This window comes from Oryctolagus cuniculus, chromosome 17, assembly GCF_051225735.1.
Source record: "Oryctolagus cuniculus isolate XC-2025 breed Fujian yellow rabbit chromosome 17, ASM5122573v1, whole genome shotgun sequence".
NCBI lineage: Eukaryota > Metazoa > Chordata > Mammalia > Lagomorpha > Leporidae > Oryctolagus > Oryctolagus cuniculus.
The window spans coordinates 69288771-69431264 of NC_142883.1; the positions used below are offsets into that span (position 1 = coordinate 69288771).

At 40.6% G+C, this 142494-nt stretch overlaps 2 protein-coding genes and 1 pseudogene across 3 annotated transcripts; 1 reads left to right on the plus strand and 2 right to left on the minus strand.

Annotated features, from left to right (window-relative positions):
* Positions 1 to 24172: 24172 nt before the first annotated feature.
* Positions 24173 to 25712, minus strand: LOC127488647 (L-lactate dehydrogenase A chain pseudogene; annotated as a pseudogene). The gene has a single exon (XR_016223951.1). The product of XR_016223951.1 is annotated as an L-lactate dehydrogenase A chain pseudogene (transcript).
* A 7185-nt stretch (positions 25713 to 32897) lies between these two features.
* LOC149121352 (uncharacterized) lies at positions 32898 to 34779 on the minus strand. The gene is made up of 2 exons (XM_089317666.1): positions 33945 to 34779; positions 32898 to 33028 (listed from the first exon to the last, which is right to left on the minus strand). Exon 1 carries the CDS (start codon positions 34519 to 34521, stop codon positions 34033 to 34035), a length of 489 nt encoding a protein of 162 aa, XP_089173792.1. The 5' UTR covers positions 34522 to 34779; the 3' UTR covers positions 32898 to 33028; positions 33945 to 34032.
* Positions 34780 to 35758: 979 nt separating this feature from the next.
* Positions 35759 to 80142, plus strand: LOC127486378 (uncharacterized). Its single transcript, XM_089317033.1, has 5 exons — positions 35759 to 35800; positions 58166 to 58492; positions 72660 to 72786; positions 73021 to 73113; positions 75169 to 80142. The coding sequence occupies exons 1-5, from the start codon at positions 35759 to 35761 to the stop codon at positions 76968 to 76970; spliced, it is 2391 nt and encodes a 796-aa protein (XP_089173159.1). The 3' UTR covers positions 76971 to 80142.
* Positions 80143 to 142494: the final 62352 nt, after the last annotated feature.

Sequence of the window (142494 nt, forward strand, 5' to 3'; positions counted from 1 at the left end):
GGAATAGGGAGAAAGCTTATTGACCTAGTCCAGGAGAAGGTAGTAAAAAAAGTGGAGATAGTGTAGTCTCAAGAAAGAGTTAGAGAAAAACATGGCAGAGGAAACTCTTCCAAAATTAGAAGGACACAGTGGACCTACTTGAAGGGTGTGGTCACCAACCACCAGCATCTGAGAGGCTAAGCTCCAGCATTGGAAAGTAAGGTGAGATAAGACTGCAGTAGCTGGAGACACTGGCAAAAAAGCAGCAGGAAGAGCCTAGAGGGAACAAGGCTTGAAGCCCCATGAGGGAAAGTACACCAACCTAACTAGATGAGAGAAAAAAGGGGCCATAGAGACACATTTCTCTCTGATCGCCTTACAAAGGCGTGCAAGCTGATAGAGCCAGTTCCGTTTTGGACATACATAACAGCAGCGGCAGCTTGTGTTTGCAACCAGCAATCAGCCGAGCAGAGAAACCTGACTCTGGTGGGGAGTAATAACAGGAGACTAAGACCTAGTGACTGTATGGAACTTCTGAACTGGGATTGTGAAAAAAAAAAAAAAAAACTGAGTGTGTGGGAGAAGTCACGGTGTGGCTGAGACTTTGAGTAGTCTTGGTAGGAGATGCCACAAGCTCAGGCAGACCTGGCTAGTTGGTGGGAGACATTGCAGGGGAATCTGAACTTACACTGATGACTGCACAGATCCATTGTGTGGTCCTTGTGACAGGGCAGACAAATAAACCCACTGGGGCTAGTGCTCAGGCACTGATCACCATCAAAGTGAAGAGCTTAGCTGAGCGGAAATATTTCCCTTCTGATTAAAAAAAAGAGAGAGAGAGATTTACCACACCAAACCTGGGTGTGTCACCTTAGGCACGTCCTTAAGCCTGAAGAATTGAACAGTGCTGTCTGGCCACACCCACCACAAGCCTCTAGAGATTCGCTGAAAGCAGATAGTCCACTTATCTACAGAGTCATAGTACAATGAAAAAGGCCACCACAGCAGAAATAAAAGCAAAAGAAGAAGAAACCAATGAGTATTTCCACAAGTGCTGAACAAGAAATGGAACAATCCAAGAAACAAGAATAAGGAAGACAACATGATGCTCCCAAAAGAATGTGACACTTCAATACAAGATTATGAAGACAATGAAATAGAAGAAATGCAAGAAATGGAACTCAATACATTGATGATAAGAATACTTAGAAGTAATCAAAACCAAGCACACAGAGTACTGAAATCCATGCAGGATATGAAAAAAAGTCTTTCTCATGAAAACTAAATCTTAAGGAGAAATCAAAATGAAATGAAGAATTCAATAGAACATGAAATTGAGATATTGAAGAAAAACCAAAATGAAATGAAGAATTCAATAGAAAAAAATAAAAAATGCAGTTGAAGGCCTTAAAAACAGAATCAGTGAGGCAGAAGAGAGAATATCAGACTTGAAAGAGAACAGGAAGTATAGAGTCAAACTGAAGACAAGAAGAAGAAATTAGAAATCTAAAAAATATTGTTGGGGATTTACAGGATACTATTAAAAAACAATATCTGGGTTCTGGGAATTCCTGAAGGCATGGAGAGAGAAAAAGAATTAGAAGGCCTTTTTAGTGAGATACTTGCAGAAAACTTCCAGGGTTTGGAGAAAGACATCCACATACAGGAAGCACACAGAACTCCCAATAGGCATGACGAGAAAAGATACTAGCCACCACACATTGTAATCAAACTCCCCACAATGAAGCTTCAGGAAAAGATTCTAAAATGTGCAAGAGAGAAATGCCAGATTATTCTCAGAGGATCTCCAATTAGACTCACAGCAGACTTCTCATCATAAACCCTACAGGCTAGGAGGGAATGGCAAAACATAGTCCAACTACTAATTGAAAAAAACTGCCATCCCAGAATATTATATCCTGAAAAGCTCTCATCTGTGAATGAAGGTGAAATAAAGACCTTTCATAGCAAATAGAAATTGAAAGAATTTGTCACCATTCATCCAGCCCCGCAAAAGATGCTTAAAGATGTGTTATACACAGAAACATGGTCATCAATATGAAAGAAGGTAAAGGAAAAAAATCTCTCAGTAAAAGAACACAGGAAGTTCAAACTATATATTAGAAATATTTTTGGAAAAATGGCAGGGCACTATATAATGATTATGGGATCAATTCAACAGGAAGATCTACCTATTATAAACATATATGCACCTAATTACAGGGCACCAGACTATTTAAAAGATATGTTAAGGGACTCAAAGGAGACTTATGCTCCAATAGAGTAGTATTGGGTACTTCAATACTCACTTTCAGCAATACAGAAAATTAACAAGTTAACAGCAAGTTTAATAGACACTATAGACCAAATGGATCTAACATATCTATAGAACTTTTCATCCTATACTTGAAGAATACACATTCTTCTCAGCAGTGCATGGAACTTTCTCTAGGATTGACCACATACTAGGCAAGTCGCAGCAAATTCAAAAGAATCAAAATCATACCATGCATCTTCTCAGACCCCAGTGGAATGAAGCTGGAAATTAGGAACTCAGGAAACCCTAGAACATATGTAAACACATGGATACTGAACAAGATGCACCTGAATGAACAATGGGTCATACATGAAAGAGAAATAAAAAACATTCTGGAAGCAACTGAAGATAACAACACATCAAAACTTATGGGACACAATAACAGCAGCGTTAAGAGGAAAGTTTATAGCAATAGATGCCTACATCAAGAAATTGAAAAGGCACCAAACAAATGAGCTATCAATGCATCCCAAATATCTAGGAAAAATACAGAAAACCAATCCCAAAACTAGTAGGAGAAGAGAAATAATTAAAATTGGAAAAGAAATCAACAAAATTGAATCCAAAAGAACATTACAAAAGATCAGCAAAATGAATAGTTGATTTTAAAAAGAAAAAACAAAAACAAAAATGACACACCAATTGGCCCAAATAACCAAAAAGTGAGAGAAGACCCAAATCGATAAAATTAAAGATGAAAAAAGTAATGTAACAACAGACACCACAGAAATAAAGAGTCATCAGAAATTACTACTAGGGGCTGGCATGGTGGTGTAGCAGGTAAAGCCACCACCTGCAGTGCCAGCATCCCATATGGATGACCGGGCTGCTCCACTTCCAATCCAGCTCTCTGCTATGACCTGGGAAAGCAGTAGAAGATGGCCCAAGTCCTTGGACCCCTGCACCTGCATGGGAGACCTGGAGGAAGCTCCTGTCTCTTGGCTTCAGATCAGCACAGCTCTGGCCATTGCAGCCAATTGGGGAGTGAACCAGTGGATGGAAGACCTCTCTCTCTCTCTCTGCCTCTCCTTCACTCTGTGTAACTCTTTCAAATAAATAAATAAATAAATCTTTAAAACAAATTACTAGTAAGAGTTGTATGCTAACAAACTGGGAAATCTAGCAGAAATGCATAGATTCCTGGACACATACAACCTACCTAAATTGAACCATAAAAACATAAAAACCCTAAACAGACCCATAACCAAGTCAGTAATTTAATCAGTAATAAAGGCCCTCCCAAGAAAAAAAGCCCAGAACTGGATGGATTCACTTCTAAATTCTACCAGACATTTAAAGAACTAACTCCAATTCTTCTCAAACTATTCAAAACAATTGAAATAGAGGGAATTGTCCCAAATTCTTTCTACAAAGCCAGTGTCACCTTAATTCCTAAACCTGAAATTGATGCAGCAGAAAAAGAAACTTACAGACCAGTTTCTCTGATGAACATTGACACAAAAATGATCAATAAAATTCTGGACAATAGAATTCAACATCACATCAGAAAGATCATCCACCCAGACTAAGTGGGATTTATTCTTGTTATGCAGGGATGGTTCAGCTTTCCCAAATCAATGTGATACACCATATAAACAAACTGCAGAAGAAAAACCATATGATTATCTCAATAGATGCAGAGAAAGCTCTTGGTAAAATACAACACCCTTTCATGATGAAAACTCTAAGCAAATTGGGGATAGAAGGAACATTCCTCAACACAATCAAGGCAATTTATGAAAAACCCACAGTCAGCATCATATTGAATGGGGAAAAGTTGGAAGCATCCTCACTGAGAGCTGCTACCAGACAGGGAAGCCCACTCACCATTGAATATTCAACATAGTACTAGAAGTTTTAGCCAGAGCCATTAGGCAAGAAAAAGAATTTAAAGGGATACAAATTGGGAAGGAAGAAGTCGAACTATCCCTCCTTGCAGACAATAAGATTCTTTATTTAGGGGATCCAAAGAAATCCACTAAGAGACTTTGGAATTCATAGAAGAGTTTAGCAAAGTAGCAGGATATAAAATCAATGCACAAAAATCAACAGCCTTTGTATACACAGTCAATTCCACAGCTGAGACAGAACTTCTAAAAAATATCAATCTCATTCACAATAGCCATAAAAAATACCTTGGAATAAACTTAACCAAGAATGTCAAAGATCTCTATGATGAGGATTACAAAACTTTAAAGAAAGAAAAGGATACCAAAATATGAGAAAAAAAATCTTCCATGCTCATGGATTGGTAGAATCAATATCATCAAAATGTCTATTCTTCCAAATCAATATACAGATTCAATGTGTTACCAATCAAAATACCAAACACATTCTTTCTCAGATCTTGAAAAAATGATGCTAAAATTCATATGGAACACAGGAGACCTCAAATAGCTAAAGCAATCTTGGACAACAAAAACAGAGCCGAAGGCATCACAATATCAGATTTCAAGACATACTACAGGGCAGTTATAATCAAACCAGCATGGTACTGGTACAGAAACAGATGGATAGACCAATGGAACAGAATAGAAATACCAGAAATCAACCCAAACATCTATAGCCAACTTATATTTCATCAAGGATATAACACCAGTCAAAGACAAAACTAACAAATGGGATTACAACAAATTGAGAAGTTTCTGTACTGCAAAAGAATGAGTCAGGAAAGTGAAGAGACAACTGACAGAATGGGAGAAAATACTCACAAATTATACAACTGATAAAGGATTAATAACCAGAATCAACAAAGAGATCAAGAAATTTCACAACAACAAAACAAACAACATATTTAAGAGATGGGCCAAGAACCTAAAAAGACATTTTTCAAAAGAGGAAATCCAAATGGCCAACAGACACATGAAAAATGTTCAGGATCACTAGCCATCAGGGAAATGCAAATCAAAACCACAATGAGGTTTCACCTCACCCTGGTTAGAATGGCTTACATACAGAAATCAACTAATAGATGCTGGTGAGAATGTGGCAGAAAAGGCACACTAATCTACTCTTAGTGAGACTGCAAACTGGTAAAGACACTATGGAGACAGTTTGGGGATTCCTCAGAAACCAGAATATAGCCCTACCACATGACCCAGCCATCCCAATTTGCAAATAATAGTGCTGTCTGTGCCTCAATGTTTATTGCAGCTCAATCAGAATAGCTAAGACATGGAATCAACCTAAATGCCCATCAACAGAAGACTGGATAAAGATACTATGGGATATGTACTCTATAGATTACTACACAGTGGTAAAAAAATAAAATTCAGTCATTTGCATTAAAATGGGAAGTCTGGAAAACATCATGCTGAGTGAAATAAGCCAATCCCAAAGGGACAAATATCATATGTTCTCCCTGATCTGTAACAACTAACTGAGCACCTAAAAGGAAACCTGTAGAAGTGAAACTGATACAATGAGAAACAATGACGTGATCAGCCCTTGTCCTGACTGTCGAGAAAGAGCTTACTATTTTATTCTTTTTAGTATTTTTTCTACTTAATACCATTGGTTGAACTCTTTTAATTAACACACAATTATTCTTAGATGTTTAAATTTAAGTGAAAATTGATCCCTGTTAAAAATAAGAGTGGGAATAAGAAATGGAGGAGAGGTACAGTTTGGCGCATGCTCACTCAGACTTACCCCTTAATGGTAGAGCTAGAAACGTGTCATGGAACTCCAAATCCCATTAAGTTGGCAGGTACCAATGCCATCTTACTAGTTAAAATGATCAGTTTAAGTTCAAAATTGATCATAAAGATAGCATAGTGTCAAAGGGATCACATAAATAAGACCAGTATCTGCTAATAGTAATTGATAGAATTAAAAAGTAGAGAATGACCCAACATGGGAAGTGGGATACACAGCAGACTCATAGAATGGCAAGTGCCCTAAATAGCACTCTGGCCTCAGAATCAGCCCCTAAGGCATTCAGATCTGGCTGAAAAGCCCATGAGTTTCTCAGGCATGGAAAGCAAAGACACTGTGGCAAAAAATGACCTAAATGAAAAATCTCTGTGAGTGAGATCCCAGTGGAAAGAATGGGCCATCAAAGAATGAGGTACCTTTCTCTGAAGGGAAGAGAGAACTTCCACTTTGATTGTGGCTTTGTCTAAATAAGGTCGGAGTTTGTGAACTCAAGAGGCTTCCATAGCTTTGTGTGATTACTGATGTCATAAATAAGAGGTGTCAATTGTTAAATCAACAACAGGAGTCACTGTGCATTTACTCCCCATGTATGCTCTGTCCTTAATGTGTTGTACTATGAGAATTAACAGCAAAACTAGTCTTCAGACAGTACTTTATACTTTGTGTTTCTGTGTGGGTGCAAACTGTTGAAATCTTTACTTAGTATATACTAAGTTGATTTTCTGTATATAAAGATAATTAAAAATGAATCTTAATGAAGAATGGGATGGGAGAGGGAGTAGGAGGTGGGATGGTTTGCAGGTGGGAGGGTGGTTATAGGGGGAAACTGTTAAAATCCAAAAGTTGTACTTTTGAAATTTAATATTTATTAAATAAAAATTTTCCAAAAAAAAGTGAATTTGCAAACCATTAGGCTTTCATTTTTAAGTCAATATTTTAATCTTATTTGTTGATTTAAAAGGTTGTGATCATTTTAAGGCTGATAAATAACCCACACTCACATCATTCTTGTTAAATTACTCATGTGAGCATTTGGAGAACTCACCAAAAGATAAATCTTTCTCTCCAAAAAAAAAAAAAAGTTAGATGCTGCAAGTAGCAGGCAAGTTAGTTAATAATCTCCAAATATATTCCAGTATTACAAATCATTTAAAGTTAGATAAAGAATGATAAACTAAATATTTACTATAATGAAAATGTATTTGTGGGCAGGCACCATGGCTCACTAGGCTAATCCACTGCCTGCAACGCCAGTACCTCGGGTCCTAGTCCCTGTTGGGGTGCCGGATTCTGTCCCGGTTGCTCCTCTAACAGTCCAGCTCTCTGCTGTGGCCCAGAAAGGCAGTGGAGGGTGGTCCAAGTCCTTGGGCCCTGCACCTGCATGGGAGACCAGGAGGAAGCACCTGGCTCCTGACTTTGGATTGGCACAGCACGGTGGCTATGGTGGCCATTTGGGGGGTGAACCAATGGAAGGAAGACCTTTCTCTTGGTCTCTCTCTCTCACTGTCTAACTCTGCCTGTCAAAAAAAGCCTATTGGTATTCAAAAAAATGGAAATGGAAAAGAATTAGCACAATGGAGCATGATATATAGTAGGACTTTAATATATCCATATAATGTGTTGGAAGCTTAATCCTCAAGGTAACAGTCCCTATCCTAAGGAACATCTTCCTACCAATTTTAAAAGACCAAAGGCTCTCAGTTCTACCTCTTATTTTTTCTCATAATTTCATTTCACTCTTGCCACATCATGATTCAGGGAGATGGACCTTTCCAGATAGGGCCTTTTGACTTTAGGCTGCCCACCCTCAGACTCTAAGAAGTAAATTTGATTTCTTGAGGCTAGTCTTGTGGCACAGAAGGTTGTTCCACCACTGGTGAATCTTTGATCTCACAGCAGAGTCTGATTTGAGTCCTGTTGCTCAACTTCCAATTCAGCTTCCTGCTAATGTACCAAGAAGGCAGTCTATGATTGCTCAAGCATTTAGGTCCCTGCCACCCATGTGGGTGACTCAGATGAAACTCCTGGCTCCTGGCTTTGGCGTTGTCCCACCCTGATTGTTGTAGCCATCTGGTTATTCTGTGTATAAACTCAATTTCAATCCCTCCCTCTCTCCCTCTTTCTGTTGCTCTTTCAAGCAAGTAATTTTGAAAACTGTTTTTCTTTCTAAATAACCCATTGTGTACCATTTTTATCAGACACAAAAACAGACTAAAATGGAAAATAAGCCAAAAGATTTTAATTCATAAAAGAGCTTCAGAAGCCCAGGAATGATTTAGAAAGCAATCTAACATTAAAAGATTTGCAGAAAGGAGAACTAAAAAACAAGTTCACTTTGGCTAAAGAAAAATTAAATGCACAATTGTGCTGTTTTCACATTTATGCGTAGTGTTTATAGTATTGATTTTGAATAAACTTCTTCCAGACCACTGGTATGCATGGATTACTAACATTTTTGCATCAAAATAACCTTGTCTGTTATTTCAAAGTCCTTCATAACTGCAACTGAAATTTCAGTAAAAATAAAATGAGTGAAATATAGAATGTGTCCTAATCAGCACAGATATAAAACTATTCTAGGCAAATAACAAACTGAAGGAATCCAAATACAAAGAAAAGATCTTGAATGTAATGAAAGAACAGCCTATGGCATACTGAGTTATAGCCATCCATGATTGATGGCTAACTTCCCCACAGAAACAATGGAAAGAAATCATCAGCGTACTCAGAGAAAATGTTCTCCCAACCTGGATTCTATATGTAATGTAAATACTGTAAAATATAAGAGGAACATTTTGGCTCATTGGGATAAGCTGCTTCTTGGTATGCTCATATATCAGTATAGCTACCCCTGCTTCTGATTTAACTTCATGCTAATGCTCACCCAGGAAGGCAGCAGATAACAGCTCAAGTAGTTGGGTCCCAGATACCCACATAGGATAGAGTTCCAGGTTCCTGGCTTTGGCCTGGCCCCTGCTCAAGCGTTTGCAGGCATTTGGGGAGTGGACTATCAGATAGAAGACCTTTGTGTCTCTTAAGTAAACAAAAAATGAACATTAACCTGTGTAGTGGAAAAATACATTTTTTAAACAACAAAATATGAAGATAACCACCAGCAGATTCTATAAAATGCTAAAGAAGTTCTCCATGCTCAAGTATAATGAAATAAGATGAATACTTGCATGAGCAGAAGTTGGGAACCTGTGTCCTACCAAAATCCATTTGGATATTTTAACATTATTTGTAGGCCATGCAAAATTATCAATTTAAAAAATAGCCTGCTATAGATTTATTGAATTAAGAGTATCACCTGGGGCCAACGCTGTGGCGCAGTGGGTTAAAGCCCTGACCTGAAGCTCTGGCATCCCATATGGGTACTGGTTCTAGTCCCGGCTGCTCCTCTTCTGATCCAGCTCTCTGCTGTGGCCTGAGATAGCAGTAGAAGATGGCCCAAGTCCTTGGGCCCCTGCACCCACGAGGGAGACCCTGAAGAAACTCCTGGCTCCTGGCTTCAGATCAGCTCAACTCTGGCTGTTGCAGCCCCTTGGGGAGTGAACCAGCAGATTGAAGACCTCTCTCTCTCTCTCTCTCTCTCTACTCTCTCTGTAACTCTTTCAAAAAATAAAATCTTTAAAAAAACTAAAATCTTTATAGGTGTAATAAAAATATAATACTTCCCTTTTCCTCATCTTTTTAAACACTGCATTCAAATATTTGCTTAAAAATTTAAGAGCAAAAAAAAAAAACAAGTAGCAGGATTTGACACCAAGGTGAAGCTAGACATGGCAAACATAGAAAAGATTGGAAAAAAGCCCCATCTTGATGATTTGGCCAAAACCAGCTCATAGTAATGCTGGATAGAAGTAAGTATGGGAAACAGGACTATCAGACCACAGAGGGCCAGACAGATTAATAATTTCAGGATGGGGTAAATGGGAAAGCACCTATAATGTTTGGATGTATGATGGTGAGAAAACAGTCAAAGAATTCAAGAAGAAAAAGAATCAGTGAGGTCATGACATAAACAGAAAAGAATTCTCAGTAGATCAAATATAATTGTTGAGAAAAAATTTAAAAGAGGAGAGACATTTAACCTAGTGTTTATGATGCCAGTCAGATAACTCCACAACACAACCAATAGCCCAGTTAAGAAATGGTTAAGTGGGCACAGTGTGTAAACCACTACCTGAAGGCCAGTATCCCTTTATGGGCACCAGTTCAAGTCATACCTGCTCCATTTCTGATCCAGCTCCTTGCTAATGTGCCTGGGAGATTCCTTGGGCCCCTGCAACTACACAGCAGAACTGGAAGAAGCTCCTGGCTTCAGCCTGGCCCAGCCCTGCAATGCAGCCATCTGGGGAGAGGACCACTAAAGGGAAGATCTCTCTGTCTCCTTTTCACTGTGTTACTTTGCCTTTCAAATAAATAAATATGTAAAAAAATGGGCTAAGGATATGAGCAGGCATTTTTCAAAAGATGAAATATAAATGGCCAACAGGCACAGGAAAAGATGCTCAAGATGACTAGCCATCAGGGAAATGGAAACAAAACAATGAGGTTTCATCTCACCCCAGTTAGAATGACGATCATCCAAAAATCAAAAATGACAAATGCTAGAGAGAATGTGGGGAAAAGGTACCCTAATACACTATGGATGGGAATGTAAAGTAGAACCACCATTATGCTAGACAGTATGGAGATTCTTCAGAAATCTGAAAATGGATCTACAATATGATCCAGCCATCACACTACAGGGAATTTAATTGACAGTGATTAAATCTAGTTATCCTTAGGTTAATGAAAACATCAATATATATGATACCAACACACTTTGAAAAGTATTTGCCTACTGGAGTTTATTAAATTGTTATATTATGAAGAAATCTGGGCCTTGCCTGTTGGAGATGCAAGGCCTAGGCAAAAATCATGACAAACCACCAGACTGGAGAAGGTCGAATACAGGCTAGACTACTGCTTGGGACAACCATATCCCATATGCACATTCTTATATTGTTATTGCTTGCTATTACATACTTAAAATACATCATCTGAGATGATGGATACGTACTTGGATTCCTGCTACCCTCATATGAGACCCAGATGGATTCCTGCCTCCTGGTTTCAGCCTGGAATAGCCCTGGCTGTTAGTGACATTTGGAAAGTGAATTAACCAGCAGAGGGAACATCTTTCTCTCCCCTTCTCTCATGCTCTGCCTTTCAAATAAATACTTTAAAAATTACAAATAAAATTACAACAAAAAGCCTGATACATTTTGATGAGTATGGAAAATTTAATAGTATGCCAAATACAATCAAGAGAACTTCACATAGATATTTCCAAGGGCATGATTCATGCCGACTATGTCAGCAAGGATGTCAGCAAGACCACTGCCACTTAAACTGCTTGAACATCATGAGCATTGCCTTACAATTTCTGTAAAGTAAATGCTTCCACTTAAAATGCCATGGTATCTGACATCTATTAATCATTTGACATTTGTCAACAGACAATGTCCTAGAGCACATTTTGTTTCATCTTTCTTATATGGTACAGAGATCCTGACAATTCCTGAGCCACCAGAAAAAACTATCAGGATACAGGGAGATTCAGCATTATCTCCAAATACAAAATGCAGAGAGGATAGGTTTCAAACAGTTCAAATTCTGGGAATAACAAAGGCAGAATTAAGCAATGGGAGTGTGTAAGGGAGTGATGTTTCAGATATGGCAAATTAGCCCTTCACTGAAAGTCACATCTCCAAGATAGCTCCAGTAAGTATCATTTCCTAGGCCCATGCCTATCTTTCTCAACTACTCACATCTTCCTTCTCAAAGTTTATATAAAACTTGCACTATCACTCAGGCTTTGGTAGCTTACAGATGAGGTGAGTTAGCATCACTCAATCTTGGTCACCCTGGACCACAGGATCAATAATTGCTTGGGCCATGAAAAGTTAGGGCCTTTACCATTCTAGGACACCTTTGCCTGTACTGTAAAACACCAGGGAGAGGGTTTGGTCAGAAGGGTAGATCCTGAATCATGGGGTCCAAGTCTGCATTCAGCATGAACATTTTATTAGAAAGAAAACAGACATCACCCAGTACCCTAATCTCCCACATAGAATCAACTGTCTTTGGACAATATATTTGGATAAACTGTTTTAAACTCAAGACCCCACAAATTCAACTTCTTTGTAGTAACAGACTCATACACAATGTATAGTGATTTTGCTGGAAATTTGGGCATGTTTCACTTGTATTTGTAATGTCCACTTGTTTCAAATCTATAAGCCAAAAATGGCAAATGACTAAATCAGTTATAAACCTTGTATGACAGTTTGAAAATCCCTTATCAAAAGTGGTTGGTACCAGGAGCTGGAATTGTGGTGTGGTGAATACAACTGCCACCTGCAACACCAGTATCTCATATGGACAAGGGTTTGCGTCCCAGAGGCTCCACTTCAATCCAACTCCCTGATAATGGCCTAAGAAAAGCAATAGAAGATGGTCCAGTGGTTTGGTTTGGCCCATCTCTGACTTTTGCAGCCATCAGAGGAGTAAACCAGAAGATGGAAGATCTTCTTGCCTTCCCCCAACACCACCTGTAACTTTTTCAAATAAATAAAACTAAGAAATACTTGGGCTGGCACTGTGGCTCACTAGGCTAATCCTCCACCTGCGGCACCGGCACCCGGAGTTCTAGTCCTGGTTAGGGCACCGGATTCTGTCCCGGTTGCTCATCTTCCAGTACAGCTCTCTGCTGTGGCCCAGGAAGGCAGTGGAGGATGGCTCAAGTGTTTGGGCCCTGCACCTGCATGGGAGACCAGGAGGAAGCACCTGGCTCCTGGCTTTGGATCGGCGCAGTGTGCCAGCCGCAGCGCACTGGCCGTAGCAGCCATTTGGGAGGTGAACCAATGGAAGGAAGACCTTTCTCTCTGTCTCCTGCTCTCACTGTCTAACTCTGCCTGTCAAAAATAAAAATACTTTTAAGATCTGGCACTGTGGCATAGTGGGTAAAGGTTGCCGCCTGCAGTGCCGGCATCCCATATGGGTGCCGGTTCGAGACCCGGCTTGTCCACTTCCAATCCAGCTCTCTTCTATGGCCTGGGAAAGCAGCAGGAGATGGCCCAAGTCCTTGGGCCCCTGCACCCATGTGGGAGACCCGGAAAAAGCTCCTGGATCCTGGATCCTGGCTCCTGGCTTTGGAGTGGCTCAGCTCTGGCCGTTGCAGCCATCTGGGGATTGAACCAAGGGATTGAAAGCCAACTCTCTCTCTCTCTCTTTCTCTCTCTCTCTCTCTTTCTCTCTCTGCCTCTCCTTCTCTCTGTGTAACTCTTGCAAATAAAATAAATAAATTTTAAAAAAATAAGTAAGCAATTGTAGGTTTTCCTGCTGTCCTCTAAGCAGGACTGGGCTTAGAGGGTTACAGCAACACAGGGTGAAGGGGAAAGCAATAATGGATCCTAGGATGCTTAGTCACTAACTGAAAAGTGGTGAGCAGGTTCATCCACAGAAGACTCTGCACTGCATGGAGAACCATGAGGTTTAATGGAGATCCAGAACTAAGCTACTTGTAGATTTTACATGTTGTTGCTGTTATAACTCTTTTGTAAAATAGTTATGCCTCAGCCACTGATCTAATGAAAGTCTGAAATAAGCAGCATAACTCTAATCATTGTTATGAAATTAGTCTAGTTTCCTTCCATTCTATCCTGAAACTTTATCAACAAAAATGGAAAAAAAGCTTGTGAATCTAAAATAGGAAACCCTTGGGAGGAGAGGTATTATATCAATATTTGTCTTTGAATATTAGAATGTTTCTTTAAAAACCCTTAAAAATATTCACTCATTAAAAGACATATTCTTACACTTTCATTATATCCAGAAGACAGATTGTATTTTTAACCTGTCATGTTATTTTAATGCTAAGTTTGGTAAACAAAATACTCATAACTAGGTTAATTAACAGTTGGAGAAATTTAGATAAATGTAATTATTCCTATTGCCCTTTTTTAGGGTGAAAAAACAAATTTTTGTGATAACTAATGGTGTGTCAGATAAAGCTGCTGCCAGTGATCCTAATATCCCATATGGGTGCCAGTTTGTGTCCCAGTGGCTCCACTTCTGACCCAACTTCCAGCTAATGACCTGGGTAACACAGAAGAAAATGGCCAAAGTGCTTGGGCCCCTGCTACCCATGGGGGAACCTGGCTCCTGGCTTTGGCCCAGTCAGTTTGTGGCCATCTGGGGAATGAGCTGGTGGATGGAGTACCTCTCTGTCTCTGTGTCTTCCTCTGTGTAACTCTTTCAAATAAATAAACTCAATTTTTTCAAAAAAAGAAAGACTTAGCTATTTTTACTCCATGAATAACTATTTAATATTATTTAAACACTTTTAGGATATATATATTATATATATCTTCCAAAAAATTTAAAATATATATGGATGTATATATAAATAAAATAAATTTATAATGGTATGTACCTATATATAAATATATATGAAAATGCTAGATATATTATATTCCCAAAAGCTTTTGCAGCCACTTCTCTCACCTCGGATGCCTAAGGCCGTCCTGTGATGAACACGGGTTTCCCTCGAGGTCCCAACAGAGAATCTCAGGGCGCCTCCAGCCGCCCAGCTCACAATAACTGTAACCTAGCAACGCCCTTAAACACAAGTGCGCAAGCGCGCCTCCAGAGGGTAGTAGATGTTGGTGGACTTGACCGAGTGTTGGGGTCATTGTGGGAATAAAACACTCATGCTGCACTGACCAGGGCTCAGGTGGCGTGGGGTTTCAGGATGCTGAAGATCTTGTCCGGAGTAGACGCCCTTAAAATCCCTCTCCACAGCTCCTGCTCCTCAGTTTATGCTCCCGCCACGTCCCTCTGAGTCCTGGGCGGCTGCAGTGGGAATGTAACAGATGCGAAGCCAAAGTTGTGCTCTTGTGATTTCAGAAACTGGCACATGTGCCATCTAGGTCAATCTTAAGAAATCAAAGCAGGCCTTCCAGAAAAAATGTCTTCAGGCCTCTTGCATTTGCCCAGCCTTTACATTTTCTTTACTTCTAGTTTTTACTGTTATTTCCCTTAATTGGATTTTTAGTTGATCCATGCATTATTTTGAAACATGGTGTAATATTTATAAACTTTCTAAAATGAATGTTCACTTGATCCACAAACAGTTCATGATTTGACGGTATGTTAAGATGCCCCATTGTTTTACTTGAAATTCCTGTTTTTCCCATTTCTGGCTTTTTCATTGTGTTCCATCAAATGTTCTGCTTTTTATTCTTGTTTTTCCTGATCCATGCATTCTTTATTCCATTACCAGCCCCTGTGCCCCATTAAAACAACAGTAGGCAATCCAGCAATCACTACAGTCCAGTTGCACCACGATCCGAGGCTTATGGTGCTTTAAAGCTTTTAATTTTGAGGAAAAAAAGGAGAAATCAAGACAAAGAAACCCCCAACCCATACCCACAACCATTACAAACAAGAGTGTCAATTGTTCAATCAACAACGGGAGTCACTCTGCACTTACTCCCCATGTAGGATCTCTGTCCTTAATGTGTTGTACTTTGAGAATTAATGGTAAAACTTGTCTTCAAACAGTACTTTACACTTTGTGTGTCTATGTGGGTATAAACTGTTGGAATCTTTACTTAGTATATATACTAAGTTATCTGTGTATAAAGATAATTAAAAATGAATCTTAACGAAGAATGGGATGGGAGAGGAAGTAGGAGATGGGATGGTTTGTGGGCAGGAGGGTGGTTATGGAGGAAAAAAACCGCTATAATCCAAAAGTTGTACTTCCGAAATTTATATCTATTAAATAAATGTTTTCAAAAAATACAAGTATTAGAGCAATTCTAAGCATTTTACAATCTGATGCCCAGAAGGGCTCCACTCTTGGGGTCAGCGCTCAGAGAGAGGCCGATGACCTCAGCTTCGCCCCCAAACGACCAGCAGGTGAGAGACTTAAGAAATCCTCTCGGTGCTGGGACAGCCAGGAAGCAGTCAGTCTTCCTGGAGTCCAGACAGGCCACATGCAGAGCGGATGCCAGAGGGCAGCACAGGATGAGCGCACACAGCGCCGTGCTGAAAAACATGACGGAAGCAGGTGTTCAGGTTGAAAAATATTTGTGTTACCCGGAGAAAACCCCATGAGAGCCAAAAGATGGTGAATTTTCTATCTCCATGGTTTGGCCAAAGCGCAAACCACTGGTCAGAGGCAGACAAGCCCTCTTAGTCTGGGTAGATGAGAGTAAAGAAAGCAGATGCCACGGGCAGAGACAGCACTGGGAATCAGGACACTAGTTGAGGAGACTTATGTATGCCTCCATCCCCAGAGATATGAACCTTTGCCGATTCAAGCCTCACAGATTCTCCCTGTTATACATAAATAAACATAACGACAATAGAAGACCGTTGTCTATTAGCTTGCTCCAAAAAGCATCAGGAGTTGCCCAGGCATAGAAGAGAGTGTTTGCAAAAGGGGAAAGTAGTTTGCTGCCTCTTTAAGACCGAGACCGAGAGAAAGAAGAGAACGAAAAGCCTTTCCAGTAATAATGATAATAATAATAACAACAACAACAACAACAGTTGGTGGTGGTGGCGGTGGCACCGGCTGGAGACAGAGGGAAGCGCTGCTTTTTGATCCCGATTCCAGTCTCTCAGTCTCTCTCTCTCTCTCCCCCTCTCTCTCTCCCCCAAATCTCTCCTCATCTGGTCTCCTCGGGAAGCCCCGAGGAGGTGCTCACAGCACCTCTGCCCCTTCCCCTCCTCCTCTCGCCCCGTCCGCAGGCCCCGAGTCCCAGCCAACAAGGGTGGGGCCAGGCCCGCGCACAGCGCCCACAGGTGCAACAGGACCGAGACGGAGCCGGAGCCGCCGGGCCCGCGCATACACAGCGCCCGCAGGTACAGCAGGATGGAGACGGAGCGGAGCCGCCGGGCCCGCGGCAGACTTCAGGGCGGGGGGGGGGGGGGGGGACGGGCGACAACCACAACCGTCCGGATCGCGTCAGGCGGCCCATGAACGCCTTCCTGGTGCGGTCCCGCGGGCAGCGGTGCAAGATGGCCCAGGAGAACCCCGCGATGCACAACTCGGAGATCAGCAAGCGCCTGGGCGCCGAGTGGAAACCCTTGTGGGAGACGGAGAAGCGGGCGTTCACCAACGAGGCCGAGCGGCTGTGAACGCTGCACGTGGAGGAGGAGCACAGGGTTATAAATTCCGGCCCCGGTGGATCAGTGCACGCTGCCTGGCGGGCTGCTGGACCCAGCGGCCACAGCAGGTGAGCGGGGTTGGGGGCGGGTGCCGGCCTGGGGGCGGGTGCCGGCCTGGGCGCGGGCGCGAACCAGCGCGTGGACAGCTACAGCGCAATGCAGGACCCGCTGGGCTGCCTGCAGCTCCCGGCACCCCCTAGATGCAGCCCAGGCAGCCTGCGATGTGAGCGCGCTGCAGTACAACTCCAGGAGCAGTTCCAGGACATGCATGGAGGGCTCTCCCACCTACAGCACGTCCTACTCGCAGCAGGGCACTCCGGCATGGTGCTAGGCTCCAAGGGCTCGGGGGTCAAGTCCAAGGCCAGCTCCAGCCCCCAGCCCCCAGCCCTGTGGTTGCCTCTTTCTCCCACTCCAGGAAGCCCTGGAATACGGCATGTTGATGACTAGGCCCAATGCCTGTCCCGGAGTCGATGTTCCTAATCAATATACTCCATGGATCATATAGAGCCTGATCACCTGGAAGGCCCCCTTCGTGTCTAGCTGAAGTCTTCCATGAGGCAATTCTAACAACTTCGCTCTTCCCCAGTTATTAATGGGGCAAAAATGTCTGCAACTGAAAACCCACGAGCACCCACTCCTTCCAAATTGCTCTCTGCCTCCCAAACAGTTTTTAAGAAACAGGACAAAGATGGAGACATTTGTCTGGATAGAGGGAGTCAGTTGATTTTCAGCTAAAATACTGCTCTTGACTCAATCACAATCAAAATCTCAGAGTCTGGGGATGGTGTTATGGCATAGCAGATAAAGCCACCAGCTACAACACCAGCGTCCCATGTGGGAGTTGGTTCGAGTCTTAGCTGTTCCACATCTGATCCAGCTCCCTGCTCAGTGGCCTGGGAAAGCAGTGGATGATGGTCCAAGTGTTTGGGCCCCTGCTACCCATGTGTGAGACCTCGATGAAGCTTCTGGCTCCTGGCTTCCACCTGGCCCATTGCTGGCCATTGTCCAATCTGGGTGGTGCACCAGCAGTTGGAAGCTTGCTCTCTCTGTCTCTTTCTCTCTCTATGAATTTGAAAAATAAATCTTTAAAATAAATAAAATCTCAAAACATATTTTCATTAAATTTGTATAGAATAAATGATTTGCATAGACTTAAAATTCATCTCAAATAATAATCAATATTGCCAAGAGAATCCTGAAAGAGAAAAATACAGGTAAAAGCTTTCTAACTGTAGCAGACTTTTAAATGTTAACATGTTCTATCCTTTCAATTTATTTTAGCAGCAGAGAGTGACAGACACAGAAAGAGATCATCTTGTCACTGGCCCACTCCCCAAGTGCCGGCCACAAATGGGATGTGGTCCAGGAAGAAAACAGGAGCCTGGACTCGATCCAGGACCCCAGGGAGTCCTGTATGGGCTGAGGGCATCCACGTCGTCTAAACCAGTGTTCCAAACACTCATTCCAGTGCACTGCATGTTTTGTAGATAAGCAAACATTTTAATACTCATTTGAAACACTGAGTTACAATGAGGGAGGGAGGGAAGGAAGGAGAAGTAGAGCGAAAGGGTGGTGGGAGGCAGGGAGGGAGGGAGAGAATGAGGGAGGGCGGGAGGGGGCGAGAGAGAGGGAGAGAGAGAGAGAGAATCTTCCATCCACTGGTTCACTCCCCAGATGCCCGCAATGTCCAGGGCCCAGCCTGGAGGCAGCCAGGAGCCGGGAGCTTCATTCGGGTCTCCTTCGTGGTGGCAGGGGCCACGCACGTGGACCATGTCCGCTGCTTTTCCCAAGACATCAGCTGGGAGCTGAATCGGAAGTGGAGCAGCTAGGACACAGACGGGTGCCCCGATGGGATGCCGCGTGATAGGCCACGGCTTTCCCGGAAAGGCCACAATGACCGCCCCTAGAGCACCGAGTTAGAGCACTGACCATCCGGGAGGGCGCCTCCGTCTGACGCAGTCTGGGAGGGCTGCACTCCCCTTCACGCATGCTCGGGCCGCCCCCTGCCCCTCGCCCTGTGCCCTGCTTGTCCTGCAGCGGCAGGCGCCAGGCCGCCCTGATGCCAGGCCCCAGGATGAATGGGCATCTCGCTAGGAGAACTGTGGCGGCTCTTCTACTGCCCTCCCTGCCCGAGCATCAGCTCCGCCAAGCCGGCCTTCCTGCCGCCAAACCCACCTACGCCGAGCTTGTGCACGAGCGGCGAGGCCCAGGGTCACCGGCCTGAGCGGCCGCCGCGGCTCCAGCCCCTGCCTCTACAGACTAAGGAGCGCCCGGGCGCAGATCCCAGAGTTTGCAGCCTGCACCGAGCGAGCGCGCGACTGGCGGCACCGGCAGCGCGAGGTGGAGGCGGCCGAGGTGTTCTTCGCGCCCTTGGCCAGGCACGACCCCCGGGGCTGCAGGTTGGTGGCCCGCCCGCCCTGCAGCCGCTGCGCGCTGCTCTTCTCCCACACGGGGACGCGGGGGACCCGGGACAGATGTCAGCTTCCATGTGGGCCTCGGCTCGCGCATCAGATGCAGCGTATGGGATTCCTCGGTCTACGGCTTGAGCCCGGCCAGCCCCCCAGAACCGCCCTGCAGACCCGCAGGCGCTGCGCCCTGGGCAGGGCCCCAGTCCCGAGAACTTCGTCCTCTGCAGGCAGAGCCCGGGACTGCGGCCGCGGGGGACTCGGCCTCGCGGGGCCGCGCGCGCTCGTCCTCTGCTGCCCCCTGGCGTCCGCTCTGCGCGTGGCCTGTCCGGACCCCAGGAAGACCGCTTCCTGGCTGTCCCAGCACCGAGGGGATTTCTGGTCTCCTCTCACCTGCGGGTCGTTCTGGGGCGAGGAGTCCTCGGCCTCTCTCACGGCCTGGCCGTGTGTGAGCGCTGACCCCGGGGGTGGAGCCCTTCTGGGCATCAGTTGTGCAAGATGCTTAAATTGCTGTATGACTTGTATCGGATGCTGGTATGGGTTGTATCGGATACGGGTATTTCTCTTGTTTCTCCTTTTTTCCCTCAAAGTTAAAAGCGTTAAAGCACTGTAAGCCTCGGATCGTGGTGCAACTGGACTGTAGTGATTGCTGGGTTGTCTACTGTTGTTTTAATGGGCACAGGGGCTGGTAATGGAATAAAGAATGCATGGATCAGGAAAAAAGAATACAAAACAGAACATTTAATTGGGCACAATGAAAAAGCCAGAAACGGGAAAAAAGGGAATTTCAAGTAAAACAATGGGGCATCTTAACATACCGTCAAATCATGAACTGTTTGTGGATCAAGTGAACATTCATTTTAGAAAGTTTATAAATATTACACCATGTTTCAAAATAATGCATGGATCAACTAAAAATCCAATTAAGGGAAATAACAGTAAAAACTAGAAGTAAAGAAAATGTAAAGGCTGGGCAAATGCAAGAGGCCTGAAGACATTTTTTCTGGAAGGCCTGCTTTGATTTCTTAAGATTGACCTAGATGGCACATGTGCCAGTTTCTGAAATCACAAGAGCACAACTTTGGCTTCGCATCTGTTGCATTCCCACTGCAGCCGCCCAGGACTCAGAGGGACGTGGCGGGAGCATAAACTGAGGAGCAGGAGCTGTGGAGAGGGATTTTAAGGGCGTCTACTCCGGACGAGGCCTTCAGCATCCTGAAATCCCACGCCCCTGAGTCCTGGGCGGTGCAGACGGCTTCCACAGGCTCCAGTGTTTGGTCCCCACAATGACCCCAACACTCGGTCAAGTCCACCAACATCTGTAAACCATCTAATCCCTCAGTTTTACCAGGTGGGAATCATGCACATGCACACTAAGCACAGTTGGCTGCCGGACTTCTGTGCGCAGGCGCAGTGACTGCCCTCTGGAGATGCGCTTGCGCACTTGTGTTTAAGGGCGTTGCTAGGTTACAGTCATTGTGAGCTGGGCAGCTGGAGGCGCCCTGAGATTCTCTGCTGGGACCTCGAGGGAAACCCGTGTTCATCACAGGACGGCTTTGGGCTTCAGAGGTGAGAGAAGTGGCTGCAAAAGCTTTTGGGAGTATAATATATCTAGCGTTTTCATATATTTATATGTAGGTATATACCGTTATAAATTATTTTATATATACATCCATATATATTTTAAATGTTTTTGGAGGATATACATATATAATCTCCTAAAAGTGTTTAAATAATATTAAATAGTTGTTTATGGAGTAAAGATAGCTAAATTATTCTTTTTTAAAAAAAGTTGAGTTTAGGGCCACGCTGTGGCTCACTAGGCTTATCCTACGTCTGCGGCGCCAGCAGTCTGGATTCTAGTGCTGGTTGGGGCGCTGGTTCTGTCCCGGTTGCTCTTTTCCAGTCAGCTCTCTGCTGTGGCCCGGGAGTGCAGTGGAGGATGGCCCAAGTGCTTGGGCCCTGCACCTGGCTCCTAACTTCAGATCGGCGCAGCTCGCGGGCTGTAGCGGCCATTTGGGGGGTGAACCAACAGAAGGAAGACCTTTCTGTCTCTCTCTCTCACTGTCTAACTCTTTCTGTCAAAAAAATTGAGTTTATTTATTTGAAAGAGTTACACAGACAGAGGAAGACAGACACGGAGACAGAGAGATACTCCATGCACTGGCTCATTCCCCTGATGGCCACAATAGTCAGGAACTGACTGGGCCAAAGCCAGGAGCCAGGTTCCCCCATGGGTAGCAGGGGTCCAAGCACTGGAACCGTCTTCCTCTGTTTTACCCAGTGCATTAGCTGGAAGTTGGATCAGAAGTGGAGCCACTGGGACACAAACCAGCACCCATGTGGGTTGTAGGGATCACTGGCAACAGCTTTATCTCTCACACCACAATCATGGGCCTCAACATTATTTCTTGTTTTGTAGTTGTCTTCTGTGTCTGAAGAAACAAGTTGGTTCCTTTGGTTAACTATAGGAATTAATACAAATATTTAGTTGCACTAGGTATAATAATTAGAAATATAACTATGTATATTAGATAATAGATATTATTTTAACTCCTTATTAAGTTATTATAAGATGAATATCACATGTATTGCTTGTTTATTATACTGATAAATTTTTTACCTATAAGTTTCTTTAAACTTATAGGTAAAAGATTGAGATTATAGCCTATTTATATGTTTATGTATATCTTTGTATGCATTCATATAAAGGTATATTTATAAATCCTTTTGTACAAAGTTGTACACTGATAATGTGCCAGAAGACTAAAATTCTTATTTGAATATTTTTATGTGTATGTAGATTGATGGAAGTTATTTTTTCATGAAGTTATTGTGTTAACTGTTGGTGTTTATCAATATCTTCGGAAATCATCTTTTAAAAAAATACTTTTAAACAAAAAGCTGATTTCCTTTTTCAAGTCTTTATTGGTGAGTGATTTCACAGTGTTAAGTATATATATTTCTTTCTTTAGATGTTTATGACTTACACCTTGTCCCTTGTAACAACTATTCATAGTTTTATCCTCCCTACATGTAGCATAATACAACTACTAAGAAGTCTTTATGCCCAAATTGCATTTTTGTTTCATAAAATGGTAATCAGGTACACAAAAATTTGCTTTTTCACCCTAAAAAAGAAGGGTCAATGGGAATAACTACATTTATCTAAATTTCTCCAACTTTTAATTAACCTAGTTATGAGAATTTTGTTTACTAAAAAGCATTAAAAAATGTGCAAGTTAAAAATAAAATTTATCTTCTGGATGTAATGAAAATATAACAATATGTATTTTAATGAGTGAACATTTTCAAAAGTTTTTTTAAGAAACCCACTCACATTCAAAGACAAGTATTGGCTGGTGCCATGGCTCACTAGGCTAATCCTCCACACTCCAGGTTCTAGTGCTTGTTGGGGCCCCGGTTCTGTCCCAGTTGCTCCTCTTCCAGTCCAGCTCTCTGCTGTGGTCCGGGAGTGCAGTGGAGGATGGCCCAAGTGCTTGGACCCTGCACCCGCATAGGAGACCAGGAGGAAGCACCTGGCTCCTGGCTTCAGATCAGTGCAGCGTGCCAGCCGTGGCAGCCATTTGGGGAGTAAACCAATGGAAGGAAAACCTTTCTCTCTGTCTCTATCTCTCACTGTCTAACTCTGCCTGTCAAAAAAAAAAAAAGACAAATACCTGCCTACCAAGGATTTCCTATTTTAGATTCACAAGCTTTTTTTCCATTTTTGTTCATAAAGTTTCAGGGTAGAATGGAAGGAAGCTAGACTAATTTCATAACAATGATTAGAGTTATGCTGCTTATTTCAGACTTTCATTAGATCAGTGGCTGAGGCATAACTATTTTACAAAAGAGTTATAACAGCAACAACATGTAAAATCTACAAGTAGCTTAGTTCTGGATCTCCATTAAACCTCATGGTTCTCCATGCAGTGCAGAGTCTTCTGTGGATGAACCTGCTCACCACTTTTCAGTTAGTGACTAAGCATCCTAGGATCCATTATTGCTTTCCCCTTCACCCTGTGTTGCTGTAACCCTCTAAGCCCAGTCCTGCTTTTTCATTTAGTCACAGCAGGAAAACCTACAAATACTTCTTTTTTAAGATTTATTTATTTTATTTGCAAGAGTTATATAGAGAGAAGGAGAGGCAGAGAGAGATAGAGAGAGAGAGAGAGAGAGGAAGGTCTTCCATTGGCTGGTTCAATCCCCAGATGGCTGCAATGGCCAGAGCTGAGCCGATCAGAAGCCAGGAGCCAGGAGCTTCTTCCAGCTGAGCCAGAAGCTTCTTCTGGGTCTCCCATGTGGGTGCAGGGGCACAAGGACTTGGACTATCTTCTACTCCTTTCCCAGGCCATAGCAGAGAGCTGGATCAGAAGTGTAGTGGCCGGGTCTTGAACCGGCATCCATAATGGGATGCTGGCACTGCAGGCGGCAGCTTTATCTGCTAAGCCATAGTGCCAACTCCTCAAGTATTTTTTTTTCACTGTTCAAGGTTTATTTAGTGATTTAGTTGGTATGACACATGGATAGCTGGTTGAATTGCTATATGTAGATATTTCTTTTTACATTATGTGCAGTGTACACTACTCATACATACAATACACAAAATAAGATCCTTTAGAACAGTTATGCACAAGACATGCAATATTGAGTTTATACAATATTGGATCCCAGGTTATGACTGACTAGGAAAAAAAGTTGGACTAAGCACGTTTGGTGAAGGGACCAGAAGTTACGTAGCACACAGTAAACGCACGTCTAGTCGGAAGGGCAACTGGAGCTCGTGCAACACAGGCAGTGGCACCTCAGAGGTGGGGAACTATATCTTAGGCTGACCAGCTCAGGATGACACAAAGTCAGTGTCACCCAGTACCTGGATGTAGCTGTCGTATTTTGTAAACCATTCTATTTCTAACTTTAGGAAACATGGTTTTTTCCCTCCCTAGGCCATCATGATCTCACTGCTTTAATCATGGATCAGATTAAAAAGGACCACATGCACAACCTCCAACTAAAACCCTGTAGTAGCCTAGACAGTGAAGTGGTAGGACATTATCCAAAGACTTTAAAACTGCAGCTCTTTTTGGATTCCCCAAAGCGTGTCCGTGCTCTTCTTCAAGTGGGCCTCTTCTTCAGAGGTCAGAGTCACCTTCACAATGTCTGAGATCCCGTTTTGTCCCAAGACACAAGGAACACTAAGGAAGACATCCTCCTGTATTCCATAGAGCCCCTTAATCATGGTGGAAATCAGATGCACCCTCCTGAGATTCTTCATTATGCTTTTTGCCAGATCTGCCACAGACAATCCAATGGCCCAGGATGTGTATCCCTTCAGCTTGATCACCTCACAAGCACTGTCTACCACTTGTTTGTGAACCTGTTTTCACTGTTCCTTATCTACATCGGTCCCTAACTCTGGGTGCAGTCTTCAGGGAGACACCAGAAACATTCATGCCGCTCCACACAGGCACACTTGAATCTCCATGCTCGCCAGGGATCCAGCCGTGACAGCTCAGTGGGTGAACTCCCAGCCTTTCCCCCATCAGGTAATGGAAGCGGGCTGAATCCAGATTGCAACCACTTCCAATCACACAGTTTTTGGGAAAGCCACTTATCTTCCAGGCCACATAGGTCAGATAGCCACTGGATTGGAAACAACAAGCAACTTGCAGCTGGGGCTGTACTTGACAACATTGGGAATGATGAATTTGAAGATGTTCACGTTACACTGGACCAAGTTCAGACGGCTTTTTCCCTCTTGCTGTCGTGCCCCACCCGTGGTGATCACCAGCTTGGAGTTGGCCGTCACACTGTGGTCCTTGCCAGAGACAATTTTAGGGGTTCTAAGGAAAAGGCTGCCATGCTGGAGATCCATCATCTCTCCCTTCAGTTTATCTTCCATGACGTCAACAAGAACAAGTTCATCCGCCAAGTCCTTCATTAAGATACTGATGGCACAGGCCATGCCCACAGCACCAACCCCCACAACCGTGATCTTATTTTGGGGGACATGTTCTTCCTTCAGAAGGTTGTGAATCAGCTGATCCTTGAGAGCTGCCATTTTGGACCTGGAACCAAAAGGAATTGGGAGTGCATGTCGGACAGGCATGAGGGGCGCTTGGTAATGGGACCTGGGCTTGGCGGCAGCGGCTCCAGCACTCAAGTGTTTCTTAAATACTTTTTTTGTTTGAAAAAGTTACAGGTGGTATTGGGGAAAGGCAGGTAGATCCTCCAAGGTTTACTTGCCTGAAGGCTGAAAAAGTCAGAGATGGGCCAGACCAAAGTCGAGAGCATCAGCTAAGTCTCCCACATGATTAGCAATAGCCCAAACACCTGGACCATCTTCTATTGCTTTTCTTAGGTCATTATCAGGGAGTTAGATTGAAGTGGAGCCTCTGGGATGCAAACCCTTGTCCATATGAGATACTGGTGTTGCAGGTGGCAGTTGTATTCACCACACCACAATTCCAGCTCCTGGTACCAACCACTTTTGATAAGGGATTTTCAAACTGTCATACAAGGCTTATAACTGATTTAGTCATTTGCCATTTTGGCTTATCCATTGGAGCATGAGGACACTACAAATACGAGTGAAACATTCCCCCAAATTTCCAGCAAAATCACCATACAGTGTGTATGAGATCTGTTACTATGAGGCAGTTGAATTTGTGGGGTTTTGTCATGTCTCATCAGTCAATGAAGCTTCTGGTTCATTCCTATGTGTGGCCTTCCCAGTACCCTTGTTTGAGTTTAATAAGTTTATCCAAATATATTGTCCAAAGACAGTTGATTCTATGAGGAAAATTAGGGTACTGGATGATGAGTCTGTTTTCTTTCTAACAAAATGTTCATGCTGAATGGAGACTTGGACCCCAAGATTCAGGATCCACTCTTCTGGCCAAACCCTCTCCCTGGAGCTTCATAGTAGAGGCAAAGGAGTCCTAGAGTGGTAAAGGCCCTAGCTTTTCATGGCCCAAGCAATTATTGATCCTGTGGTCCAGGGTGACCAAGATTGAGTGATGCTAACTCACCTCATCTGTAAGCTACCAAAGCCTGAGTGATAGTGCAAGGAAGATGTGAGTAGATGAGAAAGATAGACAAGGGTCTAGGAAATGAAACTTACTGGAAGGATCTTGGAGATGTGACTTTCAGTGAAGGGCTAATTTTTCATATCTGAAATATCACCCCATTACACACTCCCATTGCTTTGTTCTGCCTTTGTTATTCCCAGAATTTGAACTGCTTGAAACCTATCCTCTCACTGCATTTTGTATTTGGAGATAATGCTGAATCTCCCTGTATCCTGATAGTTCTTTCTGGTGGCTCAGGAATTGTCAGGTTCTTTGTACCATATGAGAAAGATCTAACAAAGTGTGCTCTAGGACATTGTTTGTTGACAAATGTCAAATGATTAATAGATGTCAGATACCATGGATTTTAAGTAGAAGCATTTACTTTATAGAAATTGTAAGGCAATGCTCATGGTGTTCAAGCAGTTTAAGTGGCAGCAGTCTTGCTGACATCCTTGCTGACATAGTTGGCATGAATCATGCCCATGATAATATCTATGTGAAGTTCTCTTGATTCTATTTGGCATATAATTAAATTTTTCCATACTCAGCAAAAATATATCAGCATTGGATGTATTACACATCAACAGAGGCTTTTTGTTGTAATTTTATTTGTAATTTTTAAAGTATTTATTTGAAAGGCAGAGCATGAGAAAGGGGAAGAGAGAGGTGTTCCATCTGCTGGTTAAATCACTCGCCAAATGTCTCTAACAGCCAGGGCTATTCCAGGCTGAAGCCAGGAGGTAGGAATCCATCTGGGTCTCATATGAGGGTAGCAGGAATCCAAGTACCTATCCATCATCTCAGATGATGTATTTTAGGTATGTAGTAGCAAGGACACAATCCAAGAATTTGCATATGGGATGTGGTTGTCCCAAGCAGTAGTCTAACCTGTATTCAACCTTCTCAAGTCTGGTGGTTTGTCCTGATTCTTACCTAGACCTTGTATCTCCAACAGGCAAGTCCCAGGTTTCTTCATAATATCACTATTTAATAAAGTAAACTCCAGTAGGCAAATACTTCTCAAAGTGTGTTGGTATCATATATGTTGATATTCCCATTAACCTAAGGGTAACTAGATTTAATCACTGCCAATTACTCTAATTTTGTGTGCTCTTTCAAAAAGTCTTCTGCCTGTTTTCAATTGTACAGTGCTAATTCTCCACAGGGAGGTTGATTTTTATTTTGTTTCTCCAGCTAAGATGTCGGTTATTCTGTATTTGCATGATTTTCCTTAGCACAGTAGACTCTAGGAGCAAGTCAGGCCAATTCTCTCATGATTCCCTGCATTTACCTTCTCTTCCAGGTATAGTTGTAGAAACCTCTATATGTTTTCAAGAACAAAGGAAATGAATACATCTCCAGTAAGTTGATTGATTATTTCTTATTTTGTTTTATATCATATTATAGGAGATTTATGAGGGCTTTAAGTTAAAATGAAACAAATAAATGTGATAAGGTAAAATTTTCATGGTTATAAGAAATTAGAGCCATCAAAGCTGATTGTATATTGGTCTCCAGGTCTTCTGATGCCACAATAAAGACATATTTGTTACATAGGATTAAAATCAGAATTTAGAATTTGCTAAATTCCTATGGGATATGAAGTCTGAAATGGTCTTTATTGGTTGTATAGATGATATAGTAGAAGTGGTTAATATCAGCCTACAAATAAACATGCAACATTCTGCAGTGGTGAGAGTTACCCTCTGCTAATACACAAGTCAACCAATGAAGTTTTTAGGGAATTGCTGAAACAGAGTTTGGGAGATTGTACTGCATTTATGGATCAGACCAGGAATTTTTGGAGAACAAAATCTGCTGCAAGTTCTCAGACGGCTCTGTATACTTTTCTTCTAGTCAGTCTCTATATGTTGTTTGTGTTGCAGACTTTTCCTAAGTTATATTTTCAGGCAGATATTCTGTTCTTCATTCATACTTTAAACAACTCACAGTAGTTTCAATTGAATTACTCAAACATGGGTCAAAATCGTGTTATATTCTTTAGTCGTTGCTTTGCTTGATTATAGTCATATTAAAAATTACATATGTGTGGCTGGCGCCACGGCTCAATAGGCTAATCCTCCGCCTGCGGCGCCGGCACACCAGGTTCTAGTCCTGGTCGGGGCACCAGATTCTGTCCCAGGCACCCCTCTTTCTGTCCAGCTCTCTGCTCTGGCCTGGGAGTGCAGTGGAGGGTGGCCCAAGTCCTTGGGCCCTGCATCCGCATGGGAGACCAGGAGGAAGCACCTGGCTCCTGGCTTCAGATCAGCGTGGTGCGCTTGCCACAGTGTGCTGGCCACAGCGGCCACTGGAGGGTGAACCAATGGAAAAGGAAGACTTTTCAATCTGTCTCTCTCACTGTCCACTCTGCCTGTCAAAAAAAATTACATATGTTTGTGTGTGTCTGTATGTGTGTGTGTGAGTTAAAGAGACATAAAGAGAGGCAGGTAGGCCAGGAGAGACAAACGAGAAAACCTCTTATCCACTGACTGACTCCTCCAAATACCCACAGTAACCAGGGCTGTGTCAAGGCTGAATCCAAGAGCTGGGAATGTACTCCTGTCTTCCCACATATGAATGGCAGAAGCCCAATATCATGAGTTATCACCACTGCCTCCCAACATCTGCGTTACCAAAAATCTGGCATCGGAAACAGCTGCGAATCAAACCAAGCACTCTGAAGTGGGATTAGAGTCTTTATAAATTTTATCCATTTATATAAAGGACTAGATTTCCTTTATTTCATATATCAGGTTTTGTAAATAATTATTTTATTTATTTATAAGGCTAAGTAGAGGGAGAGAGACAGAGACAGAGAGATGTCTTCTCTCTGCTGGTTCACTCCCTAAATGGCCACAATGGCTGGGATTCGGCCAGGCTGAAGCTAGGAGGCAGGTGCTTCTTCCAGGTCTCCTGCCTGGGTTCAAGGCCCAAGCACTTGGGTCTTCTTCTGCAGCTTTCCTATGCAAATTAAAAACAAAAATGAGATTTTGATATGTGATGATCTTTAACAGCCCTTATCTTGACTGTTGAGGAACTTTTTTTTATACTAATTTTTGAACTTTTAATTGTTGGATTAATCCTGTGACTATAATGTTAACTGTAAATAGATCTTAGTAAAAATAATTGGAATAGGAATGGAAGGAGGAAGAAGAGTGGGACCATGGGCAGGAGGAATGGTAGGATGGAAAGTATCACTATGTTCCCAAACCTATATATATGAAATACATTAAATTTGCATACTCTAAATTAAAATTTAAAAATAAGTGTGAGATACAATATTATCATAATAAAGAATAAAAATCATAAAATTGTCACTATATGAGCAGATGCAGAAAAACAACTTGTGAAAATTCAAATTTGTTCATGGGAACTCTCTAAAAGTTGTCACAGAAAGAACATACCTCAACACAATAAAAACCATAAACAATAAAAGCAGAGCTAACATTAAATTCACTGATGAAAAGTTTAAAAAGTCTTTTGTCTAAGATCAGAAATAATACAAATATGTCCATGCTTATCATTTCTTTTCCATGTAATGCTGAAAATCCTAGAGAGAATTATTAGGCAAGAACAAAAATATCTGTATAAGAGGAAGAAGTAAAATTGTTTCTATTTGCCAGTGATAATAATGAATCCAATAAAAAGCTGTTAGAAAATAAATAAATTCAGGAAATCTCAAGTTCTAAAATCAATATAAATATCATTAGTGTTTCTACAGACTAATAATATGTTATCTGGGAAAGAAATTAAGAAAATCATCCCATATATAGGAGCATGAAGAAATAATGTTTTAGGAAATAATGTATCCACATAGGTGAATATTTTATACACTAAAATTATAATACATTGATGAAATAAAGAAGATACAAATAAATTTAAAAAGTCTCTCATAATAAATTGGAGTAATATTATTAAAATAGGCATATGACCCAAAGCAATCTATGCATTCAGTTCAATTCCTATAAAAATAAAAACAATCTTTTATTCAGAAATAAAAAAAAATTCTAAAATTTCCTTGGGACCAGAAAATATACTACATAGTCATAGTAATCTTGAGCCCAAAGAACAAAACTGAAGGTATCACACTTCTCCCTTGAAAATATATTATAAAGCTATTTTAATTAAACAGTATGACACCAGCATGAAACAGATACATAGGCCAATGGAATAGGATGGAAAGTCCAGAGAAAATATCCAAGGATTTAAGTCAACTTATTTTTGACAGACGTATCAAGGAAGCACAATGTGGATAAGATAGTCTCATGATAAATGGTTTTGGGGAAACTGTAAATGCAAATATAGAAGAATGAAATTAGTCTCTTTTCCATGTCATATACAAAAATCAACTAAAAGTTGATGACACACTTAAATGCAATACCCAAAACTATAAATCTACTGTAAGAAAACACATGGTGGAAGCTTTACTCTTCTGAGCAGTACTTTCTTGGATAGGACTCTAAATCTGCAGACACCAAAAGCAGGGATGGACAAATGGGATTGTGCAGTTGGTGAGAATGTAAAGTAGGACATCAGTCATCATGGAAAACAAAGCAATGAGAACAGAAAACTGTCAAATAATCCACCAACTGTGTTCCTGGATATATATACAAAAGAACTAAAATCATTATATTAAAGGGATAGCCCCACTCCCCTGCTCATTTCAGCACTGTTAACAACAACCAACATAAAGAAGTTACTTAAGTATCAATAAAAGGATGAATAATTAAAATAATTAAAATATCTATGTGTGTATATATATGTAATGAAATACTAGTTAGCTTTAATAAAGAAAAGAATTCCACAATTTTCAGAAACATAGGTGAAATTACAGGACATTATATTGTGAAATAAGCTGAATAGACAAAGACAAATACTGTATTATCTCATGAATATGTGGAATTAAAAAATCTCACAGAAACAGAGAGTAGAAAGGTGGTTACCAGAGGCTAGGGTATGGGGCAGGATGGGGAAAGGAAAAATGTTGACCAAAAGGTACAAATTTTCAGTTAGTCAGGAGGATATGTTATAGTAATCTATGAAACCACTTGTTTGCCACAATTAATAATGCATTGTGTATCTAAAATTGCTAAAAGAGTAGTTTTTTACCATAACCAAAGATAATTTGGTAATTAGCATGATTAAATCTTTCTACAAACATACATACATTTTAAAGGTAACATCGGGGGCTAGTGCTGTGGCATAGCAGACTAAGCATCCACTTGCAGAACCAGTATCCCGCATGGGTGCAAGTGCATGGGCTGGCTGCTCCTCTTCCGATACAGCTCTCTGTTTATGGCCTGGGCAAGCAGCAGATGGTGGCTCAAGTGCTTGGGCCCCTGCATCTATGTGGGAGAACCAGAAGAAGCTCCTGGCTCCTCGATTCTGATTGGCTCAGCTCCGGCCATTGCTGCCACTTGAGGGGTGAACCAGGATGCTGAGCTGTGTAGACGCTGGCTCCTGATTTCAGACAACAGTCATCAGGGATCCAAGAACTGCTTCTGGAGGCCCAGGATGGGTGGAATTGTTTGGCCAAAGAGAGGGCACAGGTTACAGCAACCAAGACCTGGCCCTGGGCTGCTGCAGAAAATCAGCTGGAGCAGCAAGGGCCAAGGGAAAAGGCCAGTGCACACTGTGGGGACAGCAAGATGCAGCATGCGACACAGGGATCTGGTGCCGGGAGCTTTTCAGGTATCTTAGGATCAAGGCCGGGGTGGGGGCTGCAGAGGCTGAAGGACCTGGAGCTGCAGCAGGAGCAGAGCCAAGCTAAGGCAGCAGGTTGGGGATCACAACTTTCTCAGGCTCAGGCAGCTCCAGTATCAGCCTGGAAAACCAATATGGAACTACGCTCAGAGCTGTCTGACTCACTGTGCACACTGCAGCCTGAGGGCACACCCCTGGAGATCATTGCCAGTGCTTCCAGAGGAGAGACAAGTGGAAATCAAAGTACAAAGTGAAACTCCTGGAGAACTGGGCATCCTAGAGACCCAGCTAGAGCAGTATTGCTGTGGGAGCCACCGCCCTTCAATAACAACAATAAAATTTAAAATGAACCACAACTGATGTACACTTAAAAATGAGGATGTGGGCCGGCGCCGCAACTCAATAGGCTAATCCTCCACCTGCGGCGCCAGCACCCTGGGTTCTAGTCCATGTCGTGGTGCCGGATTCTGTCCCAGTTGCCTCTCTTCCAGTCCAGCTCTCTGCTGTGGCCAGGGAGTGCAGTGGAGGATGGCCCAAGTGCTTGGGCCCTGCACCCGCATGGGAAACCAGGAGAAGCACCTGGCTCCTGGCTTTGGATCAGCGTGGTGCACTGGTGGCAGCGTGCTGGCCACAGTCTCTCTCTCTCTCACTGTCCACTCTGCCTGTCAATAAATAAATAAATAAATAAATAAATAAGGATGTGATAAACATTAGAAACCATGGGTTCGGATATCTCAGAGTATTTTATCATGGCTCATTAGACAAAAAAAAATTATTATTCTCAAACAGAAGGGAAAAAAGGCATCTTGGGCCAAATATTAGACAGAATGTAACTGAAGTTTAAAGCCTTTAACAAAGAACTATGATATTTTGGCAAAAAGTAAGGAAATATTGTACAAAAACACAGCAAACAAGAAATCAATGAGGCAAAATGTATTGCAATTGGAAACTCACACATAAGTTATAAAAGATTTCAATTACCCAGGTATGTTGGCTATATTAAATAAACAACAAAATAATAAAGATTTGGAGAACATAAACCCAATTTTAAAAATCCATATTTGTAGGTTTAGATGAATTAGATTAAAATGAGAACATCATATTTTTATAACTCACTACATTTAATCTACACTACAACTGAAAGTTTTCTTGCCAGATAAAAATACAGAAAGCAGTTAAATGTGTTTTAGATATAAAGGGAACACATGGGATGCCACTGCTGAAGGCCAAGGCATTAAGGGGCTGGGCCACAGCTTTGGCCCCTGGCTTGAAATTTACATACAAGTAGTTTCTCTGCATTTCTATTTGCAAAATTAGTGGCCAGGCTTTAAAGAAATCACACTTGCTACATAAAATAGAATTTTGCATTTAAAGCAAGATTCACAAAAATTAAGTAATAAATGACAACAGAAACCTTAACTCCCCCCAAATCATACAAACGAAACCTATATTAAATGGAAATTGAGAAATACTCTCTGGAAATTCAGTTAACCAAAGAGTGAATAAAAGGAGAGAACACAATTAGGAGCTTGTTTTTAAATTACAATTTAAAAACGACACACTGTGCCCTAGACTCACAGCTACACAAAGAATGGCTCCATGAAATCGCAGATCCAGCATCACACTGGCGCTTGTTAGACCTGCAGAAATTTATGTTCATTTAAGACTAGTAAGTCATTTTCCTGCCGCGCTCAGGCAGAGGGCCGGGGCCGCGGGGAGAGGCGGAGCCCGGGAGCAGGGCCTGGGCGCCCCGCGGGGAGGTCGCGGCCCTGACCTTGACGGGGCTCGGGCCTGCTCGCCTCCCGCCGGAGATGAGGGAAGATGGCCGTGTCTGGGCTGAAGGCCGAGTGGAAGTTCCTGGCGTCCGTCTTCCCGAGAACCACGGGCGATTCCGCATGGTCAGCGGGAAGCTGGAGGAGCTGCACTGCCCGTTCCTGGTGCCGCCGCCGGCGCCGCGCTGCTCTCGCCCCACCGCAGCATCGCGGATCTGAGCCCTCTTCTTCAGAACGCGCTCCTCGGACCTCTCTCGGCGGCGGAACTGCACTATTATGACATCAAAATCCTGCAAGATTACGTTTTTTACACCACCGGGTCTGATCGGACAGCTCGCATAGCCGTCAGCATGGACGACACAGAAGACGCAACAAATCAGCATCTTTACAGCAGGGACGGGAACTCCAGGCCGCTCCAGATGGTAGAGAGGCGAGGCCTGGGTTCAGGGGCCAAGGGCCTCCTTCAGGGCTGCACCCTTTCACCAGCGGGATCCTGCCACCTGCTGGGCCCCTCCTGCCTCCCCACGGGTCTTCCTGGGAGAATCCCACCTGAGGCTGCAGTAACCTGCTTAGGGTGAGGCAGAGAGTATTGGCTGTTTATTGGCTTCTGGGCCTTTTCCTTTTCTTCATATTTGTAACTCATTTCTCTGTGTGTCATTTGTGGTGGTTTTAATATTTATCTTGTGAATGTTTACAATTTTTACATAATTTAATCTTTTTAACTCTTGTAGATATTTGTTTTCTACTCTGCTTCTTGCCCTTTAATATTTTTTTTTATCTCTTGCTGGTACTTAGTAAGTAGTGGAAATCTTTCTAGTAATCTCATTAAATTTGTATATTATTTGTATTTTTTAGATTTTTATGAATTATCTCTATGTAAGTGTCATACTATATGACAGTTTTATTCCTTAGAAATTATCTTTACACCTTTGATTTACTTTTTGCCATTTTATTTCCCTGACGACCCTCCAGTAGGAAGTTGAAGATAAATAGTGGCAGCCTCCTGATCCAGGCTTACTTCCAGGGAAGAAAGCTGTCAGTGGTCCTGTATTAGCTGTGTTGTTCGTTGTAGGTTCCCTTTGTTCTTGACCAGATTGAGGAAGTCACTTTTTGTTTGTTTATTTTTACTGATAGCACGTATTTTTTCACTAGATGCAGAATTCTATTAAATGCTTTTCAACATGTAATCTAACTGATCACGTGATTTCCTTTTTGTATTTTTCACCTGTTTAGATGACTTGGTAACATTAACAAATCTTATATTTTTAATTATCTCTTGCTTGTAGTTTATCTATTATATTTTCATACATGATTTCATTTATATTTCATAATACTTTGCTTAGCCTATTTGTATCTCTGTTTATGAAAGGGCTGCTTTTAAATCCTGGTCCACTTGCCTCATCATTGATGTTAATGTTAGTTTCACAAAAGAAATTTAAAAATATCTTCTGCTTATTTACACTTTGCATAGGTCTGGGAATTTTTGTTTGTTTCCTTAGAAGTTTGGAGTATGCCATGTTTAATTTGAACTTAGATTTCACTTTAAAATTGTGTTTCTGAAGGATTTTCAGAGTATAGAATAAAATGTTCAAGGACAACTTAAGAGAATCCAAAACAAACATGACAATGAGGGGGGATTTTGGACAACTGGCCTTTGTTCTGGTAAGTCAATGAAATTTTAAAGCAAATGTGCAAGATTAAATGACAGAAATGGGCTAAAATACAGATCAGTCATTAGTCCTGCTTTGTTCCTTGGACATGTCTGACATGTTGAAAAAGGGAAGTAATCATTCTTCATTAAACTGGGTAGAGGCCGGCGCCGTGGCTCAATAGGTTAATCCTCCACTGTGGCGCTGGCACCCCGGGTTCTAGTCTCAGTCGGGGCACCAGATTCTGTCCCAGTCACTCCTCTTCCTGTCCAGCTCTCTGCTGTAGCTCGGGAGTGCAGTGGAGGATGGCCCAAGTGCTTGGGCCCTGCACCCGCATGGGAGGCCAGGAGGGACACTTGGCTCCTGGCTTTGGATCAGCGTGCTGGCTGCAGCGGCCATTTGAGGGATGAACCAATGGAAAAAGAAGAGCTTTCTCTCTGTTTCTCTCTCTCTCACTGTACACTCTGCCTGTCAAAAATAAATAAATAAATAAACTGGATAGAAATGCACTGTTGAACAAAAATAAATATTCGTGAAATCATATAACCGTGATGCTCATAGAATGTTCTCATATAGGAAAAAGTAATGCTGTATTTTCATTATGAGATCTGTGATGATATGAGTCTTAAAAGTTAATAGAAAATGTGTACTATGAAAAAAACTATGCAGGTATATACATATTTTTGCACAAAATACATATCTTTTAATTCCATTTTTCTACAATCTCAATATTCCCTTGTGTATATATGCTAAGCAATCTCCTATGAATCCCATGTTGTTTTTGTACTACCCAGTATTCAGTGTGAGTCTTAACCTACTTGTTCTAAGGTTGTACATTATGACGAAAAAGAAATAAAACATCACATCTGCAGTTGTTAAATTTTGGACTTTTTTATTTTCAAAGCTTTACTTATTTATTTGAAAGGCAGAGTTGCAAACACAGAGAGAGATTTTTTCATCCACTAGTTCACTCCCTATATGGCCACAGTGCAGAGATGGGCTGATCTGAAGCCAGGAGCTAGAAGTTTCTTCCAGGTCTCCCATATGGGTGCAGGGGCCCAATTAGTTGGGCCGTCCTCCACTGCTTTCCAAGGCACATTTGCAGGGAGCTGGATGGGAAGAAGAGCACCCAAGACTCAAACCAGCACGCATGAGATTCCAACACTGTGGTGGTAGGTTTACCTGCTATGCCTCAGCACCAGCCCCCACATTTTGGACTTTTAAATCAGAAACTTCATGGATTGGAACTTAAAGATGCTGATCTTGCTTTCTCTCATAAATATTTGGCACTGATTACCAATAAACTCAGGGTGCCAAACTTCACTATTTGGATTCCTGTCTATGCTGATAAGCATCCACTGCCAGCTGTCTCTTTTATTTGAAATTTGGTTGTATTTAAACACAAAGTGACAGAAATACCAGCACTGCTGACACACATGCAATTTATGGTAAAATAAACAGTACTTAAACCTTCAGTTGCAACAGTCTGTAGTTTCTGTTTCATCCTGTAAATTTTCAAAGCAGCCAAAGCCAACAAGAATAAAATGAGGAACAGTAAGACTCAAAGACAATACTTAGCAATACTAGTAATGTCAATGATGTTAAAATTTTAGTTACGTGCCCTGCACAAATTAAGTTCTTTCACATTCTGACCCAAGAACATAGATCCCCAAAACTACCTTAATGTATGCTTAGAAACCTGAAAACAGATGTAGAAAAGTACTAATCTAAACCAACCCTCATTTGACCAGGGAAGACAGGAATCTACATATGCACACTGATTTAACACAATAACAGGGAAAGAAAGCCAAAGCATAACAGTCCAAATGAGCAAAACTCTGATTATTGAGATTTCACATAATAAACTTTTTAGCTGTTCTCATGGATAATCTGCACATACATAATTATCCTTCATTTTCATAGATTTCATTTTCCAAATGAGGGCAAAATAGTGTCAGTAAGCTCTTCGAAGGGCATTATAAAAGCTATTAGCCAACCTTTTATGTGAGTGTAATCTACACATTCATTTCTCCAAGCTGGGACAATGAAGATACTTAACTAGTGACTGATATGAATCAGGATTTTTTTTAATGGGCAGAGTGGACAGTGAGAGAGAGACAGAGATAAAGGTCTTCTTTCCATTGGTTCACCCCCCAAATGGCCGCCACGGCTGGTGCACTGCACTGACCCAAAGCCAGGAGCCAGGTGCTTCCTCCTGGTCTCCCATGCAGGTTCAGAGCCCAAGGCCCTGGACCATCCTCCACTACACTCCTGGGCCACAGCAGAGAGCTGGACTGGGAGAGGAGCAACCGGGAAAGAATTCAGTGTCCCAGCTGGGACCCAGGGTGCCGGCACCACAGGCAGAGGATTAGCATAGTGAGCCACGGCACCAGCCATGAATCAGGATTTCTAATACCCATTAAAAACACTTGAAGAGAATTACTTACCTAAACTATTTTTGAAAATCAAATTAGGTAAAACTCAAATGAAAAAGACTACTTTAAGCATGTCTCCACTCTCACACTATTCTAAACCTTCTACTCTGGTTTCAAAAATTATCTAAAAAATTTGTTGTCAAACACCATAAATACTAAGAATATAAATCAATGATATCAGAAATTTGGCTAGCTATATTGAGAATTTGAAAAATATTGAGAATAAAGAAAATACTGAGGGGGCAGCATATGGTGTGGTTACAGTAGTCTCATATGAGTCCTGTATATGATTCACATTCACAAATAGGTGTATATGCAAGCAAAGACCTAAAATCAACCTTAAATCTACATTTATGGCCATTGCCATGGCTCACTAGTCTAATCCTCCACCTGTAGCGCCAGTACCCTGGGTTCTAGTCTGGGTTGGGGCACCGGTTCTGTCCCAGTTACTCCTCTTCCAGTCCAGCTCTTTGCTGTGGCCTGAGAAGGCAGTGGATGATGGCCCAAGTGCTTTGGCCCTGCACCTGCATGGGAGACCAGGAGGAAGCACCTGGCTCCTGGCTTTGGATTGGCACAGCACGGCGGCTGTGGTGGCCACTTGGGGGGTGAACCAATGGAAAGAAGACTTTTATCTCTCTCTGTCTCTCTCTGTCTAAATCTGCCTGTCAAAAAAAATCTACATTTATTTCTTCTCCGACATGTAGTTTGCTTATGTTTTTAATCTTATTTAAAATATTTTTAGACATATTCATTTTATTACTTGTCTGATGCTACATTCTTAATTTATTACCTATGATTCTCACTGCACTCAAATTTTCAGATCAACTTTTTAGCAGTTGTTATTGCCTTTTCATTCAAGTTAGCTGAAAACATCACTATAAACTCCACACGTAACTTTTTCCCATCATTTATGGTTTCTGGTCTTGAGGGTTTTGCTGGTTTTTTTTTTTAAATACCTTAGATTTTATTATACCATCCAGAATTTTTATTTTGTTTGAATTTCCATTGTTTTTCAAATAAAGTGTTTTTAATTTTATTTGCTTTTCTTTTTTTTTTATTTGACAGGTAGAGTTATAGACAGTGAGAGAGAGAGAGAGACAGAGAGAAAGGTCTTCCTTCCGTTGGTTCACTCCCCAAATGGCTGCAATGGCTGGCGCTGCACCTATCTGAAGCCAGGAGCCAGGTGCTTCTTCCTGGTCTCCCATGCGGGTGCAGGGGCCCAAACACTTGTGCCATCCTCCACTGCCTTCCTGGGCCACAGCAGAGAGCTGGACTGGAAGAGGGGCAGCCGGGACTAAACCCCGGTGCCCATATGGGATACCGGTGCCACAGGTGGAGGATTAACCAAGTGAACCACAGCGCTGGCCCCTAACTTTATTTGTTTTTCAAAGAAAGAGTTTTACATTTTTTTCAAAGTGTTTTTCACTTTATTTGAAAGCCACAGACAGTAGAGACAGAGAGATCTCCTATCAGCTGGTTCACTACTTCAAAAATTCATAACCAGCAGGGATGAACCAGACTGAAGTCAGACACTTGAAAGCCTGTCTTGGTCTTTCATGTGGGTGGCAAAGATACAGGTATGTGAGTCATCACCTGATCCCTCCCAGAGTTCACATTAGATGGAGTGTGATAGAAAGCAAAGGAGCAGGGACTCAAACTATGCATCTAATATGACACACAGGCATCGAAAGTGATATCTGGGGGCTGGTGCTGTGGCATAGTGGGATAAAGCCCCAGCCTGCAGCCCTAGCATCCCATATGGGCACTGGTTCAAGTCCCAGCTGCTCCTCTTCTGATCCCACTCTCTGCTATGGCCTGGGAAATCATTAGAAGGTGGCCCAACTCCTTGGGCCCCTGCACCCACTTGGGAGACCTGAAAGACGCTCCTGGCTCTTAGCTTTGGATATCTCAGCTCTGGCCATTGCGGTCATTTGGGGAGGGAACCAGTGGAATGGAAGACCTCTCTCTCTCTCTCTTTCTAACTCTTTCAAATAAATAAAAAAATTTAAAAGTGACATCTGAACTGTTGTGCCCATCACCTTCCCAGTTAAAAAGTTGTATCAAACTAAATTTTGAGCCTATTCAGGGAAAATTACTTATTGTCCTGACAGCTTTGTTGGACTACAGTAGAGCCCAGCCTCTGAGCACTGCCCTTTTGCTGGAACTAGTATGGGGCAGCTCATGGAATCCAAGCAGTCTTATGCAAGAGAGAAAATTGCATACCCATTTGCTTACATATTCATTTTTCTTTTGCTTCTGAAATAACCCTGTAAAATATTCACATCACTTTTATGGAAACTAGCCAAATTAGATTGGTTATACAAAGTGTTTTCATTTTGATACCAGCAGTATAATGATATATACTTAACTTAAAATCAGCAAAAAAGTTGAATAGAGAGAACACCTCACTTTTCATAAAGATAATAGTTTATAAATTGTTCTGCCTTTCTTAAGTGGTGGGAAACCTTTAGAGTGCTTTGATAACTTCTATGAAGACAAATAAAGCCGTTTCTGAACAGTAATGCTTTCTTCACCACTTCTTTAATGTTCAGATGACAGAGAATAAAGCAAAAATAAAAGCCTGTGCTGCTGTTATCTTTGAAACTAACTTTATTTAGTGAGATACACACACACAGAATAAAACTCATTTCAAATAGATAATACATGCAAAGGACTGTATATTTCAAATATATTTATAGTAAAAATAACTTTTGTGAAGTTACATAACTCCCAACATTCCTTTCTTGTCAAGGTAACATAAAATATCAATATTTCACAACACTTGATAAAACATAACTATCATTTTAATAACTGCAGATAAACAAGTACAGCTGGCGCTGCAGCTCAATAGGCTAATCCTCTGCCTGTGGTGCTGGCACACTGGGTTCTATTCCTGGTCTGGGCGCCGGATTCTGTCCCGGTTGCTCCTCTTCCAGTCCAGCTCTCTTCTGTGGCACGGGAGTGCAGTGGAGGATGGCCCAAGTGCTTGGGCCCCTGCACCCACATGGGAGACCAGGAGGAAGCACCTGGCTCCTGGCTTTGGATGGCATAGCTCCAGCTGTAGTGGCCATTTGGGAGTGAACCAATGGAAGGAAGACCTTTCTCTCCATCTCTCTGTCTAACTCTATCTGTCAAATAAATAAAAAAGTTATTTTTCTTTTGTTCCTTTTAAGATTATGTATTCACATTTGGTCAATAATTAAGTAGGATGCTTCTCAGTGTGTATTTTTATAGTTCATTCTCCTTGAGTTCACTGACAATCTTACATGTGTAGATAAATGTATTTTGTCCTATTTGGATATTTTTAGCCATAATTTTTCAAATATCATGTCTCTCCTCCACTACGATGTATATATTGGTACAATTGTTGTTATACTACAAAAAGCTGGAAATATCTTTATTTTTTATTTATTATGTCCTCTACTCAGACTAGACAACTTCCTTTGCCTTCTCTTAAAGTTTACTGATTCCCGTGCATCTTGAAAATTGAAATTGAAACATTTCATAAATAGTTCTACTATTGCATTTGTCAATTCCATAATATTGTTTCAGGATAGGTTACAAAAAGGCAAACAGAAGAAACACCAAGATGATGGAATAGGAAAGGGAGCTTACTACTCTAATCTAGGGGGAGATAGTTTAAGCAAAATAGAGAGAGTGCAATCTCAGGAAGAGTTAGAAAATGGCAGAGGAAACTCCATACAAGTCAGAGGGACACTGCTTCAGCACCGACTTTGAAGAGTGAGGTGACACCAAACTGCAGCATCCAAAGCAACTGCCAATAAAGCTGTGGAGAGACACGCATGAGTGCAGCTTGGAGCCCTATGGGGAAAAGTATATCTGTCAACCTACAGGCAAAACAGGGAGGCACATTTCTCTTTCCCCAACCACCCAACGTTGCCATCCTGTAACTAGGGCAGGCACCATTATCGACATATACATAACAGCTGCACTAGCTTGTGTCTGCATGTCCAGCACCCAGCTGAGAGGAGATGCCCAAGTCTTGCTGAGAGAATTGGCAGGGGGCTGGGTACTCATGACTGTGGGAACCTTGGATCTTGGACTGTGAAAGCACTGTGGCTGCATATGAGGGCACAGGGTGTGGCAGAGTCATTGATAGTCACCGTGGGCAGCTCCACATGCTCAAAACTCCCTGATCCCTTGATGAGGGTCATTGCTACAGGATCTATACTCACACTTAGGATGGCACAGATTCTTTGTGTGGTTCTTGTGGGGGCAGGGATGAATTTGATATCCACTGATCTAGAGACTACACCAACTGAACTAATTACACTTCTCCTCTGATAAAAAAAAAGGAGATTCACCATGCCCAATTCTGGTGTCACCTTGGAAACTCCCCTCACCCTGGAACACTGAATAGAGCTCCCTCGCCACCCTCAGCACATACCTCAGGTTATTCACTGACAGACCAGAAACTCCACCAATCCACAGAGGCAGAGTCCAAAGATAAAAACCATCAGAGGGAAAAAACCAACAAGTGTCTCCACAAATTCCTAAGAATAAATGCAATGATTCAAGAAACAAGAATAAGGAAGACAGCATGACACCTTCATAGGAACACAACAAGACTTCAATACTAGAATGTGGAAATGAAGAGATTAAAAAATGCCAGAAGCAGAATTCAAAAATTTTTTTGTAGGATTACTTAGAAGTAATCAGAAGCAAATCAATGAATTAAATAAATCCATACATGACATTAATAAAAATTTTCTTATAGAGATTTTAAAGAGAAATCAAAATGAAATGCTGGAAATTAAGAATTCAATAGATCAAATTAAAATGCAGTGGAAAGCTGTAATCATGGACTCAGCGAGGCAGAAGAAAGAATATCCAAGTTAGAAGACATATCTCTGAAAGTTTTACAGTTAGAACACAAAAAGAACATAAGAAGAAATTGAAAAACTAAAAACACAGTGTTGGAGATTTATGGGATACTATAAAACAACCCAACATATAGATCTTAGGATTTCCTAAAGATGTGGAAATACAGAAAGAGTTGGAAGGTCTTTTTAGTGAAATAATTACAAAAAACTTCACTAATTTGGAGAAAGAACAGGATGTCAATTACAGGAAGCATGTAGAACTCCTAATAGACATGCACAGAAAAGATCCTCACCCTGACACATGTAGTCAAACTCTCCACAGTAAGACACAAAGAAGAGATTCTAATATGTGCATCAGAGAAATGCCAGATAATTTTCAGAGGATCTCCAATTAGACTCACAGTTGACTTCTCATCAGAAACCCTACAGGCTCAGAGAGAATGGTGAGATATATTTCAAGACTTAAAAGAAAAACAACCTGTCAACCCAGAATACTGTACCCTGCAAAGCTGTTATTTGTGAATTAAAGACTTTCACAACAAACAGAAATTGAAAGAATTTGTCACCACCTGTCCAGTCCTACAAAAGATGCTTAAGAATATGTTAGACATAAACACACAAATATGGTCATCACTATGAAGGAAGGTGAAGGCAGAAAATATTCCAGTGAAAGTACAAAGGAAATCCAATGTAAACAATAGAATATTTATAGAAAAATGGCAGGCCAAGTCATTAGCTATCAGTAGTCACCTTGAATGTAAATAGCCTCAACGCTCCAGTTAAAGATACAGACTGGCTGAATCGATTTAAAAAAAAAAACTATCTATTAACTTCCTACAAGAAAGACATCTCACCAATAAAGATACACACAGATTGAAAGTGAAAGGATGGAGAAAGATATTACCTACTAACAGAAACAAAAAAAAAGGTGTACCCATCCTAATATCAGACAACATAGACTTTAACACAAAAACTGTTAAAAGAGACAAATAAGGGAACTATGCAATTATTAAGACATCAATTCAGTAGGTAGGTGTGACTATAATAAATTTATATGAGCCTAATAACAGGGCACTTGTCTATTTAAACTAATGTTAATGTATATGAGGGGAGACATGGAGTCTAATACAACAGTAATGGGGGAATTCAATACCCCACTCTCAGCAATGGACAGATCAACCAGAAAGAAAATCAGCAAGGAAAGAACAGTTAATTCATACTACAGACCAAATGGACCTAATGAATGTCTACAGAACTTTTCATCCTACATTTACAACATACACATTCTTCTCACCAGTCCATGGAAGTTTCTCTAGGATAAACCACAGGCTAGGCCACAAAGCAAGTCTCAGCAATTTCAAAAAAATCAAATTTCATACCATGCACATTCTCTGACCACTATGGAATGAAGCTGGAAGTCCACAACTCAAGGATCTCTAGAACAAATGCAAACACATGAGACTGAATAACATGCTCCTGAAATGAGCAGTGAATTATAGAAGAAATCAGAAAACTGCTGGAGAACACTTTATACTCTTTGGTGAACTCCTTACTTAGTATAGAGTTAATATTCTGTGTATAAAGTTAACTGAAAATAGATTATAATAAAAAGTAAGAATGGGAATAGGAGAGGGAGGAAGAGGGGTGGGAGAGTGGGTGGCAGGGCAGGTACAATGGGAAGAATCACTGTGTTCCCAGACTTCATGAGTCACATGAAGTTTGTATACCTTAAATAAAAGTTTTTTGGGAAAAAGCAAACAAAATATTGTCTTGGTTGCTTCTTCATAATAATATATGTTTAAAATCTTTTCATTTATTTGTATTTAAATATTTTGATTAATAAGTAACACTTGCACAGTTTTCTGGGACACTGTGTAATATTTGAGCACATGCACACAGTATAAACTGAATAATCAGCCTTTCCATTTTCTTAGCTGTTTTTGGTGTTTGGAGCCTACACATACCTCTTTCTAACCAGTGATCTAACTTGTTGTTTACATGCAATGACAAGTCAGCATATAGAAGACATTCTGCAGTCCCACCTTCACTGCAACATTACTTTTTATTTACATTCTCTATTGGTTCATACATCTTTCTCCAGCTTTTCTTAGTGCTTTGTCAATGATTTCATTTAAGCTACTGAGCATTCATAGGACATTTAACTAAATGTTTAGAAAAGTAATTATTGTTTCCCCAGCAGTCCAGGAGAGGGAACCATGTAGGAGTTGAATGAAAAGTGCTGGTGAGGAAAGTAAATGAAATTATTCTGAAAAGATGTTTTGAAAAAAAATCAAGAAAACTATTTACTGGTTGAGCATTTAGTGTTGCTGGCATTTAGAGTAGAAAGGTGAGGACCAGGTTCTTTGGAACTTCAGAAAGTGAAATGAATGAAGCTCACAAAGGTGGTAAGTATAACAGCAAATGCTTATTATTAACAAAAGAAAATACACTCCTTATGATAATATGAGCTGGCCAACAGGCTGGAACCCAAGACATTAAATGTGCATAAGGCCTACATGTTTACAGGGCTGGCTGTTTTTTGAGTAGCAGCCCTCAGTGGGGTCCTGAAGTCATCTGCATTGTAGGCCATCTGGTCTGGTGAAAGTCAAAATTGCATTTTTTCTCAGTTTTCCCAGCCCTTCTGTGTCTCCTGCTTCATAGTCAAGGATAAGAACAGGGAGATAGAGACAGGGAAAAATAAAATTATACTGAGACTGCAACAGGGTTTGGGAATTTGCTTTTCTGTCTCCAAAATTAACTTTGAGCAGTTTCCTGCTTAAAGAGAGAGAGAGAGGAAAAAGAGAAAGAGACAGAGAGAGAGGTGAGAGAGAGAGAGAGAGAGAGAGAGAGAAAGAGAATGAGAGAGAGAGAAATTAAGGGTCAGGACAGATATATTTGGATCTTTCTAAGACGTGAATGTGTCATGTGAAGAAGTGAATATAGGCCAGCACCACGGCTCACTAGGCTAATCCTCTGCCTGCAGCGCCAGAACTCTGGGTTCTAGTCCCAGTTGGGGTGCCAGTTCTGTCCCGGTTGCTCCTCTTCCAGTCCAGCTCTCTGCTGTGGCCTGGGAAGGCAGTGCAGGATGGCCTACGTGCTTGCGCCCTGCACCTGCATGAGAGACCAGGAGGAAGCACCTGGCTCCTGGCTTCTGATCGGTGCAGCGCACAAGCCGTAGTGACCATTTGGGGGGTGAACCAACAGAAAAGGAAAATTTTTCTCTCTGTCTCTCTCTCTCACTGTCTAACTCTGCCCATCAAAAAAAAAAAAAAGAAGTGCATATAAGAGACTATGCTGCATATAGGAGAGAAGATGAAGCTAAAGGTTGGGCTGTAGATAGACATGCAGATGTCATCAGCATTCAAATGCCCTGTATTTTTAGAAAGTTTTTATTGTATCTATTTGAAAGGCAGAGTGAGAGAGAGAGAGAGAGAGAGAGAGAGAGAGAGAGGTCTTTCATCCATTGGTTTACTCCTCATATAACTACAATGGCCAGAGATGAGCTGATCCAAAGCCTGGAGCCAGGAGCTTCTTCCAGGTCTCCCACACAGGTGCAGGGGCCCAAGGACTTAGGCCCTCTTCCACTGCTTTCCCAGGCCATCGCAGAGAGCAAGATCAGAAGTGGAGCAGCTTGGACTCAAACTGGCACCCATACAGGATGTCAGTTTTGCAGGCCAGGGCTTAAACCTGCTGTGCCACTGCACCAGCACCTCAAATGCCCTTTAGTGTTGTGATACTGAGTGAGATTCCCCAGGGAAGAAGTGCAGCTAGAAAAAAGAAAGAAGGCAAACAATAAGGTTTGTTGCATCCCACAATGTACAAATCAAGTAAAGCCACGAAAGTAAAATAAACAGATTAATATGCTCTGGACACTTGACCTGAGAATATCCAGTAATTGATTTTCCTCATGTAATTTGCAAAATTAGTGATCGAGGGGCTGCCCAGGGAAGAAATGAAAATACACAAATGAGACATATCAAAAAGGAATGCGAGGTTTGGAAGTGAGGAGCATGGTAAGACCATGTCATGGTGTGTTTTGGAGGAGGAAGCTGCTGTGAGTCAAATGGCAGAGCCAGTCAATAAGGAGACGATCACAGCACTGAGACACACAGAGAAAACATGCTGAGAAGGGGAGGGAGAGAAAAAAGAAGGGGGAGTTCTCTTTCATGAGAGAAAGAAATCACAGCCAAGTGCCAGGGTTTCCTCAGTCCTGCTGTTGCTTCCAGATCTAATGTGACTGGCTCTCAATCCTGAAACACGATCAACTATTCACAAAAACAGTGAAAAACAGCAACAGCTCAGGGACTGTTTGAACTCATGCTGATGGTAAAGCATTTGAGCCATTTAGGTATGTCTGTGGGACCTCACTGGTTAATTTTACAAATCCACTGCTCACAATAAGATTTGCATGTCCAAAAGGATATTCAAGTGATCTCCATGATCTAGCAGATTTTCCAGGATTTCTCATATGCCAACAGTGATATGTGTGAGTCTGATTGAATATAGTATGGGAGGGAGATGCAGAATAGCAGGTATTCCTGCAAATGCACTACTTTTGATTTTCAGTGAATTCTTTGAAATGCTTTATGTATTAATACATTTATGTCTGTTTCATCTGCATTCATGGAATACTCACTGTCCTGGTGATCCTCAGACTAGGTTCCTCTAACTGAGCCTTACATGACGTCCAAATTTTCAGCATCGTGAGGCTTCAGATCTGTTACTTTCACCTTGCCCTTTCCCTCAACAGCTTAAGATATGCAAAATGTGATGTTTTAGAATTTCTCAGTAGCATTTTTATTTTTTTGTTTATTTAAGAGTCAGTGTTTCACAGAGAAAGAGGAGAGAGAGACAGACAGACAGACACACACACACACATACACACACAAACAGAGGTCCTCCACCTGCTGGTTCACTCCCCAATTGGCCACAGTGGCTGGTGCTGTATTGATCTGAAGCAGGTACATGGGCCCAAGGGCTTGGACCATCTTCTACTGCTTTCCCAGGCCATAGCAGGGAGCTGGTTAGGAAGTGGAGCAGCTGGGTTTTTTTTTTTTTTGACAGGCAGAGTGGACAGTGAGAGAGACAGAGAGAAAGGTCTTCCTTTACCATTGGTTCACCCTCCAATGGCCGCTGCAGGTGGTGTGCTGCGGCCAGCGCACCACGCTGATCCGAAGCCAGGAGCCAGGTGCTTCTCCTGGTCTCCTATGTGGGTGCAGGGCCCAAGGACTTGGGCCATCCTCCACTGCACTTCTGGGCCACAGAAGAGAGCTGGACTGGAAGAGGGGCAACCAGGACAGAATCCAGCACTCTGACTGGGACTAGAACCCGGTGTGCTGGTGCCACAGGTGGAGGATTAGCCTAGTGAGCCATGGCACCAACAGCATCTAGGTCTTGAACTGGCACCCATGTGAGATGCTGGCACTGCTGGCAGCAGCTTTACCCACTACACCACAGCACCAGCCACTTCAGTAACATTTCACCTGTTAGAATGAATCTTCCCTAAATTTGTTCCAGTGGGATTGACAGTTTCTTCCTCTAAATCCCTATAAAACTTCATAAAAGCATGTGCTTGCATTCATTGTTTTCAATCACAGAAAGTTGTTTCCATAATAACTTCCCCCACATCACTGTTAACTTTTCATGCACATTCAAGGATTCCTGGTATGTTCTGGGTCCTGATTTCAGGAGGTGAGGGATGTCTGTTCCTTGCATTTGAGCAAGGAGGACACCCTGGAGAGAGACTGTTAAACACTTTTATGAGAGACAGAGGAGACATCCCTGTTCCACATGCTGTCATATGCTCCTTAGAGGCCTATGTATGTGGTACATTTTAAGGAAAGAGGGACTCTATGTATGTAAATAGCACAGGCTATCATAGCTATGGTAGCTCTCATCTGGAGATACTGAGCTTACTTTACTAGTAGAACTGTGACCAGAACTCAGAGTTTCTGATCATCTGTCAGGTATGTACTTGAACAGGATGTCAGAAATGGAGTTGTGAAATTGTGTTCTTGGTTGATCATTTCTTTCTTCAGTCTAGTACCCTTCTGTGTTTGTCACAGACTTGGGAACAAAAAGTAATCTGAAATGGCCCCTTTCTTTGTAGATATTACAGGTAAACAAGGAGTTGTACAGTGTGGCATTAGAAATCCCAATATCCATGAATGAAAGATCAATGTATATCAGACACTTATCAATCAGTGTCTGTACACAGAACTCTTTTTATACTCACAACAGGAATTGTTGTCCTTATTTTATGGTGAAAGTGAGACACAGGAAGATATAGTCATATGGCCAATGCTACACAGCAAGTGAGTGGTGACATGGGAGTACCAACCCTCTAGTCATAGTTTAGTTTATTTCTAAAATCAGAATATCAAAGCTCACTTGAGAAATTTTGGAATGAAGACTAGGTTCATGGTCAATTATGATTGCTGAATTTCAATGGTTTTTTGGATTCAGGAAAATGGTAGGTCTTACCTCTGCTCCTAGCACTTGTGCAGGGATCCAGTCTCACCTGGAGACTCCCCGCATGAATATGAAGAACATGAGTAAAGATTGGCCTTTTGCAGTCAGGAGAGTCCTCACAGCCCATCTTGACAATTGTGCTCACATTTACATGGACCCAACCACTTTGGCTGCCAGAACACCCCTCCCCAACAAGGATACTCACCTACAATATGATAGAGGAGTAGCCTGGAGACACAGGTGTGCACACCAAGCAGCACATTTTAGAAAAATGGAAAGTAGTGGAATTACGGAAAGATCCTACAGAGACAGATGCCATCCAAGGGCAGCACCACACATTGGTTGGGAATATGGGCACTGAAGTCCCTCAGACCCAGGTCAAATCCTGTAATTCCTATTCCCCTAAACTTATGGTTGGTGTTGTAATCAGTAGCCAATGTCTACACACTACTGCTCTTGGGTTAGAACTTGATCAGCTATTGTTTGAGAATTCCAAGCACTGTAAAAGGAAAGCTAGTAAAGGTGATTGATTCCTTATATCCAAGGTTTTAAGACTTCTTGTGTAATGAGAAACATCACATGGTGACAACTGATGCATGAGCTTCCCTCTGCTGCAAAAGTGACTGCATGGCCAGAATGACTCTAATGTCTTCCAGAGTAAACCCCACAGAGAAGCTCACCCAAGGCTTCTCTGGTACCTCTAGAACAAAGCTAGAACCTTCCATTCATGGTCCTGAGAAGGTTCATTGCACAGTCACCATCCCAGTCTCTGCTGCTAACACATCTAACCACTGTGCTCTTTCCTGTATCCACAGCTGCACTGAAATGGGTGACCATATCCTCCCCTCACCTATAACCATAGACCCTTACCATTTTGCCATACTGCTGACCTTGACAATAATGTCCTATCTGTAGTCAATTTGACCACTCTGCACCTCCTGTCCCAATTTTGTTTATTTGTACTTATTTGTACCTTTTGGAAACTACTGCCCTTTTCTGTCTCTTCTCCAGTAAACTGTGAGCTTCCCACAGGTAGGTCAAGAGGGTATTACCCTTCAGTGTCCTTTTTATTTTTTCAGTGACTGAATGTGTTTTAATAGATGAATAAGGAGCACCATGTGTAAGGCAATATTTTCCTTTTTTTAAGATTTTATTTATTTATTTATTTGAGAGGTAGAGGTACAGACAGTGAGAGGGAGAGACAGAGAGAAAGATATTCCTGTCATTGGTTCACTCCTCAAATCCTACAACAGCCAGAGCTGTGCTGATCTGGATCCAGGAGCCAGGTGCTTCTTCCTGGTCTCCCATTCAGGTGCAGGGACCCAAGCACTTGGGCTATCTTCTACTGCTTTCCCAGGCCACAACAGATAGCTGGATTGGAAGTAGAGCAGCTGAGAATCAAACTGGTGCCCATATGGGATGCCGGCACCACAGGCAGAGGATTAACCTACTGAGCCATGGCGCCGGCCCCAAGGCAATATTTTTCTAAGTTCCCATTTTAGTACCTTTCTTCTTAACAACCTCTCTTTGGAGTATGCCTTTCTGAGTTTACTGCTAAGATTTTCCCACTGGTTGGTGGTTAAATGTGTCACACACATGGAGGAGATGTACAATTTGGGACATGCTCAGTTGGACTTGCCCCAAATGGTGGAGTTAGAAATGTGCCAGGGGATTCCAATACAATCCCATCAAGGTTGTATGTACCAATGCCATCTCACTAGTCCAAGTGATCAATTTCAGTTCACAATTGATCACACTGATAGGTCTAAGAGTCAAAGGGATCACATGAACAAGACTAGTGTCTGCTAATACTAACTGATGGAATAAAAAAGGGAGAGAACAATACAACATGGGAAGCAGGATGCACAGCAGACTCATAGAATGGCAGATGTCCTAAATAGCACTCTGGCCTCAGAATCAGCCCTTAAGGCATGCAGATCTGGCTGAAGAGCCCATAAGAGTATTTTAGGCATGGAAAGCCAAGACACTCTGGCAAAAAAAAAAAAAAAAAAAAAACTAAATGAAAGATCTCTGCGAGTGAGATCCCAGTGGAAAGAATGGGGCCATCAAAGAAGTAGGTACCTTTCTCTGAAGGGAGGAGAGAACTTCCACTTTGACTATGACCCTGTCTGAACAAGATTGAAGTCGGCAAACTCAAGAGGCTCCATAGCCTTGGCAACGCATGACTAGAGCCTAGGGAGATTTCTGACGCCATAAACAAGAGTGTCAAATTGTTAAGTCAACAACAGGAGTCACTGTGTACTTACTCATGTGGGACCTGTCCTTAATGTGTTGTCCAGTGTGAAGTAATGCTATAACTAGTACTGAAACAGTATTTTACACTTTGTGTTTCTGTGTGGGTGCAAACTGATGAAATCTTTACTTAATATATACTGTATATAAAGATAATTGAAAATGAACCTTGATGTGAATGAAATGGGAGAGGGAGCAGGAGATGGGAGGGGTGCGAGTGGGAGGGAATTTATAGGGGGGAAGCCATTGTAATCCATAAACTGTACTTTGGAAACTTATATTTACTAAATAAAAGTTAAAAAAAATGTGTCACACAGAATCTTTATGGCTTCAAGTTCATTTTTCAGAGGTCTTTATGGTTAGCAGGACAGTATATTCACCACAACACTACATGTCCCTCTATTGGGTAAAATGGTCATGTTGTCTACCTCTTCTCATACTGCAGAGATGGCAGAGAATATACCTGGATAATAATCATGAGCATGAATAAAAATATCTTTCTATTCTAAATGGCATGAATAAGAAGAAAAATATAAAACCAAGAAAAAACACTTGATATAAAGGAATTAGAATATACAGGAAAATATAACTGAAATTGGAATCCCCTGGCACATTTCTAACTCCACCATTTGGGGCAAGTCCGATTGAGCATGTCCCAAATTGTGCATCTCCTCCATGTGTGTGACACATTTAACCACCAACCAGTGGGGAAATCTTAGCAGTAAACTCAGAAATGCATACTCCAAAGAGAGGTTGTTAAGAAGAAAGGTACTAAAATGGGAATTTAGAAACTTTTATTTTCAGTCTATATAGTATGGGGAGCTTTATTTTATAAACATAGACAGGTTCAACATGTAGGCACATTAGTTTTGAGACACTCTGCTAAAGTCTTTGGGATAGGATTCTTAGTTTTATTAATTTAACTTAGGGATTGATCATGCCTGCAGGAATATTAGAAAAATGGGGGAAAATCTGAGGTTATGCAAAGAGGACTATGGATGGATCATCTAGAAAATCAGGAAGAAACAGTTATGGTAGAATAGCAAGCCCAGGGGACAAGTAAAGACCCATTTACCAGGAAAGGACTAAAGTCATGATTAAAAGACACCTTTAAATTTCTACACGGATTGTACTGTCATCTGTGGACTCAACCAAGAAAGAATATGCTTCTAAATTCTTTCTTGATCACTTATTTCCTTATGGAACACATGAGCATGAATAAAAATATAAGCATGAATAAAAACATCTAGCTTCTCAGAGTCAGTTGTCACCTAAGCTCAGGTCCTAGGGGCCACCTGCACTTCCCTGCTCATGCCACTCTGCATTGTCCAACAAGGTAATATTCCTGATGTCTGCAAAGTGTCACCTCATATAAGAGACCATAACCATTGGAGTGACAGTCTATCAGCAATCAGCTACAGTTAGGCCCATCCAAGGGGGAGTGAAACTTGGGGCATAATACAGGCTATAGATGTAAAGGACCATCTTAAAATTCTGCCCACCATACCCACTCTTCTATAAAACTTTGTTTATGATGCAAAAATAACTCATACTATTGGAGAACTGGTTTAAGAGGTGAAGGCTCTTACAGAGGGAAAAATGTAGACCAAAAATATAGACCCTGTGCCAAAACTTCCCACCTGGACACCTTACACATTTTGAGCTGGATAACACTTAGTTGGAGCATGGACAGTACTGATTTTTGGAGGAAGATACTGACCAACAGAAGGCAGTGCAGCCCCTTAGGTGAGAGCTAGAAATGGCTCCAGACAGTTCGCAAAACTCTGGGAAGCCATACAGGCCCTGATGAGAACCTTATACATACATCATGGGAGAGCACACAGTAGAGTACATGCCTTCCCAGTAAGGAAGAACTGTGATGATGATTGGCAGGCATTGTCTATTTTGTTGTTGTTGTTGTTACAACTTATAATACTAAGTGTTTTATTTCTGAAGTCATTGGAAAAATCATTCACCTTTGTAAATTTGGATTTGCTGTCAGTTGTTTATTCTTTGCACTTTCTTTTTTTTTTTTATTTTTTTATTTTATTTTTTTGACAGGCAGAGTGGATAGTGAGAGAGAGAGAGACAGAGAGAGAAAGGTCTTCCTTTTTGCCGTTGGTTCACCCTCCAATGGCCGCCGCTGCAGCCGGCGCACCGCGCTGATCCGATGGCAGGAGCCAGGAGCCAGGTGCTTTTCCTGGTCTCCCATGGGGTGCAGGGCCCAAGCACCTGGGCCATCCTCCACTGCACTCCCTGGCCATAGCAGAGAGCTGGCCTGGAAGAGGGGCAACCGGGACAGAATCCGGCGCCCCGACCGGGACTAGAACCCGGTGTGCCGGCGCCGCAAGGTGGAGGATTAGCCTATTGAGCCACGGCGCCGGCCCTATTCTTTGCACTTTCAAGGTTGTGAATTAATACTGGAATCTTCTTTGTTGATGGAATCACTTTGTCTTTTTCTTAATTCTCTAAGAGAATTGAAATGATCTTGCTCTCTGACACTCAGTATCTGTAATCCTTAGAAATGAGGGTCCTACTTTTCTGTATCTTCCTTTCATTCTGTATCTCCTCTATTCTCCAGAAATGTCAAGAATTTTCGCCTGCTTCCTGTTAAGTATTTTGTTCAAAACAGTCAAGTGTTCCAAAAACTATCCCAGACTGAACTTAAAGTTTAAATACTTTGCTCATAGATAAAAATAGGTCATCTATCACCCAAGGGTCATGTAAAACTTCAGTATGAATTAACCAAAAGGTTGACAGTAAAAACACATAATCAAGGAAAAATAAAGTCTAAGGAAAAGCCAGAATCCAGTGTTCACTGTTCATGAGAGATTTCTGACTAGGTCAATAGTTAGACAATAGGTGGATGCTGCTGAGCCTACAGGAGTCTTCTTGCTTCACCTGAAGATACTCAGAGAATGGATTTGTACTTAGTTACATTTCCTCCCTCATTGTAGGCTATCCAGGGATCAAATTGCCAAAACCATCTTGATTTCTTTTGTCTCTCTTTTGAGGTGTAATCTAAAGATTGTACTACCTGGGCTGGCACTGTGACAAAGTAGGCTAAGCCTCCACCTGCCATACTGGCATCCCAAATGAGCACCAGTTCTTCTCTCAGCTGCTCATCCTCCATTCAGTTCTCTGCTCATGGTCTGTGAAAGCAGTAGAAGATGGCCCAAGTGCTTGGGCCCCTGGATCCATGTGAGAAACTCATAAGAGGCTCCTGGATCCTGGCTTCAGATTGGTCCTGCTCCAACCATTGCAGCCATTTGGGGAATGAACCAGCAGATGGAAGACCTTATTCTCTGTCTTTCCCTCACTCTGTCTGTATCTCTACCTCTCAAATAAATAAAATTTTAAAAATGACTATACTGCTGTCTGGACTCAATAGGAGACCACCTAAAATATACATCTCTCAGGAGGAAGCTGTGACCAAAGTTCCTCCACTAGAATTATACAAGCCAGATTCAATTCCCAGCTCCAGTCACTCTTGGTAACTGTCTGACAGTTATCTAGACTTCTTTTTACACTTGATAGAATGTTTATTTTTAGAAACCAAGGGGAAACATCAAGCAATGCTACATGAATGAAATATAGGCAAACATGATGAGTATTTGACTTGTACTTCCAGAAAATTTCACTATGATTCAAGGAAAACTCTACTATCTTGCAGTTGATCACTTTATAAAAATGTTATCTTTTCTGACATCTGGTCATTGTTCTGTTACGTTACAGTTGTCATCTGACAAGCATTTGGTTATTGCTCATTTAAAATGCACAATTCATATTGAAAGCTTAAAATGCAATTCTTTCTACTTTTCACAACTATGATAAAATATGCATTACTCTTTTCATGCCAATTGCCTCTGAAACTCAAAATAGCAATTTCTCATTTTAATGACAATCTTTATGTCAAAATAGCAAACACCCAACACATAAGTTGAAGGCAACACTAGATATTTTAGATTGTTGCGACAGAATTTTTTTTTTAACTTGCATAATAGATAATGGGTATTATAACATGTGCAGACCAGAAAATAACATTTGAAATTCCTTTGGTGAAAAATCAGCATTATTGGTACATGCAGGTGAAAAAATATTTTCAAAGGATAAATCTAAGATTCCACATGATAAGGAAGTAAACATAAATGAATAATTTAGTGGTAAAATTCCAGCTTTAGATATTAAAGATACAAAAAGAGGATAATCTATACAATTTAGTATCATAACTTTGTATCACCTAAAATCCATGACTGGATGATAAAATTATTGTATATAAAGAAAACATTTAAATTACTTGATGTAACTTTCTAATTATGACAACTAATAAGTAACTACTAACTTATCTCTTTTTTTCAATACAAAGGTAATTTTTTTCTTTGGAAACAAGTTTTACTATGAAGTCCCATAATACAACTCTTTGAGGACAGAGGTCCTGCATGGGAAGTTAGTGCACAGTGAGTACTGTTGTTTATTTAACAAGTAACACTATTATGTATGACATCAGTGATTACCTGAGGCTCTTGATAAGAGCTGCCTAGGTTATGGAAGCCTTTTGGCTCCACAAAATCCTGCAGTATCTAGACAAAGAGGAAGCTTCTCCTCCCTTCAGAGGAAAATGCATCTTTCTTTGGTGGCCACTTTTTTCCACTGGGGTCTCGTCCACAGAGGGCCTTCATATAGAACATTTTTTTGCCACAGTACCTTGGCTTTCCTTGCCTTCTGAGCTTTTCAATCAAACCAGAAGGCCTTAAGGGTTGATACTGCGGTCAGAGTGCTACTTGGGGTGATTATCATTCTATGAGTTTGCTATATGGGCTGCTTCCCATGTTGGAGCATTCACTCATATATATATATATATATATATACACACATATATATATATATATGACAGGTAGAGTCATAGACAGTGAGAGAGACAGAGAGAAAGGTCTTCCTTCCATTGGTCCACTCCCCAAATGGCTGCCAGGGCTGGCACTGCACCAGTCCGAAGCCAGGAGCCAGGTGCTTCTTCCTGGTCTTCCATGCAGGTGCAGGGGTCCAAGCACTTGGGCCATCCTCCACTGTCTTCCTGGGCAACAGCAGAGAGCTGGACTGGAAGAGGAGCAACCAGGACTAGAACCTGGAACCCATATGGGATGCTGGCACCGCAGGCGGAAGCTTAACCTACTGGGCCATGGCGCTGGCCCCTCCTTTTTAATTCTATCTATTGTTATTAACAAATACTTAGTCCTATTTACATGATTGCTTTTTTAAAAGATTTATTTATTTATTTGAAAGTCAGGGTTACACAGAGAGAGAAGGAAAGGCAGATAGAGAGAGGTCTTCCATCCACTGGTTCACTCCCGAATTGGCCTCAACAGCCAGAGATGCACCAATCCAAATCCAGGAGCCAGGAGCTTCCTCCAGGTTTCCCACACAGGTGCAGGGGCCCAAGGACTTGGGCCATCCTCCACTGCTTTTCCAGGCCATATCAGGGAGTTGTATTGGAAATAGGGCAGCTGGGACTTGAACTGGTGCCCAATATGGGATGCCAGCACTGCAGGCAGCATCCCCACCCGCTGTGCCACAGCGCCACCCTGTATATGATGCTTTTTTTTTTTTTGGACAGGCAGAGTTAGTTAGTGTGAGAGAGAGACAGAGAGAAAGGTCTTCCTTCCATTGGTTCACCCCCCAAATGGCTGCTACAGCTGGCGTGCTGCACCAATCCGAAGCCAGGAGCAAGGTGCTTCCTCCTGGTCTGCTATGCGGACGCAGGGCCCAAGCACTTGGGGCATCCTCCACTACCTTCCTGGGCCATAGCAGAGAGCTGGACTGGAAGAGGAGCAACCAGGACAGAATCTAAGGTGTAAATGATATGACGTAAGGCATTTAGTCTCTTAATCTGGTTCCTAGAAGATACTCAGCAATGTTGGTTCTGTATCCAGTTCCCCTGTTCGTTTCTGTACTTCATGAATTAAAGGATGATGTCAAATGACTTAAAAAGAATTTTAAACATCAATACAACGCAAATAAAAGTTGTTTCCTTAAATCTGGATGTTAAACCATGCCCTCTACACCTCCGATAAAAGTTATGTTGCATTTGTAGTCGTTTATGATTTGAGAGAATCTTTCCAGGAAGAGAGCAGCAAGTCAGATTTTTCTGGGAAAAGACAAGAGTTTATGAAGGAGCCAGGATTTGGGGATCAATTAGCAGCAGTCGGCATCACTCTTAAGATATTGGTTCAGGAAGAGAAAAACACCGATTTGAGATTTTGGGATTGGAAGGAAGGGAAGGAGGGATGTAAACAGAAACAAATGCCCTTTGGTTTCCAGTCTGTCTCCACTCCATATTGAAGTCTCTAGGAATGCCCTATCCTGGACTCCATTTCCCAGAGTCCCCGGTGTCCTTACGTATTCCGTGCTCCAAATGCCTGTGCGGGTGAATGCGGGAGAAGGCGTGTGCGCCTGCGCGTCACTGCCCACAGTTGCTCTGAGGAAGGTCACTCACTGAGCGGCTTCGCTGCTTTCTCTTGCATTCGCGGGGTCTCTTGCTCTGGCAGTACAATCCCAGGCAGCCTGCAGCCTGTCACCCTCTGCTACTCCGCCTCAGGATCTACCGCCTGTAGGTCACACGTGCCAGGGACTTTTCCCGCCCCACACTCCCTGCTCTGCTCCCTGTCTGTCCTGAAGAAAGGGGACGTGCGCCTGGAACTTTTCATGGTAAGTATGGGGAACAGAGAGGGGGCACGGATGCATCTGTGGGAGAGGGGTGGATGCGAGGGCGGCCGGCGGATCCCAGACGCTGTTTGCTTGCTTCCCAGGGATCCTGGAGGCTCCCCTGGGTGCGGTAGGGGCTGGGACCCGTGCTGTTGCCCCACCCCCACCCCCGCCGCCGCTTCCCCGCCTCCCAGCGCCCGACCAGTCCCGCGCACTACCTTGCTCAAACTTTCCTTAATGTGCCTTATGTAGTGGTTACTAGAGAGGGGGCACGGGTTGGGCGAGCTTTACAAGCAAGGCAAGCAGAGGGACAGCCAAGGAAGGCAGTGAACCTCTCATTCTCTATATTTCAATAAGCCTGACTCACAGGGAGGGTGGGTCGCAGAATTCCATCTGGCTAGGCTTCCCGCTGTTTCCCGCGGTTGTCCCTGCAGGGCTGGGCTTGGTGGCTTCAGACAAGAGCCAAAGGGCGGCAGGGGATGGGGGAACAAGGCTCAGAGTAGAATCTGCTTGGTCTCCACCCTGCACCTCATTGGCCCGGGAGGGGGGGCCAACCTGACCGCTGACACACCTGACAGCTGGAGTCCTGCCTAATCGGCTGACTTGTTCTAGGTGGTGCAGCATGGTGGGGATGCCGTAGCTTTGTGGTTTGATGTCTCTTCCGTGTTTACTTAATAGACTTTTTCAATTTGGAGTTTGCGAGTTTGTGGCATGGAAACCTAACTGATGATTTATTTATTTGGCTGCTTTTCAGTTTCTATCTTCACCCTTCTCTCTTCTGTTAGCAAAGATGTCAACTCTTATAACCTGCCACTGATCTCTTTGCAAAGTGAGAAGTGAACTGAAGTTAATGCAAGTCTACTGTGTGGGTCAATAACTGGAGCTATTTTAATCTGGGTTTGCATAAAGTAGAGAACTCTAAAAACATACATACAGAAAAGTAACACTTTTTCTCTGCCCAGTTCCTTATAGTCACCCAATGCTCCACCAAGCTATTTAAAGATTTATTTATTTTACTTGAGAAGCAGAGTTGCAGACAGAGAGAGAGAGGGGGAGAGACAGAGAGGTCTTCTATCCTCTGGTTTACTCCCCAAATGGCCACAACAGCCAGAGCTGAGCTGAGCTGAAGCTAGGAGATAGGAGCTCCCTCTAGATCTCCCACGTGGGTGCAGGGACCCAAGCACTTGGGCTATCTTCCTCTAAGCTGGATTGAAAGAGGAGCAGCTGGGACTAGAACTGGTGCCCATATGGAATGCTGGTGCCATGGGCAAAGGCTTAGCCCACTATACCTCAAGCTGATTATCTTACAGACCATACTGTTTTAATTAAGAAGTCCAGTTACTTTTCTTATTTTAGGTTCTGTGTTTAAGTCCATGACATTTTGACATGGGAGGATATTAGATTTTCATAATGACTTGTCTGTGCCAGCCTCTATACAAGTTGTCAGTGTGAGGAGGGGTAAGAAAGAAGAGGGAAAAGAAAAAGTGTCCCATCCCCCGACACAGCCGCCCACATAGTGGAGTAGATGTGGCCTTGAAAACTGTTGCTGACTGACTGTGAGTATAATGAAGTTTTCACAAGAATAACTGTGTAAGTGACTCGTGTGTTCTGTTAGAGTGGTGTTGTCACCTATTACTAATTTATGAATCTCATTAACATAATGAGGTCATCTAGGAAGTCAAAATAGAAACTGAATCCTGGATCGAGGGTGTTAGTGTGACAGGTTTTCTCCTCTCAACCCTAGTGTGGTGTTTGTGCCCTTTTCTCCTGTGCACTTCCTATCACAGAGCTTGTGAATGGACGAGCAGTTTGTGTTTCTGCTGGGAAGAGCTGCTTCACACTCATGAAACAACTGGAAGAGCACTTTCTGAGCAACCATGTTGTGTGCCCATTAATATGACTTGGGGGCAGCCAAGAGCAGGACTCGTAGACTTGTCAGGCTAACTGGCTGTCCTTGGCACATCATTCCTTGCACTGCTATAAGTTTCTGGCATGTTATTTAAAATGTGTAGGAGATATGTTTCACATGAGATACATAAGCTGGGAATGTGGCAGTGATGTCTTTAAGGAAAGGTGCCATGTGAGGAAGCAGTCTGGTGATGTCCATTCATCTAACCATTTATGGCAGTCATTGATGTCTGCCACATGTTAGGAGAAGGAAGTCCTCTCTGAATTGCATTAAGCCAGGAGGATTCATATACAGTTTATCAAAGGTTTTTCTGTGTGAGGGAGTATCCAAAATACTCCATTGTATAGGTTTTTTGTTTTTAAGATTTGTTTTATTTACTTCAAAGGCAGAGTTACAGAGAGAGAGAGAGAGGGAGAGAGAGAGAGATGTCTTCCATCCATTGGTTCACTCTCCAAATGGCTGCAACAGTTGGGATTGGGCCAGGCTGAAGCCAGGAGTCAGGAGGTAGGAGCTTCTTCCTAGTCTCTTAGTTGGGTACAGGGGCTCAAGCACTTGGCTCAAGCACTTGCTTTCCCAGGTGCATTAGCAGGGAGCTGGATTGGAAATGGAGCAGCTTGGTCTTGAACCAGCACCCATATGGGATGCCAGGACTGCAGGAGGCTGCTTAACTCACTATGCCAGCCCCAGGTGGCTTTTTTCAAAGGGGAGGATAATTTTTTTTTTTCTGATATGACTCTCAATATAAAGATTTTAATTTGTACTAGATGATGGCTGTTGGTTATAATTTGGGTTTCATTAAATTTCTATTTAGTGTATATTTTTGAAGTTAATGAGCCCTAGTATTTATTGTATGTTATCATTGCTTTGATAAATAAACTTTCTCCCATTTCTCATTTAAAATACTTTTTAAAAAAACATTTACTTTGTGTGTTTGAATGACAGAGTGATAGAAAGAGAGGGAGAGCGAGGTCTGTTTCACCCCCCAAATGACTGCAGTGGCCAGGGTAGGGCCATCTTCTGCTGCCTTTCTCAGGAATATTAATAGAGAACTGGATTGGAAGTGGAGCAGCTGAGATTTGAACTGGTACTTATATGGGATGCTGGCATTGCTGGCGGTACCTTAACCCAGTGTGCCACAATGCTAGCCCATCCGTAGACTTTTTTTAAAGATATATTTATTTATATGAAAGTTAGAGTTATACAGAGAGAGAAGGAGAGGCAGAGAGAGAGAGAAATCTTTCACTTGCTTGTTCACTCCCCAGTTGGCCACAATGGCTGGAGCTGCACCAATCCAAAGCCAGGATCCAGGAGCTTCTTCTGGGTCTCCCATGTGGTTACAGGGGTCCAAGGACTTGGGCCATCTTCTACTGCTTTTGCAGGTCATAGTGGAGAGCTGGATTGGAAGTGGAGCAGCTAGGTCTCAAGCCAGCACCCGTATGGGATGCCGGCACTGCAGGTGGTGACTTTATGCTCTAGGCCACAGTGTAGGCCCCCCCATAAGTAGACTTTTGAAGTGGAATCAGTGGCTATGAAAATGTACAATCTAAAGTTAAATAAGGGAAATAGAAAGAAGCTTCTTCTAACTACAGTTGGTTCCAGAGACCTTTATTGGACATCGGCTCTGACTGGGCCAATAAGGAAAGTAAAAAAGTCAGAGCTTTAGTTAACATTCTGCTCTAAATCAGAGGTGGGGAATATCCATACTGTGGGCCATTGTAAGGTCCATGTAATCATTTGTTCTGGCCCTGCCAAGGCAACTTGAGGTGGGAATGGATAATCGATCTACAGTATGCTAATTTTTCAGTTGGTAATTTTATATGGTCCATGAATGATATAAATATACAAATGGCCTTGGAATAAAAAACATTCCCTCTTCTTCAAAATGTTAATGGCAAATCCAGTGCACTTTACACTCCTTTTGTGACCTGTTATCTAAATCTGTAACTCTTTTTCTTTGATGAATTCATTTCTTGTTTATCTGTACCTCTTTCTTTGATGAATTCATTTCTTGTTTATTTATTGAAGAGACTTAGAGGATTCCTGCCCACTAATTTACTACCCAAACGCCCACAGATGCCATGGTGAGGACCATGGCAAAAGCTGGTTGCTGAGAACTCCATCCTGGTTTTCCATGTGAGTTTCATGAACCCAATCACTTAAGTAATCACCACTGCTTCCCACAGTCTGCTTTAATAGGAAAATGGATTCAGGAGCCATATCCATATCCAGGAATTGAACTCAGATACTCAAGTAAAAAAGACACAAGATTTTTCATTTTTTTAAAGATTTATTTATTTATTTGAAAGTCGGAGTTACACAGAGAAAGGAGAGGCAGAGAGAAAGAGAGAGAGAGGTCTTCCATCCGCTGGTTCATTCCCCAACTGGCTGCAATGGCTGGAGCTGTGCGGATCCAATGCCAGGAGCCAGGAGCTTCTTCCCAGTCTCCCACATGGGTGCAGAAGCCCAAGGACTTGGGCTATCTTCTACTGCTTTCCCAGGCCATAGCAGAGAACTGGATCAGAAGTGGAGTAGCTGGTTCTCGAATCGGCACTCATATTGGATGCTGGCACTTCAGGCCAGGGCCTATAGGAATATGAAATTTCCAAGGGATATATAAATACTGAGTTACTTGTTGAGGCACCAGGGGGGTGAATTCAGGCCACTTGTCTGATTGGAGGGAGGAGGAGAAGCCAAAACATGGTGATAGCAGTATGAGCAATGAATACACCAGTATAAGGATCCATCTGAGTTCCAGTTTCCCCACAGTGGCATTTTCAAAATACCAGTTTAATCTGGTTGTAAATCATGTAAGGATTGATCAGAAAATTAAAGTGGGAAGCTGTGTATTTCACTAATCACTGAGAGTGCTGGAGGATATTTTTTCCAATGGTTTGTTATGCTGCTATACATGGAAGTGTTTTACTAATTTCATTTTCTAGTAGTTCATTATTAGTATGTACAAATGCTTTTGCTTTTTAAAGTTTCATTTAAGCAATTTTAATTAATGTGTACTAGTCATACATTATTATAGGATATAGTGCAATATTTGAACACATATACACGGCAGAAACTGATTAAGCTAGATAACTAGTTTTCCATTTCCTCTTCATAATTTGACCCTACCAGCTCCTCTCCTCCAGTTCTTTACATAGTACCTAATATGGTGCACTCTAGTCATCAAACCGTATTATGGAACACCAGAAGTTACTTCTGCCTCCCTGTGCTTTGCTACCTATTATCCAATACCCCTCTCTCCCTAGCCTCCACCCTTCTCAGCCTCTATTCATTACAATTCAGACCCATTTTTTTTGTCACTTCAATATACGACAAGGAACATGTGACATTTGTGTTTCTGTGTCTGGCTTATTTAAGTTAATTTAATCATATCTTTATGTTTTAAAATATATAAAAATATTTTATTTTTTGTGTCCAAATGATGTTCCCTTGTCCGCTGTCTCATTGATAGACAGCTAGACTGGTTCTAAATCATGGCTGCTGTAAACTGTATTATAGTGACTGTAGGAAAATTGCTGACTCTTTGATACTCTTATTTCCTTTTACTGTATAGCCAGGAATAAGATAACTATGTCATGTAGATTAATTTTTGTTTTCTGAGTAATGACCATACTGTTCTTCATAACACCTGTACTAATTTACATTTTTACCTGTAGTATATGAGGGTTTTCTTTTCCCACATCCTCTCTAGCATTTATTTTCTTTTTTATATTGTTGGAATAAGATGCTATAATATTGTGGATTTTTTATTGGTTTATTTATTTGTTTATTAAATATTTCATTTGTTTATTTGAAAGAGTTATATATAGAGAGGGAAAGGCAGAGAGATTGCTCATCTTCTAGCACACTCCACAAAGAGTTGCAACAACTGGGACTGGGCCAGGCTGAAGTCATGAGCTTCATCTGAGTTTCCCACATGAAAGGCAGGGGCACAAGTCCTTGGACCATCTTCTACTGCTTTCCCAGGTGCAATAGCAGGTGGCTGAGTTGGAAGTGGAGTAGCCCAGAGTCAAATTGGCACTCCCATGGGATGCTGGCCTCACAGGTGGCAGTTTATTCACTATGCCACAATGACAGCCCCTCTCCCTATCAATTTATAGTCCTCAAAAAAGTCATTGTAAGCATTCACCCCATTTTTTTCTGTTATTATTCAATTTATTGAAGTCTTATTTCCACTATTCCTCATATTGCTCTTCCCAAGGTCATTAGTGATTACTGTGTTGGTTAAATGCAATTTTTGTTTTTAATTCCTCATTTATGGAGTGCACTTTGTAACATTCTACTGTGTGCCAAACTCTCTTCTAGGCACAGAATACAGGCTCTTTTTCTCTTTAGGGTTAATATGACAACATGCTTACAAGAAAACATAAAGTACACTTTCATTGAGAATAAATTGTGTTATGAAAATGAAGCATAGTAATGGGATAAATAACTAATCAGAACGAAGAATGGGTTTAGAAGACATCATCTGACACATTTCCTAGCTCCCTCCTCAAACACTGACTCCCTCAGCATACACTGTATCTCATCTCCTTCAATTTCCTCTGCACTTCTGATTACTCCTTTTCAGTTCATTTGCAGTCTCATCTGCTTAAAATCAAATATTGATATTGCTCAGATGCTTACCATTGCAGTGGTTGTCTACACACTTTACAAATACATGCAGTGCTTGGCTAAACTCGTCTACTCCTCATGACTTCATACTTTATGTTGTATTAAATAAATTTACATTTCCCCTGAACATAGAACTCATATATACAACTATGACCTTCACGAGTTCCTCAAAATCAATATGAACAAAAGTAAAACTTGCTTCCACTTTGGTAAACCTTATCTCAGAATATATCACCAACATTCAACTTTCTATAAAAGGTAAATATTTGGGAATAATCAATTCTTTCCTTTTTTTGTTCACTTATCTATGACTGGATGATTGTATTCCTTAGCTGTTTTTCAAATCTCTTCATTCCACCTGCTACCTCCTTGGTCCCACCTTCCTTATATCTGCTGTCTCCTACATAAATAAAATAGCAATAGTTATCTAATTTTTGGTTCCCATTCTTGCTCTCAACTTCAGTCCATTCCCCAAACAGAAAACTAAACACAATAGCTGTCACCTATTTCTCTTTCATTTCTTCATCTAAACCACATGACTCTTCCACATCTCACTTCTGCCTGCTTCTCCATCTTCATCTTTTTCAGGGAACCCCTGACCCCAACTCTGCTTTAATCACTGTGAACTTTTGCTCAGTTCCTGCTCTATGCCTTGCCCTTTATATACTACTTCACATGGAAAACCATGGCTCATGAAAACTACAGACTGCATCTTTTGAGGGTCAAAATTTCTTGGAGGAATGTAATAAGGAATAAAAAAAATCCTTGATATACAGCAGATATACTATTTTTGCAAGCCACAGAGAAGAGACTAAATAGAAGTTCAGCAGAAGGAAAGTAGTGTGATACAAAAGTTTGTGGGCTGGCACCATGGCTCACTTGGCTAATCCTCTGCCTGAGGCACTGGCACCCTGGGTTCTAGTCCTTGTTTGGCACTGGATTCTGTCCTGGTGGCTCCTCTTCCAGTCCAGCTCTCTGCTGTGGTCCGGGAGTGCAGTGGTGGATGGCCCAGGTCCTTGGGCCCTGCACCCACGTGGGAGACCAGGAGGAAGCACCTGGCTCCTGGCTTTGGATCGGTGCAGCGCGCCAGCTGCAATGCACCAGCCGTAGTGGCCACTTGTGGGGTGAACCAATGAAAAAAAGACCTTTCTCTCTGTCTCTCTCTCTCTCACTAACTCTGCCTGTCAAAAAAAAATAAAAATAAAAAGAATTTTTAAAAAAGTTTGTGCAAGGCTAACAGGCACTGGTTAAGAATCTAACAAATTCATTAGGAAAAAAGTAAGAGTTTCTTTACCTCCTTCAATCATACAAATTATTTCCATCTAGGATAAAGAGAAAACTTTCCAATTTTTATATATAATTTTTTCATCATTGTTTTGTGGTTTTATTGTAGAAGGCTTTCTTATCCTGGGTTAAAATTATTGCATGGTATTTTATTTTCTTGTGACAATTATGAATATGTTTGTCCTTAAAATTCGTTTCCCACTGAGTTCACTATTATATACCAAAGTGCTACTGAATTCATTTTGTATTGTCAATTTTACTAAATTCATTTATCAGTTCCAGAATTCTCTTGATGATGTTCTTAGATTTATTCCCATATAGAACCATGTTATCTGCAAACAGAAATATAAATTTAAATTCTTACTTTCCTGTTTGAATAGATATTATTTCTTTTCTTCTTCACTTTTATTCATTTGAATCATTTCCTGTTTCTCTTAATTTAGTTAGAAAAATTATTTTTTTCAAAGAACCAGCTCTTCATTTTTTTAAGGATTGATTTATTTATTTTAAAGGCAGACTTACAGAGAAGTAGAGGCAGAGAGAGAGAGAGAGAGAGGGAGGCAGTCTTCCATCTACTGGTTCACTGCCCAAATGGCCTCAATGGCCAGAGCTGCACTGATCCAAAGCCAGGAGCTTCTTCCAGGTCTCGCATATGGGTTGAGGGGCTAAAGGACTTGGGCCATCTTCTACTGCTTTCCCAGGCCATAGCAGAGAACGGGACCAGAAGTGGAGCAGCCAGGACTTGCACTGGCTCCCATATGGAATGCCTGCACTACAGGCGGTGGCTTTACCTGCCATACCACAATGCTGGTCCCTCTTCATTTTATTTACTTTTAGTATTGCTTAAGATTCTTCCTTATTTATTTCTGCTTTGATCTTTATTATTCACTTTTTTACTGCCCTTGGATTTGACTCATTCTTGTTTTTTCTGGGTCATTGAGAAGGATAGTAGGGTACTTATCTGATATCTTTATTGTGTTTCTAGATGTTTGGCCAACTGAAGTCATAGTTTCAATTTCTATGTTTTCCTGATAATTGTGGGGACCTTCTAGGTGACTGCAGGAAATGACTGCAGAAATGAGGCTGTATTAGTTTGCTAACAAAATACCACAGATAGTGTGATTTTAATCAGAGAAATTTACTTTTCAGAGTTGTGGAGATTGAAGACACAAGGTCAAAGTCATAACAAGCTTGATTTTTTTCTAGAGGACTTTCTGTCAATGGACCTCACATATATATTAGTTGATCTGCTCAAAAGCAATTTCTCCAGGTAGAGTCATATTGGCAGTTAGCACTTAAAGGTATGAGTTTTAGGGTGGCACATTTCAGTCTATAACACTTAAAGGGGCTACATGGTCTGACTCACAGACAGCCATCTCTGGGGAGGATAGAGATTTTGAAATGAGTGTTAGGATTCTTACAGTATTACTTTCAGTACTAACTCCATTGAAAGTTGTGCATGCATGCACACACACACAGAAATAAAGAATCTTGCACATATAAATACATACTACAGTGGAAATGCCTAATGATTGCTACCTATAGGTAACATCAATATAATAACCATAAGGTGGCAAATTAGCAAACCATTAAAAAGAGTACTGGAAAGAATGACAACAGAATCTGCAACTACAAAAATATGTGTATATATATATATATATATATGATATTCAATATTTATAGTTGCTAAAAGATAAATACTGATGTGTGGAAAATAAAACCTAAATCTTACCTTTCATTATTACAGACTATGCTACATGAAGAATGTCTTCCCAAAACCATTCACTGGGTTAATGCTGTGGCATAGTATGTTAGGTCTTCAACTGCAGCACCAGAATCCCATATGGGTGCCAATTCAAGTGCCAGCTGCTGCACTTCCAGTTCTGCTCTTGGTAATGGCCAAGAAAGCAGTGAAAGATGGCCCAAGTTCTAGGGCCCCTGCAACCATGTGGCAGACCTAGAGGATGTTCCTATCGCCTGGCTTTGGATCATCCCAGCTCCAGCCATTGTGGCCATTTGGGGAGCAAACCAGTGGATAGAAGACCCTTCTTTCTGCTTCTCCTTCTTTATGTCCATAGCTGCTTCTCAAATAAAAAATAAATCTTTATAAAATATTGAAAAACCTTCACATTTTAAAGTTTGGTTACTCAAAGCTAGCACAGGACTACATTATACATAGGAAAGGTAGATCATGAAAATCATAAATGTAATGCATTGTAGCAAAATTTTCACAAATACTGCTGATTTTCTCAGCACTAGATACTAAATTAATGACATAGTGAGTCATTGTGGGTTTTTCAGCTCTTTGACAACCACTTGTAGTACTTTACAGCTTTTCCAAATTTATCACTATGTGTATTTTTCAAAACATGCACTGGATTTCACCAGTTTAGTGGACATGAATTTGCATTTTAGTGGCACATGTAATCAACCTCTGCAAAGCCTCCAAAACATAGAAATAATATCATGGATCAGTTATGAGACTTACATTTTATTGAGTTCAATTCTTTTAAGCTAATTTGTCATTAGTATGTGGCAATTACAAATATAATTAATAATTAAGCATATAAGCATTAAAATTGAATGATTCATAGAATTTGGAAATGATAGTGTGTAGCAGTGGGGACACATTTTTTAGTATTGATGAGGATTACTTAAAATCTAAATAAGAAGCTATTCTTGTAAACTCCCAAAGACATACGGGAAGTAAAGAAATACCACAGAAAGTAAGAGCAAAGAGACTTGGTGCTGTTTGAAACCTGGTCTGCTTTCTTATCCCCTGTTGTGACACAATGAAATGGAAACATCAGGAATCCTCTCATCTCTGCCACCAACTGAAGGGCAAGGCATCGTCATTTGTTCTGACTCCAGTTACCTGTTGCCAAGAATACGTTCTGGGTGAATGTGGCTGAGAGGTAGTGCCCTGTCCTATCTGAATGATGGAGGCTATGTATTTGTCAAGGGAACACATAGATCCCATCTTCCACTACATGTCATGTCCACAGTAAGCATGTCTACTGAAACTGAGCACATTTGTGGTGAATTTAGGTTGGAAGTTTGTGGGATAAGGAAGATTCTCTCTCTCTCTCTCTCTCTCTCTCTCTCTCTCTGTGTGTGTGTGTGTGTTTCAAATAAGTAATTTTGTTTAAAAATAACTCAATTCAAATTTCTGATATGGCTCAAAGGCCTTCACCTACTTGAGGCATTGCTTCCTGGGAGGTGTTTTTCAGTATGTGATTTTGCAGGAAGTTGGAAAGGGAGCAGTCACTCAATTGGTACTTTGTAGTGAATCTTGGCTAGATCTTATCTCTTCCACAAGCAGGCCCCAGGGTTTTCCAGAAGATAACTGTGTCAAAAAGGAAAACCTGAGAAGGCAAATGCTTTACAATGTGTGCTTCTCGCATGTCCTGATGTCTCATAGGTGAAGGAAGTGAAATGGTGAAATCCAAGGTCTTGTGAAGGGATGGATACAGGGAATGATGTTATTTGAAATCATTCTGGAAAAGTATACTACATTAAATATATATTATGTATGGTTGTTCCAATGCAATTTTGGCCAAAAATATGAAGTGTAAGTTACATACTTTCTATAGACTTTCAGGTCTAAAAATACAAGAAGTTTTCTAGTGTACACACATATATGGAATCCTGTATGGTACTTTTGAAATCATAGAAAAAGAGAAAATTCAAAATAACTTCTTTTGTGTAAACTTTAGTGAAAGGCTGAGAGGCCTGAAAGAGCATCTCAGGCATGGAAAGACAAGACTTTGTGGAAAAAGAAAAAAAAAAAAAAAACCTATACTGAGGATCTCTGCGAGACCTCAGAGGAAAGGAAGAGTCATCAAAGAAGGAGACACTCTTCTCTGAAGGGAGAGGGGAACATTCTCTTTGCTAATGGCTGTGTCCAAATAATGACAGGGTCTATGGTCATGAAAGGGCTCCATATCCATGGCAGCTCACAACAAGAGCCTCGGGTGATCACTGACATCATAAAAAAAAAGTGTTAATTGTTAAAGGAACAATAGTAGTCAGTGTGCACTTGCTCCCCAGGTAGGACATCTGTCCCTAATGAATTGCAATATGAGAATCAACTGCAGATTCTCTCCCCAAACTGTACTCTATATATTGTGTGTGGGTGTGGGGGCAAATTGTTGAACTCTATGATTAACATAGAGATGGTCCTCTATATATAAAGTCATACTAAAAATTATCCATAATGAAGGTGATGGGAGGTGGGAAGGGAGCAGGGTAGGGGGCATGAGGGAAAGAACCACTGGATTCCTAAAGTTGTATCTATGTAAAAATTGCATTCATCAAATAAATAAAATCTTAAAAAAATAAATTTTAGTGACAACATAATGTTTATCTCTTTGATAACCTCCTTTATTTGAGTAGTCGCCCTTATAGTTTTTTTTTTTTTTTACTATTATCTCATTATTTTACAAAATTTGTTTACAGTGCTTTCTCTTCCAGGTGTGACTCTGGGCACCTTCACATATTTCCAAGAGCAAAGAAAATACATCACCTGGAAGCGGATTTCTTAATTATTCCTCAGCTTATAGTCAGTTTTTATTTAAGGAAATCTATAATTGTTTATTAATTAAAAAGGAAAATAAACATAATTTTATTCTCAGAGAATATCCACAAATAAGATGAATGACAAATGTGGCATGGTTATGAAACATTGCATTCATCTAAGATAGGGCAATTTGGTCTCTTTTCTTTCTGTTGCCATGACAAAATATATATTACATGTTTGAGTTAAACCTCAGTGCAAAATATCCAAAATTTTTTGGATCATGATGTCAAAAACTGTCTTTATTGTCACATACATGATGTAGTGGTCAGTGTTTTAGTGCTACCCTGAAAATAAACAGTTAGCATTCTACAAAGGTAAAAATTGCCTGGTACTAAAACACAGATCAGTTAAGTTCGTTTCTGAATTTTTAGAGTAATGCAGTCTTTAATAGTTTAGAAGAGATGAACTTGATTCAGGTATAGGATCCAAAATGTGGGAAAAAGAGTCTAGTGCAGGTTATTTTGTATTTTTAAGATTTATTTATTTATTTTTTTGAAAGGCAAAGTTACATAGATTGGGAGAGACTGGGGGGAGAGAAAAAAAGATAACTTCCATCTTTCTGCTCCATTTTCCAAATGGCCACAATGGCTGGGACTGGGTCAGGCTAAACCAATAGCCTGGGACTCCATCTTGGTCACCCATATTAGGGGATGGTGCCCAAATACTCAGCCTGTCTTTCAGTACTCTTTCAGGTATATCAGCAATGGGGCTGGGTTGGAATGGAGAGGCAGGACTCAAATTGTAAGCTCACAAAGGATGACAGAATTGCAGATGGAGGTTTAACCTGCTACATCACATTGCTGGTGCCTACTGCAGTTTCTTAAACAAATCTTTATGCATTTCTCTCAATTAGTCAGAAATGCAGATTGTAGTGTGGACTTCCCCAAGTACTGTTTTTGGGCAAATAATTCCATTCTTTTCCTTTAATTTGACGTAATGTTATTTCAGTTCCTCAGATGTTCATCAGTAGAATAGTCATAGACAAAGCCAAAAGCTATTTTCTATTGTCTGTCTTAAATGAATGTTCTCTCTTATTTAAAAATATTTATGAACTTGATAGCAGAAGAAGTTAATGGACAGAAAGAGAGAGAGAGCTCCCATGCATGTATTCACTCCCTAAATAATGATACCACGCAGAGGTGGGCAGGATTGAAACCAGGAGTTAGGAATGGAGTCTAGGCCTGCCTCATTGATGGCATCACTACTGTTTCCCCAGTTCTGCATTAGCTGGGAGCTGGAAACTAGAACAGGCACTGGAAATCCAACCTGGGCACTCTGAAGTAGGGTTTCTCAGCTGGCGTCATAAACACTAAACTAAATGCCTGCCCTCCCTTTGAATTATTTCTCCTCTGCCATATTTGAAGTGACTGTGGATGATGTTTTCCTGGAAATTCTTCTGTGTTCATTCTCATTAAAGCTTCACTGATAGGATCTTGTCTTTTTTCCTACATACTTCTAAATTCTTCACTTTAACATTGCTCACTCAAAAGTCAGTATTATCCCCCTTTCAGCCTGTTATGTAATCCCCTTGACAGATGTAGCCCTTTTGATCTGAAAGTCCTCTTTCCCTCTAGCTTGGGCATTTTTCACAGCTTTCAGACAATAGTTTGACTCCCTGTTTAATGCTTCTAATGTGGTTGTCCAAATGCTCAAATCTAAAATGAAACCACATCCTTCCTTCTTCCTTCATACCTGTATACAAGATATAAAACTTTCATTGTTTGTTTTGTGACAGAGTTCATATGATGACCGGAAGTGTTCTATTGCAGGTGATGATAGGATTTGAAGACCTGGCTGTGTATTTCACCTGGAAAGAATGGCAGAACATGAACAATGCTCAAAAAATCTTGTACAGGGATGTGATGCTGGAGACCTACAGCATCCTGTTCTCCTTGGGTGAGTGACACCCATCACATTCCCAATGGTAACATTTTTTTGCTCTTTGACAAATAAATAAGCACTTTATAATGTTTGGAAGGTGTAGAATTTGAGAACATGAATAATCTGAATTTCTAACATCAAGAAAGGGTTCAAATTGGTACCTTTGTTGCAGAGCACCTGGACCAAGCTGTAGTCTTAAATAACCCAAGATTGTGAGTTCACAAAATCTGACATTGTTTCCATTAATAGGGCACTGCATGACCAAACCTGACTTGATCTTGAAGTTGGAGCAAGGAGCAGAGCCCTGGATGGGGGAAGAATGCCTACATCAGAGTCTTCCAGGTCAGTCTGCACATAATGGGCAGGGAGGCCAAAGTAGAAGCAGTGCATCAGATGCTGACTGGTGTTCTTTCCATGAATTTTTCTTAAATCTTTCTCCTGATGAAAGCCGGATTTGTATATTTGGTATTCTAGAATATCTAGGGATACCAATGTCTGTCTCTTTTTTTCTTGGTGAAGATGTTCTTTGTATTAAAAAAAAATTCCAATGCTTTTCTGGTGTTACTAAGGCTTTTTTCCAGGTTAGATTCATTCTATAAATTCTAACTTGTCATTCTCCACACTTTCATATCTTTTCCTTCATGCATTTATTAATTCCTTCAGTGGTTGCTAATTGCACAGTTATAGAAACTTTTTTCTTACTTATTGCTCATGGTTTTGGCCAGGCACAGACCTTGCTATTTTAAGCATCTTATAACTGCACCAATAATTGTGAGCTCTCTTTCTTTGTCTCTTTTTCCTTTTGTTCTTTCTCTAGGCCTCTCAAATAAATAAGAAAATGATAGATTGTTGGAAACATTCGAGGAGTGAGCCTGTGGCTGGCAACCCTCTCTTTTATTCTCTTTGTGCCTCAATCTTTGTCTCTTTGGCTTTGAAGTAAATAAATGAGTAAATGCTAAAAGATGATCAGGAGTAAGCCTCTGTACTGTGACATCAAAAATCATAAAGCTAAGCATGAACTTGTATAGGAACATGAAAATAAGTGATCCTAGACTCACCAAGAAATTCATGAGTTTCTCAATTCCAAGGTCAACTAATGTTATAGATTCATGTTGAATGGCTCAGATTTGTTTGGGAGAAGAGTTTGAATTATGAATTCTTATTTTTCATTGTCATTATTGAGAAACAAGAAAATGACAAAACAGCATAGGAAATGAAGTTTTCTGTGGAAATAGGAGACAATTAATCAAAAGCCTCCAGAAACTCAAATTATCACAGAGGAATGTTTATAGAAAGAATTGAGAGGAGATAACCACAGTTGGTGTTTTCAGAATGAGTTAGCAAAGACTTCAAAAACGTGAACACACCCTGGGTTGTAGAAACATATTCTTTAAATTGGTAGGAAGTTTATACCCAAGATAGTATACTGTGGCTTTTCTGTACCAGTAGCAAATATGAGACGCTGAAGATGTCAGATTTACTTAGGAATATGGGGAAGCTGTCAGAAAGTGCAAACAAAAGAGTTTTTCATTTGAAAAATCCTACAAATGCTATTTCCTGGGGAAGACTGAACATGAGGCAATCATACATTCAAATACTGCTCCTTAAATGTGGTCCTGTTTAGAATACAAGCACATTTCATTCTTCTTCACCTTAAAGTAAATGATCCAGTAAAACTTTCTCATATTTCTGCCTGAAATATTAGAGAAGCACAAAATACACAATTTTTAAAAATATAAACTGTAGCAAAAGCCCAAGGAAAAAAATTGTTGCTAGGCAATGGGTGAAAATTTTTGCTAAATATTTGTCCACTCATTGAAATCTTGTGTAGTTGTTTCATCTCTGTGAAAAGCAGAATGACAATGAGAGGAGAGAGAAATCTTTTAACTCACTCCGGAAATGACTGCAACAGTTAGGTCTGACTAGTCTTTAGCCAATAGTCTGGAATTCTATCTAGTCTTCTCTGGTGCATCACAGGGTCCCAAGCACATGAACCATCATCTGCAGCCTCCCAGGTTACATAAGCAGAGAGCTGTATTCAAAGCAGAGCTGTATTGGAGGCAGAGGAGTCAGGTCTCAAACCGGCACTGCTTTTGGGTGCAGGCATCCCAAGCAGAGTTAATACATCTTACCACAAAAGCCATTCTGCCATACCTGAACAGAATTCAGGTAGTGAACAAGATCGTGATTGAACTTTGGGAGACCTATTGATGCAATTCAATATATTAATATATTAAGGAGAAAAACCATATAATGACCATAACTAAGTTTCTCGTATTAATTTTGTTAATATCTTATGCCATTTGAATACAAAGTAACTTTCCATTTACATAAGTTAGCAAGGAGAAAGTTATATGTGATTCAGTGAAGTGGTTGTTTGTTTTTTTCTCATTTCAGTTGCTGTGAAAAGTGATGACCTGGTTAGGAACAGCCAGGAATGTCAGGACAAAAGTCTGAATCTTAATGTCAAGAAAAATAACAAGACATCAACTCCAAAGATAGTTGAATTAAGAAAAATATTTAATTTAATTTCAAGCCATATTCCCAAACTAATTATCAGAAAGAGAAATTATTTAAGAATGAAACCCAAAGAATGCAATATATGTCACAATGTGTATCCCCAAAGTGGGTCTGATCAACTGCAAGCTGAAGAGAAATTTGATGCCACTAAGGTGCCTGGGAACTCTCTCCAGTTCTATGAGCCTCTTAGTCAGTGTCACAAGATTCAGACTGTGAAGCAGACATCTGAGCATATTGGACAAGGGAAAGTCTTCACAAGGAAGATGTTCTGTAAATCTGAGAGGGTTTGTAAGGGAGAAACCTGTAATAAGTCAGCTATCACTGTTGGAAAGGCAACTCAAATAGTAAATGCTTTCCACGAAAGCTCTAACCTCAGTACACATCAACAAACCCACACAAGAGATAAATTTTATGAATATGTTAGGTATGTGGAGCCTGTTATTTACCGATCACATCTTGCCATAAATCAGAGACCGCATTTGGAGAAAAAACCCTGTGCAGGTAAACCCTGTGAAAAATCATTCAGTTGTAATTCCTGCCATAGCATCCATCACAGTACTCACACACAGGGAAACCCCAATATGTGTATTGAATGTGGAGAGACCACTCACCAGGAGTCAGATTACATTAGACAACAGAAAATTCACATACAGATGAAACCTCATGAGTGTATTGATAGTAGAAAAGCCTTTTTCCCAAAACCATACCTCATAACAGAACAGAGAATTCACACAGAGGAGAAACTTCATGAATATAATGACTATGGAAAAGACTTTTTGAACAAATCTGACCTCAGTAATCAACAGAGAATTCACAAAGGGCAGAAGCCTTATGAATGCAATGACTGTGGAAAAGCCTTTGGTCAGAAGTCAAACCTCACAATGCATCAGAGAATTCACACAGGGGAGAAACCTTATAAATGTTTTGACTGTGGAAAAGCCTTTGGCCAGAAGTCAAACCTCATAATGCATCAGAGAATTCATACAGGGGAGAAACCTTATGGATGTAATGACTGTGGAAAAGTCTTTGGCCAGAAGTCAAGCCTCATAATTCATCAGAGAATTCACACAGGAGAGAAACCTTATGAATGTAATGTCTGTAGAAAAGCTTTTGGCCAGAAATCAAGTCTTATAATGCATCAGAGAATTCACACAGGAGAGAAACCTTATGAATGTAATGACTGTGGAAAAGCCTTTGGCCACAAATCAAACCTAATGATTCATCAGAGAATTCACACAGGGGAGAAACCTTATGAATGTAATGACTGTGGAAAAGCCTTTGGCAATCAGCCAGACCTCATTAGACATCAGAGAATTCACACAGGGGAGAAACCTTATGAATGTAATAACTGTGGAAAAGCCTTTGGCCAGAAGACAAGCCTAATAATGCATCAGAGAATTCACACAGGGGAGAAACCTTATGAATGTAATGACTGTGGCAAAGCCTTTGGCCAGAAGTCAAGCCTCAGAATGCATCAGAGAACTCACACAGGTGAGAAACCTTATGAATGTAGTGACTGTGGAAAAACCTTTGGCCAGAAGTCAAACCTCATAACGCATCAGAGAACTCACACAGGTGAAAAACCCTATAAGTGTAGTGACTGTGGAAAAGCCTTTGGCAATCAGCCGAACCTTGGCAGACATCAGAAGTCTCACAGGAGAGTAACCCTATTAATGTAATGGCTGGAAAATACTTTTTCCTGAGGGCAAGCCTAGTAATACATCATAAAACTCACACAGGGGAGAAACCTTATGAATGTAATGACTGAGGAAAAGCCTTTGGAAATATGTCACAACTCAGTGTGTCAGAGAATTAGCAAAGGAGAGAATTGTCATGAGTGTAATGACTGAAAAAGCCTTTTATGAAAAAGCACAACTCCTACACACCAGAGAATTCACACAGGTGAGAAACCTTATTAAGCTAATGACTAATGGAAAAGCTTTTGGCCAAAAATCAGACCTCCTTGAACACCAGAGAATTCACGCAGGGGAGAAGCCTTATGAATGTAATGAATGTGGAAAAGCCTTTGGCAATAAGTGAGAACTCAATGCACCAGAGAATTCACACAGGGGAGAAAACTTATGAATGTAATGACTCAAACTTTTTAACTATAATTCAACCCTAATTGCACATCATCAAATTCATATAGGAGAAAACCCTTTTGAATGTAATGTATGTGAAAAAGCCTTTATCTGGAAGTCATACCTCTTAAGACATCAGACATTACATGGGGAAAAACCTTATGAATGTAATGAATGTTGGAAAGCTCTTTGCCAAAATCACACCTTATAACATCAGAGAATTCACAGAAACTTTTGAATGTCATAAATGTAAGAGATCCTTTTGTCAGAAGTAATGCCTCACAACACATCATGGAATTCAAACAAAGGAAAGAGTTTAAGAATATACTGAACATGGAAGAGCTTTTTCCCAAAAGCAATGTAATCTTGTGACAAAGCCTTTTGTTAGAAACCATGCCCCCATACAATTGGGACTCATGTAAGGGAGAAAGCTAATGAATGTTATTAGTGTGAAAAAAGCCATTCATCAGAAATCAATTGTTATAATCAAAGAATTCACACAGGGGGTTTCTTACAAGTGTAATGAGTGTAGAAAAGTATTTTCCTGGGATTCATGCTTACATTGGTACAGAATTCATAAAAGAGGAACCTTCAAATGCAGTAAATATGAGAAAACCTTCAGCCAGAAATTAGATATCAATAGATATCAAAGAATCCATAAAGAAAAAAAAATATAAGGAATGCTTTAAAAAATCAGTCTTCAGTTCACAAGAAGTGACTCAGAAATGAGATTCCCATAAGCCATCTCTCAATAGTTAACTGAGAGCTCACCAAAAGGAAAATCCTTTGACTGTAATGCAATTGGAAAAACCTTAACTGTAAGGCAAGCTTCTGCAAAATTTAGCAAGATTACAGGGAGAAGTCTCTGAAAATGTCATGTGTCTAGAAGAATTCTTAGATACAACCACACCTCATCAAGTGTTAGGCAATTCACATGATGAATTGTGACTGAGATGGGCTAACCATGCTTCCATGTGTAAATTTTGCTAACAAATATTCAACAGTTGCAACAGTTGATTCAACAGTTATTGTAAGAGTTACTTGGAATATCTTTACCAATTGCAAAGTTATTGTTGTATAGCAGTGTTATTGCCTGCCTAGGATTCTTTCTCCACATCATTGTAGTATTGTAGTACAAATAAGTGATATGACCACAGGCATATGAACTGACACATGTTCCAGCCATAATTCTGTACTCCAGCCCTGGGTGATGAGTGTTTCATCCAGTATAGGGAATGAGCATGTGGTCACCTGTATACTCATGTGAACTTCCAAGTTATATGTGTGCATTTCTGGATTAGACTATACTACCTGTGGTCTGTTTGTATATTCAAGTAGGAGTTTTTGCACACATCACCCTCATTCTATAATGGGAGTATCTCAAATCCTATAAATTGCAAGACTTTATCTCCTAAATTTTCCTGTATTACTGAGTGTGCAATCCATTTTGAAATATTTCATTTATGATCCCCTATTTTATTCTTTCTTCCTTTAATTTCTTGCCCAGAGACAAGGATTTGAGTTGTATTACTCCCTACTGCTAAAAGTGACCCTCAGTTTTATTGAAAATGTGTGTTTTCTTCCTTTCCCAATTTATACAGTCCTTTCTGGATTTTAATCAGATTTACATTCAGTTCAGACCTCAGGATATACTTAGGATGGACAGTCTACCCAAGTTGCGTGACTATTCCATGATAGATGGGCTACAAATGCTATGATATCATCTAACTGTAATGTCTCTTTTATTTCCCATCTGGAGGACAATCCTGTATATCATCCTTCTACCTCCATTACTGCCCATTGGGCAAAGCTCATTGTCCCTGTTCAAGTGCTTCAGCTTCTTTCAAGTCTTCATCAAATCAAATCTTAGTATAATCAGAAATTTAAAAGAAAGTGAATGGTGTGGCTGTTGGCAGTTTCAGTGTGGTCAAGTAATTTGCTGGACTGCTATTTTGTCTGGGTTGGCTTCCATCTTACTCAGAACTAATTTTCCGTAATATTGTATGGCTGAGGACTTTTTCTAGGCCCCCAACTAAGTTGGTGCATTTCTTATGGAAGGTGGGAGTATTATGTCCAAATATTTTATATATGTGATTGTGTTAAAGACCTTTGGATTGTGTTAACTGGGGTTTTCCATGTAGTCCTGGCTGGAATCACATGTGTGCTCACAATCCAAAGGCAAAAGGAGGTTTATACTCAAAGAAAATGAAAATCAATGTCATCATGAAGGCAAAGATGAAAGTGATATAATCATAAAGACAGAGGCTACCAGAAGCTGGAGTTGGCAATGAAAAGATTATTCTGTAGATACTGGCTGGAGCACAGACCTTACTCCCTGCATTTCAGTTTGAGCCAGAGAGAGTGATTTCACTTTTATCCTTCAAATAGTGACAGTATACAGTTTCCTTTTTTTAAGTCATTAAGCTTGGAACATTTTTGACAGTAACAATAGGTAACCAGATTCTCTTGCTGCCAACCTGGAGGTGACTGGAATTTCATGAAACATGAGCACAAAATGGTGGTAGAAGTAAAAAAAACTGATCATATCTGGGAAACTTGACAGAAACTTGCTAGTAGGGTCAACAACAGATGGATCAATTAGCTCCCTGATCCATATCTAAGTATTAAAAGATGAAAATTATTTTCCTATAATTATCATTGTTGGAATATAAATAATGTGATGTGCCTCTGGAAGCCATTTCTTAAATATGGATGGAATATGATTCTTTTGGTTTATTTGTTTTATGTCATTTTTGCTTTTCCAATGTTTCTAATCACTGATGCCTGAATAAATTTCTTTCTTCTAAAGTTCATTGTGATATATTTTATTTACAAACAATCCTCAGGGACAGGGAGAGAACAGTTATTGTCAGAAATCCACTAATTCCTTGAATTTTTGTTTTGGAGTTCATTTCCTACATGAGTTATGGGTTCTATTGAAAGAGGCATTGGTTAGTTTGTTGACTGATGATGGCATTATTTCTTATGCCAAGTGATTGTACATTTTCTGGCTTGGAGTCTTGCTTTCCACCAGCTCTCTGGTGGTGGCCTGGAAAAACAGTAGAAGATGGCCCTAGTCCTTGGGCCACTGTACCTGCGTGGGAGAACTGGAAGAGGCTCCTGGCTCCTGACTTTGGATCAGCTCAGTTCTGGCCATTGCAGTCATTTTGGGAGTGAACCAGTGGAATGGAACACCTCTCTCTGGCTCTTATCTCTCTAAATCTGTCTTTCAAATAAATAAAACAGTTCTTTAAGAAAAATCACTGAATTAAAAACGTCAACTTCCTTCCTATAGATTACTTTTTAGGTACTCTTACTTACCACAGATCAGAAATAATATATGATATTTTTCTTTTGGTGACTGGCTTATTTCACTAAGTATAATGATTTCCAGTTGCATCCTTTTTTTCAGACAACAGGATATCACTTTTTTTGAACATGTGTAGTATTCCTTGGTTATATATACCACATTTTCTTTATCTAGTCTTCAACTGATGGACATCTGGGTTGATCTCATATCTTAGCTCTTGTAGATTGAGTTGAATTGAACATGGGGGTACAGATAAATTTTTCATATAATGATTTTTTTAATGTAACTGTACCAGTTTACATTCCCATCAACAATGGATTAGGATAGTTAAGGATTTTTTTCCTTCATCCTGGCCAGAATTTGTTGTTTGCTGATTTCTATATTGGAGCTATTATAACTGCGGTGAGGTGAAACATCATTGTAGTTTGATCTGCATTTCTCTAATGGCTAGTGATCCTGAACATTATTTTATGTGTTTATTGCCATTTGAATTTCCTCTCTTGACAAAAAGGCTGTTCAAGACTTTTGTCCCCTTTTTAATCAGATTATTTGTTTTCTTCTTGTTATATTTCTTGACATTTTGTGTATTCTGATTACTAGTTTGCAAATGTTTTCTCCCATTCTGTCAGTTGCCTCTTCATTTGGCTGAGTTTTTTCTTTGCAGAGCAGAAGCTGCTCCACTTGGTGTAATCCCATTTGTCAATTTTGGCTTTGATTGCTTGTGCTTTTGGGATCTTTTCCAATAAGATTCTTCCTCTGCCAATGTGTTGCAGAGTTCCTCCAATGTATACTCTAGTAATTTGATGGTATTTTGTCATATCATAGATTTAGGTCTTTGATCCATGTTGGATGGATTTTTGTGTAAGGTGTAAAGTAGGGGTTTTGTTTCATACTTCTGTATGTGGAGATCCAGTTTTCCCAGCATCATTTGTTGAAGAGACTGCCCTTGATTCAAGGATTTATTTTAGCTCCTTTGTCAATGATCAGTTAGTTGCAGATGCATGGATGATTTCTGAAGTTTCTACTCCTTCCATTGGTCTACATCTCTCTCTCTCTCTCTCTCTCTCTCTCTCTCTCTCTCTCTCTCTCTTTTTTTTACCAATACCAGGCTGTTTTGATTTCATCTCGCTGATCTTTTGTATTTTTGGTTTCAATCATGTTTATTTTTCCCTAATATTAATTATTTCCTCCTAATGATTTGGAGTTTGTTTTGTTGTTGCTTTACTAGGTCCTTGAGATGCATTGATAGCTTATTTATTTGGTATGTTTCCAATTCATTGATGTAGGCACCAATTGCTATAAATTTCTCTCTTAACCCTGCTTTTGTTACATCTCATAAGTTTTGATATATTATCATCTTCATTTGTTACTGGATTTTTTTATTTTTAAAATTTCTTCTGTTACCTACTATTCATTCATGAGCATGTTGTTCATCCTCCATGTATTCACATATGTTCTGGAGCTTCTTGAGTTCTTGATTTCCAACCCCATTCCTTTGTGGTATGAGATGATGCATGGTATATTGTTGAGATATGCTTTATTGCCTAGCATATGATCTATTCTAGAGAAAGTCCCATGGGCTGATGAAAAGAATGAGTATTCTTTAACTATGGAATGAAAAATTTTGCAGATTTTAGTTAGATCCATTTGGTCCCTTGTGTCAATTAACTGTCATTTCTTTGTTGATTTTCTGTATAGTAGATCTGTCCATTGATGAAAGTGGCTTGTCAAAGTCCTCCATTACTATTGTAGTCTTTGCTTCTCTTTGAACTCATTAATATTTCTTTTAAATACCCAGGTATTTAAGGTATTATAAGGTACCAGGTATTATAAGGTACCAGGTACCTTATAATTGGACTTATATTCATTTACTGTAGTCACAGTTTCCTGTTGAGTTGATCCCTTAATCATTATATAGTGTCCCTCTCAGTTGCTCTTAACAGGTTTTTTTAAAAGTCTATTTTGTCTGATATTAGGATTTTTATAACTGCTCTTATTTGCTTTCCATTAGCATCAAATATCATTTTCCATTCTTTCAGTTTCATTCTGTGTGTGTCTTTGTTGGTGAGGTGTGATTCTTGAAAGCTACATCTTGGTGAGTCTTGGTTTTTAATCTTTTCAACCAGTCTATATCTTTTAACTGGAGAACTGAGGCCCTTTCATTCAAGGTTATTATTGATAAGTAATAACATGGCCCCGAGATTTTCCATACATACTCCTATTGTTTACTTCAGATTTCTTTTGTACTTTACTGGGAGATTTTTTGTCTTCCCATTTTTTCATAATGATGAGTATCTTCCTGTATTTCTGTGTGTAGCATATCCTGAAGCATGTTTCATAAGGCTGGATGAATGATGACAAATTCAATTTCTGTTTGTTATGAAAGGTCATTATTTCACCTTCATTCATAAGTGTTAGCTTTGCAGAGTCTGGTATTCTCTGTTTTCATTTTTTTCTCTTAAAACTTGGACTATGTATCTGCATTCTTCCTTAGCCAATAGAGATTCTGATGAGAAGTCAGCTGTGGGTCTAGTTGGAATGTCTCTGAAAATAATCTGGCATTTCTCTCATGCAGAACTTAGAAACTTTTCTTTATGTTTTATTGTTGAAAGTTTGACTGCAATGCACTGCAGTGAAGATCTTTTCTGCTCATGACTATTAGGAGTTCTGTGTGCTTCCCATACTAGGACATTCTTTTCTTTCTCCAAATTGGAGCATTTTTCTGTAATTATTTTATGGAAATGCAGTATAAACCATTCTCTCCACTCCTTCAGGAACTCCTAAGACCTATAAGTTGGGTCATTTGATTGTACCCTTTTAATTTCCAAACAATTTTTTAAATTTTATTTAATTTGTACAGGTTTCATGTATTTCATATATATGTAGAGAGAGATAGAAAATAAGAAAAATAGTGACACTTCCATCCTACCCTCCCTCCTGCTCATGCTCCAACTCTTCTCCTCCCTCACCTATTCCCACACTTAATTTTTACAAAGATCATTTTTCAGTTTACTTTATACTCACTCATAAAGGTTGTTATACTAAATTGTTTAACCCTACACTAAATAAAAGCTCAGCAAATCGTATGAAGAAAAATACATTGCTATTTAACAAAGCAGACAAGAGCTCTAACAAATCAAAAAATCTCAAAATGTCCATTTTATTCAAATACATTTTATTGTAGTTATCACTGATCATGGAAGATGCATGATACCTGTCTTTTTGGGACTGCCTGATTTCACTAAGTATAATGGTTTCCAGTTGCATTCATCTTATTACAAAATACAGGATTTCATTTTTTTTTTTTTTACTACTAGGTAGTGCTCCATAATGTATATATACCGTAATTTCTTTATCCAGTTTTCAACTGATGGACATCAGGGTTGATTCCATATCTTATCTATTGTTAATTGAGCTTCAGTGAACATGGGGATACACATAACTCTCTCATATGCTGATTTCTTTTAATTTTTGGAAATTCCAAGGAGTGAGTTGGCTGGATCCTATTTTAGGTTTTTATTCAATTTCTGAGGTATCTTCTTGTCTTCATAGTGGCTGGACCTTTTGCATTCCTACCAACAATGGATTAGGATACCTTTTTCTCTGTGTCCTTGCCAGCATTTAATATTTGTTGATTTCTGTATGTGAGCCATTCTAACTTTAGGGATTTGATTGGCATTTCCACAATGTTTAGTGATCCTGTCCTGAACATTTTTTAACTGTGTGTGGGACATTTGATTTTTTTTTCAAAAATGCCCATTCAAGTCCATTGCCCATTTCTTAATTGGATTGTTTGTATTGTTGTTGAATTTCTTGATATATTTATAGATTCTAGATATTAACCCTTTATCACTTACATAATTTGAAAATATTTTCTTCCATTCTATCTGTTGCCTCTTCACTTTGCTGTTTCTTTTGCCAATCAGAAGCATCTCAGCTTGATGTAATTCCATTTGTCAACTTTGATTTTGATTGCCTGTGTTTTTGGGGTCTTTCTCAAGAAGTGTTTGCCTCTTCCAATATTTTACAGAGATTCCCCAATGACTTAGAGGTATTGGGTTGTATATTGATGTCTTTGATCCATTTTAAATGGATTTTTGTGTAAGTTGTAAAGTAGCTTCATACTTTTCCACATAGAGATCCAACTTTCCTGGAACCATTTTTTAAAGAGATTTTTTTCTTTTTCAAGAGAATTTTTTAGCTCCTTTGTCAAAGATAAGATAACTTTCAGATCATAAGTGACTCTGGGGTCATCTTCTCAGGGGATGGGAGTGGCTTTCCAGGATGGGGGACATCACAGGGACTGCAGAGCGGCCAGAGGAACATGGGCACTGGGCGCCCTCCTGGAGCTCCTGCTTCCCTCTTGTTGTCGGCGTCCTGCTGTGACATTTCTCAGCTGCCGCACCTGGCCACAGCCACCCCATTGTACAGGCTGCTCCCACTGCACCCAGCCACAGCCACCCCATGTCACAGGCTGCTCCCACTGCGCCCAGCCACAGCCACCCCATGGCACAGGCTGCTCCCACCACACCCAGCCACAGATACTCCATGGCACAGGCTGTTCCCACTGTGCCCAGCCACAGCCACCCCACGGTATAGTCTACTCCCACAGTGCCCAGCCACAGCTGCCCCATAGCACAGGCTGTTCCCACTGTGCCACCAAGCTCCCATAGGACATCTTTGTCACAGAGACCTTCAAACCAACTCCAGTTCAGAACCACCCTGCTGTCCAAGAAGAGGAAAGAGAGTCACTGAGCCAGGACCCCAACTCCTGGGCCCCAGGGGTCATGCCCTGCAGCCCCTCTGGGGCCCACGTATGAATGTGGCCTCATGTAGATTCAGTGGTGCTAGGGAAGCCAGCAGGTCCCCAGCTTATGTGGACAGTGTCCAGGACCTGTGCAGAAACCCAGGTATTCCCCAGACCCTCACTCTCCAGAGATCTCCTGTGTTCACACTGGACATTTCCTTTGTGCCCAGCCAAGACTGCACAGTCAAATTCTCACAAAATGCTCCTGAGGGGCAGCATCACCCTTGACCTTTATGTCCATGCTGGGCCCTGGGAACTCAGCTCTGAGGACTTTGGATGGTGCCATGCTCCTTTCTGTTCTGCAAAGAACCCTCTGCATCCAGGATGCGTGGGCCCTGCCCTGTCACCGTGGCTGCCAGGAAGGCATCGGTGTCCCTGGGAGCAGAAATCACAGTGTCCATGTTGCTGATGGCTGGAGAAGGAGCCCTCATCTCTGCAGTCCTGCTGGGAGCTGCAAGCCTAATGATGGCTGAGGCCAGGGATGATTTCCCCTGGTCCACCCACCCCAGGGCCCCCACATCCTCCTGCTCAGGGTGACTGAGGTGCCCTCTCATCCCAGGAGGTCCACAGTGCCCTGCATCAGATCACTTCCTCCCAGGCCAGGAACAGCTTTTGCTGGGTCCCAGGGAGGGTGGGTTGCAATACAGCTGAGAGAGAAATGGGAGAACAGGCAGCAGGGGCCCAAGGGTCCTTGGCTGGCCCATTGCGGGTGGCAGCAAAGGTCTCCCCTGCCTGCTGAGTCCTCTGGTCCTAAGTCTGATCCTTGTGGATGTTGGCTTGGCTGCAGCACAAGAGGGAGCAAGTGTGAGCCAGGCCTCACCTCTGCTCCCCAGGTCTCCACTAACTTCCCCAGGAAGTGGCCAAGGCCAGCTGTGCTCAGGGGCCCTGCACAGTGCCTACAGCCTCAGGCCCCAGACCAGTGGGATCATTCCTCTTCCAAGGAGCCGGATGCTTCTTCTAGGGGGAGCCCTGAGCACTATGACCCTCTGTCCAAGAAAATGTGGAGGGAGCAGTGGCTAGGACTCAACACCGCATGGACAGAGGGGGAGGCCCCTTCTAGCTGGGCTTGGCCACTGAGCTGGGACATGATGACTGCTTCTCCAATGTTGTTTCAAGGGGTCCACACAAAACTGCACACACATTGTCCACGTACCCTTACACAAGTGAGAAAATGGAGATGAAAGTCCAAGAGGTGTGGTGGTCTCTCCAAAGTCCCACTGTGGACACAGCCTGGACTGGGATGAAGCAGCTCTGGTGCTGGGGTCAACACCCTGCCCTGCTCCTGACTCCAGCTGCCTGCTAATGCAGACCCCAGGAGTCAGCTGGTGGCTCCAGTGACTGGGTCTCTGCCATCCAGGATCAAAGGAGACACCATGAAATATGGGTATTGGCTAAATGCGGACAGGGTGGAGCTATATGAAAATTCCCAGGTGGCTTCATGCAGGGAGAGGCAACACCCTTACCTCAAAAAAGAAACAAACAGCTGAGGGTGGGGAACACGAGCTCTTTCCCCTCCTCTTCCTCCCTGTGGACCATGGCTGCAGGTGCTATGCAAGGGATCCCATATCCCCTCCTACACCTCTCCTCCCTTCGGGCAGTCCTCTGGCCCACTTGGAATAGGTATTTCTCTGTGTGGGGCAACTCACACTCATGTGTGTGTGTTCACTTTCTCACCCTTTGCATAAATTTCATTATCACTTTGTGCACCTTATACGTGTCTGCATTCACAAGTCTTGTCTTTGGCTGAGGTAAGAGCCAGAAGAAAGATTGACACACCCAAGCCCACATCAGTCTGACTCCAGAGCCTGCCTATATTCAGTTTTTATTCATTTTCATTTTATTTGAAAGGGGGAGAATCTCCCATCTGTTGTTCCAAAGCCCTCAAGAGCCAGGACTGAGCCAGGCCAAAGCCAGGAGCCTGGAACTCCATGTGGGTGTCCCACACAAATGGCAGGGCCCTGAGTCCTTGAGCCTTCACTGCTGCCTCCTAAGGTGCACATCAGCAGGAAGCCTCAATCGGAAGCAGAGCTGAAACCAGACTCCCACATGAAGGTCCCTAAGGCAGAGGTAAGCTCTCCCCAGGACCAAGCCTCCCACATTTGCTCAAGGTGCCCCTGCCCCACTGTTGTGTTAGCTGAGTAGCCACGTATCCAAAGGAATTCACCAATTGGCCTTGGAAAGTTCTCAAGTAATGAGAATCACCTCACCAGGTCTTGCTTCTGGGGAATTCTGGCCTAGGATGGGAGGCAGCTACAGCCTGTGTGTAGCCCCCAGACTGGCTGAATCCCACACAGCCATCATGAAAACTCCTGGAATAGTACAGCATCGCCAACCAATCAAAAGAAGGTCATGAGCGCCACTGACCAATCAGGTCTGTGCACATGAGCTGAACACCCACCTCTCAGCCAACAACTTCAACTCTTAACCCATTGGCCTGTCCAGCTCTCCGATCTGTATTCTGAAGATTATTTTTTAAATATTTATTTATTTGAAAGGCAGAGTTACAGAGAGAGAGAGAGATAGAGAGAGAGGTCTTCCATCTGCTGGTTCACTCCCCAAATGGCTGCTGATTTATGATAGGGTATATTACCACAGAAAGCATCCACTGTCTTCTGAGATGAACACAAAACACTACAGGTTACTGGTTTCTGGTCATGGGTTCCACCAGACCCCAAGTAAGGCCATTAAAAGAAAAATTAGCTATGAAATAATCAAATTCTGTATTTTTCCTATCACTCTTTATAGGAAAATACTTCAATAATTTAATTTGGATATTATTCTCTGATTTCAGAGCTTTAGGCAATGCTTATTTTCATACAGATTGCAACAAAAATTTCTTAAAAACAAAAGAATCACTATTAAAAACAACTATTGACATTTTAAAAACTTGCCATTAACATTTATCATTATTTGGTAAATAATTGTGAATTCACATACAGATTAACATTTCAAATAGATTTATGCTTGCATAGTCATTTGACCAAATCTATTTTTGATCTACTTTAAATATATGAATATTAGCACTCTCAAAAGAAACACTGGGGTGTGTATAGTTCCACTTATCTTGTATAGCAAACCATTGGAATGGTGCCTTATCTAATTAATTAGTGTACCTTGACAGACTGGATTCAAGTTTCCCTGGAAACATGGTTGCTTTGGGAACAAGAGACTGTCATTAAGGCAAGTGGGAAATTGGCATACACATTCTGAACAGAAAAAGGCCTTCAGAAAGAGACTGGAATATTTCCCTTTGTAATGCTGAAAAGTCTACACTGCTGAAGACAAAAATGGTGAAATGCAAATACAAGATAGGAAAAGAAAACTTTCATTTCTTGTCATGTTGAAGTTACTTTGTAAATTTAGTGTTGTTTTTCTCTTATGAAGACTTCGTTGTTGGTTTTGTTGTTTTTCCTTCAAGTATTAAGGATGAGGATTATATTTGCTGATCCCAAATCCCCACACCTACTTAGTAAATAGTGGGTGCTTAACATAGATATCAAGTGAATAAATGCAAATAACATTTACATCCAAAAGTATGACTTATGAAAAGTTAAAAAGGACTTACCCATTGAGAGATATGTATTACCACTAAGAGATTTTACCTTTTTGATATGAAAAAAGAAGAAGATAACAATCTTAAGTAACTGAACTATATGGAAAACTCCTTCGTATTCTTTTTTAATCTTGTAGACAAATTTATCATGTCTGGCAATATTAAATCCTTATTTTTTCAGAACTATGATATTAGATGTAAGGCTATGTTATTGAATTAACATAATTTAGGAAGCTATGAACATGTTTAGAAAAATGATCAATTTTCTTATATAATTTTGAAGTTAAAATATAACATTGAAAATAATCTGCAAAATTATAATTATAAATACTATTTAAAGAAAAACAATGGTGAACTTGAATATTTATGGTGTTCTGCACTGCTAAAACCTGAGTAATCTTTACTGTCATGAGACCTATTCATAAAAATTTCATGAAAAAGGAATACAGTTGCACAAAGAATGAAGTTTAGTCTATTTCCAATAATGTTAACGAATTTCAACTGACACACATTTCAAAATTGAGAATATCAATTTGTGTAGCATCAAGTCAATTTGGTCTAAAGGTTTAGAATAATGCTTCATAGTTTAGTAACAAAGTATTATGTTTGCAAGACATAAATAAAACAAATAAGGTAACACTGGAAAAGGACACCCTTCATTTCCAAAGGAGTTAGCAAATAATGCATCAGATCCTCCAAGGGTATCAGTTATATAGATTTGAAAGCTGTACTTGTTATTTAATTTCTTCTTCTCAATCAGGTGTTTACTCAGCAAAATCTGCTTTTGTATACCAAATTCAAAACTATGTAATAAATGTTAGGATTTTAAAAAAATAACTGGTTGTGCATGTAGCTAAACCAGGTGTGCACTGTAAATATCTTTTCTTAACAGTATTGAGAATAATTTTTATTACCACAAACAATAGGAAGGAAAATTGAATTGTATTAAAAGATAGAGATACCTGAAATAAAGCTTGGATTCTTTAAAAGATATCATGTGCAAGGTCTATCAGGAGACAGGTTTCATATTGAGGTGCCTTTCAGTACTCTCAATGCTAGGATACTCTAAAATTACCAAGGTTAAATAGATGAAATTTCTTATTGTGGATGATTTAATGAGTTTACATTCTCAGTTGTCTATCATCTCATGGTACATTTATCAAGTTCATCAAACTAAGAACTTACCTTCTATAAGGGATTTTGATGACTGGGACTAGTTTTGGGACACAATTTTGCACATGAATAATTGTAGATTTGTCAAAGATTATCCAAGAAAGTGGTTCAGAAATCATCTCAGGGCGGCGAGTCTCTATATATCTCATGTCCCCTAACTTGGAGCGAGCACATTCAATTCAGGAAGATCACTTAGAACTGAGTTTTTCACCATGATTTTAACTGTGAAGTCTTCAGAAACTAAGGAGTGAGGCTGGTGCTCCTGGAGCACCTAATGCAACAACAGCTTGGTCCTCCTCAGCATCTTGTCAGGGTGTTTGCTTAATCTCAGGGTCTCTACTTCTGCTACCATCTTCCTAGATATGGTCTTGTCCTCATAAAGAGAATAGTGAAACACTGGAATTTATGGCTGTGAGAGGTCTGAAAAAATGTAAAAATGCGTGTTATTTGTAGATTTCACCCCCTCATAGGGCCCAGGGTGATCCACATGTTTGGCAGCTGCTGTGTGAAGGGAGTTTAGGGAGGCCAGGGGTGGAAGACAGCAGAATCCTTGCTAGAGCCGCAGAGCTTCCAAAGCTGGGCCTCCTTGTTGCTAGGCAACACACCAACGTGGCATGCAATAGATCCACCTTCTGTGACTTGTGTTACCTCATCCTTCTGCTAGACGCCTTCAATCAAGGACTCCCAGGATGGCCCAGGCTACTGGGTGCCTGTGCATGAGCATTCCCACAGCTGGGTGACAGGTGAGGTGGCCTGGAAGATTCTACATCTCTGCACAGCTGGTGAGAGGGGCTGTGGGGTGGCAGCGGGTGCATGTGCCCCTCCCTGCCTAGCTTCCTCCTCCTGCCCAGGGACCATGACAGGTACATGGGTGCCTGCCAGGTGTGCCTCTCTGTGCCACCTTGCACCTAGACATGGCACAAGGCCACGTTCGGCCACCCTGGACCCCTGAGTGTCTACAAGGAACACCTGTCTTCAGTCCGCGTGGCAGGGCTCAGATACTTGGCGCTCAGGGACCTCCTGACACTGGTCCAGGCCCCTGGACAAGAGAATACGTGTGTGTCCTCAGACTCCAGTCTTGCCCAGCCCATTGAACGAGGTTCCAGCCAAATCCCACTAGCCCAGGTATTCAGGGTCGCCGGTGGGCCCTCTGCGAGCCAGGCCTGGTCCCTGGAGGGGCCGGGTCACCTTCCTTTCAGCTTAGGAGAGAGAGGGAGGAAGCCCCAGCGAAGCAATGAATACAATGGAAGGGATCTGGCCATGAAGGCTGGGGTCTCAGGAAACGGCTCCACGTGGATGTGAACTTTTAGCTCAGGGGTCATTCTTTTCAATCTCTGGGGCTGGTGCTGTGGCTTAGTGGGTAAAACCGCCGCCTGCAGTCCCTGTATGGGCTCTGGTTGGAAACCAGACTGCTGCATTTCCTATCTAGTTTCCTGCTATGACCTGGAAAAGCAGAAGATGACCCAAGTCCTTGGGCCTCTGCACCTACATGGGAGATTCAGAAGAAGCTCCTGGCCCCTGGCTTCGGATTGGCACAGCTCCAGCCATTGTGGTCATCTGGGGAATGAACGAGCTGATGGAAAATTTCTCTCTTTCTGTGCCTCTGCTTCTCTGTAACTTTTTCTTTCAAATAAATGTCTTTTTAAAAAAAATCTCTGATTGAAGGTCTCAGTGAAAGCACAAGTGTAAATAATACAGAGATTAAATCTACCTCTTGCGAAATGAATGGGCGATTTTTTGAAAATGACATAGATGCATTTTTTTGCAAATGAAACTGTGGAATTGGCTATAAGGGTTGCTTATAAATGCTGTCAAGCATAAGATTAGCAAACATCCTCTTCTAGGGTTATTAAGTCAAAATTTACTTAAGGGATTATCCCAGAAAATTAATGTAGATGTGAAATAAATTTACAAAACATGGCTACTTAAAGGGTTTCACTGCTACAAAGATGAGCTTGAGATTATATTTTGAAGGTTTAGAGAGATTCATGATTATTCTTGACGTATGTCATTTACAAAACACTTTTGATTGCAACAAGCAGGTTACATGGAGAATATAAAGTAGTTTGCAAACAGTGTTCTTTTGTGGAGTATAGCCATTGTTTAACATGGTGCAAATAAGTGTGTATTGCAACAAAAATGATTAGTCCACACCTCCCCCTAAGAAATGTGCATTGCATGAAAAAATCATGAGGACAATGTATAATAAATCATTTTATTCCCCTAGTTGCATTGACTAATTCTGTCTGTGTACACATTTAAATAAAAATTAGCCAATTTTGGACTTGGATGATTTGAAAATAAATGTAGGTGAATGTGAAAGCAATTAAAAGGAAGCCCTAAATATGGTGGATTTTGAGTTTTTGTAACTAAATAATGGAGCCAGCAAAGGCATAATGCTTACTCATTGATATATAATGTTGAAGATAGAAAGGCTACTCGGTGTTTTCCCTTTCATGCCTGTGTCCTCTAATTGCTACACCTTCCTGGATGCAAATCATACTGTTCCACTTTAATCTTGGCTTACATTTGAGGAAAAATTAAAAAAAGATGAGTTCCCAGAGGAATAAGAGTAAGAAGACAGATTATTACTTCAATAACACAAAATAACCTTTCTTTTAATTTCTCAAAACTGCAGATTCCCTTATTGACACAGGGACTGCTTCAAAAGTACTAACATTTTCCCCTCAGGTTATGATTGGTGTTAAATAACCTGACCTAGACAGGAACAGAAACATAATCTGATGGAAGTTGGTGAAAAACTGTGCCTTTAAAAATTTTATTTTATAGTTTTATTTATATTAGGTGAAAAATTTTCATGTATTTCATGTAGAGAGGTTTAGGAACATATGGTAATTCTCACCCTAATCTCACTTCCACTTTCCCTCCTCCTTCTTTCCTTACCCTTTCTTTTAATTTTTACAATGACATACTTTCAGTTTATTGCCTTTGTGAGAAGTGTGGAGAAGGACTTCAAGACAATATAAGATAGAAGAGACAAGATTAAGAAAATTCAACTTAGAAAAATGTAATTTAGTTACCTCTATTAGTAATATGCTCTTGCTTTCTTGAAAAAAGCAATTCTTTGCATTTAAAATGAAATTTACTGGTGATATGTGTAAGAAGTTTTAAATGTCCTGTAGAACTGCATTTAGTTATTTGAGTAATATGTATTTAAGTACATGTGTATCCATATACAATGTTGGCAGTACTAAAGTTAAAATTCAATGTCATATTTCTAAGATTTTTGATTGTTAAATGATGCAATAATTAGAAAATAGTTTCTTCTATACCTTGTTTAACTTAACATAGTTTAGAGAATATATGTGTCTGCCTTTACAGATGCACCCCCAATAGTCCCTGCTAAGTATTTTTTTTATAATGCAAGCCGTTTCATGGCAATCCAAATTTATTGAACTACTGATGCTAAGTTATATAAAATTGCACCACTTTAGTTAAGGCTTTTAGTTTACATTTGGCCACCTCAAATTAGTTGTAACATTAGGTTGGTAAATTTAAATACAGTGGTTCCTTGTTGGATAGACACACAACCTTTACACCCAAACATTAGTGCATACAAAGAAACAAGGCATTGTTAAATAAAACAGCAATAATGACTGCAAATTAGGCCTTGTGACCAATTACACATGATTAAATTCACTTCCCACATTCACATCCACAGTACTCATCTACCATTTAACATCTCAAACCAAATGTTACACATGTGAAACACTCACTAACAGGCAAAAATTTGCAAATACACTTATGCATGAGCAAGCAAGGGATTCACAGTGAAAATCTACTTTAGAAGCCTGAAAATGATTTACAAAAACTGTTAAATCATCAAAAAAGTTGTTTGAAAATATATACTTGTTGTAGACCCTCACTGTACACACAACTATAAACATTGTTCCCTATGTAAACAAAACACATTCCATTATATATGCATATCATTTTATTATTGCTCCTACAAAATAACAGCTTTCATCACATTAATCAGAATTTATACCCTAATATGAGAAATATTTTAGTCTTTACTTTGTATTTCAATTTGTGAATATTACCTGATTATGTCATCAAATCATAGTGTGTCCCGGTGCTAGCACTGGGGCATTCACTTTTTCATTTTGTTGTTAATTCACTCAAAATTCTGTAAGAAACCTGCACCATTTTAGTCTTTAAAATTTCTCAGCCATCTAGGGCCAGGGTCCTCTTAGTCTTATAAGGAGACATTTTACCATTTATGGATTTTTATGGGACTATGTTTCCTATTGATGTTGAAATTTTCAATAGTATAGTTGTAGATGTTGGTGTTGCTCCTTTAAGATCATAAAGGAAGAACATGATCTTTTCTGGATTTCAGCTCCTACAATTTTTGTATACTTTTACATGGAATACTAATAGGTAATTATTCATTACATTGGCTCATATTTTCTTGGCACTCATTGTTCCTACCAAAATAGTCACTCAGTTACACAATATCATTTTTATAATATTTACACTCTTTTGTGCCTTTGAATTCAATGCTATAAAATACATAAAATTTCAATTTTTTTGTATAATTGTCCCAATATTATGAGTCCATAGAGATCTTGTTTTTTTATTGTAAGATTATCAGTCCCCTGAAATTTTTCAAAGTTCTTTTGGAATTTTTCATGTACAGTGTATCTCTGAACAGTCTAATACCAATGTACTACTTTATGCTACCAGAATCACATACTTTTTTTTTTTCAATTTTGGGGGTTTTAGGGAACTGAAAAGCATTCACCGGTGATAAATTTTTCACAGTATTATTCTACAGAGGGAATCTTTTCCTTGAAATTCTTCTGTAAAGTGGCATTGTCTTTTCTTGATTTAAGCTACTCTAATATATAGTGTTTTCTAAACATTCCTTAAAACCTATCTTTGATGACCTGCCATGTATTTCCTTGGAACTTTGTAGTTACTCCTACCAAGCCAGCAAGCTCTACACAAAGTAGTCACTATTTATACAGTTATATAAACATCACTGTTTATTTTGTTTTATTTTTATTGCTGTCAACAGTGTGTATAATCAGTATCCTAATGTAAGCAAGTAGTAGGGTTGTTGTTTATTTTTTTTATTACATGCCCAAAATTTCCTGGCCATATTCATAGGCAGTTTTTCTTGACTGTGTCTTGACTATTCTTTCACCCATCCAAGTTGATTTTCTTTGACTGTTTGTGCATTATGGTGAAACTCAATTTAACTTTAATTCTGAAATAGCCTGCAGTATCATTCCAGGTACTATTGTCATTGCTTTAAGGTTTTCCTTAAACCTGAGGAGGGGTGTTTGCTTGATTTCAATTCCTGGAATTTTAAAATATTCATTCATATATGTAATTTTAATTGAGCATTCTCTTTTTTTTTTAACTTTTATTTAATGAATATACGTTTCCAAAGTACAAATAATGGATTACTATGGCTTCCCCCCCATACCGTCCCTCCCACCCACAACCCTCCCCTTTCCCACTCCCTCTCCCCTTCCATTCACATCAAGATTCATTTTCGATTATCTTAATATACAGAAGATCAGCTTAGTATACATTAAGTAAGGATTTCAACAGTTTGCTCCCACACAGAAACATAAAGTGAAAAATAATAGATGATTTTTTTTAAATGATGATGAAATCAGATCAGACCTATTGTCATGTTTAATCCCAGTGAGAGTCAAGTTGGGAGTTGATAGTTTCTTTTGTTTTCTTTTCTTTTCTTTTTTTTTTTTTTACAGAGGATCAGTTTAGTATGCATTAAGTAAAGATTTCAACAGTTTGCACCCCCATAGAAACACAAAGTGAAATATATTATTTGAGTACTCGTTATAGCATTAAATCTCAATGCACAGCACATTAAGGACAGGGATCCTACATGAGGAGTAAGTGCACAGTGACTCCTGTTGTTGACTTTACCAATTGACACTCCTGTCTATGGCATCAGTAATCTCCCTATGCTCCAGTCATGAGTTTCCAAGGCTATGGAAGCCCCTTGAGTTCTCCGACTCTTATCTTGTTTAGACAAGGTCATAGTCAAAGTGGAGGTTCTCTCCTCCCTTCAGAGAAAGGTACCTCCTTCTTTGAAGACCTGTTCTTTCCACTGAGATCTCACTCACAGAGATCTTTTGCCAGAGTGTCTTGGCTTTCCATGCCGGAAATACTCTCATGGGCTTTTCAGCCAGATCTGAATGCCTTTAGGGCTGATTCTGAGGCCAGAGTGCTATTTAGGGCATCTGCCATTCTATGAGTCTGCTGAGTATCTCACTTCCCATGTTGGATCACTCTCCCCTTTATTTATTCTATCGGTTAGTGTTAGCAGGTACTAGACTTGCTTATGTGCTCCCTTTGACTCTTAGTCCTTTCATTATGATCAATTGCGAACTGAAATTGATCACTTGGACTAGTGAGATGGCATTGGTACATGCCACCTTGATGGGATTAAATTGGAGTCCCCTGGTATGTTTCTAACTCTACCATTTGGGGCAAGTCAGCTTGAGCATGTCCCAAATTATATATCTCTTCCCTCTCTTATTCCTACTCTTATGTTTAACAGGGATCACATTTCAGTTAAATTTCAACACTTAAGAATAACTGTGTATTAATTACAGAATTAAACCAGTCATATTAAGTAGAACAGACAAAAAAACTACTAAGAGGGATAATGTATTAAGTTGTTCATTAACAGTCAGGGCTATGCTGATCAAGTCACCGTTTCCCATAGTGTCCATTCCACTTCAACAGGTTTCCTTTTTGGTGTTCAGTCAGTTGTCACCGATCAGGGAGAACATATGGTATTTGTCCCTTTGGGACTGGCTTATTTCACTCAGCATGATGTGTTCCAGATTCCTCCATTTTGTTGCAAATGATTGGATTTCGTTGTTTCTTACTGCGGTATAGTATTCTAAAGAGTACATATCCCATAATTTCTTTATCCAGTCTACCGTTGATGGGCATTTAGGTTGGTTCCAGGTCTTAGCTATTGTGAATTGTGCTGCAATAAACATTAGGGTGCAGACCGCTTTTTTGTTTGCCAATTTAAATTCCTTTGGGTAAATTCCAAGGAGTGGGATGGCTGGGTCGAACGGTAGGGTTATCTTCAGGTTTCTGAGGAATCTCCAGACTGATTTCCATAGTGGCTTGACCAGTTTGCATTCCCACCAACAGTGGGTTAGTGTCCCTTTTTCCCCACATCCTCGCCAGCATCTGTTGTTGGTAGATTTCTGCATGTGAGCCATTCTAACCGGGGTGAGGTGGAACCTCATTGTGGTTTTGATTTGCATTTCTCTGATTGCTAATGACCTTGAACATTTTTTCATGTGCCTGTTGGCCATTTGGATTTCCTCTTTTGAAAAATGTCTATTGAGGTCCTTGGCCCATCTCTTAAGTGGGTTGTTGGTTTTGTTTTTGTGGAGTTTCTTGATCTCTTTGCATATTCTGGTTATTAACCCTTTATCTGTTGCATAGTTTGCAAATATTTTTTCCCATTCTGATGGTTGTCTCTTCACTCTCCTGACTGTTTCTTTTGCAGTACAGAAACTTCTCAATTTGATGCAATCCCAATAGTTAATTTTGGCTTTGACTGCCTGTGCCTCCCGGGTCTTTTCCAGAAACTCTTTGCCTGTGCCAATATCTTGAAAGGTTTCTCCAATGTTCTCTAGTAACTTGATGGTGTCAGGTCGTAGATTTAGGTCTTTAATCCATGTTGAGTGGATTTTTGTGTAAGGTGTAAGTTACGGGTCTTGCTTCAGGTAATCTTTTTCATTATGATATTATTAACTCAATGACAATATCTTCTCTTGACAATTTCATAGACAGTTTCTCAGAACTATCTTATCCATTGCAATTATTCTCATATTACAGTTGGTATATTTGTTAGTTTTTTTGTTTTAATATTACATAAATTGTCTTATTGTTTTGAAACTCATAATATAGCCTTAATTATAAATATCATCATTTAAGATTTGTTGGGTATTCAGCATAATTTTATCTTATATTCACTCATTTGTATTTTTCCTGTCTTCTATTTTGATGTGAATGTAATGGACAGTTTTTCACCAAATAGTCACTATAGCTAGTTGTCACTTCTTATTGTTTCCATCAATGAACTGAGTATTACTTGCTGTATACAATATATAATTAGTATTAACAGTGTGGCCTTTTGTATTTTGAATTTATTTCCAATAGGTTTTACATCATAAATATTCTACTGTCAGCCTATTTCTGTGAACCTTAGTGTATCTTTGTCATATTTTAATTCTGTGGTCACTTATCTTACAGTTCTCTAATTTCTCTTGTCCACTTTCATTTAAACATGTAGGTGACAAATCAAATATCTGAGCACAATCTATGGCCAATTTCATCTCTAATTAGCAGGAGATTGTATTTTAACCTTATGGATATTCATGTATATTGAAATATTATTTTAGTGTAGAAATGTAGGATTTTGTTTGGTCTTCGAAATCCTTGAGCTCACTTTTTTCAAAATATTCTAGTTTAGACCAGTTCCAGCCTTGTGAACCTGTGGGCATGATGACATAAATTTTCATTGTGAGATCATCATCAGCTCCAACATTCTGTAAGCTGTCCTGGATACTTTCAGTTTCACAGTGCCTCTGAGCCATCTTAGTCAAGGGTAATGATTCTCCACAAGTGTGTGTATACATATATATGTGTGTGTGTATATATTTACATATGTAAAATATTATACACAAAGTTATTTATACATATATATATATGATTCTGGATTTTGAAGAGCTCTGAATTATTGCTTGATTATTCTAGTTTTTTTGGTTATTCAAATTATCTAATGTGGAACTAGATAATGGTACATGTGCTGACAATTATATTGGCAAGTGTCAGGATGTGATGTGAATTTGGATCTCAGAATTATATTTAGTTGCTAGTTTATTTAATTTTAGAGGTTAACAGAGAGGACAAACAAGAGTGTGTGCTACAATGTGGCGGTTCAGTCCCTACTGCTGTAATGATAAGGAATTGTATTATAATGGAACTCTGAAATATACTTTTCTGATAAATAAATTTTATACACACACATACACATATAAAATTAGCAATCAAACAAAAGCCAATCCTAGAACTACACTTGTTGTCATGTTTCTTGGCTTTATATGGCTACTTTACCAACATACTAAAAATTGTGTTAATTTTTTTTCCACTTTTTTGTACACAATTAATCAGAAGGGTTTTGGGCACATATTATCATTCTCCCTTTCGTGGTGATATAATTTTGACTTTTGTTCTGGTGGTTTATATGAGTATAAATAAACTTTTTATTATTGATTGTTTTTAAATTTTGTTTTTATTTATTTGAATGATAGAGTTACCAGGAGATTTAGAGACAGAGAGAGGGGTCTTACATCCTGTTCACTTCACAAATGGTCACAATGGCCAGAGCTGAACCAGGAGTCTCCTTCAGGTCTCCCATGTGGGTGCAGGAGCCCAAGGACTTGGATCATCATCTGCTGCTTTCTCAAGTTCAATAGCAGGGAGCTGGAGAGAAAGTGGAGCAGCCAGGACTTGAACCAGTCCCATATGGTATGCTAGCACTGCAGGCTGGGACTTTAAATCACTGTGCCACAGAGCCAGCCCCTGTTGATATCTTCAAAGTACAGCTATAAGGCCGGCACCACGGCTCACTAGACTAATCCTCCACCTTGAAGCACCAGCACGCCGGGTTCTAGTCCCAGTCGGGGTGCCAGATTCTGTCCCAGTTGCCCCTCTTCCAGGCCAGCTATCTGCTTTGGCCAGGGAGTGCAGTGGAGGATGGCCCAAGTACTTGGGCCCTGCACCCCATGGGAGACCAGGAGGAAGCACCTCGCTCCTGCCATCAGATCAGTGCGGTGCGCCAGCTGCAGCGCGCCAGCCGCGGTGGCCATTGGAGGGTGAACCAATGGCAAAAGGAAGACCTTTCTCTCTGACTCTCTCTCTCACTGTCCACTCTGCCTGTCAAAAAAATAGGAAAAAAAACACAAAGTACAGCTATAGATGACAGTATCTTTAATTTAAGAGGTTTTCTTCTTCTTTTTTTTTTTTTTTGGTAACTGGTATGGCGTTTTCTTTACTTAGTGTTGATTTTTTTCTGTTATTTCTCAAGTTTTGTGTACATCTAATACATATTGCTTCACCCAATTCTCTTGTGTTTGTCATGCTATTATTGCTCCTACACTGGTGCTTACTGCTATTTCCAGTCATCAGAATATAGGTTCTATACTCACATGCATATTCCTTTTTAATTTTTTATTAGTATAAGAAAATAGACTTCAGGGGCTAATGCTGTGGTGCAGCAGGTTAACTCCCTGGCCTGAAGCGCCGATATCCCATATGGGCTCTGGTTCGAGACCCAGCTGCTTCACTTCCAACCTGGCTCTCTGCTATAGCCTGGGAAAGCAGTCGAAGATGGCCCAAGTCCTTGGGCCCCTGCACCCATGTGGGAGACCTGGAGGAAGCTCCTGGCTCCTGGCTTCAGATCGGCACAGCTCTGGCAGTTGTGGCCAACTGGGGAGTGAACCGTCAGATGGGAGACCTCTCACTCTCTGCCTTGCCTTTCTCTGTGTAACTCTGACTTTCAAATAAATAAATAAATAAATCTTTAAAAAAGGAAAATAGATTTAATGTATTTCATAGATATGGTTCTAAGAAGACCACCATACTTCACCCTCCCTCCCTTAATCCTCTCTTTTCCTTCTTTTTTCTTCAACTTTTGCAATAAAATTCTTTCAGTTTACTGTATAATTACAAGTGTAATGCACCACTACCACAATGTTTAGCAAGTAAGATGTAGAAAGGTCATTTTTATTTCTATAATATGTATACATCAATGATGTGTAGTGTAAGCCAATCCTAGTACATAGAACTATAGATAATCATGATAAACTTTTATTGTGGTTTAATAAATTTCATGAAAACTTAAATTTTCAAAAATCAGTGATTTTAAACATTTTCTGGGAGTAAAATAATTTATGAGACTCAACAAATATCTTCGTATCTGCTGATCATACTATTATTTAATCTATATTATCAGGCAATTCTGATTATCAAAACATTTATTAGATATGAATTATTTTATTTATCATTGTTTTTAATGCACTTGTGTGACCTATTTTTATCATTAATATCTGATTGTGAATCAGTCCTGCTTTATTAATCCCAGGCCTTCTTGGGGGCTTTCTCTTTGTGACATGGACTTGATGGAAATAATCTAAATTGTCTTTGCAACAATTTCATGTCCCCAGATTCTTAGAGTCATCTTAACCCATTTGATATTTCTTAGTTTCCAGGGGATATATTATTTTAGTTTGGCTGAAATTCTAAAGGATTAAAAATTAAATTGCCATATTGAATGCTCAAAGTGTAGCTGTAAATATGAATATTATTTTCTATGATACTCATGGTAATTTCAAAGATCTTTGCTTTATTTCCATTCACTTTTCCACTATTTTCCACGTTAAAGGTAATTGAATGAACTATTTTTAAACAAATCCTCTGTTATGTATTCATCACTTTATTATTACTCCTACAAAATAACATTCTACCCTCAGTAATCACAATGTAATTTATACTCTAATAAGCAAAAAGTTTTTAATCTTAACTTTGTATTTGAGTTTAAGAATATTGCCCAATTACATCATCAAATCACAGTGCATACCAGTGCTAGCACCTTGAGCATGTGACCATGTTTGTTAGCTTTTTCATTGTGCTGTCAATTCATTCAAAATTCTGGAACAAGCAATTTCTATCTTCAAAACTTCTCAGAGACATCTAGGGCTAGAGTACTCTTTGACTGTTTCAAGGATGTTTTTGCCCTTTATGGATTTTTATGGGATTACCTTCCTATTGATGTTGAAATTTTCAATAGTGCTCTTGTTGTTCCTTTAAGATCACTCTGGAAGGGGCAAGACCTGTTCTGGATTTTAATCCCTGCAAATTTTTTTATGATTTTGATCATATTTTTTGGCATTCATTGTTTCTGCCAAAATAATTTATGCACTCATGGTTATCACAACACCATTTTATCATAAAAATTACACCCATCCATTTTTGTCTTTGAATTCAAAGATATTACCTACATTTAATTTCTATAATTTCATTTTCTTAATGTATCTTGATCTAGCATCAAGAGCCCATAGACAGATTCATTGGCTTTCTCATTGTAAGATTATTAACCCTTTGAAAAATGTGTAAGTTGTCTTGGATTCCTTCATGTACACAGTATCTCTGAATGGTTTATCACCAAAGTATTTGTTCATGCTATGAGAATCACACATTTTTAAACTATTTTGTGGTTTTAGAGAACTCCAAATTTATCACTGGTATTGAGATTTTTGGTAGCATCCATCAACACAAGAGAATACCACAGATATTATCCTGGTAACTCCTCTGATGTTTACGTGATTTAACTATTTTAGCCCTTTGTAATTATCTAATTATTATTTAATTGTAATGGAACATTGCTTAACAAATTGCTTTTACTGGCTCTTACTCTACCATTGCTCCCATGTCATTGCTTAGTACTACTTACAGTAATTAGCATATAATTGTAACTGCTGTATTCACTTTTTTTTTTTTTTGCTGTCAAGGACATTTATTGGAGCCTTTTGCTTAATTAAAAATGAATGCGGACCAGGGGCCCCAGCCCCAGCCCCAGCCAGACTGACAGCAGCCAGGCACACAGAGGGAGGGGAGGGGCTGGGAGCCATCTGTTCCCACTGTAGACAACATTATTAAAAAAAACTTTACAATAATACATTTTCGCTCAGCTTGAGGTAGAGGAGTGGAAGGAGCATTATTTCGATAGGTCCATTTATTAAAAAAATGGAAGAACAGGGAACCACAGGACACACGGATGCGATGTACATATACACACATTTGGAAAGATTGAATGTACAGCTGACTTAGGTCTCAGAGATGAGGAGAGGGGAACATGGGCACAAGAGGGGCACCACTTCATCACCCAAGTGCTCCATTCCTGATATAGTTCCCTGAAATTGGCCTGGGAAAGCAGCAGATGATGGCCCAGTTCTCTGGGCCCCTGCCACCCATGTGAGAGACTTGAAAGAAGCTCCTGGCTTTGGATACAGCCAGTGCTGGCCATTGTGTTCATCTAGGGGGTGAATAGCAGATATAAATCCTCTCTCTCTCTCTTTCTTCCTCTGTAACTCCTTCAAAATAAATAACTAAATCTTGAAAAATAAAGAGTATCTCTAGAGATAAATGCTTTTCCTTGAAAATTTTCCTAATTATTGCCATGATCTTTATTTTAAATACATATGGGACCAGTGCTATGGGGCAATGGGGTAAAGCCCCGGCCTACAGCACTGGCATCCCATTTGGGTGCTGATTCAAGTTCCAGCTGCTCCACTTCCAATGCAGCTCTCTGCTATGGCCTGGGAAAGCAGTAGAAGATGGCCCATGTCTTTGGGCCCTTGCACTCATGTGGGAGACCCGGATGAAGTGCCTGGCTTCAGATCAGCACAGCTCTGGCTGTTGTGGTCATTTGGGAAGTGAACCAGTGGATGGAAGACCTCCCTCTCTCTCTGGCACTACCTCTCTCTGTTAACTCTTTCAAATAAATAAAATAAATCTTAAAAAATACATATGCTTTTTCTATTTTAGTTGTAATATAATATTTTTCAACAAGTCTCCTTTTTTATCTTTTTTTTCATATTATCATTGTTCCTGCCAAGTAATAAAGTCTATTTATGGATATGCAATATCATTTATGAGCACTATATATCTTTTGTATATTTGTTCATCTCTGAAATTACAGCTACCACCTGGATATATAATCAATCATTCATGATGTTTTGATAAATGGATTGTCTTTCCTTGGTTTATCTTCATTAAGTTTTTAATTATCCATTTTAATGCAACCATAATAAATTCTTATTCAGCAGATGCATGAGCATGGTATTGTCGTTAGAGGATTGCTCATATAATATTGCTCAGTACTAATTCTGGCAACTAATATGTAAATTATATTTTCTGTATTTAAATTTATTACTACCAGCAGTATATATCATAATTAACCTAGGTAAGACAATCCTAGCACTTACAAACTTAGTCCATCTTTCTTGGCTTTTTCATTGTGGGATGAACAAACCAAAAGTTTTGCTAAGGTTTCTTGGTCACTTCCATATGTACTCCCCATGAGAACTGCCTTTTAACAATATAATAAATCTATCTTTTTTTTTTATTTTTTTTGACAGGCAGAGTGGACAGTGAGAGAGAGAGAGACAGAGAGAAAGGTCTTCCTTTTGCCGTTGGTTCACCCTCCAATGGCCGCCGCGGCCGGCGCGCTGCGGCCGGCGCACCGCGCTGATCCGATGGCAGGAGCCAGGAGCCAGGTGCTTTTCCTGGTCTCCCATGGGGTGCAGGGCCCAAGCACCTGGGCCATCCTCCACTGCACTCCCTGGCCACAGCAGAGGGCTGGCCTGGAAGAGGGGCAACCGGGACAGAATCCGGCTCCCCGACCGGGACTAGAACCCGGTGTGCTGGCGCCGCTAGGCGGAGGATTAGCCTAGTGAGCCGCGGCGCCGGCCAATAAATCTATCTTTTTGAGGTGATATAGGTTTTAACTTTTCTGGTGGTCTAGAGGACTGTAAATAACTTTATGGTTATTGATATTTTATAAAGTATAGATTTAGATGCTTATGCATTTCATTTGTGATTTTAATAATAAATGACATAAACTTTCCTTGGTTTTCCTAAATGTATTATTTTCTCAAATTTAAAGTAACAGACCTTTTAGTTCACCAAATTACCTCACATCTGCTTACCACCATATTTTTGCTCTTTAACCTATTGCTTTGTGCTACTTCCGGTAATCAATGTATAACTTACATGGTAACATATGCATACTATTATTTTGTTTAGATGTTCTTTTACTTGAGAATATCAATTTTATCCTCCTGTTAGCCTATCTACCAGAGAACCTCAAATCATCCTTCTTGTAGGTTCCATGACATCATGACATCATGAAATCAATGAAAATCCTCTAAGTTTTATAGAAATAGTCACATATACTTTTCCAGAACTGTCTCATGCTGCTTTACTCATTCTCTATTCCCAGGTGATATTTGTTCAGTATGAAGATAAGAGAAACATAAATGAACACTTTTATATAAAGATATGGTAACTTTCCCATTAACTGTACAATAATTAATAAGAGTACAAATATATATTGAGAATCCACACTATGTATGATATTATTCTAGGCTCTGAAGATAGACAAAATTCCTGTTCTTATTCAGGTTAGAGTCTAGTGGAGAAGAAATCAAAAAAAAAATTACAATTCTAAATTTAGGTAGTTTATTAAGATAACAGAGTTTAATGAGAGAATTAATTAGAATAAGAATTAGAGAATTAATTAAAATTTAATTAGATAATTCAATCTACACATCTACACCAGACCCAGGGAAGATTTTCCTGAAGGTAGGATAAGTAGACTTGAAAAGTAGATAGGCACAAAGCAGTTAAGAAAAGGGAGAAGATTATTCTAGCCAATCTATAACAATGCTGAAACTCAAGTACAGTTTGCTTGTGGCCAAGATAAAGTAAGGGCTGTTTATCTTCCTACATAAAACAATCAAAAATACCTGCATTATACACAATGTTCATAATAATGGGCCTCAAAAATGAAGACAAAACCTGAAAGCCAGAAAAGAAATGAAGTAGGCCTCACACATTCCACATCTCCTTCTAGAGAGAGATTCTAGACCAAATCACAGGGGAAGGAACTGGGGCAGTGTCTCCCTGACTCCCTGAGCATATGTGATGAAGCCGGGCATCTAGGAACACAAAGGCAGTCCCATATCACATGGCAGAATATGGGGGAGGAAAAGGCAGGAATGAGAAAGAACCAGGAACTGTGGAAGGCCATCTTTGAATTCTAATCCAAGTCATTTACTGTGCACACCTATCAGAAAACACCCAAATACTGTGGGTGGGACATTACAGGAAATTATGCCTGGTGCCCATGTAGTGCTGTACTTAATCATCCATTCCTACCAGCCAGATTGAAAACTCCTTCATCATGAAACAGTGAAGAGAGCAATAATAAAAGTTTTTGCCTTAGGAGTAAGAAATTATTCATAGGTTAAGCAGGGTTGTGATCCACATAAAAAATCACAAAACAAGACTGGAAATGATGAACCTGTTCATAAGGAACTTAACCTCATCAAAAAATAAGTCTGGAAATAGGTAAGTGGAAGCATGATTTTTTTTAAAAAAAACTAACCTACAGTCGTAAATATATAAATCACAGTGCCAGTGATTGTCACTATACTAGATGGAAATTAACATAAATTACACATCATAAAAATATGTGCATCTTTGAGACAGTGCTTATTTATGATAAAAATTCAAGTGACTAATATAAGCCCCCAAAATGGAGAGGACAAATATCTGAAGGAAAATAGCAATTTTTTTCTAAATTTAATGAATTATAATCTTACACTGGCAGGAAGGGTATAACAGGAAAAGGAGAAAATATTGTATTTTTATTACATATAATGTGTTATGGTGTTACTTCCAGGTAGAATATGATAAGTTGAAATCTATATTAATATTGGTAAAGCAGCTACTAAGGTATCAAAACAAAGGATTTTAATTAATAATTCCTACTAAAATAGAAATGTAACTAAATCATAAAATAGTAATTGGGGTTGGTGGTGTGGCTCAGGGGGTTAGAGCCCTAACCTGCAGCCTTGGCATTTCATGTGGTCATCAGTTCAAGTCCCAGCTGCTCTACTTCTGATCCAGCTCCCTGCTGATGGCCTGGGAAAGCAGTAGAAGATAGCCCAAGTACTTGGGCTCCTGCACCTGTGTGGGAGACCCAGAAGAAGTTCCTGGCTCCTGGACTCAGATCAGCTGAGTTCTGGCTGTTTCTGTAACTCTGTCTTTCAAATAAATGAAAATAAATAAAATAATCATCTAAAATAAAGCCGAATGGTATAACAAAATATGGAATTAAAAGAAAGCAATATTATGACAGATAAGTTGAATTACATAAACAATAATTTTCAAAGGAAGTGGTCTAAAATCTCAATGAAAAGTCAAATAATGGCTGGCACTGCGGCTCAATAGGCTAATCCTCTGCCTTGTGGCACTGGCACACCGGGTTCTAGTCCCGGTCGGGGCACTGGATTCTATCCCAGTTGCCCTTCTTCCAAGCCAGCTCTCTTCCATGTCCAGGGAGTGCAGTGGAGGATGGCCCAAGTGCTTGGGCCCTGCACCCCATGGGAGACCAGGAGAAGCACCTGGCTCCTGCCTTCGGATAGGCGCGGTGCACCGGCTGCAGCGCGCTGGCCGCAGCGGCCATTGGAGGGTGAACCAACGGCAAAGGAAGACCTTTCTCTCTGTCTCTCTCTCTCACTGTCCACTCTGCCTGTCAAAAAAAAAAAAAGAAAGAAAAGTCAAATAATTAGACACTACAGAAAAATTAAGATGAATTATATACTCTCTATCAGATATATGCATTAAATGTAAAATCACAAATTCATTTAAAATGGAACATATTTGCCATACTAACATTTGACAAATCAAAACTGAGGAATATCTTTTGCAAGGTACATGGCCAGAATTTATGACTCATCAGCCCACTTCCATTTTAACTTAACAACTGTATTATTTGCTGCATTTCTAATCCTGTGTATGAAGCTGTAATAAATATTTTTAATGTAGATAAAGGGTATCGCTGCTCTCAAGGAATTCATTTTTATTTAAAAACAGAGACTCAAGTGCTGGGATAATAACAGTGGTGATAATAAATAGCTAGAAATTACCTAGCACTTGATAATGGAGCCCTGTACTAAATGGCTTACTTGTGTTATATAATTTAATCCTGAAAGCAAGTCTACTATACAGCAGTATTACCACTATATGGTTGCTGGTGATCTCAAAGAAATTGAAGAACCCAGTGAGGCAGGGGGGGAGGATTTGAATAGAGCCTTGCAACTCCAGAACAGGGCTCCTAGCTGCTGGAACCAAGGTTCTTCTGCCTTGTATCCTATGCACTTAAAGAAATGGGAGGAAGGCTGGATATTTGGCACAGCAGTTGAAATGTCACTTGGGATGCCCACAACCCATGTCAGAGTACCTGAGTTCAAGTCCTGGCTCTTCTTCCAATATCAGCTTCCTGCCAGTGTGCACTTTGGGAAAGAGAAAGAAGGTGATGGGATCCTAACCACCACACAGGAGACCTGGATTGAGTTCCTGGCTCCTGCCTTTGGTCCAGCCCAGCCCCAGCCCCAGCTGTTGTGAGCATTTGAGGAATGGACCAGGAGGTAGAAGATCTTCTCCACTCCTTCTACCTTTCTGATAAATAGGAATTTTTTTAAAAATAAAAAAAATGGCACAGGACAGCTTAAAGCTCAGAAGCTGCTGGGCTGTCCTCTCTGCCACCCCCCACAAAAAAGGAAGAATTTTAATATCTAAACTCTCTTGCAGGAATGTAATCAACTCTTGGAGGCATGGCCACATTTTTAGGGTCTTCATGTATCATGTAACAATATCTCATATGCAAAAGACAAAAGACATATTTCCATTTTTGTAATTATTAGATAGGTTTACCTAAGCCATATGCTTTCAAACAGCAGGGACATCACACAAAACTCCTGTAGCCAGAGGCTGGGGGAGACATTAGCTTTGGAGTGCAAGCTGAGGGCAGACTGTGGCAGCCCATGCCATTGGTGATACTGCATGAGTGAGAACCTTGAGGACTACACTGACTTTGAGTCTGGCCTGGAGACCTAGTTAGGCAGCAGGGTACCAACCCAATCCAGTGAAGGAAAGGCACATTTATGTCTCCCCATCACCCAAAAAATGGTGCCTGGTAACTGGCAGGGAGATGGCACCATCTTGACAACAGTAGAAGCTGTGGCACTCTAGTATGTATGACCAGGAGATTTTACCAGAAGGAGAAATCTACCTTTCCCACTGACTTTGAGTCTGGCTGGGAGGACTGACAGGGGCCTGGGAACCCACTTAGGACTGTGAGGTGTCCCCACCTTCTCAACCTATCACAAGCTCCAGAGCCCAAACTTCCAAGGTGTAGCACCCACAGGCAGCTGGATCTGGATGACTGCTCTCTCCATGGACAAGACAGGCTTGTGGGGTGGATAGGGGATCCTATGCACCCTGTGACTGCAGGGCCTCGCACACTGTGCTTGTGGGCATTCTGACTGCATGATAGGGTGTAGTTGGGTCTCTGGGAAATCACATGTCTGATGTCAAAGGCTCAGAGCCCTCTGCCTAGGCTGGGCCATTGCTGAGGATTCTGTGATCACAGTGAATCTGTGCAGATTCACAGATTCTTTGGGTGGTTCATGCACCAGGGCAGGTGAGGGTTGTGCACACTGTGGGCTAACCTCAGGCATTGATCACCTTGGAAGAGAAGGTGAGGGTGTGATTACACCAAGAAGCATGGTCATATTCTCCCTGCTGCTGACAATAGAGGAGATCTACCAAGCCCAACATGGGTGTCATGGACTTTCACACACTAGAGCACTGAGCAGAGCTCCTTGGCCCCACCCAGCATATGCTTCTACGTATTCACTGAGGGAGCACTGTATTAAGCCACAGGGGCATAGGTAAAAGATAAAACCCAACAATGGAGAAAACCAACAAGTGTTTCTATGAATACCTAAAAAAATGAGAAATCCAAGAAGCAAGAACAAGGAAGACAGTGTGACTTCCTGAAAGAAACACAACCACAGTTCAATATTAGAATGTGATGATGAAAGTTTGGTGAATTCCTAGAAAGGAATTCAAAAGAATGATAATGGAATTACTCACAGGCAATGAAATTCATGAGTTAAAGAAATCCATACATGACATGAATGAAAAATTTTCCCATGAGGTACAGATTTTGAATAAGAATCTGAAATATTAGAAATGAAGAATTCAATATGTCAAATAAAAATACAGTGGAATGCCTTAACAATGGTCTTAGGGAGGCAGATGAAAGAATATCTGAGCTAGAAGATGAATACTTTGGAAATATCTAAATCACACAAAAAAGAAATTACAAAAATAAAAGAAAACAGTGTTGGAGACTTATGGAATGCTATCAAACAATCCAACATGGGGGTCTTAGGATTTTCTGAAGGTGTGGAAAGAGAATGGATTAGAAGTCCTATACAGTGAAATAGTAACAGAAAACTTTCCTAATTTAGAGAAAAAGGATATCCAAGTATAGGGAGCACATAAAACTCCTATGATCAGAAAAGATATTCACCATAATACATTGTAATCAAACTTCCAAAAGTAAGACATAAAGAAAAGATTCTAAAATGTGCACAAAGAGAAATACAATTACCTTCAGAAGATCTTCAATTAGACTCATGGCTGATTTCTCATCAGAAACCCTGCAGACTAGGAGAGAGTGGAAGGACAGTCCAAGTCTTAAAAAATCATCCCAGAATACTGTACCCTGCACAGCTCTCATTTATGATTGAAGGTAAAATAAGAACTCTTCATAACAGACATTGAGAGAATTTGTTACCACTCATCCACTCTTACAAATGATGAATTGGGATGTGCTACCCACAGAAACACAGAAAGATAGTCATCATTATGAAAAAAAAATGTGAAGACAGAAAATCTCCTACTAAAAGTGCTAAGGAATTCAAAGCAAACAATAGGAATATTTACAGAAAATGGCATGATCAAGTCATTACTTATCAAGGTAACCTTGAATGTAAGCAGCCTAAATTCTCCAAATAAAAGGTAATTCAATATGTAAGCAGTAATCAGTCCATTAGCAATTGGGGAGATTCAGTCACAATCTGGGAGCAGCAAGTAAATCTCACCATAGCAGGTGGTGGCATGGGGACAAGCATAGAAATGCTCTTCACTGAAGGCAGATTCAATTGGATCCAGCTAGTTTGAAAACACATTGACATGACATATTCCAGGGTCATGGGCTGGCCTGAGGATCATCACCTCTATTCTTAGGCTATTTCAAGTGACATGACACAGTTATGTAGCCCAGTGGGTATCATCTTAAGAGTCCTCAAAATGTAAAAATGAATGTGCCACAGATTGCCATGTAGCAATGAATTCAACGTCACATAAAATGAAAGAAGCAAGTGCCTGAACCTCACCTGCATAAAGATAAGAAACAAGCAGAAAATGGCAGTGTATTAGAGGTGTGTGCTGTGAAGAAGGGGAGGATGAGAAACTTGATTCCTCACATTCATATTCTGTTCACAAACCAAGGTTGGGGAAGGCAATTTGGACCCTCAGCTGGGAGCCACTACATAGTTTTCATTCTTTTACTTAAGAAGATGCACATGAGAGTTTTGTTCTTTCATCAGTATATGGGATGCATTCTAAATAATAACACCAGGAGATAATCTGTGTAGGTGACCCACCCATCTATAAACTTGCTGGGGGAGGCAGGGACAGCCTTACTTAAAAAGGGATTCACTGGACCCACCTGGGATAAGGCTGTGTCACAGCATGAGTGTTTCTCCATGAATAGATTGCACCTCTGTGGCTAGATGACATGGTAGGGGCTACCTCCAGAGTCCAGAAATTTATTCACCACAGATGGAGCTGAACTCTTAGCATATGGAGCAGCCAGTGCTCAGGGCCTCTCAGATGTTCAGGGTTGACCTTACTTTGTCGGCTCTGATGTACTCACATTAGGGTACTTCATCCTAAGGCACTGCACCATCAAGATCAGCTGTTTGCCTCAGAAATCCCCTTGCTGTGGCACAGGCCGCACATGAGAATTGCATGGTCTCAGAAGTTCCCTTACTTGCCATACACCTCCATCAGCATCTCCATCACATTGGCAGAGGATCAGGTGCCCCAGGCACTGAACTTGTTACAGGAGCTGTACCTGCCAAGGAATGATTGGGAGCTGGGTGCACCATTGCATGGCTGGAAACTGGGCATGTCACAGGACATCAGAGAGCGGAGCACACAAGTCAGTGAGGGGATAACCTTGGTACAAGAGCTGAGCCCACAGTAGAATAGCTAGGAATTGGGAACATCAAAGAAAACTGGGGACTATAGTGCACTGCAAGACAGTGGTGAGTTAATCAGCTGTGTCCACTGCAGAGTGACTGGAAAGTGGATGTCAAAGAGGCAGATTCCATGGATATGCAGGGAGAGTCAGTGGCCATTCAGGTAGGAGCCAGCCCTACCTCCTGATAGCAAAGGCTGAAGCTTCCTGATCTGAGGAGACATGGGGCTCTGGGAAGGAAATAGCCTCCTGTGGTTAGCTTTATATTAGGGAACAAGAACTGACTTCTCAACATGTTTAACTAGGTTGAATAGTATGTTGGTAAATATGAGTTTCGTGTAATTATCAACAAAGTTCATCCTCTTATAGTAATAATTAATCTTAGTAGCAATAGACTTGATGCCTGACTCTGAAAGATTTAATTTCTCATCAAAGAGCAACATGGGCCCTGGTGAGAAGTCTTCTCTGGACAGAGAATGAGGAAGTTGAGCCTAAAAGACACAATAAGGCAAAAATCTGCAAAGCAGAGAGCCCTCGCCAGAAAACAAATAACCAAAGACCTTGACATGGAACCCAGCTTTCAGAACTATGAAAACTAGTTTACTTCCTTTAACCATCATAATATGGTATTTTTTGATGTGTCAGGGAGAGGGGCCAACTTGGTGGTATAGCAACAGAATGTTCCAAGATGCACAGGGCAAAATAGATAGCAAGCAGAAGGGAAACAAGCTGGTGACAGAATCATGGGAAGTTCGTGCAGAGAAGCCCAGGAGTCCACCAGAGACTGCTGAGGTCCACGTTAAGGGAGCAAAGAGGGAGGAGAAGTGGCAGAGGTGCAGTGAAGGTGCAGTGGAGAGGTCAAGTGAGGATATGGGCACCACCCCTCCACCTGCAGCGAACCAGGCAAGGAGACAATGGCAAAACATATTCCAAGTCCTAAGAGAAAAAACTGTCAATGCAGAATACTTTACCCTGTACCCTGCAAAATTCTCATTTATTAATGAAGGAGAAATAAGGATCTTCCACAACAAGCAGAAATTGAAAGAATTTGTAACTACTCTCTCAGCCCTACAAAAGATGCTCAAGGATACACACAGAAATAGGAATATCACTACAAAAGATGAATGCAGAAAATGACCCAGCAAAAGTACAAATGAAATCCAAAATACATAAACAGGACTGTTTAAGGAAACATGGCAGGGCAAAGACAGTACTTAACAATAGTCGGACTGAATGTAAATGGCCTAACTCCCCAGTTAAAAAACACAGACTGGCTGAATGGATTAAAAACAAAACGCATCTATTTGCTGCCTACAAGAAACACACCTTACCAACAAAGATGCACACAGACTGAAAGTGAAAGGATGAAAGAAGGTAATCCATGCTAACAGACACCAAAAAAAGGTAGTGTGGCCATCCTAATATCAAACCAAATAGACTTTAACACAAACACTATTAAAAGAGACAAAGAAGCACACTACATAATGATCAAAGGATCAACTCAACAGGAAGATGTGACTATTATAAATGTATATGTGCCTAAATAGAGGGCACTTGGCTATTTAAAAGAATTGTTAAGAGACTTAAAGGGAGATATAGACTCAAATATAATAGTATTTGGGGACTTCAATACCCTGCTTTCAGCAATGGACAGTTGAACCAGAAAATCAACAAGGAAACAACAGAGTTAATTTGACACCATAGACCAAAGAGACCTAGCAGATATCTACAGATCCTTCCACCCTACAACCAGAGAGTATACATTTTTCTCTTCAGTGCATGGAACTTTCTCTAGGATTGACCATATGTTAGGCCATAAAGTGAGTCTAAGCAAAATCAAAAATATCAAAATCATACTACGCATTTTCTCAGACCACAATGCAACAAAGCTAGAAATCAACAAACTCAAGAATTTCTGCATCATATGGAAATGCATGGATAATGAAAAACATGCTTCTGAGTGAACAGTGGGTCATAGAAGAAATCAAAATAGATATCTAAAAATTAATGGGAACAAATGAAGATGACAATACAACTTACCAAAATTTGTGATATAGCAAAAGCAGTGTTAAGAGGAAAGTTTATAGCAATTGGTGCCTACATCAAGAAACTGGAATGCACCAAATACATGATCTTTCTATGCACCTCGAGGATCTAGAAAAACAGCAGCAAACCAAATCCAAAACTAGTAGAAGAAAAGAAATAAATAAAATTAGAGAAGAAATTAACAAAATTGAAACAAAAAATATAAAAGATCAGGAAAATGAAGAGCTGGTTTTTTGAAAAAATAAACAAAATTGACACACCACTGGCTGAATTAACCAAAAAAAGGAAAGAAAAGACCCAAATCAATAAACGTAGAGATGAAAAAGGGATTGTAACGACACCACAGAAATAAAAAGAGTCATCAGAAACTACTGCAAAGAGCTGTATGTCAACAAACTGGGAAACCCAGAAGAAATCGATAGATTCCTGGACACATACAACCTACCTAAATTGAACCATGGAGACATAGAAAACCTAAATAGACCCATAACCAAGACAGAAATTAAATCAGTAATAAAGACCCTCCCAACAAAGAAAAGCTCAGGACTGGATGAATTCACTGCTGAATTATACCAGACATTTATTTATTTACTTATTTCTTAAGGGAAAGAGTTTATTAGGGGAAACCAGACAGATGAGAGAGAAGGGGCTAAGAGGGAAAAAGAGAAGGAAAGTGTAAGAGAGAGATCCAGAGAGAGATCAAGAGACACAGAGAGAGACAGAGGGAGAGAGATCAGGAGATGGAGAGAGAGTCATGAGTTCAGGAACAGGTCCTTTTAAAACTTTGCTGGGGGGTGGGCAGGGCAGTAGGAGTAGTGAATCCCATTAGGATGGGGGTGGGGCTGGTGGTTGGGTATGTGGCCACCTGGCTTCCAGCAATGGCGGCAGGGGCTAGAGCCTAGGATGGTGTCAGGGTTCTACCAGACATTTAAAAGAGAACTAACGCCAATTCTTAAGTTATTCAAAACAAGTGAAAGGGAGGAAATAATCCCAAATTGTTTCTATGAAGCCAGCATCACCTTAATTCCTAAACCTGGAAAAGATGCAACAGAGAAAGAATTAGAGACCAATTTCCTTGATGAACCTAGCTGCAAAAATCTTCAACAAAACACTAGCCAACTGAATCAAACAACATATCAGAAAGATTATCCACCAAGACTGTGGGGAGCAACTGGGAGCAACTCGGACTAGACTGTTACTGGAATTAAGACTTATTCTATGCATCTGCTCTCCCAGAATATGGCGCTGGGAGAGGAGGAAACAGCTTCTACTCAGCTGCCTCCAGTTCAACCAATAAACAGCAGGACCTGCTCCTGATTGGAGGAGAGCAGCGTACTCAGCGTGTGGGTAGCAGAGTTGGGATTGGTGGAAGAGGACTATAAAGGAGGAGAGAGACAACACGCACCAGGAATATCTAAGAGGAACATCTATCTGAAGGAACACCTGAGCAGCCCCGAGAGAGCCGGCCGGCGGTGTGCCGCTCCCCCGCGGAAGTGGGGAAAGTGGCAGGGGGAACCGCCCTTCCACGGAGGTGGAAGGGACGGTAGCCAACCCGGGAAGAACCAGCAGCAAACCCGGGGAGGGCCGAGCAGACAAAAGAACAGCGCAGGGTCTTGTGTCGTTCCTCCACGAAGAGGGGGAGCGACATAATGGTGCCGTGACTCAGATAGGAAGCCTAGGCAGTGTTTAGTGTCGTTCCTCCACGAAGAGGGGGAGCGACACAAGACCAAGTAGGATTTATATCTGGTATGAAGGGATGGTACATCACTTACCAATCAATCAATATAATACATCACATTAATAAACTGCTGAATAAAAACCATATGATTATTTCAATAGTTGCAGAGAAAGCATTTGATAAAATAACAACACCTTTTCATGATGAAAACTCTAAGCAAATTCGGTAGAGAAGGAACATTCCTCAAAACAACCAAGATAATTAATTCAAACCCATGTTCAGCATCATATTGAATGGGTAAAAGTTGGAAGTATTCCCACTGAGATCCGGTGCCACACAAGGATGTGCAATCTCATCATTGCTATTCAATATAGACCTGGAAGTAAATGCAGCTGATGGCAAGAGCCTTGGGTGATAACTGATGTCATAAATAAGAGTATAAGAGTGTTAATTCTTAAATTACCAGCAGAAGTCATTGTGCACTTACTCCCCATGTAGGACTTCTGTCCTTAATGAGTTGTACTATCAGAATTAACTGCAAAACTTGTACTCAAACAGTACTTTATACATTGTGTGTGTGCGGTGGGTGCAAACTGTTGAAATCTTTGCTTAGTATAGAGTTGGTCTTCTATATATAAAGTTAATAAAAATGAATCTTAATGAAGAATGGGATGGGAGATGGACTAGGAGGTAGGACAGGAGTGGGGGTGAGAGGGTGGTTATGGGAGGAATAACTATATTCCTAAAGTTGTACCTATGAATTTACATTCATTAAATAAAAGCTTTAAAAAATATGTAGTATTTTTCTATGGTAGCCCAAAAAATTGAGAGAGATGATGGCACTAAACTTGGGGTAGTTTTCTAACAAATACTTAGGCTTGTGGAAGTAGATTTGGAACAGCATAATGGGGTGAAAATTGGAATGATAATTCAAATATACACTAGAAATATGAAGAAAAAAGTTATTCTGCTGTGATCGCAGTTGCAAACCAGGGACAAGTCATAAGAAATGAAACAAGGCAATTAAAATATCAAGAAACTTGGTTTTATCCTTTTTCTGAGGATCATACTTGTGAGCTATTAAATTACATATTTAACAGAGTACATATAACAAAAAAACTAAGCATCATAGGAGAACATGACAAAGAAGCAAGTAGGCTTTTAAAGAAAGGCATTTGGTGATTTCAATATCTCACATTTAAAAAGGTAGAGAACAACTATGGAAAAAGGAGAAATATATGAACATTATAAGAGTAAAGTTAAACATAAATATCACAACACTGAACAAGACAATATGCACTTTTCACAAATACATATATTTTAGAGAGAATATAATTTACTAGATTATAAAAGGTCTGAATGAATTTGAAATTATGGAAACAATATGAGGTATTTTATCTGACCACAACAGATTTCAACTGAGAACCAGAGATGATTGCTTGACCTGGTGTTTAAGAAGCTACCAAGGCCAGCTCTGTGGCTCACTAGGCTAATCCTCTGCCTGTGGCACCAGTACCCTGGGTTCTAGTCCTTGTTGGGGCACTGGATTCTGTCCTGGTTGCTCCCCTTCCAGTCCATCTCTCTGCTGCGGCCCGGGAAGGCAGTGGAGGATGTCCCACATCCTTGGGCCCTGCACCTGCACCTGCTGCACTTCTGATCCAGGTCTCTGCTATGGCCTGCAAAAGCAAAAGAGGATGGCTGAAGTCCTTGGGCACCTGCACCCATGTGGGAAAACTTGAAGAAACTCCTGGTTTCTGGCTTCAGATTGGCTCAGCTGCAGCTCTTGCGGCCATTTAGGGAGTGAATTAGCACATATAAGATCTTTCTCTCTCTGTCTATCTCTACTTCTCTCTCTAACTTTGTCTTTCAAAATAGGAAAAATCCATGGGTATAGGTAAAGTGTTATAGCTGCAACATGAGTCAAGTGATATAACTGTAGCCAAACCACTGGTTTCTACTAGAATAATGTGAGAAAGGAATCATGGGCAGAAAAGAAAACCACTCCACCAAATAAGTTGGCAATCAAGGAAGGTGATATTTCAAATAAGTGTTATAGACTGAACATTTGTTAAGAAAATTTGTGAAAGTGTAGTTCATTTACATTATCACACTCAAAATAATGGGAAGCTAAAAATGCAGATTGTATGTCAAAGAGAAAAGCAGATTTTGAAGAACATATAGTCAGCCTGTGTCACACACTTTACTCTACCACATGAATTCCTTAATCCCTGCTGAGTCATGATTGCAGAAAGGGACTTTCCCATATGTATTACATTTTCAGTGTTTACTTTCTGAAATTTTTCTAACATTTGTGGCAGTTTGCCTTTTAGTAAAGGCTTTTCTACTTCCATTGCATACAGAGTGTTTTTGCAACTGTGTGGTTTCTCACATAGTGAGGTGACTTATGGTCATCACATACGTGCATGCTTTCTCATCTCTGAATTGCTAAAGGTGTGCTGAAGATTGACAAGGCAAAAATATTTTTCATATTTATTATAAGATTGGGCTTTTTTTCCATTTTGTGTGACTTCTCTGTTATCTGTTGAGGTTTAACTTCTGGTAAAGATTTTTTTTTTTGCATTCATTGCATTCAAAAGTTTCCCTTCTGTGCATTCTATGCCTCTTGAGGCTTGGATCTCAGAAAACTGTATTTTCACATTCATTACATTCATAATGTTTCCCCTCACTGAATTCTCTGATGGTAATGAGGATTGACCTATGCCAAAAGGCTTTTTTTAAAAAAAGATTTTTATTTACTTTTTGACAGGTAAAGTTACAGACAGTGAGAGAGAGAGAGAGAGACAGAGAGGAAGATTTTTCCTTCCATTGGTTCACCCCCCCAAATGGCCAGAGCTATGGCGATCTGAAGCCAGGAACCAGGTGCTTGCTCCTGGTCTCCCATGCGGGTGCAGGGGCCCAAATACTTGTGCTGTTTTCCCAGGCCACAGCAGAGAGCTGGACTGGAAGAGGAGCAACCAGGACTAGAACCAGTGCCTATATGGGATGCTGGTGCTGCAGGCAGAGGATTAACCTAGTGCACCGTCCCTGCCTAAACACTTTTCTATACTCATTACATCCAGAAGGTTTCTCCCTTATGCGAATTTTCTGATTTGAGAATTGACATATGGAAAAAGTCATTTCCACACTCATTACATTCATGTTGTTTTTTTCTCATGTGAATTGTTCATTTCTAATGAAGTCTGGCTTCTGCTAAGTGACTCATTGCACACATGAGGGTTTGCTCCCATGTGAATTCTGTGATGGATGGTATGGAAGGAACTACACTGAAAAATTTCCCATGAGGTTTACACAATAGAGTTTTTCTCTGTGTTTTTTTTTTTGATTTGCTGTACAGTCTGATTTGTAAATGAAAGGTTTGTCATACTTAATTCATAAGGTTTCTCTGTTGCGTGATTGTTGACATGAGAGGTAAGAATTTATGTAAAGTGCATTTCTTCAGGTTCACTAGTGAGAAGCACATTGTGGAATAGTTTGCATGCATTAGGTTTCATTTCTGAACAATTTCTTTCTTTGATATTCAGTTTGTAATACAGTTTGAGCTTAAATTAAGTGCTTTTCTTAATTCAACTCTCTTGTGAGTTGATGTGTTATTGTTTGTCATTGCATCTTGCTTCAAATTTATGTCTTGAATCTTCTTTTTGGTCTCAATAAAGTCATTTCTTTTCAGGGCAACTGAAATGAGAAAAAAAAGCCATATCCATGAATCACATCTAAATATTTCTTCTGAAATGTTCATGTAAAGGCAATGAAGATATCTGTTAATCCAGTGACATGAAATTTTAACGTATCAGTAAAAGATATTCATTTCTGATTTTATCTTCCATACATTAAGGTAATAAAACTAAATAAATAGACTTCCCAATGTTCAATTTTTTTTTTACTACCTTGAATGTTCTCTGAAGTGTGACAGACTGGGTTGTAAGGTAACGTGTACTAATCCAATGCTTGGGATGCCTGCATTCCATAACACTTGCAGTTTTGAGTTCTAACTACTCTTCTCCCAAGAGAGCTTTCTGCAAATGTACCATGTAAGGCAACAAATGATGGTTCAAGCCTAGGCCCCTGTCACATACTGGAGAAACCAGATGGAATTGAGACTTCTGGCTTTAGCCTAGTCCAGCCCAAACTGTTGCTAGCATTTAGTGAGTGGCATAATGACTACATGTCTCTCTATGTCCCTCTCCCACTATTAACCAGTCTTCTCAGGTGAAAATTGTAAGATTTTAAATACTGGTGAAATCTGTAGTAAAAATATTCATCCACTGTCTTGCTGTACTAAAATGGTGAGTCCTTTCCAGTATCCGTTTGCCCCCGTTGCTTTTCTCTAATTTTTAAAAAGCTGTTTCCTATTTCTGTACTAGTTTTCCAGCCCTGAAGATGGTGAGGTTTTATTGGATCATTACTTGCAGGTAGAGAGGGACATATGCCTGTCTACTAGGAGGACCACAATCTTAGAACATGATTGGAACCTATGATTGTCTCATATCAGTCTTCCCAGGTTAATAGCACTTGTTGGATTTTTCATCTCTTTATCTGCACTCAATGACAGTTTTCTCCATATTTATAAGAAAGCCTCACATTGTCAGCTTTTCAGACAGCAACAAGTACAGTAAAGGAAAGAAATTCCGCAATATACCACCCTGGGATGCGTTCTCTACCAGGTTAAGTGATTAGTTTCTGCAACCCAGGGTGTGTTCACTTTTGAAAAGTGTTTTCTAAAGTGGGAAGCATTTCCTCTGAGTTCTGGTACCAGACAGGGATGCCCACTCTCACCATTGCTGTTCAATATAGTCCTGGAAGTTTCAGCTAGAGGCATTAAGCAAGAAATCAAAGGGTTACAAATTGGGAAGGAGGAAGTCAAACTATCCTTGTTAGCAGATGGCATGATTCTTTATATAGGGGATCCAAAAGACTCCACTAAGAGAATATTGGGCCAGCGCCGCGGCTCACTAGGCTAATCCTCCGCCTTGCGGCACCAGCACACGGGGTTCTAGTCCCAGTCGGGGTGCCGGATTCTGTCCCGGTTGCCCCTCTTCCAGGCCAGCTCTCTGCTGTGGCCAGAGAGTGCAGTGGAGGATAGCCCAAATCCTTGGGCCCTGCACCCCATGGGAGAACAGGATAAGTACCTGGCTCCTACCATCGGATCAGCACGATGTGTCGGCCGCAACGTGCCAGCCGCGGCGGCCATTGGAGGGTGAATCAATGGCAAAGGAAGACCTTTCTCTCTGTCTCTCTCTCTCTCTCTCACTATCCACTCAGCCTGTCAAAAAAAAAGAAAAAAGAAAAAAAAAGAGAATATTGGAACTCATAGAAGAGGTTGGTAAAGTAGCAGGGTATAAAATCAGCACACAAAAATCAACAGCTTTTATATACACAGACAATACCTTGGCTGAGAAAGAACTTCTAAGATCAATCCCATTCATAACAGCTAAAAAAAATCAAATACTTTGGAATAAATTTAACCAAAGAGATCAAGAAACTCTACGACAGCAAAACAAACAAGCCAGTTCAGAGATGGGCCAAGGACTTAAACAGACATTTTTCAAAAGAGAAAATCCAAATGGCCAACAGACACAGGAAAAAATGTTCAGGATCACTAGCCATCAAGGAAATGCAACTAAAACCACAATGAGGTTTCACCTCACCCTGGTTAGAATGGCTTACATACAGAAATCAACTAAAAACAGATGCTGTAGGGGATATGAGGAAAAAGGTACCTTAATCCACCTTTGATGGGAATGTAAACTGGTAAAGTCACTATGGAAGACAATGTGGAGATACCTCAAAAATTTGACTATAAACCTACCATATGACCCAGCCATCCCACCCCTGGAAATTTACTCAAGAGAAATGAAATCAATAAACAAAAGAGCTATCTGCACCCCCATGTTTATTGCAGCTCAATTCACAATAACTAAGACCTGGAATCAATCTAAATGCCCATCAAACAAAGACTGATTCAAGAATTTATGGGAGGGGCTGGCACTGTGGTTTAGTGAGTGAGGCTGTTGCCTCTAGTGCTAGCATTCCATGTGGGTGCCGGTTCCAGTCCTGGCTGCTCCACTTCTGATCCAGCTCTCTGCTGTGGCCTAGGAGAGCCATGAATGATGGCCTAGGTGCTTGGGTCCCTGCACCCACGTGGGAGACCTGGAGGAGGTTTCTGGCTCCTGGCTTCAGATCAGTGCAGCTTCAGCCATTGCAGGCAGTTGGGGAATGGACCAGCAGATGGAAGACCTCTCTCTCTCTCTCTCTCTCTCTCTCTCTGCCTCTCCTTCTCTCTCTGCATAGCTCTGACTTTCAAATAAATAAATAAATAATACTTTAAAAAAAGAAATTATGGGATATGTACACTATGAAATACTAAACAGTGGGAAAATAATGAAATCCAGTCATTTGCAACAAAATGGATGAATCTGAAAAACATCCTACTTAGTGAAATAAGACAGTCCTAAAGGGACAAATAGAATATGTTCTCCCTGATCTGTGAGAGCTAATAGAGCACCTAAAATTAAATCTGTAGACATGACATTGACATTTTGTGAATGGGTGACTTGAGCTTCCCTTGTCTTGACTGTTGAGGAAGAGTTTCATATTCTTTTTTTGTCTTTTTTTCATACTATTTGTGGAACTCTTTAATTAACATAGAGTTAATCATATATGTATAAAGTCAATTGAAAATAGATCTCTGTAAAAAATAATAATGGGAATAAGAGAGGGAGAATGAAGTTTGTAACTGTAAAGCTGTGTACGTTTGCATACATTCCTACAGACTTACTTCTAAGGATACAGTTTAAAAATTTGTCATGGGATCCAAAATCTCATTAAGCCTGGTGATAAAAGTGCCATATTAATTGTTAAAGTGATCATTTTAAGTGTTAAAGTGAACATATGGATAGGATTAAGTGTTAAAGAGAATTTATAAATAGGATCAAGTGCCTGGGAGTAATAATAGAATTAAAAAGGAGAGAATGCCCTACATGAGAAGCAGTCCACACAGCAGATTCATAGGATGGCAATTGCTTTAACTAACAAAAGAGAGAGAGAGAAGTAAGATTGTTCAAGTATCAACTTATTCTCAAGTAGAATTAACTACAAACCACCTCTGATTAGAAAAAGAAAAGCAAATGCCAGTGACTCATAGCATTTTGGACATGTTAGACACTTTTAGACAGTACCATTTGCTTAAAGAGTTCTGACAGAAACTACAGGCGTAACAACAATTACATAAGATGCCACATGCTAAATGCAACAGTGTGCACATTATTGAATTTTTAGAGCAACCCATAATGATGAATAATTTGAGTTAGTAAAATAGTTTACCTTACGGATCCATTGGTTTATTTTTAAAATAAAGGCAACTGATAAAAGGTGTTGCATATCTTCATCAAATCCTAGACAAAAATGTATGTAAATGGTCACACACATGGGGGAAGCACCAATTCCCACAAGGCATTAGAAACATTGGATAAAAGGTTGGGGGATGTGGTAAAGAAAACTCTCAGTGTTAACAGTGGTTTCAGTACCCAGTTTGTTTAGAGATGTCACACAAGCTGCAGTCTGCCTTCCGCAGAAGCAATGGAGGAAAAAAATGAGAGAGGCATTAAGTTTTAACAAGCACAGTGAACACAAAGTGCTCTGCTCCTTTCCTAAAGCCCTCTTTTCCTCTCTACATGAGAAAAGCCCCTCTGTGAGTGCAGAGTGTGGAGCGCATGCCTGTCCACATCGTCTGCGCAGACCAGAGTGGTGCACCAGGGTCACTTTCCTTTCTTCCAGCCACATGCCCTTGCACCTCTGCCTGCACCCAGTGAGGGGTGGTGGGACGGCAGTGCACATGCATTCATGTTGGGAGGCGGGGAAGGAAGGAGGAGACCAGAGTGCCTGCAGTTCTTCCCTGTAAAGGATCCAAGTGCAGAAGGAATCCAGTCGTACTTTGCTAACACTTTCTCTGGGCACCCTGGGGGTGCCACCATCGCCTCACCATCTGTGAAGCTGCATTCTGTGGCTTGTACCTGGATTACCTCTGGCTCCCCAAGAGCACATGCCAGGGTCTCTTGGCGGCCCCTGCCCCACCGCCTCACCTCTGTCAAGCTGGAGCTCTCTTGAGGCTGAGGCCAACCAAGAGCCTGGTGGCTACGCGGCATTTCATGACCCTGGCTCTGGAAGTGACACCAGCTGGTCAGAGGTGGTTCCAAGATGCCAAGGCAGCTGAGCCTACACCCCAGGGCAGCAGCCGACCCGCCCCTATGCAGAACTCAGGAAGACTTCTTCCCGCAGCACTTTCCTAAAGCAGTGCTTGGAGAGTCTGCACCTTGCAGACAACGGTTGATCTAATGGTCATCCTGCCATTCTCATGCCTGGGATGAGCTGAAGCTAGGAGCTCCCAAGCTCCCCGGGGCTGCATGCAGGGGGTTGGAGGTAGGAGGTGTGGTGTGTGGGACCCATGCTACACTCCCTGCCACCATTGCTGGAGTGACTTGGAAAACAACGAAGTATTTTCCAGAGGGGAGCAAGCACAGACCAGGAGCATACGCACTGTGAACAGCACATGTGAACCCAGCCGCCAGCCCTCATCCTTCTCTCTACTCCTCTCCCCTACTTCTTCTCTCCCTGCCCCCTCTGCTCCTCTCCTTTCCTTCTCCTTTCACCACTTCCCTCCCTTCTGCTTGGGAGAGAACAGGGAACAAACCGCTGTCACCCCTCTGAAGTTCCTATATTGCCTGAACCTTCACAGCCACCAGAGGCTGGGTTTAAGGGGGGCAAATTTGATGTCTAGGTCTCTCAGTTTCCAACATCAGCCATGTTAGGAACTCTTGTAAACTTCCTTTCTCAACATAGCCAGCAAAAGCGGTTGGGGGATTTTGGAAAGGACCTGTTGTGGCACAGAGCTTCATGAGAAGCCGAACCACTGAAAGTGAATTGCACTGGCTGAAATGCAGCCCTATCCACAGAGAGACCTTCCCCCCATAGGCCAGGCACTTCTCTGCTGTGTCAGCGCTCAGCACTGGGAGAGAGGGCAATGGGCTCATGTGTTCACAGGGCCAAAACCAGGAGCAGACCACCCTCTCCTGAGAAGGGCATCCTGTTTCATGGGGAAATAGTGGGGGTGAGTTCAGGACCTGTAAGGAGTCAGAAGCTAGATGCATCTCAAAGGCTGAACCAATACCAAAATAAATGCACTGGTCTTGGCAGTGAATGTCATTGAACCAAAAACATAACTCATGTTCTACAGTTGTGGTTTTCTCTGTGTTTTTAGGTTAGAATGCTTGCTCTACATGGATTCAATTCTGGCAGTTGCAGGTACCAAAAAAAATGCTTTGCTAAGGGAATGGGAGATACATTTCTTTACTCTCTCTTTTTTATATCTAAATTCACAGATGTTGGAATATGAGAACCAGAGTTGTGGCGAAGTGGTTTCAAGCAAATTCCAACTTCCTGGTAAACCATTATTACTCACTTTGAAAGCATGTTTTAGTCATCCCCTTGCATGATCATCAAAAGTATTTAATTTTTGAAATGTGTGATATTAGTTTTATGAAATTATTTCTCGAAGATAGTCTAAATCCCCAAATTAGAAAATTGGAAACCAGTTTATTTCTGATAAAATATTTAAGTAAAAAGAGCAAGCTAAGAGGTTTTTTAACAAAAATATTTTATTTATTTATTTGAGTTACAGACAGTGCAAAGGAGAAACAGAGAGAAAGGTCTTCCATCTGCTGGTTCACTCCTCAAATGGTGACTATATCCGGAGCTGAGCCAATCCGAAGCCAGGAGCCAGGAGCCAGGAGCCAGGAGCCAGGAGCCAGGAGCTTCTTCTGGATTTCCCACTCAGATACTGGGGCCCAAGTGCTTGAGCCATCTTCCACTGCTTTTCCAAGCCATAGCAGAGAGCTGGATCATAAGTGGACCAGCCTGGATTGAACCAGCTTCCATATGGAATGCTGGCTCCACAGATGGAGGATTAACCTACTAAACCCCACAGCACTGGCCCCACTAAGAGTCTTTTCACTTTTCCTATATAAATAAGGAAAATTCTGGTAATATGTGAATCTTAATAAGTATGTTAGGAAATTAAGTAGCATTTGGTAATAGTGTATTTAATAAACATATTATTTAATTTAAAGATCTTTTGAAAAATATCCAGAGAGCATAAAACTGCATTAAATGCCCAAATGCCTGAAGCAGTGACAGTAAATGTCTGTCTTTATTATCTGGTACACAACTTGTGAAAGGCATTTCAGTTCAATGCCTGTACTTTCTTTTTTTAAAAAAATAGATTTATTTATTTTAAAGTCAGAGTTACACAGAGAGAGAAGGAGACGCAGAGAGAGAGAGTGAGAGCGAGAGCGAGAGAGAGGTCTTCCATTCACTGGTTCACTCCCCAGTTAGCCACAATTGCCAGAACTGTGCCATCTGAAGCCAGGAGCCAGGAGCTTCCTCCTGGTCTTCCCATGCAGGCACAGGGGCCCAAGGATTTGGGCCATCTTCCACAGCTTTCCCAGGCCACAGCAGAGAGCTGGATCAGAAGAGGAGCCACTGGGACTCAAACCGACGCCATCCATATATGGGACACCGGCATTGCAGGCGGTAGCTTTACCCACTATGCCACAGTGTCAGCCCCTGCCTGTACTTTCACCGAAAATCATATAATTATCAGCCTTTCATTTTGAAGACTGCAGGTAATTTTCCTAATTTACATTAATAAGACTAATTTCACTGTTACTGAACACATATCTAGCCTATTCACCATTGGATTCTTTTTTTTTAACTTTTATTTAATGAATATAAATTTCCAAAGTACAGCTTATGTATTACAATGGCTTTCCCCCCATAACTTCCCTCCCACCCACAACCCTCCCCTTTTCCACTCCCTCTCCCCTTCCATTCACATCAAGATTCAATTTCAATTCTCTTTATATACAGAAAATCAGTTTAGCATATATTAAGTAAAGATTTCAACAGTTTGCACCCACATAGAAACACAAAGTGAAAAATACTGTTTGAGTACTAGCTATAGCATTAAATCACAATGTACAGCACATTAAGGACAGAGATCCTACATGAGGAGTAAGTGCACAGTGACTCCTGTTGCTGACTTAACAAATTGACACTCTTGTTTATGGCATCAGGAATCACCCTAGGCTCTTTTCATGAGTTGCCAAGGCTATGGAAGCCTTTTGAGTTCACTGACTCTGATCATGTTTAGACAAGGTCATAGTAAAAGTGGAAGTTCTCTCCTCCATTCAGAGAAAGGTACCTCCTTCTTTGATGACCTGTTCTTTCCACTGGGATCTCACTCACAGAGATCTTTCATTTAGGTTTTTTTTTTTGCCAGGGTGTCTTGGTTTTCCATGCCTGAAATACTCTCATGGGCTTTTCAGTCAGATCCGCATGCCTTAAGGGCTGATTCTGAGGCCAGAGTGAAGTTTAGGACATCTGCCATTCTATGAGTCTGCTGTGTATCTCGCTTCCCATGTTGGATCATTTGGATTCTAAGAAATGTTAGAATACTATAGAAATTGAAATCAAAAAGAGAAATAAGATAAAACTCTGTTCTGAATCTTGCCTCATATAAAATGGTAAATGATCCTTATTAATCAAATATGACCCAGTCTACAGTTTTGTGACTTCTCCAAAAATGTGCCTAAAGAACTGAAAAATAAATCTATCCATCACATGAAGGACACTTCCCAAACTGCTTTTTGTAGGCCTCCTTCCCCCTTCCAAGTTGTTAGTCTACTTATGGAAATAAGTTTCCTGGTCAAATAATTTTGGGAAACATCCCATATTTAAGCAGCCTCTAATAAATTTATGGTGAATTGTAGCATATTAAATAATCCAAAAGGCCCTACAATTAAGAAATATTTCCAAAAGAGTTTAATCCATCAGTTTGCAAACTATTCTCCTTTTTTAAACAAATTTTTCCCCCAGAGCACCTGTTACCATATTGTAGATTGAGTGTTACAAGGAAGATTACTTGAGAATGTCATCTTATTTTTTTAAAACTTTTATTTAGTAAATATAAATTTCCAAAGTACAGTTTATGGATTACAATGGCTTTCCCCCCCATAACTTCCCTCCCACCTGCACCCCTCCCATCTCCCTCTCCCTCTCCCATTCCACTCACATCAAAATTCATTTTTAATTATCTTTATATACAGAAGATTGATTTAGTATATATTAAGTAAAGATTTCATCAGTTTGCACCCACACAGAACATAAAGTGTGTAAAATACCATTTCAGTACTAGTTATAGCATTAATTCACATTGCACAATACATTAAGGACAGAGATCAGAGAGAGCCACAAGATGGTTGTATAGGAAGGGAGCACACTGATAGTCTGGGAAGAGACAGTTTAATAAAAGTGGAGATACTGCAGGTTCAAGGAAGAGTAAGGGAAGAAACAGCAGAGGAAACTCTTCCAGAACTAATGATTCACAGTGGACCTGCATGGAGAGCGTGGGCGCCCATGGTTTGGGACACCAGCAGCAGAGTCAATGCACCAGTGCTGGAATGCGAGGTGAGCCGAACCTCAATAGCCTGAGACACTGGCAGGCAAGCAGAAAGAGGAGATTAGAGGGAATGAGGCAACTAGAGGGAACGAGGCTTGAAACCTTATGGGGAAAAGTTCACCAGGCTAACTAGAAGAGAGAGGAAAAAAAAAGAGACCGATACAGACACAAGTTTCTCTCTCTCTGCTCACCTCTCAAAGGCGAGCAAGACAAAGAGCAGGCACCATTTTGGACATACATCATACGTGGTGTGACCTTAGGACTGCACCCGCCCTCAGCCAAGCAGAAAAACCTGACTCTGGAGGGGAGGTGAAATAACAGGAGATTAGGACCTAGTGAATGTGTGGTGCTAATGAACTGAGACTGTGAAAAAAGAGATGGTGGGTGAGAGAACTCATGGAATTCATGTGAGTACTCTCCAGAGACACTACAATGCAGTAACCTTGGCAAGCCAGTGGGAGATTACAGGAGAATTTGATTCCACACTGAGGGCAGAACAGATTCCCTGTGTGGTCCTTGGGAAAGAGCTTCCGATCTCTGGCTCCTGTGGGTATATCATTTGCCTGCTAAATACCTTCAATTCTGCTCAGCTGTGTGGAATTACTTCCCTTTTGAATGAATGAAAGAAAGAAAGAGAGAGAGAGAGAGAGATTTACCATGCCTAACCTGGGAGTGTCACCTTTGGCACACCCTTAACCCTGAGGAACCAAACAGAGCTCTCAGGCCACACCCATCTCAAACCTCTAAGACTCCATCAAAATCAGACAACCCACTTAATACAGTCATAGTATAACAAGAAAAAACACCACAGTGAGAGAAGAAGAATCCAAAGAATATCTCCACAATGCCAAACAGCAAATGCAGAAACTGAGGAAACAAGAACAAGGAAGACATTATGACACCCCCAAATGAACAAGACACCCCAAGCCAAGATTATGAAGATGATGAGATGGAAGAAATGCAAGATACCAATTTCAAAAAACTTATGATAAGAACAATTAGAAGTTTTCAAAAACAAATGCTTGAGCTACAGAAATCCTTACTGGACAGGATAGAAAATCTCCTTCAAGAAAATGAAATCTTAAAGAGGAATCTAAATGAAACACAGAAACTAGTAGAACAGGAAAGTGTGAGAGTGAAGAGAAATCAAAATGAAATGAAGAATTCAATAGATCAAATGACAAACACATTAGAGAGCCTTAAAAACAGAGTCAGTGAAACAGAAGAGAGAATATCAGACTTAGAAGACAGAGCACAGGAAAGTATACAGTCAAACCAAAGAAAAGAAGAGGAAATTAGAAATCTAAAAAATAACTCTACCGTTTGAGGTAAGTCAGCTTGAGCATGTCCCGAATTGCACATCTCTTCTAATGAAGAACTGGATTAAGGATTCCTCTGGGTTGCCTTTAGAAATCTCTCTTTTTTTTTTTTTTTTAAATAATAGGTAAAATCCAACAATTTTATGTAGTACAAGCAAGTGGTATTTATCCCACGTAAGCAAGGCTGTCAGCATTTTAAAAAATCAATAAATTGGACATACTACACAAACTGCAAAAATGTTAAATGGTTACATCAACTTTTGTAAAAGATATTTGGCATAAAAAAACTGAGCAAACAAGAAACAGAAGAGAAATTCCTCATCTAGATAAAGAATATCTACCAAAACCAACTTTAATAGTGAAATTGGACAGTTTTCCCTTAAGTTGGGGAAAGGGGGAAGTGTCTTTTTCTCACCACTACTTTTCAATATTATGGTGGAATTACTAGACAGTGCAGTAACACAAAGAAAGGATACAAAATGCATACATATTGGGAAGGAAGACATAAAACTGCTAGTAAATGTCATTATTGCATGTATAGAAAATTCAAAAGTACATCATAAGTACCCCTGGAACAATGTTAGTGTAGCAAAGTGGCGAATTACATGTACAATTTAATTGTTGTTCCATGTATGGGTAAGAGCTAGGATTTGAAATTTAAAAACAAAATTAAGCATCATTTAAAATTGCATCAGGTTAAAAAGCAAATCCCAATCGGTGTCTTTTAACTGGACAGTTCAGGCCATTAATGTTCAATGTGATTAATGAAAAGTGGTAACTTTGCCCTGCCATTTGCCAAAGATAAGTTCTAATATATGCTTTGAATTCCCTGTGATCTTTTGCTGTGAGGTTTCCTTCCTTTATCTTCTTTCATACTGATGACCGTGTTTCTGTGTTTCTGTGTGTAACACATCTTTAAGCATCTGTTGCAGGGCTGGACGAGTGGCGACAAATTCTTTCAATTTCTGTTTGTTATGAAACGTCTTTATTTCACCTTCATTCACAAATGATAGCTTTGCAGGATATAATATTCTGGGCTGGCAGTTTTTCTCTCTTAGTACCTGGGCTATATCTCGCCATTCCCTTCTAGCTTGTAGAGTTTCTGATGAGAAGTCAGCAGTGAGTCTGATTGGCGATCCTCTGAAAGTAATCTGACGTTTCTCTCTTGCACATTTTAGGATCTTTTCTTTATGTTTCACTGTGGAGAGTTTAATTACAACGTGTCGTGGTGAGGATCTCTTTTGGTCGTGTTTATTAGGGGTTCTGTGAGCTTCCTGTACTAGGATTTCTCTGTCCTTCTCCAAACCTGGGAAATTTTCTGCTAATATCTCACTAAAAAGGCCTTCTAATCCTTTCTCCCTCTCCATGCCTTCAGGAACTTCTAGAACCCGAATGTTGGGTTTTTTAATAGTATCCTGAAGATTCCTGACAATATGTTTTAGATTTCTAATTTCCTCTTCTTTTCTTTGGTCTGACTGTATCCTTTCCTGTTCTCTCTCTTCTAAGTCCGATATTCTCTCTTCTGCTTCACCCATTCTGTTTGTAAGGCTCTCTATTGTGTTTTTCATTTGATCTATTGAATTCTTCACTTCAGTCACTATCACAGTTTCCTGTTGTACTAATTGTTTCGTTTCATTTTGATTCCTCCTTAATATTTCATTTTCATGAGAGAGATTTTCTATCTTGTCCATTAAGGCTTTATGTAGTTCAAGAATTTGTTTTTGAGAACTTCTTAATGTTCTTATCAATTTTTTGAGATCTGCTTCTTGCATTTCTTCTATGTCATCATCTTCATAATCTTGAATTGGGGTGTCTTTTTCATTTGAGGGCGTCATGGTGACTTCCTTGTTTTTATTACCTCGGTTTTTGCATTTGTTATTTGGCATATTGGAGATATTTGGTTTCTTCACTGTGGTGCTTTTTCTTGTTATACTATGACTCTAGATTAAGTGGACTATCTGTTTTTGATGGAGCCTTAGGGCTTGAGATGGGTGTGGCCTGAGAGCTCTGTTTGGTGTCCCAAAGGTGACACTCCCAGGTTAGGAGTGGTAAATCTCTCTTTCTCTCTCTTTCTTTTTTTGATTCAAAAGGGAAGTAATTCCGCACAGCTGAACGAAGTTGGAGGTAGTTAGCAGGCAAATGATATACCCACAGGAGCCAGAGATCGGAAGCTCTTTCCCAAGGACCACACAGGGAATCTGTTTGGCCCTCAGAGTGGGTTCAAATTCTCCTTCAGTCTCCCACTGGGTTGCCAAAGTTACGGAATTGTAGCGTCTCTGGAGAGTACTCAGGTGAATTCCGTGAGTTCTCTCCCCCATCGTCTCTTTTTTCACAGTCTCAGTTCAGTAGCACCACAAATTTACTAGGTCCTAATCTCCTGTTAATTCGCCCCGCCCAGAGTCAGGGTTTTCTGCTAGGCTCAGGGCCGGTGCAGACCTGAGGTCGCTCTGCTTATGACGTATGTCCAAGATGGCGCCTGCTCTTTGTCTTGCTCGCCCTTGAGAGGTGAGCAGAGAGAGAGAAACCCGTGTCTGTACCAGTCACCTTTTTTTTTCTCTCTCTCTCTCTCTCTTCCAGTTAGCCTGGTGAACTTTTCCCCCCCGGGGGTCGTTCCCTCTAGTCTCCTCTCTCTGGGGATTCCAATTCAATCCCATCAAGGTGGCATGTACCAATGCCATCTCACTAGTCCCAGTGATCAATTTCTGTGCACAATTGATCATAATGATAGGACTAAGAACCAAAGGGATCACATAAACAAGAATAGTGTCTGCAAATACTAGCTGATAGAATCAAAAAGGGAGAGAATGATCCAACATGGGAAGTGAGATACACAGCAGACCCATAGAATGGCAGATGTCCTAAACAGCACTCTGGCCTCAGAATCAGCCCTTAAGGCATGCGGATCCAGCTGAAAAGCCCATGAGAGTATTTCAGGCATGGAAAGCCAAGACACTCTGGGGAAAAAAAAAATGAAAGATCTCCACGAGTGAGATCCCAGTGGAAAGAACGGGTCATCAAAGAAGGAGGTACCTTTCTCTGAAGGGAGGAGAGAACTTCCACTTTGACCATGGCCTTGTCTAAATATTATCAGAGTCAGTGAACTCAGGGGGCTTCCATAGCCTTGGAAACTCATGACAAGAGCCTAGGGTGATTACTGATGCCATAAACAAGAGTGTCAATTTGTTAAGTCAACAACAGGAGTCACTGTGTACTTACTCCTCATGTAGGATCTTTGTCCTTAGTGGGCTGTACATTGAGATTTAATGCTATAACTAGTACTCAAATAATATTTTTCACTTTATGTTTCTGTGTGGGAGCAAACTGTTGAAATCTTTACTTAATGTATGCTAAACTGATCTTCTGTATATAAAGAGAATCGAAAATGAATCTTGATGTGAATGGAAGGGGAAAGGGAGTGGGAAAGGGGAGGGTTACGGGTGGGAGGGACGTTATGGGGGGCAAGCCATTGTAATCCATAAGCTGTACTTTGGAAATTTATATTCATTAAATAAAAGTTAAAAAAAAAAAAAGAAATCTAAAAAATATTGTTGGGAATCTACAGGATACTATTAAAAAAGCCAACATTCGGGTTCTAGGAATTCCTGAAGGCATGGAGAGGGAGAAAGGATTAGAAGGCCTTTTTAGTGAGGTACTTGCAGAGAACTTCCTGGGTTTGGAGAAGGACAGAGACATCCTAGTACAGGAAGCTCATAGAACCCCTAGTAAACATGACCAAAAGAGATCCTCACCACGACATGTTGTAATTAAACTCACCACAGTGAAGGATAAAGAAAAGATTCTAAAATGTACAAGATAGAAATGTCAGATTACTCTCAGAGGATCTCCAATTAGACTCACAGCAGACTTCTCATCAGAAACCCTACAGGCTAGGAGGGAATGGTGAGACATAGCCCAGGTACTAAGATAGAAAAACTGCCAAGCCCAGATAATTATATCCTGCAAAGCTCTCATTTGTGAATGAAGGTGAAAAAAAGACCTTTCATAGCAAGCAGAAATTGAAAGAATTTTTCACCACTCCTCCAGCCCTGCAAAAGATGCTTAAAGATGTGTTACACACAGAAACACAGAAACACGGTCATCAATATGAAAAAAGTAAAGGAAGGAAAGCTCACAGCAAAAGATCACAGGAAGTTCAAAGCATATATTAGAAAATAGCTTTGGGAAATGGCAGGGCAAAGTTACCACTTATCAATAGTCACATTGAATGTTAATGGCCTGAACTGTCCAGTTAAAAGACACAGATTGGCTGATCGGGTTGGGAACAAAACCCATCTATTTGCTGCTTACAAGAAACACATCTTTCCAACAAAGATGCATACAGACTGAAAGTGAAAGGATGGAAAAGATACACCATGCCAATAGAAATGAAAAAAGAGTGGGCATAGCCATCTTAATATCAGACAAAATAAACTTTAACACAAAAACTATTAAGAGAGACAAAGAGGGGCACTATAAAATGATTAAGGGATCAATTCAACGGGAATATATAATGATTATCAATATATATGCACCTAATTACACGGCACCAGTTTATTTAAAAGATTTGTTAAGGGACTTAAAGGGAGATTTAGATTCCAATACAATAGTACTGGGGGACTTCAATACTCCACTCTCAGAAATAGACAGATCATCCGGACAGAAGATCAACAAGGAAACAGCAGATTTAATTGACACTATTGCCCAAATGGATCTAACAGATATCTACAGAACTTTCAACCCTACATCTACAGACTTCACATTCTTCTCAGCAGCGCATGGAACCTTCTCTAGGATTGATCACATACTAGGCCATAAAGCAAGTCTCAGCAAATTTAAAAGAATTAGAATCATACCATGCAGCTTCTCAGACCACAGCGGGATGAAGCTGGAAATTAGCAACTCAGGAAACCCCAGAAAGTATGCAAACACATGGAGATTGAACAACATGCTCCTGAATAAACAATGGGTCATAGAAGAAATTAAACGAGAAATCAAAAATTTTCTGGAAGTAAATGAGGATAACAGCACAACATACCAAAACTATGGGACGCAGCAAAAGCAGTGTTAAGAGGAAAGTTTATATCAGTAGGTGCCTACATCAAGAAATTGGAAAGGCACCAAATAGATGAGCTTTCAACGCATCTCAAGGATCTAGAAAACCTACAGCAAACCAGACCCAAATCTAGTAGGAGAAGAGAAATAATTAAAATCAGAGAAGAAATCAACAGGATTGAATCAAGAAAAACATTACAAAAAATCAGCCAAACGAGGAGCTGGTTTTTTGAAAAAATAAACAAAATTGACACCCCATTGGCCCAACTAACGAAAAAAAAGAAGAGAAAAGACCCAAATCAATAAAATCAGAGATGAAAAGGGGAATGTAACAACAGACACCACAGAAATAAAAAGAATCATCAGAAATTACTACAGGAATTGTATGCCAGCAAACAGGAAAACCTATCAGAAATGGATAGATTCCTGGACACATGCAACCTACCTAAATTGAACCAGGAAGACATAGAAAACCATAAACAGACCCATAACTGAGACAGAAATTGAAACAGTAATAAAGGCCCTCCAAACAAAGAAAAGCCCAGGACCAGATGGATTCACTGCTGAATTCTACCAGACATTGAAAGAAGAACTAACTCCAATTCTTCTCAAACTATTCAGAACAATCGAAGAAGAGGGAATCCTCCCAAATTCTTTCTATGAAGCCAGCATCACCTTAATTCCTAAGCCAGAGAAAGATGCAGCACTGAAAGAGAATTACAGACCAATATCTCTGATGAACATAGATGCAAAAATCCTCAATAAAATTCTGGCCAATAGAATGCAACAACACATCAGAAAGATCACCCATCCAGACCAAGTGGGGTTTATCCCTGGTATTCAGGGATGGATCAGTGTTTGCAAAACAATCAATGTGATTCACCACATTAACAGACTGTAGAAGAAAAACCATATGATTATCTCAGTATATGCAGAGAAAGCATTTGATAAAATACAACACCCTTTCATGGTGAAAACTCTAAGCAAACTGGGTTTGGAAGGGACATTCCTCAATACAATCAAAGCAATCTATGAAAAACCCATGGCCAGCATCCTATTGAATGGGGAAAAGTTGGAAGCATTTACACTGAGATTTGGTACCAGAGAGAGATGCCCACTCTCACCACTGCTATTCAATATAGTTCTGGAAGTTCTAGCCAGAGCTATTAGGCAAGAAAAAGAAATTAAAGGGATACAAATTGGGAAGGAAGAACTGAAACTATCTCTCTTTGCAGATGATATGATTCATTATTTAGGGGACCCAAAGAACTCTACTAAGAGACTATTGGAACTCATAGAAGATTTTGGCAATGTAGAAGGATATAAAATCAATGCACAAAAACCAACAGCCTTTGTATACACAGACAATGCCATGGCTGAGGAAGAACTTCTAAGATCAATCCCATTCACAGTAGCTACAAAAACAATCAAATACCATGGAATAAATTTAACCAAGGATGTTAAATATCTCTATGATGAAAATCACAAAACCTTAAAGAAAGAAATAGAAGAGGATACCAAAAAATGGAAAAATCTTCCATGCTCATGGGTAGGAAGAATCAGTATCATCACAATGTCCATTCTCCCAAAAGCAACTCATAAATTCAATGTGATACCAATCAAAATACCAAAGACATTCTTCTCAGATCTGGAAAAAAATGATGCTGAAACTCATATGGAGACAAAGGAGACCTCGAATAGCTAAAGCAATCTTGTACAACATAAACAAAGCCAGAGGCATCACAATACCAGATTTTAGGACATACTACAGGACAATTGTTATCAAAACAGCATGGCACTGGTACAGAAACAGATGGATAGACCAAAGGAACAGAATATAAACACCAGAAATCAATCCAAACATCCACAGCCTACTTATATTTGATCAAGGATCCAAAACCAATCCCTGGAGAAAGGACAGTCTATTCAATAAATGGTGCTGGGAAAACTGGATTTCCATGTGCAGAATCATGAAGCAAGACCTCTACCTTTCACCTTACGCAAAAATTGACTCAACATGGATTAAAGACTTAAATCTACGACCTGACATCATCAAATTATTAGAGAACATTGGAGAAACCTTGCAAGATACAGGTACCGGCAAAGACTTCTTGGAAAAGACTCCAGAAGCACAGGCAGTCAAAGCCAAAATCAACTATTGGGATTGCATCAAATTGAGAAGTTTCTGTATTGCAAAAGAAACAGTAAGGAAAGTGAAGAGGCAACCGACAGAATGGGAAAATATTTGCAAACTATGCAACAGATAAAGGGTTGATAACCAGAATCTACAAAGAAATCAAGAAACTCCACAACATCAAAACAAACAACCCACTTAAGAGATGGGCCAAGGACCTCAATAGACATTTTTCAAAAGATGAAATCCAAATGGCCAACAGGCACATGAAAAAATATTCAAGATCACTAGCAATCAAGGAAATGCAAATCAAAACCACCATGATGTTTCACCTCACCCCGGTTAGAATGACACACATTCAGAAATCTACAAACAATAGATTCTGGAGAGGATGTGGGGGAAAAGGGACACTAACCCACTGTTGGTGGGAATGCAAACTGGTCAAGCCACTATGGAAGTCAGTCTGGAGATTCCTCAGAAACTTGAGTAAAACCCTACCATTCAACCCAGCCATACCACTCCTTGGAATTTACCCAAAGGAAATTAAATTGGGAAACAAAAAAGCTGTCTACACATTAATGTTTATTGCAGCTCAATTCACAATAGCTAAGACCTGGAATCCACCCAAATGTCCATCAACAGTAGACTGGATGAAGAAATTATGGGACATGTACTCTATAGAATACTAAACAGCAGTCAAAAACGATGAAATCCAGTCATTTGCAACAAAATGGATGAATCAGGAAAATATCATGCTGAGTGAATTAAGCCAGTCCCAAAGGGACAAATATCATATGTTCTCTCTGATCGGTGACAACTAACTGAGCACCAAAGGGGAAACCTGTTGAAGTGAAATGGACACTATGAGAAACAGTGACTTGAACCACTCTTGTCCTGACTGTTGATGTACAATGTAATACTTTATCCATTTTAGGTTTTTTTTGTTCTAGTACTATTGGTTGAACTCTGTAATTAACACAATTATTCTTAAGTGTTTAAATTTTAACTGAAAAGTGATCGCTGTTAAATATAAGAGTGTGAATAAGAGAGGGAGGAGATGTACAATTTGGGACATGCTCAAGCTGACTTGTCCAAATGGTAGAGTTAGAGACATGCCAGGGGAATCCAATACAATCCCATCAAGGTGGCATGTACCAATGCCATCTCACTATTCCAAGTGATCAGTTTCTGTTCACAACTGATCACACTGATAGGTCTAAGAGTCAAAGGGATCACACAAACTAGTGTCTGCTAATACTAACTGATATAATCAAAAAGGGAGAGAATGATCCAACATGGAAAGCGGGATACACAGCAGACTCATAGAATGGCCGATGTCCTAAATAGCACTCTGGCCTCAGAATCAGCCCTTAAGGCATGCAGATCTGGCTGAAGAGCCCATGAGAGTATTTTAGGCATGGAAAGCCAAGACACTCTGGAAAAATAAAGATGACCTAAATGAAAGATCTCTGTGAGTGAGATCCCAGTGGAAAGAACGGGGCCATCAAAGAAGGAGGTACCTTCCTCTGAAGGGAGGAGAGAACTTCCACTTTGACTATGACCCTGTCAGAATAAGATCGAAGTCAGCGAACTCAAAAGGCTTCCATTGCCTTGGCAACTCATGGCTAGAACCTAGGGAGATTACTGACACCATAAACAAGAGTGTCAAATTGTTAAGTCAACAACAGGAGTCACTGTGTACTTACTTCTCATGTGGGATCTGTCCTTAATGTGTTGTCCAAAGTGAAGTAATGCTATAACTAGTATTGAAACAGTATTTTACATTTTGTGTTTCTGTGTTGGTGCAAACTGATGAAATCTTTACTTAATATATACTGAATTGATCTGTATATAAAGATAATTAAAATGAATCTTGATGTGAATGGAATGGGAGAGGGAGCAAGAGATGGGAGGGGTGTGAGTGGGAGGGAAATTATGGGGGGGCATTGTAATCCATAACTGTACTTTGCAAATTTATATTTACTAAATAAAAGTTTTTTTAAAAAAGGACAGAGATCCTACATAAGTAGTAAGTACACAGTGACTCCTGTTGTTGACTTAACAATTTGACACTCTTGTTTATGGTGTCAGTAATCTCCCTAGGCTCTAGTCATGAGTTCCCAAGGCTATGGAAACCTTTTGAGTTCACCAACTTTGATCTTAATTAGACAAGGTCATAGTCAAAGTGGAAGTTCTCTCCTCCCTTCAGAGAAAGGTACCTCCTTCTTTCATGGCCAGTTCTTTCTACTGGGATCTCACTTGCAGAGACCTTTCATTTAAGTCCTCTTTTATTTTTCTTGACAGCGTGTCTTGGCTTTCCATGCCTAAAATACTCTCATGGGCTCTTCAGCCAGATCCAAATGAAGTAGACTTAAGTAGCAACAAAACAGAAAATGAACTGAGGGATGTTTACTGGTTTTTACACTGCTCTGAATGTTTCTGTCTCCCCATGTCACTGTGTTGATGCTTGAATCCCCATGTGATGGTAATGGGAGAAGGAGTCTTGGTCATGGTAGTGGAGCTCCATGGATAGGATTTGTGCCCTTGTAAGCAAAGAGGAGAGATGTTCTCCCTCTGCTCTCTGCCATGTGAGGACACAGAAGGAAGACAGCCATCTAGTAGGAATTAGATGCAGGCCCTCTCCAGATTAGAAGCTGCCAGCACCCTGAACCTGGCCTTTCCAGCCTCCAGAACTGTGAAAATTGTTTGTTGCTTAAGCCAATTAGCCTATGGCAATTTGTTCCAGCAGCTCAAACTGACTAAAACAGTTTACAATTATTCCTACCGGCTCAGAGTTTGGGTGCTGGAGCATACTTGGATACAGGTATGGTTTTCATCCATGACACTTAAATTGGAATACTGTGCCTACCACTGCAAGCCCTTTAACTAAAAAATCAGTTCACTGCTGTGCCTCAGTATTCTTATCTGTGAAATTGAATTAACAAGTGTACCAAGTTCATCCTGGTAGATTGTGGCAGTGCACAAAAGGGCATAGCCCAGAAGGGAACATACAGGATATTAAAAGACAATGAAGGAAGGACGGTTCCGCAGCTCACTAGGCTAATCCTCGCCTGTGGCACCAGTACTCTGGGTTCTACTCCCAGTTGGGGTGCCGGATTCTGTCCTGGTTGCTCCTCTTCCAGTCCAGCTCTCTACTGTGGCCCGGGAAGGCAGTGGAGGATGGCCCAAGTCCTTGGGCCCTGTACCCACATGGGAGACCAGGAGGAAGCACCTGGCTCCTGGCTTCAGATTGGCACAGTGTGAGCTGAACTATGGAATGGCTTCCAATCTTACCATACTTTCCTGTCCAGGACTGAACATAATCAATATCCCACACCTTCGTAAGAGCACTCATGAGGTGACTGGCTTTACGCTTCTCTTAGAAATTTTTTCAGGGACCTACCTGCACTGTCATGCAGTGAGTGGGTTGAGCTGCAGCCTGCAATGTTACCATCCCTTATAGACATCACAGTCTTAGCTGCTCTCCTTGCAATCCAGCTCCCTGCTAATGTGCCTATGAAAGCAGCAAAAGATGGCCCAAGAAGTTGGGCCCCTGCACACATGTGTGAAACCCAGATGGAATTCTGTGCTACTGGCTTCAGCATGGCCCAGCCCTGGCCATTAAAGTCACTTGGGGAATGAACCAAAAGAAGGAAGATCTGTTTCTCCTTCTCTGTAACTGCCTTTCAAAATAAATATTTTTAGCTGGCGCCATGGCTTACTAGGCTAATCCTCCACCTGTGGTGCCAGCACCCTGGGTTCTAGTTCCAGTTGGGGTGCTGGATTCTGTTCCGGTTGCTCTTCTTCCAGTTCAGCTCTGTGCTGTGGCCCGGGAAGGCAGTGGAGGATGGCCCAAGTGCTTGGGCCCTGCACCCACATGGGAGACAAGGAGAAGCACCTGGCTCCTGGCTTCAGATTGGTGCAGTGCACCAGTTGTAGCCGCCATTTGGGGGATAAACCAATGGAAGGAAGACCTTTCTTTCTGTCTCTCTCTCACTGTCTAACTCTGCCTGTCAAAAAATTTTAAAAAATAAAAAACAAAATAAGTATTTTTATAAAATCTGTGTAGGATACAAGACACTGCTTATTAATTCCCTATTTAGTAAATGCAATCACAACCTTTATTTTATTTAAGTACACCTGATTTTTTTAGAGGAATTGAATGATTTAAGTGAGATAACAGGCAAATTTTATCACTTATGTTTTTGTCTAAATTTAAGAAGTGTATAATGCATGCTTTTCACTTTAGAGAGGGGTTTATATGGGCATTTTCTTTTATTAGATTCCATGATCAACTAAAGCAGCTTGATTTATCTTAATTAAGATTTTTGATGTAAAGTGAATCTTTTACTGCCTTATTGTAAAATGAATATAAAACATTAATAACATCCTATTCTCTAGAAGACTCTTTATCAATTAGTCTCAAATAACATTTACTGAGAGTTATCTATTTTAATGATTTCCTCTTGAGGGGCAGGTGCTGTGGCACAGTGAGTTATTTCTCTGCCTGCGGCACCAGCACCCATATGGGTACTGATTCTAGTCCCAGCACTCCTCTTTCAATCCAGCTCTCTCCCATGGCCTTGGAAAGCAGTAGAAGATGGCCAAAGTGCTTGGGCCCCTGCACCCATGTGGGAGACCCAGAAGAAGCTCCTGGTTCCTGGCTTTGGATAGGCCCAGCTCTGGCCCAGTCCAAATGGCTGTTGCGGCCATTTGGGGAGTGAACCAGTGGATGGAAGACCTCTCTCTCTGTCTCTCCCTCTCACTGTTCCTCTACCTGTCAAATAAATAAATAAAAACGTTTAAAAGAAAAGATTTCCTCTTGAGCAATATGAGTTTAGGATAAAACTTGGGTTATGTATTGCTCAAGTCTTAACCATCACCACAAGGGTAGATATATCTTATTAGAATCAAGGAAAAAGAAAAACTGAAAGATACAAATACATTAACAGGAAAAGGCATTTTCGATAGTCTAGGGATACATATATTTCTGTGATCAGAGTCTGAAAAAAAAAAAAAAAACACCAGAACAGCTACCAGCACCAGGCATACCCTTTCCACATAGATTAAGTAGATGCACTTGATGGTATGGAGACAGGTGTGGGTACCAATGTGAAAACATTGATTTGATAGTGCTTAGATGGAAACTACTGAGTAAAAGCTTCCCGGAAATAAATTTCACATGCAACATGAAGATTTCACTGTCCATATTTATCCAAAGCTTCCAAGGAAATGCTGAATTCTTAATCACAAAGGTGTTTGTGACAAGGTTTATAGATTTAAACATACTCCAATACTTCCCTAAAATCATTCCAAGGGTAATATCACAAAATATGGTATAAAATGATTATTTTATGAGAAGTTGAAACTCTTGGTTTTAATCAAACTAAACTCATTTATGAAGTGATTAAAATATTCTCTAACATTAAAATTTAATGCTCATCAAGGGCTTTAAGTTCTGTTTGTATTCATAGGCTGACAACCTTTGTTTTAACTTGTTGACAAGTCTGAGAGT

Coding starts and splice junctions, on each gene's coding strand:
- LOC149121352 (XM_089317666.1), bottom strand. CDS start 34,521: ATGCTGATTTGTTGCGTCTTCTGTGTCGTCCATGCTGACGGCTATGCG.
- LOC127486378 (XM_089317033.1), top strand. CDS start 35,759: ATGACAATGAGGGGGGATTTTGGACAACTGGCCTTTGTTCTG. Junction 35,801..58,165: donor GACAACTGGCCTTTGTTCTG/GTAAGTCAATGA, acceptor TCCATTTCCCAG/AGTCCCCGGTGTCCTTACGT. Junction 72,787..73,020: donor CAGCATCCTGTTCTCCTTGG/GTGAGTGACACC, acceptor TTCCATTAATAG/GGCACTGCATGACCAAACCT.